This window comes from Osmerus mordax, chromosome 6 (genome assembly GCF_038355195.1).
Source record: "Osmerus mordax isolate fOsmMor3 chromosome 6, fOsmMor3.pri, whole genome shotgun sequence".
Classification (NCBI taxonomy): domain Eukaryota; kingdom Metazoa; phylum Chordata; class Actinopteri; order Osmeriformes; family Osmeridae; genus Osmerus; species Osmerus mordax.
In genome coordinates this window covers 11,349,323-11,489,714 of record NC_090055.1, presented here as the reverse complement: position 1 = coordinate 11,489,714, position 140,392 = coordinate 11,349,323, and the positions used below count along the sequence as shown (strand labels likewise).

General features: G+C 42.8%; 12 protein-coding genes and 2 long non-coding RNA genes across 23 annotated transcripts; 9 read left to right on the top strand and 5 right to left on the bottom strand.

The window, feature by feature from the left end:
• The first annotated feature begins 9,661 nt into the window (after nt 1-9,661).
• On the top strand, nt 9,662-14,675 carry LOC136944452 (uncharacterized). Of its 3 annotated transcripts, none has more exons than XR_010876767.1 (3): nt 9,680-10,108; nt 13,575-13,699; nt 14,437-14,675. It is a non-coding gene; the product is annotated as an uncharacterized lncRNA (long non-coding RNA). The 3 variants fall into 3 exon arrangements; XR_010876768.1 differs by lacking the exon at nt 9,680-10,108 and adding an exon at nt 10,118-10,367; XR_010876769.1 differs by lacking the exon at nt 13,575-13,699 and having other exon boundaries at nt 9,662-10,108.
• Nucleotides 14,676-18,154: 3,479 nt separating this feature from the next.
• On the top strand, nt 18,155-30,080 carry ccdc127a (coiled-coil domain containing 127a). The gene is made up of 2 exons (XM_067238729.1): nt 18,155-18,554; nt 29,698-30,080. Exon 2 carries the CDS (start codon nt 29,710-29,712, stop codon nt 30,001-30,003), a length of 294 nt encoding a protein of 97 aa, XP_067094830.1. The 5' UTR covers nt 18,155-18,554; nt 29,698-29,709; the 3' UTR covers nt 30,004-30,080.
• A 1,086-nt stretch (nt 30,081-31,166) lies between these two features.
• zmp:0000000930 (telethonin) lies at nt 31,167-32,573 on the bottom strand. Its single transcript, XM_067238426.1, has 2 exons — nt 32,288-32,573; nt 31,167-31,994 (listed from the first exon to the last, which is right to left on the bottom strand). The coding sequence occupies exons 1-2, from the start codon at nt 32,419-32,421 to the stop codon at nt 31,586-31,588; spliced, it is 543 nt and encodes a 180-aa protein (XP_067094527.1). The 5' UTR covers nt 32,422-32,573; the 3' UTR covers nt 31,167-31,585.
• A 3,719-nt stretch (nt 32,574-36,292) lies between these two features.
• Nucleotides 36,293-37,368, bottom strand: mrpl32 (mitochondrial ribosomal protein L32). The gene is made up of 3 exons (XM_067238176.1): nt 37,212-37,368; nt 36,800-36,990; nt 36,293-36,676 (listed from the first exon to the last, which is right to left on the bottom strand). The coding sequence occupies exons 1-3, from the start codon at nt 37,321-37,323 to the stop codon at nt 36,422-36,424; spliced, it is 558 nt and encodes a 185-aa protein (XP_067094277.1). The 5' UTR covers nt 37,324-37,368; the 3' UTR covers nt 36,293-36,421.
• A 178-nt stretch (nt 37,369-37,546) lies between these two features.
• On the top strand, nt 37,547-39,771 carry LOC136944420 (proteasome subunit alpha type-2). Its single transcript, XM_067238175.1, has 8 exons — nt 37,547-37,648; nt 38,023-38,099; nt 38,276-38,408; nt 38,567-38,689; nt 38,882-38,963; nt 39,141-39,214; nt 39,323-39,380; nt 39,493-39,771. Exons 1-8 carry the CDS (start codon nt 37,608-37,610, stop codon nt 39,607-39,609), a joined length of 705 nt encoding a protein of 234 aa, XP_067094276.1. The 5' UTR covers nt 37,547-37,607; the 3' UTR covers nt 39,610-39,771.
• A 669-nt stretch (nt 39,772-40,440) lies between these two features.
• On the top strand, nt 40,441-51,183 carry LOC136944045 (ATPase family AAA domain-containing protein 2-like). 2 transcript variants are annotated; one of them, XM_067237606.1, is made up of 28 exons: nt 40,441-40,653; nt 40,948-41,102; nt 41,219-41,271; nt 41,374-41,524; nt 41,768-41,849; nt 41,996-42,083; nt 42,162-42,332; nt 42,740-42,857; nt 43,470-43,586; nt 43,744-43,852; nt 43,990-44,105; nt 44,265-44,439; nt 44,613-44,701; nt 45,135-45,294; nt 45,506-45,596; nt 45,832-46,146; nt 46,311-46,434; nt 46,597-46,783; nt 46,959-47,144; nt 47,258-47,393; nt 47,897-48,093; nt 48,557-48,716; nt 48,869-48,991; nt 49,166-49,309; nt 49,582-50,193; nt 50,326-50,459; nt 50,570-50,698; nt 51,001-51,183. In XM_067237606.1, the coding sequence occupies exons 1-28, from the start codon at nt 40,480-40,482 to the stop codon at nt 51,031-51,033; spliced, it is 4,329 nt and encodes a 1,442-aa protein (XP_067093707.1). In that variant the 5' UTR covers nt 40,441-40,479; the 3' UTR covers nt 51,034-51,183. The 2 variants fall into 2 exon arrangements, with proteins under 2 accessions (XP_067093707.1, XP_067093706.1); XM_067237605.1 differs by having other exon boundaries at nt 49,579-50,193.
• Nucleotides 51,184-52,061: 878 nt separating this feature from the next.
• LOC136944223 (zinc fingers and homeoboxes protein 1-like) lies at nt 52,062-57,981 on the top strand. 2 transcript variants are annotated; one of them, XM_067237901.1, is made up of 3 exons: nt 52,062-52,139; nt 52,598-52,858; nt 53,005-57,981. In XM_067237901.1, exons 2-3 carry the CDS (start codon nt 52,696-52,698, stop codon nt 55,398-55,400), a joined length of 2,559 nt encoding a protein of 852 aa, XP_067094002.1. In that variant the 5' UTR covers nt 52,062-52,139; nt 52,598-52,695; the 3' UTR covers nt 55,401-57,981. The 2 variants fall into 2 exon arrangements, with proteins under 2 accessions (XP_067094002.1, XP_067094003.1); XM_067237902.1 differs by having other exon boundaries at nt 52,084-52,139; nt 52,595-52,858.
• Nucleotides 57,982-58,123: 142 nt separating this feature from the next.
• zgc:101716 (uncharacterized protein LOC492784 homolog) lies at nt 58,124-60,432 on the top strand. 3 transcript variants are annotated; one of them, XM_067238886.1, is made up of 7 exons: nt 58,174-58,306; nt 58,471-58,572; nt 58,833-58,976; nt 59,079-59,129; nt 59,214-59,419; nt 59,549-59,681; nt 59,803-60,432. In XM_067238886.1, the coding sequence occupies exons 1-7, from the start codon at nt 58,202-58,204 to the stop codon at nt 59,986-59,988; spliced, it is 927 nt and encodes a 308-aa protein (XP_067094987.1). In that variant the 5' UTR covers nt 58,174-58,201; the 3' UTR covers nt 59,989-60,432. The 3 variants fall into 3 exon arrangements, with proteins under 3 accessions (XP_067094986.1, XP_067094987.1, XP_067094988.1); XM_067238885.1 differs by having other exon boundaries at nt 58,124-58,306; nt 59,079-59,419; XM_067238887.1 differs by lacking the exon at nt 58,471-58,572 and having other exon boundaries at nt 59,079-59,419.
• A 2,677-nt stretch (nt 60,433-63,109) lies between these two features.
• Nucleotides 63,110-64,627, top strand: LOC136944199 (interleukin-1 receptor type 2-like). The gene is made up of 4 exons (XM_067237869.1): nt 63,110-63,179; nt 63,440-63,689; nt 63,981-64,161; nt 64,475-64,627. The coding sequence occupies exons 1-3, from the start codon at nt 63,110-63,112 to the stop codon at nt 64,156-64,158; spliced, it is 498 nt and encodes a 165-aa protein (XP_067093970.1). The 3' UTR covers nt 64,159-64,161; nt 64,475-64,627.
• A 185-nt stretch (nt 64,628-64,812) lies between these two features.
• LOC136944200 (uncharacterized) lies at nt 64,813-66,938 on the top strand. Its single transcript, XR_010876748.1, has 2 exons — nt 64,813-64,861; nt 66,455-66,938. It is a non-coding gene; the product is annotated as an uncharacterized lncRNA (long non-coding RNA).
• Nucleotides 66,939-68,174: 1,236 nt separating this feature from the next.
• Nucleotides 68,175-70,107, bottom strand: LOC136943948 (protein FAM83A). Its single transcript, XM_067237437.1, has 4 exons — nt 69,526-70,107; nt 69,264-69,428; nt 68,984-69,108; nt 68,175-68,706 (listed from the first exon to the last, which is right to left on the bottom strand). Exons 1-4 carry the CDS (start codon nt 70,105-70,107, stop codon nt 68,175-68,177), a joined length of 1,404 nt encoding a protein of 467 aa, XP_067093538.1.
• A 718-nt stretch (nt 70,108-70,825) lies between these two features.
• Nucleotides 70,826-80,587, bottom strand: tbc1d31 (TBC1 domain family, member 31). Its single transcript, XM_067237867.1, has 22 exons — nt 80,514-80,587; nt 80,147-80,293; nt 79,926-80,041; nt 79,583-79,761; nt 79,296-79,447; nt 78,741-78,900; nt 77,164-77,364; nt 76,828-76,998; nt 76,533-76,612; nt 76,205-76,351; nt 75,866-75,999; nt 75,470-75,603; nt 74,990-75,169; nt 74,640-74,872; nt 74,197-74,349; nt 73,304-73,439; nt 72,975-73,067; nt 72,434-72,580; nt 71,927-72,121; nt 71,648-71,801; nt 71,386-71,550; nt 70,826-71,268 (listed from the first exon to the last, which is right to left on the bottom strand). Exons 1-22 carry the CDS (start codon nt 80,585-80,587, stop codon nt 71,132-71,134), a joined length of 3,288 nt encoding a protein of 1,095 aa, XP_067093968.1. The 3' UTR covers nt 70,826-71,131.
• Nucleotides 80,588-81,245: 658 nt separating this feature from the next.
• Nucleotides 81,246-88,288, top strand: derl1 (derlin 1). Its single transcript, XM_067237761.1, has 8 exons — nt 81,246-81,598; nt 82,629-82,740; nt 82,925-82,989; nt 83,687-83,713; nt 83,936-84,031; nt 84,169-84,221; nt 84,484-84,594; nt 86,974-88,288. The coding sequence occupies exons 1-8, from the start codon at nt 81,446-81,448 to the stop codon at nt 87,146-87,148; spliced, it is 792 nt and encodes a 263-aa protein (XP_067093862.1). The 5' UTR covers nt 81,246-81,445; the 3' UTR covers nt 87,149-88,288.
• Nucleotides 88,288-98,237, bottom strand: LOC136944130 (zinc fingers and homeoboxes protein 2-like). 4 transcript variants are annotated; one of them, XM_067237760.1, is made up of 5 exons: nt 98,104-98,237; nt 95,785-95,919; nt 91,848-92,783; nt 90,152-91,760; nt 88,288-89,273 (listed from the first exon to the last, which is right to left on the bottom strand). In XM_067237760.1, exons 3-4 carry the CDS (start codon nt 92,622-92,624, stop codon nt 90,162-90,164), a joined length of 2,376 nt encoding a protein of 791 aa, XP_067093861.1. In that variant the 5' UTR covers nt 92,625-92,783; nt 95,785-95,919; nt 98,104-98,237; the 3' UTR covers nt 88,288-89,273; nt 90,152-90,161. The 4 variants fall into 4 exon arrangements, with proteins under 4 accessions (XP_067093861.1, XP_067093856.1, XP_067093858.1 ...); XM_067237755.1 differs by having other exon boundaries at nt 90,152-92,783; XM_067237757.1 differs by having other exon boundaries at nt 90,152-92,650; nt 98,104-98,231.
• Nucleotides 98,238-140,392: the final 42,155 nt, after the last annotated feature.

Here is a 140,392-nt window from a genome sequence, read left to right as displayed (position 1 = left end):
AAAAACATAGCCTATTGTAGAAATATGTTAAGCATGGTGCCTTTTCAAACATCACAATTGGTCACAAGTAATCAGCCATTTTTAAGTAGTCAGCAGATAAAAAAATTGGGGGGGCCAATACCTATTGGTAATGGAAAATGAATCAGTGCATCCCTGCTACACAACAAACATGGTTTACTGTAAAAGCAAAATGTCGTTCAAAAACATACTTTTCAACATCCAATATCTTATAGTAAACAAAATTTGTCATCCCAAAATAGTATTTCAGTTATGGGACAAGACGTATTGTATCACATTGTCTGTCTTTACATTCAAAACTCAATCTTACATGTTTGTCCATAATAGTTGACTCATTTTTCTTGTATATGGGCAAGGCAAACCTACTTACCATGTAATAAGCACAAAGTGTTATGAATTTTATCTATTTGCCTGATCTCAATAAAAAGGATGTGAAAATAACAAGTATCTTACCCCACAGGTGGAAGTTGTCTGTCCGTGGATGCTGCTCTGTGGGACTCCTTATATCTAGTGGAGAGTGATTAGCAAGCAGAAGCTAATTGTGGACTACTCTACTAAAGGAAATGGATTAGAGACAAGAGTCTACAGTTCGACTTTACCCCGTCACTCCCTTGCCCTCATTCTCTATGTCTCTTTTGCATAATACAGGACATTTCTAAATATATTTCACATTGTGTTCCATTTTCTTAGTTTTGTATTTTTTTTGCTTTATAGCATGCAGTTTGCACAACTTTTGACCAATTTGCTAAATTTGTGTGAAAATGAAAATCCTGTTTCATTCTATATCATAGAAATCATTTTGAATAGGTTGTCCAGAAAAGGAAAAAAGTTGTTTTTATTTGAAAGACAACATTGGATGTTTTATTTCAAATCCAACGTGAAGAGTATAGAGAGAAAATATCTGGCTAACCACATACAGGAGTGAACTTTATGGATTTTATAATAATGACTTTGAAATGTGTCCAGTCTGGTTTCTAGTATCTTAATCTTATTCAGTCCATTGCAATCTAAAACCTAATTATTTTGGATAATAAATTATCGAATTACATGATGTACTGATTTAGCAAGCCATAGACATTTACAGTAGGCTTACTATAAATCCAGTTATAAGGAGACAACATGTAAAGATGTCACAACTGTATTTCAGATATCTTTGGTTGGAAATGAATGAACTTCCTCCCAAAGCTTTGATTACATTAACTGAGGCTGAGACCAACCATCTGTGCTGCATGTCTGGATTGATTACAACTAGCGCATATTTGACATGGAAAGGTTGTAAAACTTGTCAAATGGATACAAAAGTGATTGTAAAGAATCTAACCAACTCCAAATGTATTATTGCAGTGGGTTGATTAATTGAGACGTTTTGCATGACTCTTGCATGATCATGCAACATTGTCCAATGGTATGTAAAAGATCTTGATTTAAACCTCACTAAACGTATTTTAGAAAATGATAGGATAATTACATTTCCTTTCATTGGTAAACCTAATGCCCTTGCAAACAAAATGTCCCTTTTCAGGAGAAATAAATCATGAAATGTAAACAATGGCACATTTTAAAGATGTGAGTTGTAAATACTTTGGTGTGTTTTATATCTACTGGAAGTTTGCCTGAAACATAAGCAATGTTTGGTAGCTCAAGTAGCGCTGGTAGCTTGGACCAATAAACATGTCATATCATAACATGTCATTATATCCAATTTGGGGTTTGAGGTGTCAAATGCAATGTCAGGCCAGTAAATTACTTTGACATGCCTCCTATGAAAGGCCAGAGAAGGTTTTGGCTTGGTAGACCTTCAGGGCTATTTATCTGACTGGCAACTTCATCACGGTATCAATGTCCAAAATATGAATGGGATATGTTGTGGTGGAACAGACATATATGGTCACATTGATTTCTTGCCCACCACCTTGACATCACCATAGTGGAAAACAGCTTGACAGGACAAGGAGAAATCTACTCAGTCAGCAGTGCCACATGAGATGTATCATGTCAGAGATGCCTTATATGCTTGTTGAAGTCAATAATAACCTTGACCTCTGAGGAAAGATGTTTTCAGTTGATGGTAAGAACGATAGGAATGAGAAACATTAAAATGCTTATATAAATATTTATGTGTTACATGTAAATTAATTTAATAGGTCTTTGGGACTACTAATAGGTAGGTGGGAGTCAGGTGGCTGAGCGGTTGGGGAATCAGGCTAGTAATCTGAAGGTTGCCAGTTCGATTCCTGGCCTTGGGAAAGGCACTTCACCCTACTTGCCTCGGGGGAATGTCCCTGTACTTACTGTAAATCGCTCTGGATAAGAGCGTCTGCTAAATGACTAAATGTAAATGTAATAGCTGAAGCAAAAGTCGTGGAAAAGTTGTGTTGCATTCATCTCATAGATCCGCTATCCTTCAAATTCTATGAATACTGTTCATATACACTCAGGGCTCAAGATTTAAAAAAATTGGCACTGGCCCCACTGGGCCAGTGGGTTTGAAACTTACTGGCCCCAAGACAATTTTCACTGGCCCCCCCTCCAAAAGTTGTAATTTATCATTGTTACAACAAAACCAAATACTTATAAGTTGTGTTATTCTTTTAACATGTTTAACCATTTATTAAACACATCCTGGATATAAAATGAACAAAAATTAAATCACATTTCTAGTGATAAAAAATAAAAAGGTAATAGTCAGCAAAACAATTTACTTTTAACCTCAAACATGGGGGGGGGGGGGGGGGCAGAAACTGATTCGGGGGCCCCCTGCTATTAATATTTTGCAGTGCAATGAAATATAACCATAAAAAGTAACCAATGGAAACCTCTATTGTGAACAGCACATATTAGCCAATAATAAATGTGTTCAGTCATCATAGCCCATATTGTGCGAACAAAATGTAGGCCAGTAGGCTCGCATTCAGCATTCATTAGAATATCTTACACACAGTATACTGTAGGCCTACACAAACCATGCATATAGTGGGTTTAATGATCTGTCCATTTACCAAATACATTATATTCAAATTCAACGAATGTCATAAGCCCCCCAAAATGAAGTTAAAGACAGTACTGTCTACTACTTAGCCTATAGTCATACTAACAGTGACAACTTATAATAAACAAACATAAGCCTATATAACAATTATTTCAGCAACAATTTGGCTCGAGCAACACGCGCGAACCAAGCTCCCATGAAAAAAAAGAGTGCGCAACACACACGCGTGACGCCCACTGCAGTAGGCCACCTACAGCCAGCATGCTACAATTGAACTATAATTCCATTAGACTATAATCATTTTCTTTTCCGAACTGTATGTATTGGGATATTCAAAACCAGCAAACTCATAACCTACACACAGGTCAAAAAACATTATTTAACTTTAGTTTTATAATATAGGCTATGCAGACATGAAATATAGGCCACAACAAATGTCCTTGCCTATTTAAATCATCATCTGTCTGTTCTTATCGTTAAAAAAACTGGCGATTACTTTGTTAAAGGTGACATGACATGAAAACTTCACTTTAGGAGGTTATTTAACATTAATATGAGTTCCCCTAGCCTGCCTTTGGTCCCCCAGTGGCTATAATTTTCGATCAGTGTAAACCAAGCACTGGGTGTTCTTCTCCGCCTTTCAGAAAATGAAAGCTCAATTGCTCTGTTTGAAAATCTCCTCTTTGTGACGTCACAAGGAGGAAGGTTAGCTCCCCTCTCTCTGCTTTGCCCGCCCTGAGAATCTGGCCCGCCCATAAGAAACTGAGCTACGACCGTGCAAGTGTTTTTATCCTCGAGAGACATCATGTCTTGCAAACGAACAAAGCATTACATTTGCTCAGTTTGGATGTACAAAGGAAAACAATTTTATTTTCTCTGGAAATGCGCCTATACAACTTCTGTTGTAGGCGCATTTGTTTTGTATGTCTGCGCCAAACACTTCAGCCACGACTGTTTCCTCAACTTGAGCTATACAAAACTGGCCTTGCTGAAATTAAATTCTGGATCAGTACTAACTCTCCTTCGTCCAGCTACTAACCTCGGACAAGTAAGTTAATTTTGTAGCTTTACTGTATATGGTTACCTAGCTTGCTACCCTTAGAATGTGGCTGTAACATTAGCTCTGCAGCTAACACCTGAGTTACTGTCGCTAATGGAAAGGTGGATAGCATCAAGTATATGTGTGAATACACATGCTGTAACGTGAGTGTTGTACACTTCTTTGTTATTTGGATAACCGTTCTGCTGTTTGTGTTATGGCGCGCGCGATATCCGCCTTTCCCCTCATTGAAATGACTGAGTGTGTTCCTCTGCAAACCAGGTTTATCAGATGAGAATGAGAAAATTCGAGGCATCTTACAGCAACTGGGCTACAGCCATTGCGATACATCCATTGTAAACATGAGCGCATGGTGCCGCCCCTCCGCTCCTCATTATCATTTAAAACTACAGACACCAAAACAGCGCGTTCTGAGGAAAGCTCCTTGTGGGACTGCTAGTAGTGGCTGTAATTCTGCACCAAGGCTGAATTTCGGGAAAGAGACTTCTTCTGATACAGTATTAGGGGACCACTAAGGCCTATATAAAAGCATCCAAAAACAGCATGTCATGTCTCCTTTAATGTCAATTGGTGCGTTCGACATGGACTGCGGCTGCATGAAACGACCGGCGAGAGTAGCCGCTTGCAGTTGGGGAGGAGTTGAAAACGGCTCTGTAAAGTCGGACATTCCAGCTTCTCGTGGTTTGCTGTGTTGACGTCAGTCATGGCCGATCAAGCGCTGTTTGCTTGGTTTACTTTATTTATAATTAAACGTAATCTTTCCGTTAGTGAAGAGGCGGACTAAAACCCTTTCTTCAACACATTTTTAATTCAATTAAACTTTTTGGTCCGGATTTGAGCGTTGGCGAAACTGAAGGTGTCAGAATAATTATTTTTGCATTGTGTACATCCAACAGAGCCAGGGCCCTCTCAGGTAAAGCTAGAAGGAGGAAGAAGTGTGGAAGCACAGGAAGAAGGGAAAGAAAGTTACAGTGATGATGCAGATGAGAGATGCATGGTGGAAGAAGACAGAAGTCATAAAAAGGATGTTGACCCAGGTTTGTGGCCAGCAGATTTGACTGACAGGGACAGGGAGGCTTTTGTGAGGGCACTGGCCAGCAGAGATGATGATGATGTACACATGCAGACTTGCATGTACAATCACCAGCAGTAAATATTGTACTAGTACTAGTATTTAACTACAAGAAGCAAGACAGTTGCACGCCTTTAATTAGAGTTATGTAAAGCTTTTGATGGGACAGTTAGGTCCTAGATTTGTGGTGACAACAGCTGCGCAGAGGGGGCCCAATTTGATTTCTTTGTCATGGGGCCCAAAATTCCTGGCGGCGCCCCTGACAGCAGCGCTAAGAGCCAGGCTATTATGCCGCGGCCGTTTGGGAACTCTCCCGACTCTCCCGATGGCCAGTCCAACCCTGACGTACAGTTAGCTGCAGATGTAGATGAGAACTAGTATGATATAATCACAGTCATACACAGTGGTGGAAATCTCAAATACTTTGGGGAAGGACAACTACATTACATTTTCTCAAGGGAAATTTAGAGGGGGCACACCAAAAGTAGTGCTGTAATACATTACCTACGTTATAATGTAAATTATCCTCACAAGTCCTTTTATCAGAGTCTGAGTCAAGTCTGAAGTCTTTGAGTTAAGAGTTCGAGTCAAGTCACAAGTCTAAACTATAATGACATATTACCACTACAGCATACCGATTTTAAGTATTTGAATGAAGATTTTTTCTTTCAACATTTTCTACAATAATGGGGCGGCAATTGTGGGAGTGAAAGCTTTGCCATTCTGGGAACAGTTAACCCTAATTTCACCCAGGCCATTGTTGCAAATATGAGTAAGTGTCGTGGAAGTTTTTGAGAGAATCAATCGTTTAAGCTGAAGTCGGGTGAAGTACAGAGTTAATGTTTATTTGACATAGATTTAAACATAATAACGTTATCAACATAACATCATCGACACACAAACATAAGACAATAACACAAACAATTCCATACAGCTCCATCTAGCATTCTAGAATGAAACCGGGAGAATCCAGCCCACCAGCACTACCCAGCTGATGGCCCTGAACCCCCCAGAACATTCTTCAACAGACCATTTTATAGATACGACAGTTCTCAAAAGTCATTGGTCCATCCTATAGACATGCAGCTATACCAAATCTCTTCTGTCATTGGTTAAATCCTTAGAACAATACATTTACATGTATTCATTTAGCAGACACTTTTATCCAAAGCGACTTCCAAGAGAGAGCTTTACAAAGTGCATAGGTCACTGATCATAACAACAAGATAGCCACAAAAACATTGCGAGTAGCCAAAACATGAAGCACACATTGTGAACAACCAAAGTAAGTGCCAAAGGGAAGAACCATAAGAGCATGTAGTTAAACAAGTTACAATTAAACAACATGAACCGCTATAAGTGCAAGTGTACCTGTGGAAAAAAAAACAAGCAACAATAATAAAAACAATATATCACAGCGAGTACAACATTTTTAAATCAGTTACCACTAACCACAAGAGCAACAAGTCTCTGAGCAAGAGTCATTGTGATCCTTGAGGAAACTAACATCGGGTCAAGCGAACCATTCCTAAGTACCGTTGTACTCCTGGAACAAGTGCGTCTTGAGCCTTTTCTTGAAGGTGGAGAGACAGTCAGTGTCTCTGATGGAGGTGGGGAGTTGATTCCACTACTGGGGGGCCAGACAGGAGAAGAGCTTGTGTTGGGACCGGGCGGTCTTGAGCGGTGGGACCACCAGGCGGTTGTCTGAAGAAGACCGTATGTGACGGGTGGGGGTGTAAGGCTGCAGGAGAGACTTGATGTAGACGGGTGCAGTCCCGTTCACTGCTCGGATGGTCAGTACCAGGGTCTTGAATCTGATACGGGCCATGATAGGTAGCCAGTGGAGAGAGATGAGGAGCGGGGTAACATGGGAGTGTCTGGGTAGATTGTAGACCAGGCGGGCCGCTGCGTTCTGAATCCTCTGAAGAGGGCGGGTTGCACAGTACATACAGTTGAATCCATATTGTCTTCAGAACAAATGTCTCTTCCCCCCAGGTGACAAGAACTCTCCCAGGTCACCCAGACTTCCCGTCTCTAAACTTCACGTCTCCTAGTTAGGTGTTATAAAACTACAGGTGGCATCTCTACCAAATGGAGTTTAATCAACATACATTGTATCAAGCTTCTTAACCAACTGTAATCTTCTCCTAAAACACATTCATTGTAAATAGGCCCCAAATTTCTTTCACAGTAAGTGTTTAGCCAACTGGTCTGGTTAATTAGCAGTATAACAAAATTTTACAGCTAGTGCTAAGATCCTTAGATACCATGTGGTAAAATACCATTGTGCAATAGAACATGCTCAAAACATGCTCTAAATGAAGGTCAAAACTTTCTTACAACTTACACTTTATACTAATATCATAAGTTTGAGTTATGATAGATTATATTTTCTGTATTTCCCCTCAATCAATGAAAACACAAAACAACAAAAAAGAATCTATTATGTAGCTGAAGAATATAATAACAGTGCAATGTCAGTTATATTCATACACTCGAGCTCCACTAGAGTGGCGTAGTCTAAGAATTAATAATAAAAATGAAAGTCCTACTGTATCTGAAAATTAATGTGATAGTCTTAACTAAATGCCTAGTCATCACTCGATATCCTGCCCTTGCACACGTTTACTTTTGCTACATACTTGCAGCCATATTTATGTAGCCACCATACGTACTTGGCTAACATTACACTACAGAAAACTGACCTCTCCGGATGTGTTTTAAGATGCCTGATGAAGTTTGATGTTGTTGATCTGCATCTTTTATTTTCGTGGGACACGTTTTGCATATTGCACTGCGCTTATTCGTTCATGTGCTTTGAATATCAGTAAAACCAAACAAAATGATAAAAGGCAGGTGTGGAGCTGCCATGCTTGCTTGTCCTATTCCACGCTCTCTCTCCTCTCACTTGCTTTAATTTTGTTCTCTCCTGTAAGTCAGCTGTGGCGCAAATGCGAAGAGCAAAATACTGACAGAAAGCTACAGGAATTTTTGAGGATTTTAGGCCTATTTTCTAATGACTCGTATATTCCACGAGTCTTTACATCTAGAGTCCGAGTGAACTCTGAAGTCGCAATACGTTGAGTGTGAGTCAACTCGCAAGTCAAAGATAATGCGACTTAAGTGCGACTCGAGTACGAGTCTCTAACTCAAGTCCCCATCTCTCTTGTGCGGGGTAGGAGAAGGGTGTGTAGTACCGTGGTTTGTCTGTTGGCTCTGCGTTACAACATGGTATGCAACCATTTATTTCCTTCTTACAGATTTGCAGTGGATTAATACAAATAGTTCTAGACTAAATAGCAAAGACCTCCGTTTTGTTCCTTTTTAACAGTCTTGCCAGCAACAGGCAACAGCTGCTATTAATCAATCAAGATTATTGTTGCCCTTACTGCCTATATTGTGGGTGAAAACCTCAAAACCTAGTGGTATTTCAACTAAAAATGCTTTCAACTAAGAACGTTTTTATTCTTCAGATACAGAATGAACTGGGTTATGTGAAAGAAATTTAGGACATAGTTACATGTATGTGTTTTATAAGTGGTAATCTGTAAGCTCCTTTGTTCATTGATAAAGGACAGACAGTGGCTAGTTTAAGTAGGGTCAATATGGGTGTAGAATGTTATATCTTGTAGGGAATAAAGTCTGATTGTCGTAAGGTATTTATGACCTTAGAGTTCTCGTCACCTGGGGGGAGAAGTTCTGGAAGGGTCAATTGAAGCAGCTGCTCTGAATTTTTGGCTATAGAGATTGTGTCCTGTTTCATTGTTTGTGTTTAATTAATTATTGTTTGAAGATGACCATATGTTATCTTTACTATCTCTTTATCTTGAGAGAGATGCAACATCAGAGAACTTTGGGACACCAGGCCCGAGTCTCTATTGTTTCAAATGTCACTGAATAGTGTTAGCCAATCACCGACACAGCTACATTGATTGATTGACCATACAGAATGACCATTTGTCATAAGTTTATATAAGGCAGTGTGTATGTAATGTTCTTCACCACTCTTCCGAACAACCTGTAGCATACATGTCCTTTATTATGACGGGGTCAGAGTAGTCTGTTTGCTAATGTACTGTACTAACTAAATAAATTGAATTAAGCCGCCATCTTGACTATTCAAAGTAGACAGCACCATCAGAACTTCCCTGACAGTTCCCAAAATATTTTTTCATTGCTGTGTTTCTGCAGCAGGGCTCTAACATCCGACAACACCTCTTAAATCAAGCGTCTACAAGGTTTTATCACCGACATTAGATTCCATGGCACTGCTGAGTGGTTGAAATGTTCTATTTTACAACTTGGACACCGAGTGTGAAAAGCACGTAATGTGACCTTACGTATCACCCCCACAAATAGCCTCTCACATATTAAACATACTGTAATACATTTCCAACTGAGATATTTGGCCTGGAAAATAAATGACCCGGTCTTTCAAACTGAGATCAAGGACTTAATTAGTTGCCTGCCATTGCATGTGACACATCCCAAATTAGACTTTGATTCAAGAGCCCCTTTTTTATAACTCAAATCAGGTTACCAAAGTAAATGCTGAGGTCTTACACAGACTTCTTGTAGATGTAAAGGAGGTTACGACAGCAAGTCCTAAAAAAGCGGAGAGAATATGTTTTATATGAAGTATTTGGTGGATGGACATCCCACAAGGCTTAACTATATATTGACATAGTTGTGAATTTAAACAGACCCCTTGGTTGTTTTCATTTTCTTATGTGAATATCTATTCCTTCCAGCAACCCGCCACCATGAGTACGGACGCGGAGATGGCCCAGTATGGGAAAGCTGTGATTTACCTTTGCAAGTCTGAGTGAGAGGATTGAGGCCCAGACTGCACCCTTTGCTGATGAGAATGCCTGCTATATACCCAATGTCAAGGAGTTGTACCTCAAGGGTCTGGTTGTCAAGAGAGATTGACGGGAAGTGTGATGGGAAAATCCTTGTCACTGAGGAGGTAAGAAGACAAATGTTTGTGGACATTTATCCTCTGTGGCATACATACAACGTGATAGTTGAAATGTTGTCAACCAATCACAACATCAGGATGAGTATACGCACTTTGAAGTCACGTTTGAGAGAAGCTTATCGTATCCATCTACATGCCAGATGTAGTTTGGACCCATGGAGTGATACGTACGCCTCACAAACCTCCGGCGTGTTCTCGCATCCGTTCCGGACAACGGAACTATTGACTCTTCTTCAAACCGACAAAAGTAACCGCGATATTGGTACATTTCTTACTTGTGACATTGGCATGTGTATAATACTCGCCTTATCCCTCACATTATCTGATATGCTCTACTTTCATAGAATTAATTACTTTAAGATTAGACTGATTATTACAAAGGCTATTATTAAATATTATTAAATAAGGTTTCCTCAGTCCCTTTAAACAAATGGTGAGGTGGTGCCCCCGAGAACTAGATACTTTATTATAAATTAAGTATTGCTAATCTTAAAGAGCAAACCCCGCTACAATGTGTAATGTAAAGTAAGTAAAGTAAAGTAATGCATACTTGCAGCCATATTTCTAATTTGTTTGATTTTGCATTGTCTTGACTGTTACTCCCTTTTGGCCTTTACATTGGCCTCTTCCTGACTCTTGATTCTATTAATAGCCTTCCTCATACTGTGCCCCTCTGTAGACATACTACACGTTGCACACATATTTGACAATGAAGATGTCTGTGGGGGATCCCTTATAGTAAACTGACTCCCAGTCGTCTAAGGTGAAGAGGTTCCTCAGTGGCTTGCTTTGGCTGCCTTCCAGGCTCCTCTCAATTCTCTTCTTGCTTCAGGCTCCCCCCCTGTGTCATTCCTGATTCTAAATTGGGTCTGATCCAAGTGGGTCACCCCCTCATGTACTGGGGGAGCTCATGAGGAACACTGAACATATAAAACTATGTAAACTAGAGAGGGTACAATTTTTTCCCTTCTCATGATATTTTCAGGCATTTAGCCTACTCATTGCATTCATTCATTAATAAAGAACCCCCTTTGAAGATTATTCTACGTTACCTGGTAGTAAAGATGGAATCGCGATTCAAACAGTACCATCTGCTAACTGAAAATATGCCCCCCAAAACGTAAATAAGCTTGACATTTATTTAGTGGAAAATCTCTCATTCATAAAAAGCTCACTGGTAGCGATCATTGTCAGTAACAACGCAAAATGCGATATAGCCCTGTGTGGAGAAGCTGCCCCGGTAAATTGTACTACTACGGTACAGTACTAGACTACTGCTGTGTTTGTCTTGGAAGCGATTGCGTTGGTTGAATTGGATTTAACGTTCCGTTGTATGGTTTAAGATGAAATTAATTATTTTCATGAACAGATTGACAACGTTTAGGCTGTGGCAATGAAGTTCAGGTTAGTAGTTAGATAGACTTTTGATTTAAGTAAGGGGAGTGCCGAACATGTTCTGTCGCCGTTTGACTTCCTAAACAGCTGTGTAGTGTAGATGTTTTTGTAGTGTGTCTCGCGTAAGCTACAGCGTTGCAGTGAGCTACACTGGTTTGAAACCACAGGTAATGGTAATTTCACCAACAAATCGTTTACTAATGTCAGAATAAATCATACAACGAAAATGTATATGTGAGGAATGTTTATTTTAACGATTGAAAACAGATACATCATAGACCACTGTAGTATGTGTTGCCCGGGCAACACAGGCTAATGTCATGATGCTAATACTTCAGTGAAATAGTAGACTACTGTTTCCGAAAGTAGATGTACTTCCTTAATAATATCAGCTTATATTGTACATTACACATCACAATTGTGTGTCATATCACAAACTAAAATGAGTAAATAGTTATCACCCTGGCCTCTTTTCTTGTGGCGTTTCTGCAGCTGCCTTGCAGTAAAGCTATAGTTAGCCTAGCTATCCCCCAAGTTAACAGATGCGAAACGAATGTTCTGCCAAAGGTAGTCACGCGTGTTTTCGTGACGTTAGTGACGCAGTGACGTTAGTAACGTCAGTGACTGTGGCTAGCAAATTAGCCACCGTTAGCTTCACTTTTCGCCACAAAAACTTAACTTAAGCCTAAACCATGCAACGGAACGTAAATTCCAATAGAAGCAACTCAATCACTACCAAGACGAAACATTTGACACCTACGTTGTCTATGTAGGCCAAATATTGACTGAGTTTTAGGGGGGCAAAAAGAATAATAATAATAATATATATGTGAGAGAACAAAGGTTGTGCTCTCGCCGAAGGCTTGAGCACACCCAATTAATCCGTAAAAGGATGTGTACGGATAAATTGTACATCGAGTGATTCTGAGATTTGTAAACATTGAAGTACTTATAGCGTGAACGTTTCCTGGATTTGGTTATTAGTGTGAGAGGAAGTAGAGGCCGAAATGGAATTTGCTTGGCTGGCTCTCATTGTGAGAACTTTAAGGGGAGTTATTAATATCACTGAGATCTGTTGTTAAGTTTGAAATGCAGTGGCTGCCAACAACTCCTGCTCAAGGGCACCAAGACAGGATGTAATTCTCATGGGTTCCAGTGCTGGCAACAAAAATATTTAGTCCACACCTGATTCTCAGACTGGGTCCTGAAGCTCTTCTTACGTGCTTTGTCAGAGCATCACCATATGGGATCAAGAGTAATTTAACCAGGCCATGAACTACAAAAAAAAAACAGAAAGCATGTCATAGGCAGAAAAGGAAATCATATTATGATTTTTTCTTTATGGAGGGCAAAAATACTAGTACCTTTCTCAGGAAGGCACAAAAGGCATTTTGCTCAACTTAACGTTTATACTAATTTAAAATAATTAATGTCCAGGCCTGTTGCTGTCATGTTCCATTTCTGTAGTGCCTGCTGTAGTTTTAGACCATGAACCAAACATGACTTATTTTACAACTACCAACAAATATGACAACAAACCCATGTAAAGGAGACATGGTGTACTGTATGATGTCTCACAAGCCTTTTCACTTCCTGAAGCTACAGTTCACTTTAGGTTTGTGATTACATTACAGATCCTCCCCCTCGATGAAAAAAATATGTATATAAATACCAAATTGATTACGTGTATGTTTAATGTGCTGAAAAAATTTAATTAATGTATTACAATGTTTAAAAGTTGTTCTGAGTTTTGTTAGGTGACTGTTGCATTGTCATGCTTTTTTATCTAATCAAGAGCAGCTGTCACCTGCAAGGGCTTAGAGTTGTACAGAAGCAACTCCGCTCTCTCTGAAGGATGTGAAAGTAAATGAAATAAGTAAAGTGAAAGAATAAGTTAAATAAAGTAATTGTGGAGCACATAAAACACCAGATTAACCTCTAACTGCTTTTGAATATTCCACCTTTTTTTACTGTGAAGTAAAAAAAGGTGGAATACTGTTATAGTGTTACTGTTTTTGACATTTAAGAAATTCATAAGTTCCTCCACCTCCCCTTGCAGCCTCTGCTTGGTCTTCTCCAGAGAGGCACACTAGGAGTTGGTGGCCTCGATGGTCTCCTCAGCTTCCTGGAGACGCTGAGCCAGCTTCTTCCTGTTGGGGACAAAATACACGAAGTACTCCATAAGTAATTTGACAGTGGCCCACTTGGTCAAGTTTTTCCACACAATACATAAAAAAAATAGGGAAGTCTGGCCTCGCTCCATTGACAAGCGTTGACTTCCTTGTAGGCGGGTACTCTGTTGAAGTTTAAAACTATTGGATCTGCCCAGAGCCATGCTGATCTGCCATAACCAATCGCTAGCGTTCGCCTTAGCCAATTCCTTCACCACTACTGTAACAGAGCTAGCTGCCGTAGCTGGAAGATCAAACTGTTCCCGAACCCTGTAGGGAGGAGGGCCACAACATCATGGCCACCAACAAAACTCAGCAAAACTTGTTCTTGCTCTGGCTTTAGCTTATGGATAATCGGAAGCGTTGCCACAACGGACCGAATGGCTTCGCTCGCATCTTTCTCCGCCGCCATTACGGAACTACAACACAAACTAGCGCACGACAGCCACTCCCTCTGTTCGCTGATTGGCCGGTAGAAAATTAACCATGGCCAGACCTAGTACAGAAGCAAAATCAAAATTGAGCGGAAGTACGTAGGAGGGCAGAGCCAGGTTAAGTCAAAGTCCCCCTTGGGAAAAAATATCAGTCAGACTGTCTGTCTGTCCGTCCGTCCATCTCGTTGGGTAATTAATAGGATATTACTATTTTAACCTGTTGAGATGTTTTGTTGTCACAGACCTTAGCAACTGCCTTCATGTTAGAAGAAAGGTCATCAATCTCCATCTTGTATTCACTCTTCTCTTTCTCCAGCTTCTGTTTGACGCGCTGCAGGTTGTCGATCTGCTCTCCCAGCTCTGCCACACTGTCAGTCTGCTTCTTCCTCAGGGCTGAGGCTGTGGACTCATGCTGCAGGGTGGACTCCTCCAGGTCACATCTCTTCACTACTCTTCAGTAGAGGCTTGACCTTGTAGTAAACCTTCATCCAGGAGTAGCAGATAATTGGGGTTCTGGGTTCATAGTCAAATAAAGACACTGAAAAATCCTGTCAACTTCATCTCACCTCTCTAGCATCTTAAGGTACTCCTTACTGATCTTGTATCCAGTGGTAGAGCTTTTTATTGCAGATCAAGGGATTGCATGTTCAAATCCCCACAGTACATTGCTTTGGATAAACATTATCACAATATTTTATGAATCACATTCCACATGTAAAGTAATTAATTTCATACTACAAATAACATGTGCAATAGTCCAGTACAAATCTTTCACCCACAAAAATTACAAAACGAGACGAGTGGTCATTCCTCAGTCTTGGCATTAGCATAAGCGTCCAATAGAGGGTTAGCTGCGATGATTCCATCCCCAAGAAATCTCAGATGGGAGTTGGTCAGTTACTGAACAGGGGCAGACTAAAACTAAAACATGCTTAATATAATTATTAAAAAATAACACAAACGGAGCTTTATATTGTTTTTTATTTTGTAATTTATTTTTCCTTGACTAGTGGTACAACAGATGAACTGCTGCTACTCGCCTTTCTCAAGCTTATTTCATGGTGTATGCTTGAACTGTTAATGTTAAGTAGTATCTATACATCGTCTCTGAGAGGTCTTCCCCTCCCAGATGAATTAGACTTTTGGTTGACACTGAAATATACAGTACGTGAGTACAGAGAACAAAATATATGCCAATTATCCCATAAGGGAGCACATATTTAATTATAGCTACATGCAGACAAATGTTTCTGCTTTGACACTTTTCTGTTATGATTGACCAACTGGCTACTAGCTGGTGGACCCTAATGCACGACTCCACTCAAGGTACAGTTGAAAGGTTTATTAACAAAAAAAGGACAAGGGGAACGAAGGAGATCCACAGGGGGCAGGCAGGCCGAAGAACAGGCAAAGAAGGATGTGGCATGGTCTGTAACAGGCAGAATTCCACACGATTACTGAGCATACTGAGATAACCTACCTTAAAACAGGAGCCGACACTAACACGTCTAGTAGAAGCGTTGAACTGGCGATGACGAGAGACTGGAAAACCAGGGTTGAAATACTGTGGTGCTGATGAGGGGATGAGTTGCAGGTGTGTCAATTTCACAGGAAGGATGGAATATGTGGCAGGAGACCCGGAGCTTGGAGCCAACACCTGGAAAACAAGAACACAACAAACAGAAAACCTGGCTTGGATCAGGCCGGGGACATAACACTTTTCATTTTAACCGTCAGTACTCTGTATCTTCTCCCTACAGTATGTTCACAAGAGGGATATAAAATACTTTTCTATCCAGTTACAATATGTATTTATTTTAAAACCTTATAGATTTATCTTATACTTTCCATCATAGTCAACAACCCATGATAATGTATAAATTTTTTTGTTTAGATTTTATGTTGTCAGGTCACAAACAGGCCTCTCTGAATTGCAAGATTTTTCAAACTCAAATAAACTCCTGGGTTTAGGATATGATACCAAGTATGTATTTTACTATTTCAACGGTTCTATATTATGTGACAGGATTTTTGTGACTTGAGGACCAAGCTATGTGTCTCTCGTGGCAAGCAATAACTTATTATGCACCAGTTGAACTTTTTCACCAAGGGTCATCAAAGTAAATAAATGTGTTACCTTTGACTATTATGTGAAGATCCCTACATGTTGTCTAAAATAATGGAAAGCAATCAGGAAAACAATTCTGATTATTTTCCCCCCAGATATTTATTTTTATTATCATTTAAAATAAATAAAAGCAAACAGTTTACAGCTGTCATTAGTTTACCTGTTAAACTATGTTGTTAACTTGTTTATTTTACATACGTTTACATTCTCACCTTGGAGTTAATCATTAAAGCAGTAAATCATTTTATCCAAATAGTAATGCTTGGGATATTTAGGATGATATTGCGGTCACAAACAGTTTTAAATCTAATGAGAGCCTAGTTTAACTAGACTTAACACATCAGCATGTTTTGGTAACTTGATGTGAGCCATGAAAAATGTCCCCTGAGATAATGTCTAATTTGGGATGTGAAATGTGACATGGAAAGGTAGGGGTCCACTAAGTTCACTAAGCAGAGACTGGTTGTCCATGGTGTATGCTTAGTAGTACTTTTAGAAGTTATCTTCTGTTTATAAATAAATAGCCTACCCTGACCCAGACCATAAATAGATAGGAAGAAATAGAGAGAGAGAGCGACAGAACAAGAGTGAGAGAGATATTCTTTGCTTTAGTGCCATCACATGGTAACTCATCACATGTACTGTAACAAGCATGCTTCTTACTGATTCAATGAACAAACTCAAAAGTAAAAAATACACTAAATGTTAGACATCAAAGTTATTCAAACGATTTCATTGAATTATTCGATATTTAAATAATGAAAAATGAATACACATGTTTTTATACAAAACGTGTGGAGAAAAACTCACTCTTTGTAAAATGTCACATACTTTGAGTCTGAATAAAAAGTATGTCACATACTTTCAAGTCTGAATAAAAATACTTTATGTACATACGAACAACCCCCCATGACCTTTAGTTCTGACGTGAGCCTGACTTTGGGCCAATGGACTACAGTTGTTTGATATTATTACAAGTATAATCAGAATCAGAGTCTAATCGCCAAGTAGTTTACACAACAAGGAATTTTCTTCAGTGAGCTGGTGCATACAATAAACATAATGATTCTAAAAGTGTGTGCAGTCTTTAAATATCAGAGTCTAATCGCCAAGTAGTTTACACAACAAGGAATTTACTTTAGTGAGCTGGTGCATACAATAAACATAATGATTCTAAAAGTGTGTGCAGTCTTTAAATATAAAGTAAGACATTTAAAAAATGTAAGATATTTACAACAAAAATACTAACAAACTGTGCAGTATTCAATAAGATATAAATAAAAAGTAACAAGAGTGCAGTAGACTGTGTGTCAGAGGAGCGTTAATGTAACACTCAGTATTTATGTGTGAGTTAAGGCCATTGCACACTGAGTCCGAAATTCGTGTCCGAAATGTTCGCACGTTAAAAAATAAATACGACCTCACGTTATGTCAATCGCGCTTACACACTGCCCCCGAAACTTTCGTCCATCAAAAAAAGGTTCGGATCGGGTTCGATTTAATGCGTTTTTCGCATCCATAGCCAGCATTTTGATAGGTTTTTGGGCAATTCAGAGCCACAGAATGTTGAGGCTGACAATTGCGAAAAAACGCATACGAAAATTTCGCACTCAGTGTGCAAGGGCCTTTAGTGTCAGTTGGGGGTCCTGGGCCTTGTTGATGAGGCCAGCTGCAGACGGAAAGAAACTGTTCCTGTGGCATGAGGTTTTGGTCCTGATGGACCGCAGCCTCCTGCCCGAGGGGAGTGGCTGGAACAGTGTGTGTCTAGGGTGGGAGGAGTCGGCCACAATCTTCCTTCCCTGTAGGAGAGCCGGGATGATGGTGTTAAAAGTAAAGCTGAAGTCCACAAACAGGATCCTGGCATAGGATCCCGGGGAGTCCAGGTGCTGGAGGGTGAAGTGAAGGGCCCTATTAACTGCGTTGTCTACAGACCTGTTGGCTCTGTAGGCAAACTGCAGGGGGTCCAGGAGAGGGTCCGTGATAAATTTGAGGAGTGCCAGCAGCATACGCCTAAAATACTTAATTACCACAGTCAGTAGTCATTTTGTTGGCTTTTTGGGCACATGGTTGATTTAGGAGGATTTGAAAACGGCTGGCACATGGCATGTTTCCAGGGAGGTGTTAAAGATGTTGGTGAACACTGGAGACAGCTGGTCAGCACAGTGCTTCAGGTGTAGTGAAAAAAATCAAAGTCTTTAACCAATTTTCTAAGTTCACAAACAGCACTGGAACTCAGCAAAGTTTGATGCAAAGTGTTTATTGGACTTCAGGGTGACAAAAACTCCAACAAACGTGAGCAAGCCCAGGTAAAAAATAAATATGCTAAGTATACTACATCTTAGCATACTTGAGTATACTTGAAGACTGATTAATCTTCAGTATACTTCAAGTTATTGAATGATTAATTAATTTGAAGTGTGCTATTTTGGAACAACTAATTTTGTACTAAATATATTTTAGTTGGAATTAAATTGTAGAAAAGCACAATTTAAAGTGTATTACGTGTACTTTTGTGTGCTAAAGTGGAACAACTTCAAGTATACTTTCCGAGGTGAAGTTAGTTTCATATTCAACATTCGACATTCGTCTCACATTCAGAAGACGCTACTTTGCAGCGTCGAGTTAAGGACCGGGTGAAAATTACCCCTAAAATTTTGAAAAATGATGACTTTTATAATGATTTTATGACTATAAAACCTCAAACAAACAGCAGAGTATTCCAACAATGTCTGGTATACTTCCACAGCCTTTAATTTTTATTAATAATGTTTTTAAAAGAATGATAGAAAATCGCAAATCTCTGAAAATACCATGAAATCTTCACTAATCTCAATATCTTTTTCAAATTTGTGTCAATAAATCTCAAATATACACATTTACATTACATTTACATTTATTCATTTAGCAGACGCTTTTATCCAAAGCGACTTCCAAGAGAGAGCTTTACAAAGTGCATAGGTCACTGATCATAACAACAAGATAGCCACAAAACATTGCGAGTAGCCAAAACATGAAGCACACATTGTGAACAACCAAAGTAAGTGCAAAAGGGAAGAACCATAAGAGCATGTAGTTAAACAAGTTACAATTAAACAACATGAACCGCTATACGTGCAAGTGTACCTGTGGAAAAAACAAGCAACAATAATAAAAACAATATATCACAGCGAGTACAACATTTTTAAATCAGTTACCACTAACCACAAGAGCAACAAGTCTCTGAGCAAGAGTCATTGTGATCCTTGAGGAAACTAACATCGGGTCAAGCGAACCATTCCTAAGTACCGTTGTACTCCCGGAACAAGTGCGTCTTGAGCCTTTTTTACACCAGATTATTCTAATAATGTCTGACCTACTTCCACACCCTTTACTTTTTCAATAAAACTTTTTTTTAAATGATAGAAAATCGCTAATCTCTGAAAATAGCATGAAATCCTTGCTAATCTCAAGATCTTTTTCAGATTTGTGTCAAAAAATCTAAAATATACACCAGATTATTCTAATAATGTCTGGCCTACTTCCACAACCTTTACTTTTCCAATAAAGTATTGAATAAAATTAATCGCTAATCTATGAAAATAGCATCTAGCATTTAATCTCAATATATTAATATATATATATATATTATCATATAGTATATTGATAATATATATATATAGTATATATATATATATTATATACTATATATATACTATACTATATATATATATACTATATATATAGTATATAGTATATATATCTAAGTATATTGATAATATATATATTATCAATATACTTAAAGATCCTGTAAAGTAAATTCCATGTTTTGCTTGTAAGTACATTATATACGTGTGAAATGAGTTCCTTAAAGCATGTGCAAAGCGCAAAAACTTTGTCGCACTGAAATGTGGAGTAAAACCGAAGAACATTTTCTCTTCCGTTTACAGATCAGGTTTTAATGGGCGGAGCCAAAAAATGCCCTATCTACTCATTTCGCCCCATCTACGTCAGTTCACTGAATGGCTCCTCCTGCTGTACTGTTATTGTAGCTTACATCAGCTAGCTAGCTAGCTTCAGGATGTCTCTCACCACCCGCAACTGCATCTTCCCTGGATGCAAGAACTCCAGCTGCGCTGCAACGCCATTTAAGTTCCCTGTTGATAATGAAAGGAAAAATAGGTGGATAGATTTTGTGAAGAGCCACACTCATGGAAAGCTTCGGATAAACTCCAACAGCCGCCTCTGCGCCACTGACCATTTCACGGCGGACAGTTTTAACATGGACCAGAGACAGACGGAGTTCACCAACATACGGCTTCTCTTGCAGCGCGGAGCCCTACCGAGCATCGCCCCCCCGGCCGTTCATCCTCCGGTCGCACCTGGACCATCCACCGCCGCCAGCAGTTCATCACTCAGTTGTGTGTGCTTGTTATAATTATACTACATAACTTTTCCAGAGGTATCTCTGCTATGAGTTAGTGCAAACTGCTAAATTGATATTAGGCTACTCGGTGTAGAATTATATTTTGGTGAAATGGTAGCTAATGTGTTAGAAGTAGCCTAGTTGGAGAGCTCACTGTCTGCTGTCTCTGCATGGTGTCCATTTTTACTGTTACAGCTCAGGGGAACATTTCATTTATATGCATCTGTGTTTCACTCATTGAACAAATACATTCTAATTGGGTGTGCTCAAGCCTTCGGCGAGAGCACAACCTTTGTTCTCTCACATATATATTTATTTATTGTGAGAATGCTGTTAAGCATTCTCACTATTATTTTCCTGTTTCTCTTTATTATTATTATTATATCAACTTCTTAGTTCTTCCGCCGTTTTTTGGCCTTTAACTAGTTCTGCATACTTTCACCGATTCCTACAATTCTTGTATCAAAACGTTCAGCTCCTTCAGGAGATGTTGGCTATGACTTGTGGTATTTCTCACTTTTATACTTTTTAAGACAATAAGGTTTTTGTGCAAATTATTCTCCCATTAAAAGTAATGGTAAATCCTTTCAAATCATTAAAAAGCTTCCTCCTCTTTCAAACGTAACTACTTCAGCATACTTTCAGCTAGAGACACCATTCAACCTTTAAAATGTTCACAAGACATTCAGCTATTCCCAAATGATTCAGCTTTTTCAAATATTCAGCCAATTTTGAATTATGACAGTTTGAAATACATTAAAAATTTTGCTCCTTTTTGATTTTTATGAAGGAGCAGCTAGCAGAGTGGCACACTGCTGGCTGCTCTTTTTCTGATATTCAACTAAATTGTCAAACAAATTCCTCTAACGTTCATATAGTTTAACGTACAGAAACAAGTTATACCTTAAAATGTAGGAAAAATTGTCCTCTTTCAGCCAATGTAACTACTAAAGAGCTCACATTTACAGATTTTCAGCTATGGGCCTTGAAGCGAGAGCAGCCTTTCAAATTCTCTCACTAACTTCAATGGAGAGGTGGGTAAAATCCGTCAGAGAAAGCAGGAAGGAAGACGATTTCGAAACTGCCGGTAGAGACATATTTATGACCGCACATACATATAAAGGACATCTCTAGTTTCGGCAGAGTCTTGGGTCTCGGAAAATATCCTCATTTTATTGATTGGACGTGTAGTTTTGCGTCTAGGTCAACTTGTTTGAGGTGTGGATGCTAGGTAAATGTTCGTTTTTCTCTCTGCCTAGCTCGTTAGCGATCACAGCTGCTCCATCGCCGTGGCAACCAAACAAACACGCACCAGGAAAGCAAAAGGAACACGTTTTTGAAACTGCAGGTAGAGTCGTATTTCTGACTGCACAGACATATAAAGAATATCTCTGGTTTCGGCAGAGTCTTGGGTCTCGGAAAATATCCTTATATTTTGGATTGGACGTACAGTTTTGCGTCTAGGTTATCTTGTTTGAGGTGTGGATTCTAGCTACATTTCTCTTATTCTCTGCCCTCAGCGCGTTAGCAATCATAGCTGCACCATCACCGTAACGACAGACTCAGTCTCTCACACAGGTGATTGGTACGTTTACTTGACCATGAGAAACCCGATTACTAGCAATTGTCGGTTTATACCAATAATACGATTACTCCGTTTACATGTGTAATTAGTTATGCGATTACTCAATAAACGCGTCTACATGATTCTTTTTTATTAATCGTTGTATGCTCCACGGCCAAAACTTGCACCATCATCCTTCTGCAACAAAGTGTCGCCATGTCTTCCTGTATCGGCTCTACTGCTGTATGTTTCATTCCATCAACACATTGAATCATACTAAGAAAGCCGAGTAAACGCACTCAATGGTAGGCTACATCTGATACTGCTATTACTATCCCAACTACAATTTCAGCTGTTAAAACGATAATATTCTTGTTACGACTACCTAGCCTACTTCTTCTTCTGTTTAACAGTTCAGCTTCTCCAGCATTTTAGGCTATTTAATCTCTTAGCTTTGTTAAGATGATGCAGTTCAGCTTCCACACTGCCTCTTTTGTGTGACTCACACATTTTTGAAATTCATTTCAGCTTGCGGGTGTTTTCTCATTTCTCACTTTTATACTTTTTAAAATATTAAGGTTTTTGTGCAAATTATTCTCCCTTTAAAAGTAATGGTAAATCCTTTCAAATCATTGTTGGAATGCTGCTCCAGACCCTTTCAAAAATACATTTTGGTTGCTTTGAAGCTTCAGCTTATAACGTTCTACAAAATTTTCACTTTTCAGCTTTTTTAGCATGGTCAGCTATCCCCATTCAGGTTTTCAGCATTCTCACTGCTGTTTCGCAGGAACAGCTTTTTCTAGTTTATTTATTTATTTATTATTTATTTTCGCCCCCCTAAGGATCAGTCAATATTTGGACTACATACACAACGGCGGTGTCAAAAGGTTCGTCTTGGTAGCGATTGCGTTGGTTGTATTTGTATTTACTTTCCGTTGCATGGTTTAAGTAGAAATTGCGTTTTTGTGGTGAAAAGTGAAGCTAACGGTGGCTAATTTGCTAGCCACAGTCACTGACGTTACTAACGTCACTACGTCACTAACGTCACGAAAACACGCGTGACTACCTGTAATAGAACATTCGTTTCACATCTGTTAACTTGGGGGATAGCTAGGCCAACTATAGCTTTACTGCAAGGCAGCTGCAGGAACGCCACAAGCAAAGAGGCCAGGGTGATAACTATTTTACTTTGTGATGTGAAACACAATTATGAAATGTAATGTACAATATTAGCTGATATTATTAAGGAAGTAGGCCCACATCTACTTTTGGAAACGGTAGTCTACTATTTCACTGAAGCATTAGCATCATGACATTAGCCTCTGTTGCCCGGGCAACACATACTACAGTGGTCTATGATGCATCTGTTTTCAATCTTTAAAATAAACATTCCTCACAAATACATTTTCGTTGTAGGATTTATTATGACATTACATTACAAGTAAACATGGGTGGGTGAAATTATCATTACCTGTGGTTTCAAACCAGTGTTGCTCACTGCAATGCTGTAGCCTACACGAGACACTACAAAAACATCTACACAGCTGTAGGAAGTCAAACGGCGACAGAACATGTTCGGCACTCCCCTTACTTAATCAAAAGTCTATCTAACTACTAACCTGAACTTCATTGCCACAGCCTAAACGTTGCCAATCTGTTCATGAAAATAATTAATTTCAGCCTAAACCGTACAACGGAACGTTAAATCCAATTCAACCAACGCAATCGCTACCAAGACGAACACAGCAGTAGTCTACTAGTACTGTACCGTAGTAGTACAATTTACCGGGGCAGCTTCTCCACACAGGGCTATATCGCATTTTGCGTTGTTACTGACAATGATCGCTACCAGTGAGCTTTTTATGAATGAGCGATTTTCCACTAAATAAATGTCAAGCTTATTTACGTTTTGGGGGGCATATTTTCAGTTAGCAGATGGGACTGTCTGAATCGCGATTCCATCTTCTACTGCAGGGTAACGTCGTAGAATAATCTTCAAAGGGGGTTCTTTATTAATGAATGAATGCAATGAGTAGGCTACATGCCTGAAAATATCACGAGAAGGGAAAAACTTAAAATGAGTTTAAGTCATAGAGATTAGGTCCATTTTTACACCGGTCTGCCGAATTTATTCGTTTTGATTCAACGATGAGGCTGCCTCTTGCAGGGGAAATGAGAAGACATCTATTTCATTCTACACTTCACTCGTATTTTCAGTTGTAAATGAGCAGCAAAAAAAAATGCCTTTAATTCTATTTAATCTTTATAAATAATAAGTATGCATTTTCATATTAAATATACATAAATCAGTTGTAAAAATGTCATTCAAAAACGGACCCCTGTGCAACCGACGCAAGCAAGCACCCCCTACAATTTCCCCAGAAATTGTACCCTCTAGTTCTATACGGTTTTGTTCGGTTTGACATAACGTATTCAGTGTGATAAAGTTTTAGCGCTTTGCACATGCTTTCAGGAACTCATTTCACACGTATATAATGTAGGCCTACTTAGAAGCAAAACATGGAATTTACTTTACAGGATCTTTAAACATTTACACAATTTCTGCAGAATGAAACACTTTCTGTTATGTACTGTATTGCAACTTCTTCCCAATATCTCTACAGACCGTGCAGCTAATTTATTGCTCAACACTTGAACGGGACTTATTACTTGAAAGATGAATTATTTACTGCGTCTTCTCAGTTACACTATCAGGGCTTGGAAATACTGTGACTTGCTAAAGCAGGCAAATGGCTAGTAGAACATAACATTTCATAATAATTTCAGTCAATCAAACAGCTGCAAGACCCAGTGAAATGTTATTTACAGCTACCAAACTAACGTTAGCTAGCATCGCTAACGACATTAGCTAACTCAACTTCGGTAGGCTATCCTCATTATTTGCAAGCTGGGCAGTGCAAGTAACATGGCATTTTATTTTGTTTACAGCTATGGGCTAACTTGCCAGTCCCACCTGTAAAATCCCAACAAGATCATCCCTAATTAAATATTTTCCCCGACGTTGTAAGAACATTTCCGATTAGATGTCCCACGTTTTGATGGTACTAGGAGAGACCATATTAGACATTCTATACTAGCCTAGTGTTTATTTCTAATCGATTTCAATGGTCTCTAAGCAGGCTTTGGTCTGTCGTCTCCCCAACGTGACGTCATGCAATGCATTGTGGGGGAAAGAAGAATCATTGCAAAAAGTAGCTACTTTTTCGTATTCTATTCCGTTTTGACACCCAACAACATCAAATGCAATGGATAACAGTTTAAATGTTTATTACCAACAAGCAAATAGCGCAAATTCGTTGGGAAAATAAACCTGCCATATGGCCTTTAAGGACAGACCTCTTCAATACACACACTACGCCTCTAAAACAAAATGTAAGGCAATATCAAAGTTAATAACATGTACACTATCTATTTTCAGTCTTCAGAAAGCAGTGTTTTGTACGGAGGCCCTGAAGTGCAAATTACACCCACTAATATGAGTGCATCCCCCAAATGAAAACACTCCCCCCAAATACGAGTCAACTCCCCCCAAAAAGGATGATGTACTCACCTCCCCCCAATACAAACACACGCTCCCCCAAATGGGAAACGGCCTTACAAAACACTCAACTCAAAAACACATTACATTAACTCAAAAACACATTACATTAACTCAAAAACACATTACATTAAAGATCCTGTAAAGTAAATTCCATGTTTTGCTTGTAAGTACATTATATACGTGTGAAATGAGTTCTTGAAAGCATGTGCAAAGCGCAAAAACTTTGTCGCACTGAAATGTGGAGTAAAACCGAAGAACATTTTCTCTTCCGTTTACAGATCAGGTTTTAATGGGCGGAGCCAAAAAATGCCATATCTACTCATTTCGCCCCATCTACGTCAGTTCACTGAATGGCTCCTCCTGCTGTACTGTTATTGTAGCTTACATCAGCTAGCTAGCAAGCTTCAGGATGTCTCCAACCACCCGCAACTGCATCTTCCCTGGATGCAAGAACTCCAGCTGCGCTGAAACGCCATTTAAGTTCCCTGTTGATAATGAAAGGAAAAATAGGTGGATAGATTTTGTGAAGAGCCACGCTCATGGAAAGCTTCGGATAAACTCCAACAGCCGCCTCTGCGCCACTGACCATTTCACGGCGGACAATTTTAACATATATGGACCAGAGACAGAATATATGTCTATAGTTTTGTTCGGCTTGATATAGCGTCCATTATCTGAGTCGTAGGTAGGCAGCGAGAGGCGGAGCTTCAGCTCCTTCAAGCGACACGCCCCCCCCAGTCTCGAGCAGAGAAGACTGCTGATTTTTTCATGATTTCAAAGCCTAATTTTACATACTTGTCGGTGTTATTTTTTCATTCGAATTTGGATGGGTAGTTAATAACTAGTGGTGGGCCGTTATCGGCGTTAACGCGCTGCGACTCTTATCGGCGATTAAAAAAAAATATCGCCGTTAATCTATTCTCAAAGTTGGTTTGGGAGCTGGGTCTATACTACGCAAGCTATGATGACTTTCACCTTGATATTTTAGCGCGGATGTATACCTAGCCGAATTGCACTGTAGGGGGCGAGAACGAATCTTCGAACCTGTGTGTATGCCTTGTGTATGAAATTATCACATCAAACGTGACGTGCTAACATGGATGCAGCTATGAAGCCGCCTGGTTTGCTTCAGGGAAAATGTATTTTTAAGAAGCTTCCCAATGGAAACCTCGACAAGACTAAGGTCGTTTGCACCTTGTGCTATGCGGAATTAGTTTACTGTAGGAGTTCTTCCAGTATCAAATACCACCTAAACGCAAACCATCCCTTAGCTAATGCGGAAGATGCCGGGCCAAGCACTGATGTAGCGCAGGGAAAGAGTCGTCGTCAAACTACGATGTTTGAGTGTAACCAAGGCAAACCCGTCAGCACAGCTCTATCAGCCAAGCTAACTAATCTAATAAACAGTTAATAAACACAAGTATGGAGAAGGGAGTCAGGTAGCTGAGCGGTTAGGGAGTCGGGCTAGTAATCTGAAGGTTACCGGTTCGATTCCCGGCTCTGCCAAATTACGTTGTGTCCTTGGGCAAGGCACTTCACCCTACTTGCCTCGGGGGTATGTCCCTGTACCACTTTAAGTCGCTCTGGATAAGAGCGTCTGCTAAATGACTAAATGTAAGTATATCTTATTGAACATCATTTATTTTCATCACCAATTATCATAGTAGAACAGCTTTCTCAAGCAGAATCAGAATCAGTAAGCTGTTCTACTATGATAATTGGTGATGAAAATAAATTATGTTCAATAAGATATACTTGTGTTTGTGATGCATTTTGGAAACAGGAGATGAGCTCCTTGTCTAATGCGCCACCTGGCTTGAGAAACCCGTTCTCAAAGACTTACTTTCAGTCATTGGGTAGCACACATATTCTGAATGCCTTTGGCGGAATTCAAATGAGCCATTTTAATCTAGATTAATCTAGATTAACGCCAAGATTACAGTGATATTAATCTAGATAAAAAAATAATAATCTATGCCCACCACTATTAATAACACATTATTCTGTGGTGTGGCGAACTTAAAACTAGTTTTCAGGTCCACTTTACAGGATCTTTAAACAATGTCAAAAAGTCAATTTAGATGTGTTTAGAGGGTGTCTGTTTTTTTTATCAACGAAGTAAAGGTCTAAAAAGGTCCTTGACCTACGTAGCCTATCATTCACGTCAATCATGGCGTGTCATTTTATTTTGGTGAAGCGGTGGATGAGGGCTGTCATTGTACAAGATTTAAAGGGAACGTTCTTTCTGGAAGAAGTCACGTGGCCGTGTGCATTGCTTTTGCCGTGGTGGATTGTATGATCCATGTTTTACCTCTCGTGCTGTTTAAGAATAGGGTGCATGCGCAATTAGCTTGACTACTTAAATCTGACTTGAATTAGTAAGAGTGTGTGAGCTGGAATTGGCCTTTATGGAACCGCTTTAGCCCCGCTTGACTAATTAATCTAATGCAAGTCAGGTTTGGGACTTGAAGTTTTTTTGAGCGGCCTTTATGGAACAGGCCTCAGAAAACGATCATTGCAAAAGATAAAAGCTGTCCCCACTCCCCACTCAACCAATCTTGATTGAATTAAGGTTAGGAAGTAAGCTAATATAAATAGGCAGTGACATGATCAACAACTGTAGACTATTTTGTAAGCTACTGGTTACTTACTGAGAAAATAATTAAGCTTGTATACTATATCATTCACATTTCAATTTTTTTTATACATTTAAGATCGTTAAGTGCCCACTAGATGGTAGTGTGAGAGCACAAATGGTAAGGGCAGAGCCTCTGGTCAATGTGATGGGTATACCCAAGGATACATTTTGGCGCAACAGCAAGCAAAATAACATTACAATAAAGCAGGTTAGGAATACACAGGGTTGAAGACAGCTGGACAGTACACAGAGTAGCCTTATTCAAGAAATAAAACACAAGTAATACCCATGGCAATATACAAGTAATATCCAATACAGGGAATGTACAAAATACTTTTAATGTAATTGAGACTAAATTAAAATTTACAGGGTCTGGTTTTCCCCCTGGATAGGGATGGGAACCTAATATAGGATAGAGACCTGTGTTTGTCAGAGCATGTTTGAACGGAGTTGTAAATTAGTGGAGCAAGGAACAGAGTGCCATTAATTAAACCTGAGCAAGGAGCGCACATTATTAATGGCCCAGTTTCATAGACATGGATTAAACCTGTAGTCCAAAAGTAAGAGAAAAATGACTAGGCTTAATCCATGTTTGGGAAACGGGACCATATCGGCTGTAAGAACAAATACAGTATGTAACAAATGTGAACAGATTTAATCTCCATGCCGCTATTTTGCATTGGCTGAGCAGCCTTTGGCCAGATATCTGGTGCATTCCTTTGCCTATTTGGTATGCTATTGAATGTTTGAATCACCTCTGACCATACATGGGGCATAGCGCACACATAGTTTTCTTTTCACTCACACTTTGGTGGTTGTAAAGTTTCAGCATAATACTTTTTCCATGCCAAAACGAGTCTTTAATAAATGTGTATATGACCTTTCATCAATTATTTACAATCTCTTTGTATGCTCTGCGCTTGGAGTCCTTATAGGCTATGGTTGCATTCATCCCCGTTCCCCAGTCGAGGTGCATAATTTTCGTAAAATGAATGACACTGAATAGTTTGCAAATACGAAATAATAGCTACGTAAGAGCCCACATGATCACAGTAGGACTACGTACAACCTAGCACAGACACTACGTCAAAAAAGGGGGTGGGTATGTTGGTCCCAATGTCAAAAAGGGGTGGGTATGTTGACGTCAACCAATAGCATGGAAGCATAGATGGTCCAAACGTTTACACGTGGTTGAGACGGGGCCACGTTAGTAAGCAAGGCGGCAAGGATGGTTGACACATGGAGGCATCTTAATACTTGCCCTTGGGTCTTCCATATCCCAGAGCCAGCAGCTCATGGAAGAACGCAAGCAGCTGCAGCAAGAGAGGGAGTTTCTGGAGCAAGAGAAGAGGAACGTTCTGGAGTCGGGTGCTGCCGGGGCTGTTTTGCGCCACTCCCTGGACCGGGAAAGCGAGTGGCACAGGCGTGCGTCGGCGACGCTGAAGGAGCTGGAGGGAGAGCTGGTGGACAGGCAGAGCTACTACTGCAGCCTCATCCTGCCCAAGGAGCAGAGGCTGGAGATGGAGAAGAACCTCCTGATATTGGTTCTTGATGCCCAAGAGTGGAACTACTTGACAATCACTGTTTAACATGTTATCATGAATAAGAAATGGCTAATAGCAGTGTGTTATTTTAATCTGTTATTATATTATTTATTTGCTTTATATCCTGCATGTGTATGTAAGGGTGGGTGTCAACCTGCCCCCACCTCTCATATGCTAAAGTCTGGAGTTTCTGGAAAGACCTTCTACTTGATGGCTCTCACACCCCATTGTGTAAAGATTTGGTCTGATTGGTCATCCTTGTGTATAAAGGGAATGGTAAAGCATTGTTCTGTGGATTCCTCATCTCCTGAGACATTCTCCTCAGTTCTCCCTTGTACTCGGGAGTCAGATGGCTGAGCGGTTAGGGAACCGGGCTAGTAATCTCAAGGTTGCCAGTTCGATTCCCGTCCGTGCCAAATGACGTTGTGTCCTTGGGCAAGGCACTTCACCCTACTTGCTTCGGGGGAATGTCCCTGTACTTACTGTAAGTCGCTCTGGATAAGAGCGTCTGCTAAATGACTAAATGTAAATGTAAATGTACTCCTTGCTCATGTCTTGCTTTCTCTCTGATTTACAATGATCATGGTAGAGTAGGTAAGAGTTAACTTTCATTTAGTAACATGTTTGCCTTGTAATTGATTTCATTAATTTGGAATGTTATTAAATGTTTATTTCATTTTAACCTTACTTTGACCATTCTTACTCTGATTTAACCCATAGAGTCAAATAACTGTAATTATATTTGTATTGGCATTATTTGGTTCATGCTGATACACTGTTCAGTTTCCCATCTTCCTTTAAACCACAGGGGAATTAGTTTAGGTTGTTTGGCCAATATTTAACCCCCTACATGTACATGTGTGCTTCATGAATATGTGTAGGTGGTGATTCAGTTTCTCGGTCATTCTTGTCCATATTATCAAATGTATCATAATTATAAAAGGTCAAATTCATCCTGGATCCACACTCATGATTTTGTAAACACAAGATCCAAACTTGACCACAGGTAAACCTGTGGAGCTCATGCAATCCATAGTTTTTTACAACTCTACACCTCCTAAGCCAGATAGATGGTATCAAGCTTGAATTGAGAGTTATATTTGTCTATGTAAATGTAAAGATATACACACAATTGTGTGTAAATAGTATGTCAATGCACCATCAAAAAGATTTTGGAGACCATCCTCTACGATCCTGTAAATAAAGCCTTTGTGTGGATTTACTGTTTATTAGCCTTTGTCTTCCTGATTAGCTTGACCAGTTAACATTTCACACTAGCCTATGGGTTGTATATACAGTACAATCCCAGACATTATAAACCTGAAGTGCAGTAGTTTCTGTGTTTCACCAATAGATGGCGAGACAAGCACAGCCCCCTAAATACTTTTTGATAGTGGCCTATTGTGTTCATTCTGTTTTCTGTGTCCAATTTAGAATGATAGTTTTGACAAAAGTTATCAGAGCAAACATGGTAAATATCTATGGTACTGTTTCATACTGGGGAGATCAAAAGAAGACTTTACATGGGAACGTTTTTCAGTGTTTTTTTGCTTCCCTTATTTTCATATGCTTGATATGCTGATTTACTGTAGCCCACACATTAAAGTCAAACAGTCCATCATCCCTCTCATCTCTGAAAGGACAGGGAGGACTCCCGCGGTGGGGAGATGAGGCAGGAGGCTCTGAAGTTGACGCGGATGGGAGGGCTGACCCTCGGCAGGTCCTTGGTAATGAGGGAGACCTCCTGCTTGTCTAAACACACTCCGTTACTCTCCAGGTCCATGATGGACTTTAGCTGCTGCCGGAGATTTGTGGGGGAGGGGGACCGACGAGAGGCCTTGGGAAGAGCCGTCTGGCTGGGGGTGAGGGGAGGGTCAGGAATGGTGCTCCTGTGGGGGAGCTGGTGTTTGGTTATGGTTCCTCCCTGTCTGCCAAGCCAGAGAGACTGGTCTGGGCTCCTGCGGAGCAGAAGGTGGGCCACCTGCTTCTGCTCATAGCTCTCCCTGCGTGAGGTGTCCTTCTCAGACACAGTTGACCTGGAGATAAAGAAAACGAAATGAGCTGCATGAGTTTGTCACCACTGCAGACTGTTGTCTTGTCATTTTAGACCCATCAAATTTGTATGAAGTTTCCTTTCTTTATCTATTTCATTATCAAGACATTGTGATGGCTGTGTATAGTTAAAAATATAAAGTGAAATTTACTATGCTGATGAACATATCTGAAAACAAGTTGTGTTCTTTCAATTAATGTTTTTTCCTTCTAGTTTTTTTAAATATAAATTTAATATGCAAAGTTATTACTGTATTCTTCATAACAGAGTACTTACTCTTGCCATGGTCTAGTTTCCAGCACCAGGTCCAGCCAGGAGGCTTCATAAGACTCCCTCTGTCTTTCGTTGGATTCACTTACATCGCTGTGACTGTTCACAAGGTAGCAGCTCCCCCGGTTTAAACAATGCATGTTGTATATATAGCTACAGTAGGATAGTCTGTACTACTAAACCTATATAGACTCTAGTTATGAATGAAGGATCTGTTTGTGTCTGAGAGTCTGTTGCTCAACAACCTTTTAAATAATGTCCAGTGCTATTTCCATCCCACTTTATCACAGCTAGGAGAATGTGTCCAAAGGGGAGTGCCGCAGGTTGGTTTACATTTGTGAGGAACGAGGAGAGTGACGAATCCCACATCTATTCCGATGAGACGTAATCACACAGCGCCCCACCAAAAGGTTAGCTGCCTCATCATTCTCAACTTTCTCTTGCATCACTGAGAAATTCCTTAGCTGGAACATCACCGAAGGGAACATTTTTCCCAGGTTAGTGTCGTCAATGTACAGAGCGTGGTATAATGGCATACCATGTACCAATGCATAATGTATCAAATGAATCCTGGCAACAAGTGCATGACATAGTACACGTTCTTCAGGAGGAAAATCCAATGTCAAAAGTTTCTGCCACTATACAGAGAACATTTAACCTTCACACCTTCTGTACGTGTCCATCAGACTCTCACCATATCTTTGTTTTCAACTAATTGTGATACATTTATAGACCTATAGTAAGTGGTGACATGCTTGGAACCAATTGTTTTGTTTCAGATGCCATTTGGGTTCACCGCTTCTTTGGAAAAGTAAAACTATTAATGTGCAGTCGCTCAAGGAAAGCCAGGAAAATATTTACAAAGGCTATTGTATTCTGGTAGTAGATGGTGCAGTTGCTCTCCTGTCTTGTGGACAGACAGGAGAGACAGGGAACCTGTCGCTATCTCTACTATGAGGATGTGAGGTATGCACCATGGCAATGTAATCACATGACATTGTACTGTAGATTTGGATATGGATGGATGGACCTGTCCTCACATTGTTTTCTTATAGTGCTGTTGGCATGAAATATATTTCACCCTGAACTTAGCAGAAGTCAGACAAAACATTAGTCGTTAACATTTTACCTGTGATTTTGACAAAAAGCAATAATAATGAAATCAATAATGTGCCTTAATAAGCATGTCACAAAACCAGTTGTTAATACTTACCTAATATACTAATTATCTAGAAATATTTATCTATGGAAAAAAAATATATAATGAAATGATTACCCATGTTGCTAGAAACACGCCGTGTGTCAGAAAAAGTTTTTGTGCCTTAACCCTTGTGCTGCCTTCGGGTCACATGACCCAAAGGTTCATAACGAACCACCGTTGTGTTTACCCAATTTTACCCAATACAAAAACAAATAAAAATAATTTTCTTTTAACCATTGCAATGTGGGGGGTCTGAGACAGCCCGACAGTTAAAAGAAAATGCTTCACTTTGTTTTTATAGGAGGTAAATTTGTCGCAATACGACGGTGGGTCACAATGACTGATGGGTCAGAATGACCCGAAGATAACACAAGGGTTAAAAAGGAGTTACAGATTGGATCCAACAAACAGCAAGTCTATCAAATATTTGCTATAGAAACATGTGTTAATGTTGATTAACTAACTAACATGTTGTAACATTTTTATTATAGTTAAATAAATACTAGTAAAGAAATGACCCAGAAGACGGTTTCCTGTATAATACTGCAGCGACAATCACATGATATGACATGTACCTTCTTCACTGCTACTTGCCCTGTGGGTAAACACAATTGGAAGCTGTAATAAGATGTTGAGATGTTTCAGGAGATTTCAGAGACATTGGTAAAACACAACTGATGGGCCAAAAAACAACCACATGCTAATGATCTCACTGCCCCTTTAAGATGGAGGAAAGTCAGGCGTCGGATGGGGGATTCCTGAGGGTCGTTCTGTTCAAGGTACAGGAATAAAGTTTCAAGCTGAGGGCCAAGTCCACATGCACATAGTAAAAAGACACCGAGTCAACCTCTGTAGCTACACACCAACCATCCTCCACTGAAACAGGAGCCTTCGACAGACTATGTGATGAGTGCCTCAAGCTATAATGATGGATGCAATGATGGAAGATAGTTCATATGAACATCTTCCCCAGCCCACATTCTTCCTCTGGATGAGCTATCAACTATGGATACATAATAAACAAGGAACATAGCAAACTTGTATTTAAACTTAATAATATACACTGCAATAATATTTTAGCAAATAAATAGTTATCCAATTGAATATGCTAAATTATTGAGAAATATCATCACACTATGATGATATTTAAATGTGACATATAGTTTTATCATATATGACATTCAATATAATGCATAATTTATATTTACTTTGTTGTGTATATGTACCAAGACAAAACATATAGCTCAGTAGGTATGCTGTAAAGCCAGGATATTGAGCTTGAGAATCCGGAGAAAGGGGTTTCTAGATTCATAGAGGGGTAATATAGATCCACAGAGGGGTTGTGGACAAGACAGGGGTGTCAAGCTGCCAGGTTGCCTAAAGGGGCTCTCAGATGATAAGGAGAAAAACATGTATAAAAACAATATAGAAAAACTGTTATACATTATGTATAAAATAAATGTACTATATCCCAGATAGTTTGTCACTGAACAAATCACATAGTTTTGTTTCTCCACGGATATCAAAATAAGACCCCTACTGGTCAGACATTATGTGATATCTGGCCGTTTGGAGACACAAAACCTTTCAAGCTGGCTCTATGGATTGTCTTGATAACCAGCTTCACTGTTAGAATACATGATGGAAAACTGCTGGCTGCTGTTGGGAACTTCATTCAACCTTGTCAGGGTAGTATTACTCTGAGTATTGCTTGACATCAATATTACACTTATGCTGCCCTCTGCTGACAAAAGACATCCAAAACCTGCGTGAAGTACAAAAGTAATGACTTCAAAAATGCTGTTAAATCCATAATAGACGGACAAATATGAATAATTAAGTTTTATCAATAACTGAAAATATCTTCATAATTTTTAAGTAAAAAAAGGTCACAATGCAAAAAGGTGAGAGGGATAAAGTCCATTGCAGCCAAAATTAAAAGTACAGGATTGTCCCCTTTAAACATGGTGTATAAGTTGCTGAGGCCGTATGAGAGTTGTTTATATTTGAATTTAGTTTATAATTTTACCTATTGCAGCTTTAAGAGTTATTTCATGATGATGTGGCAGCCACAACAGAACAGCTTGGCCAGGCCAGAGGCCAGTCTGGAGCCTAGAGAATGTCTCTGGGGAGCCCCACTCACAGGAGCAGCTTCTTCTGGAGGAACACAGAGATCAGAGACTGGATCAGGCTCTGGGTGCACACCAACTCTTTTTTATCACTTATTAAAGGTCTTTACTTAGCCGGGACTGTTGGAAGAATTAGTTACTCCAATCTTGGAACAGGTATGCATGCATCTTTTGGCAAAATTAATTTTAATTGACCCGCCTGTTAGTAAGGCACCAGTCTCAAGATGCATGGCATTCAGCAAGTAAAACAACTTCTACAGATTTCTAAAGCAATGCAAAAACGTACTCAGAGTAAAAATTTGCCAACCGACTAGTTACAACCTACCGTATAGAAATAGCCACATTATAGCTTATTGGTCGGAGTTGGAGAGTACTTTGTAGAGCGGCAGGAGTGTTTCCTATGAGAGGGAGGTCTTCGTCTCTTCCAGATGGTCAGTCACAGGTGTCATGGCAGACAAGTGTGTGACAAAAGGTACTGATCTGGCTGCAGATCTAAATGTGGCGTTGATCATATTGGTTGATTCTTCCTGGGTTGCTGTGACCTCTGGAGCACCCAGCTGGGCTGACCTCCACTTTTGTGAGTCTCTTAGCAAGAACTAAAAGGACTGAGGAAAATTACTAACCAGTTGCAATATCGATCATCAAAATTCTTAAAAATTAGTACATCAATGACAAAGGGTCTCAAGACTGAAAACTTTATTCAAAATAAGGTATTCTTTTAAATAACAAAAATTAACCATTAATATTCATTCATCCACAAACAGCGAAAGAATGTCACGGCTCAACCCCAGTGAAGTTACTGGATACCACTTAGTAGAGGTTGAACCAGGAGGGGCGTTTCCTGTTCCTTTCCACTATTCTCTTGTCCTTGTCAGCTTCCCCTGGCATCTCGTTCTCATACAGGACCACTGTTTCAAGAGCTGGGCCGTTCAGGGGCTTGCCCTCCATGGTCTTGATCTGTGCCCGGATAACAGCTGTCTCCCTACGAACCTTTTCATAGCAGAACCCGCACAGGATGTGCTTCTGTTTCAGGTGACCACACTCCTGACATGGCTCAATGTTGTTCTGGAGGTGTGTCATGGGGAGGTATAGGGAAAGAGAGAGAAATAAGGAATGATATACCATCCATGAACTTCTGTTGTCAAGAGTTAGACATTGTGATAATCCTGATAATGTCACAGCCCTTACTTGGACTTTGGTGAGTTTTGTCTCATCTCTCCTCCTGGTCCTGTTGATTTCTATTGTGCGTCTCTTCTTGGGTGCTGCCATCCAGAACACATTGTCCAGAAAGCTGGGCTCTGTGGTCAGCTCATTCGCCTCTCTCTCATCATCAAGGGGCTGAGGGAAGAGACTGGAACCCTGCACAACCAAGGCTGGGGCTAGATAGAATGAAAAGTAGATAATACAATAAATTAACTTATGCTAGTTATACACAATCATTCGACATTGTGAACCTAAACTTACCAATGACACCAAAGTGATTCCCGTTGCACTAGCACCCATCGATTGTGTTGTAATGTTAGCAAACAGGTTAGCTAGCTAACAAGCTCGACTAACGTTACATAAAATATGATATGACTGTATGAAGGTTCCAACTCACCGAGTTGCCTATCAAGTCCTGTGGCTTGTGCAAGTCTGCTCTCCAACTGTAATAAAGAGCGGCTAAGAAAATTCACTAAACCAGACAAATTTATCATTTTTGTGGTGTTCATGATGGTTTTCGACTCATGTCACACAACTCACGGTCATTTGGGTCTGATACGTCATAGCACTGCGACAAAAACCCCTTAAAAACGGGAATAGTAGTTATAGTAGTAGTTAACACAATCTTTTTTTAAGTACTTCCCCTGACTTTATTTCTCTCTATGTTACAAAAATATGTAAGTAGGCAATATACACAGAACACTTTGTCCTAATGCCTCCAAAGCTTTTGCACTAAACGCATGAACTGCTGCATCATCGATGCGCGACGGCTAATCCCAGTGAATGAGCAAAAATGGCAGAAAGAGGCTACAGTTTCTCACTCACCACATTCAGGTAACTTTAACTGATTGCGTTTATTGTTAACTATACACGTTAGAAGGGCGTATACGCTTTTCAAAACTAACTCGATCGGTGTTCGTTAGTTGAAACGTCTACAAGATTTGTGTTCACAGTATGCGATGCTGCATCGTCATTGTTGATCACGTACACATGTTATTTGCTTGACAATCAAAAACCCGTTCAATTGAAAGGCTTAAGTGTCGCTTATGTGCGTAGCTAGCAGTGCTGAAGTAGCCAAATCAATTTTAACGGCAGCTTCAAATGTCTAGTTTATCTACATTGATAGTTGGCTAAAAGACCGTGTGACTTTCGCTTTCATTTTTGAAAGCTTGGTTTACAGACCTGTTACTTTGCTTTTCCCCACACAGCCCTTCAGGAAAACTGGTTCAGATTGAGTATGCACTTGCAGCAGTAGCAGCTGGAGCTCCCTCAGTTGGAATCAAAGGTTAATATCCCGGTGCCTTAAAAATACATTGGCTATAACATTTTGCCAACCATGACTATTTATGCAACTATCTTCCATGCCATTGTCACATTGCCATCATCCTTAATATTTCTGTCCTTAACTGACCAAATTACAGATTTGAGGCGGTTGATGATAGATGACTGTTTCCCTTTCAGCAACAAATGGAGTCGTTTTGGCAACAGAGAAGAAACAGAAATCAATACTGTATGATGAGCAGAGTGTTCACAAGGTTGAGCCCATAACCAAACACATTGGCATGGTCTACAGTGGCATGGGCCCAGACTACAGGTACATACAGTAAAGCGATAACACTTGTTTAGTACTTTTATTAGAGTAACAATGCATATGCTATGTTGAGAGTATATCCTGTATAGTCAACCACTAAGCTCTGGGCTTGCTTGTGAGTATGGATACAAGAGATATGAGTGAAGTGAATGTCTTTGCAGGGTGCTGTTAAGAAGAGCGCGTAAGCTGGCCCAGCAGTACTTTCTGGTGTATCAGGAGCCAATCCCCACAGCCCAGCTGGTCCAGAGGGTCGCCTCTGTTATGCAGGAATACACTCAATCAGGGTAAGGTGTATATATATACACTGTACCTGTGTATATATGAATACATATCTCATAGATTATTGAATGTATGAATGGTTGATGGTCAAACCAAACCAAGGCTGGTATATTTGTTGCTGGTATGAATCACGCATTTGCTCTTGCGGAAAAGAATTGTCAGCAGCAGTGTCATCATATTTTGTGTTTTGTTAACAGTGGTGTAAGACCCTTTGGAGTTTCATTGTTGATCGCTGGATGGGATGAAGACCACCCATACCTCTTCCAGTCAGACCCCTCAGTAAGTTTCTAATTGTCTGCCAATTAAATAGTATTCAATCTATTGTAGTTTAATCTAAATTGCTGAAATATGAAACTTAAAAAAAAACAAGTTAATAAGTTAATCATACTGTATGTGATCACAGTCTGTTGTCTCAGTGCCCATCTCTCCTGAACATGAAACTTCTATTATGTCCAGGGTGCATATTTTGCTTGGAAAGCTACAGCAATGGGAAAAAGCTACGTCAATGGAAAAACATTCCTTGAGAAAAGGTACAATAAAAATAAAAAAAACATTGATTAGTAATTGAAGAAATTTATTTGGCAAATAATAATTGGATTTATAGTAATAAGTTAAATTAACTATTTGTCCTTTCATAGGTATAACAATGACCTGGAACTTGAGGATGCAATCCATACAGCAATCCTTACCTTGAAGGTCTGTTTGTGTAAATATTGTTTTGACTATATGACTGAACATTCTGTTTTTTTTAAACTAGCATCCCTTGTTTCTATTTGTAAATTACATGGATATGTTTCATGTGTTACAGGAAAGTTTTGAGGGTCAGATGACTGAGGAGAACATTGAGGTGGGGATCTGCAATGAGGCTGGTTTCAGGAGACTCACTCCGGCAGAGGTCAAGGACTACCTGGCAGCTATTGCTTAAAACATTGCCCCTTGACATAGTTGTCTAATTAAGTGGTTTATCAGTTTTCATAGACATACCCACACACTTTTTGCAGTTTAACAACATTTCTTTGATTTGTATTTCTCCTTTGACACTTGTTGACCCACTACCAAATAAAATGGTGATTATGTATTCCTATTACATTTGCCTTTGTTTTGATGATGGATTTATTGTAAGTACTTTTGTAGGTTTCATGGTTGTCTTGATTATTGAAATATTAAGTTACTAGTCTAGTGTTTTTTAGAAGTCAGTAAGACCAAGACATGGGCTATAATATTTGTTTTAATCAATTGCGTTTGTTGATATTTTCTTCAGTAATTAATTAACTGGTTGATATTTTCAAGTACATCGTTGATGTTTTTGATGAAGATGAATAATTCTCATATTATGGGCACGACCCATTTGGTTTACCATAATGCGCACTTTGCAAGGCGCGCTAAATGAAACCAGTAGCATTTCCCCCCAAGTATGCCTCATATCCTTCCACTTACCAATGCTGTTACAAAATATTCGTCCAGGCCCGCGTTAAAATATCCTTGAGTACATAATCTATTGTTATTCAATCCAAACTTGTATCGACACATCACCTTGATTTTTTTTTAGAAATTGTGTTTAGTCAGGCTGATGTCGTATCGGGGGACCTATATTTCCGGTCGGATGTACACTGCACACGGTAGTTCATCTGTTCGTGACGTTTATGGCGCCAGAAATCAAGGTTTGGGAGAAGGGGTGTGCGTAAACCAGCAAACAATGTCCCTGAATCTAGGAAGACATTAAGGATTATTGAATAGTTTCATATTTTGTGTATAATACTTTTATGCTTACGTGAAAGAAACATCATATATTAAAATGGTGATGCTACGCAGCAGCAGTGGGGGCGCAGAACCAGCAACTCCGAAGAATCCTGACTTGGATATCAGCTCTGAGTTTCTGTCATTAGTTCCCGCTTCGCAGCGAAAGTCAACCAGGTTGAAAAGGGGCCTCGATGACAGCTGCAGCAGCCCAGAAAACAACACGCAAAATGTGAGTTTCTTTGGGAAAGCTCATAAGTTTTAAAGTGTATTTTGCTAGGACGTTAGCTACATAGCTTACGATGTCATGACACGGAGAGCTTATAGGTTCAGCTGTGCTAGTGTTGTTGATCACTTTAGTTAGCATGCTAACTGTCTTTCGTGCGTGTGTGTTTATGTATGAACATGTACGAAGCTAAATCGAAAGAGACAGCTAACCTTAGATCGATTACAAGTTTGTCACTTTAAAATATACAGCTAAGTAAGACTGAGTAATCATGGATGTGTGGTCCGCCCAAACGCACAGGGTCACTTGGTGGTAAAGGAGGAGAACGGCAGGACCCGGGGAAGCCTGCAGACCAGGGGGCAGAGAGTCAAGCATGAGGTGTCATTTGCTGAAATGAATGGCAAGATTCCGCAGCACCCACAAGCAGAGAGCAAAACTAGCGAACATAGTACAAGGTGACTCCTGGCACATCACTGTCTCTGTTGTGAGGACCTCTTTGCAGGAAACGGTACGAGATAGTACTGTTCTGTACTACAATGTCAAAATTATAACACCATTCCTCTGTCCTCAGAAGATCTCCAAGATTGCAGGGAGATGGGAAAGCATCTAGCGACAAGCAAGCAGGTAATTGGGTTTACGATGTAATGCAGCAGGTAGTTTTTGACAGCAACTTGAAAGCATTTTTTTGATTTGTGCTATTTCTATTTCCTATGGTCCAATTTACAGATGAGGTTGACGAAGAATCTACTCCTAAACGGACCCACTTTGGACTGCGTAGCAGGGACCAAGACAGTGCTGCACGACGCAGTTCCAGTATCACAAGATCCAAGAGGAACTCTAGAAATCAGTCTGTTCTTTATGACAGACTCATCACTAAGTACGACCACTGAACTCAATCCAGTAAAGCCACAAATGCCCCCTTGAAAGTGAAAAGTTAATGTAACAAAAGCTAATTTAATGGTTTAGCTATAATACACAGTTGTTGTTGAATAGATTCCAATGAAATTCACACTGTCCTTTCAGCCCTTCTGAGTTACACCAGCCTACATCTTTATTGTCAGGCCATTATGCTTCAGTTCAAAGAATATTTGATAAGTTAAGTACTTATTCTTCTCCACAGTACAGCTGAGGCTGTGTTGCAGAAAATGGACGACATGCAGAAAATGCGACGCCGGTTAAGAAGCAGGGACACTCAAGAGGAAGTAAGCTCCTGGTTTACACAAACGCACACACACACAAAGCCTGTCAGAGGGTTACCAAAAAAATTTGGATGGACACGGGTTAAAAGGTTATACATTGCTGTAGTAGAGGAACATTTTGAATGACTTTTTTGTATTTATTCTTGTAGCTTGGGATGTACACAAGGGCCAAGAGAAAAAGGTTCTCTGAGAGGACAGATGAGGAGAATGAAAACACCCAGAAGAAGGAGAACGGAGGTAAGTTTCAGATTGAGATTTTTCACCTTCATCTACTGAGTTCTATTAGTCTTCTTGCTCTAAATCTACTCTGTTCAGCCACAGATTACAGTGAGGATGAGGTGGTAGAAGAAGATGAGGAAGGCAACAACGAGGCTGATGATGATGATGATAATGAGGACGATGGTGAAGATGAGGAGGGGGACAATCAGAAACGCTACGACTTCAGGCAGAGGAAAGCTGTGGTTCGCTACCAGGCTCCACAGGATGGTTTGTGATAATCAACACACAAAATGTGGAACTGAATAATGAGGAAAGCTTTACCTCCTACAATATATGCTACGCCCCCTCGTCAAAGCCAGGCGATTGCAATGTTGTAAAAAAAAACATTTGCACTAAGCAATCCGATCCACTTTTCCATGTTGATAAGAGCATTAAAATGAGAAAAAATTATGGGACAAAAAGAAATCAGGGGACATTTAGAATAGATAAAAAAATTGCGATTAATCGCAAGTTAACTATGACATTAATGCGATTAAATATTTTAATCGTTTGACAGCACTAATTTTTTATTTATATAATTTCCTTTAATATTCTTATTGTAGAGCCTTAATTTTAATATCTCTTAAGGACAACAAATACAAATCTAATAATCCCCCATGCCTCTCCATTGCCAGAGCCCAGGAAACAGCCTATGTACTTCAAGGGTCACTCGTCCCCCGCCAGGACAAGGAGGCGGTTTAGGTTCAGCACTGCCGGGCCAAGGAGCCCCTACAACAGAAGGAGGAGCAGCAGGTATGTCAGCTGCAGCACCACACACACTACATACACCCTGAATACTGGAGGCATAGACCGTACCTCATTTCTTCCACACATACACGATCACACTAGGCCTAGATCAGGTTTCACGAATGCAGACTAAGGATTGATCTAGGTCTGAGGAGTCCTATTAATGGACAATGTCACAATTTGTTTTGAAGGCTGACTAGAGTACAACGTATTCAGGAGACGGTGCTAATTGAACTGCCTTTTAACAAGACGTCAGTCTTTTATATTTATATTGAATGCAGTAGAAAACCCTTGCAATCTTCTTTTCTTGATGTGCCTTTTCTTGATGTGAATCCTTCGGAGTGGGTACGTTAAGCTGTTGGACCAGCCTTTAGCTGTTATTAGGACCTCCATAATGGGATAGGCACTGTGGTAGCTAGGCTGCATGGAGTGGGGTACTGTGTGTCCATGGGGTTAACATGTTGAAATAACCACGTCATGGTTCTTAGCTTAAGGCCATCCAGTTGTCGTAGGAAGTGGGTCCATCTTTTATGACTAGTCGTTCCTAGCGTGACTCTGTGACTTTACCCTGATCCCAGTGAAACTGACAAATAGACTAATGTGCTTCTCTGCCCGTAGAAGACGACACGCCATCCACAGTAGCGACTCCACGTCTTCTTCCTCCTCTTCTTCCTCCTCGGACGAGGAGAAGTTCCACAGGAGAAGGAGCAAGAACAGAAACAGACCGATCAACAGGTGAAACAGTGATCGCTGCTTGGCCGGTTTCACCACAGGCATAACGAACACAGTGCTATCTGTCACTAAGATTCCTAATTCCACAGTTCTCCTGTAGTTAGTCTGGATGATGTTTCTTTTCCAATTGTGCGGTACTCATTCTTCCACTGCATCCCAGGTGCCTGCCCATGAATTTGGTGAAGGAGGATCTGTTGGGGATCCACAAGGACAGGATGAAGATCGGGTCTAGTCTGGCCGACGTCGACCCCATGCAAATTGACCAGACGGTGAGTTTGGTTTCTTCCTGGTGGAAATTTATTCCATCAGTTCTTACTGAACCATGCAACATAACTTCCTGGACGTCACTTTGATTCAAAATGTTTCTAGATAGACTTATGCCAATTCCCTATGTGGGTTTTTCCAGGTGCGTTTTGACAGCATCGGGGGTCTGACCACACACATCTCGGCCCTGAAGGAGATGGTGGTCTTTCCTCTGCTCTACCCCGAGGTGTTTGAGAGGTTCAAGATCCAACCACCGAGGTAAAGAAACGATAGATGAACCGGGAAAGAACGACGCTGTGAATTTAAAGCTGCGTTCAAAAGCTGAAACTTGGATTGGAACTCTTAATGATTTGCTCATATGTTTAGGTATTCAAATAGGTTGCTTATGGTGTGCGTGTTTTTCCTCCTCCCCCTCAGGGGCTGTCTGTTTTACGGCCCACCGGGGACAGGGAAGACCCTGGTGGCGCGGGCGCTGTCTAACGAGTGCAGCCAGGGGGATAAGAAGGTGTCTTTTTTCATGAGGAAGGGAGCCGACTGTCTCAGCAAGTGGGTGGGAGAATCTGAGCGCCAGCTACGACTGCTCTTCGACCAGGTGAGGACCTCCCCGGCAGCAGCGCTGCCAGGAAACCTCCATGACGAACAAATCCCATTTCCTGGGGTGGTGGTGGTGGTGGTGGGGGGAGGGGGGGGTCTGGGTGCTGGGGAGTGATGAGCAAGCGTGTACGTACTAATCAAACCTATCAACTTTGCTGCTCCATTCCCTAGGCTTATCAGATGCGGCCAGCCATCATATTCTTCGATGAGATTGATGGCTTGGCACCAGTCAGGTCCAGCAGGCAGGATCAGATACACAGGTGAGGTCACACACGAGTCAGGACATCGTACACCTGCTGTCAGCTGCCCCAAGGTGTCCCAAAGTTATCGAAGAGGGATACAAAAATATTTGTTTTGCTATTTCTTTTATGGCTTTATTGGACAGAGACAGTTACAAAGAGACAGGAAATGTATGGGAGAGAGAGAGGGGAAGACATGCAGAAATGGCCCAAACCGGATTTGAACCCGGGCAGCTGCGTTAGGGCCTCAGTCCATATGGTACGCACCCAACCTGGTGAGCTACCAGGGCAAAAAATTATTTAGATAAATAAGTATCGTTTTCGATAATCGAGATAAAAAAAATAATATATAAATTATATTGGAAACCCAGTTCCATATGTGCAGAAGACTTGGGCTGACGTAGCCTCAGCGTCCTAGCTGATGCGCGTCTCTGTGCTGTGTGGTTCACTGCAGCTCCATCGTGTCCACCCTGCTGGCCCTGATGGACGGGCTGGACAGCCGTGGAGAGGTGGTGGTGATCGGAGCCACCAACCGACTGGACTCCATCGACCCCGCCCTGAGGCGGCCCGGGCGCTTCGACAGGGAGTTCCTGTTCGGTCTCCCAGACAGAGAAGTAGGAAGACACACAAAGATGATTCATGATCTGTAGTTTTATCTTTTATAGGAGGGGGGGGGGGGGCGCTATATTTCTTACTCATGCTTCTCTGTATGGAGGCTGTTTCTGGCAAATGAATGTCACACCGAACTCCTCAGGATAACATACCATGCAGTGAAATGTCACGATGGCGGTGTAATGTTTGAATCATTTGACCTGGCCTCCGCAGGCACGCAAGGACATTTTGAAGATCCACACCAGACAGTGGGACCCTCAACCATCTGATGCTTTCATGGAGGAACTGGCAGACAAGTGTGTTGGTATGTCCAACTTTGATTAAAAAATGACTTGCACTCTATGAAAGTCCTCATATGAGGCCTGACTTCCCAGTCTACACCTACGGAAAGAATGTCAATGGAGATTTTCCCTCAAAAGTGAATCTTTGCTCTATACTAGATTTACTTATCTGGGAAACCATTACTGAAGTGAAACTGTTAAAGCAGTACTAGAGGGGATCCACACAGACAAGTTCTCACAACCCCCCTCGTCTCCTAGGATACTGCGGTGCCGACATCAAGGCGGTGTGTGGCGAGGCGGCGCTGTGCGCCCTCAGGAGGCGCTACCCTCAGATCTACTCCTCCTCCCAGAAGCTCCTGCTCGACGTCTCCACCATCTGCATCGGCTCCCGGGACTTCCTGTCGGCCATGCGTCGGACCGTGCCCGCCTCCCAGAGGGCCGTGGCCAGTCCGGTCAAGGCGTTGACGCCGGTGGTGCAACCGTTGATGGGCGCGGCCCTGAAGAATGTTCTGGAAGTTCTCGGAAAGCTCTTCCCCCACGTTGAACAGGGGCTCAAGAGGAAGAAGGATTCCGGTAGGTCAAGAATGACAAAATGGTGCTGTTTCGTAAATATACTCCCTTGTAGTTTTGTAATGGTACTATCTTTCTAGCTTTGCAAGACAACAAGGGAAAGAAAACCCCCCGATGTGAAGCAGTGTGCCTATGATGGAATCTACATCTTTGTGTCTCTGGTACAGGTGTTCCTGGAGGTGTGTTTGAGGATGATCTGATGTTCAGTGAGGACGAGGACTCCATCGTTAGCCCTAAGGACCTCCATCACCCTCTGCCCAGGCCAGCCAGAGAGTTCCTGAGCTTCCACAGGTGGGCCACTGTTTGACTCTTCTGTCTAGAGCTCTCACGTGTCTCTGTTGGAAAGTACCAAGCTATCCTTTTGCTCGGTATAGTAATCACACGTGCTAACATCTGTCTCCCTCTTTCACTTTCTCTCCCTGCGTCTCTCCTTCCCTCCCTGCGTCTCTCCAGGAGTGTGTTGAGCCAGCCCACCTCCTACCGCCCACGGCTGCTGCTGTCGGGTCGCCCCGGGTCGGGTCAGAGCGCCCATCTGGCCCCGGCCGTGCTCCACGCCCTGGAGAAGTTCAGCGTGTACACCCTGGACGTGGCCGTGCTGCTGGGGGTCAGCTCCACCAGCCCCGAGGAGGCCTGTGCCCAGGTGGGTATAGGGATAGTCCCAGGCCCTCTGGAGGTCATCTTTGTGACTTTGCTCCTAATGTGGTCTGGTACAGTCTGTTGGACTTGGTTTCTCAAAACTGCAGACTAAAGACCAAGAAAACCATATTTTCCTCTCTCCTCCTGTCTCCATCTCTTCCTTTGTTTCTGTCCTGTAGATATTCTGCGAGGCCAAGCGTACGTCCCCCAGCATCCTGTATATGCCCCACATCCAGCAGTGGTGGGTGACCATGGGCGCTGCCCTGAGAGCCACCTTCCTCAGCCTGCTCAGCACCATCCCCTCCTTCTCCCCTGTGCTGCTGCTGGCCACCTGCAGCCTGCCGCATGCAGACCTGGCCTACGAGGTCTGACACCACACATGACCACACACACCCTGCAGCCTGCTCCACACAGACCAATCCCACTTTATACACGCACCCTGCCCCAAAGCTAACCTGTGTTGTCTGTCCTTGTTCAGATCCAGGACCTGTTTCGTATGGAGTACGGGGAGGTCTACCACATCCAGCCCCCAACCCAGAAGGAGAGGAGGAACTTCTTTGAAGACCTTATCCTCAACCAAGCAGCCAAAGCCCCCATGTCAAAGAGAAAAGCAGGTAAGATGCTCTAGTACATACTTTTTTTAAATTTGTATTATTATTAAACCTAAACAGTCAACAACAATGTTTTTGCGCCTCATTTGAAAAATTGAGTGAGCATGTATACTTGATTCAACAACAGTTAGTTCCGACCAAGTAATTTGATTGGACAAGAGGCATTCCACAAGTGCTGATATTTGGCAATAACAGCACTGGAAATTTTAACTACACTTGTATCACCAGCACTAGTCCATTTTGTGAAGGACAACGTTTGTGTTGCTTGGCAACAGTACAGAGGAGTTGTGGAACTATCTTTTGTGTTGGCCAAATAAATGATAAAATAATCAAACAAAAACATAATTGTAATTGCACTTGTAAGACTGTTGTATACAAGCCATATCACCCTCGAGGTTGTGCGTTATTTCTGAATATCAGCACAATATTCAGCTACAACACACTCTTGGGATATCACTTTCATTTACAAGGACCCTAACGTTTGCCCTTGCTGTCCCTTCCTCCAGCGTTACAGGCCCTGGAGGTGCTACCAGTGGCCCCCGCGCCCCCCCCTCGCCAGCTGACCGAGAAGGAGCAGCAGCGGCTGGAGGAACAGGAAGAGGACACTCTCAGGGAGCTCCGCCTCTTCCTGCGGGACGTCACCAACCGGCTGTCTCTTGACAAGCGATTCAAGGCCTTCACCAAGCCTGTGGACCTGGGGGAGGTGAGTCTCTGGGGTGGGGGCTGGGGACATTTCTCAGTTCTAATGGTGATTAGACTCAGTGTCAAGAGCTTATGTGGAGCGAACTGAGTGTTGCTCTGTCTACAGTTATTGTGATTTATTGCTCGTGCCATTTGTTGTATATTCTTTATTTATATTAAATTAGTTTATTTTATTTATTTTTGTTGCCTTGTGATTTATGCTGGATGTTGCCTTACCTTGTCTTAAGAATTGTGTTACCCAGAATGACCTGAGTTATGAGGTGCATATGACAAAGGAAACTCTGAGAACTTTGATGTGAATGGCCCATGCACAGTCTCTCCTGTACAGAGGAGTGGACAAGTGCACACTTCAGATGGTGTCACCTCCATCATTTACAGATCAAATCCAGTCCACACTCGTTAACAGATCTGGTGGTGATCCTGTGTTTTAATTATAATTCTTTTTACTTTTTCCTCCGGGCCAGGTTCCAGACTATGCTACAGTGATCAAGCAGCCTATGGACCTGTCCACCATCATCTCCAGAATCGACCTGCACAAGTACGGGACTGCCAAGGAGTTCCTCCACGAAGTGGACCTCATCTGGCAGAACGCCCTTGAGTACAACCCTGACAGAGACCCTTCAGGTAGGAAAGTTCCCAACACCTCACAAGACAATATTGTTCTGACAATATCATCAATTTTATTTTACAGTAACATTGTCATGATGGTGTGCATTGAGATTGCTTAATTGCTAAAACTAAAACGACTAAACGTCAAAGTGTGTTTGTTCTTCCAGACCGTCAGATTCGCCAGCGTGCCTGCGCTCTGAAGGACACGGTCCACGCCATCATCCGAGATGAGCTGGACGAAGACTTTGAGAAGATCTGTGAAGACATCAAGGAGTCACGCAGCACAAGAGGTGAGTGTGCTTCGTGTTTCTTGTCTGGAAAGACCCTCAATACGCTTTCTCAGCTGTTGCGGAGTAAAGGTAGTCTAGACCATTTCAACAAAACTGTCATTAAGTGTTTAGTAAATGCAGCCCTGTAGGTGTCTCAAAAAGTCCCTGAGACAGCCTCCTCTGTGTTCCCTGTAGGCTGCTCAAAGTCAAGGTTCGCTCCGTCCTACTACCATGTCCTGCCCAGACAGCCCCAGGCAGTGGAGCCCCCCACCACTGAGGCTGCCCCGCCCAGAGAGCCACAGGCCTCTCCTGCAGTCGCCAGCACTCCTCGACACCCAGGTCAACACCTACTGATGCTCCTGGGAATACCAGCAATACAGAACTACAATACCACTATACCCAATATCACTAATCAACCTGATATCTAGCTATATATGTGTTATGTGTATTTGTCTGTGGTTCTTTAGGTCCCTTTTAGGAAGGTTACGGTACATTAAGAAGATGCTTCCTTCTTTTTCAGTCCTCTACGAGAGGTTGCAATCCTAACTGGTTAATTCAAAGTCCTTGAGTCTTGTTCCAGTGTTTCTCAAAGGGGCTTGTTCCCACAGCAGCCTATAGGAGGAAGAGGAGGAAGGGCCGCTGGTGCAACGGCTACCTGACCAGGAAGAAGGCTTCTCCTCACGCATCCAAAGACGACTCAAACCTGCCTGACTCTGGGGAAGACGAGGAGGAGGAGGAGGAAGAGGAGGCTGACGGAAAAGGGATGGAGAGTGAGGAGGAGCCTGTCGCCGTTGTTTCGGAGCAGGACACAGAGGGAGTTGATACTGAGCATGCCCAGACGGAGCAGGAGAGCCAGCCAATGGAGGAGGAGGAGGCTGGGGAGATGGCCACTCGAGAACCTGCAGAGAGGGACGAAGCAAACAGCCATGCGCCAGGGGAGGGGGGAGACGGGAACAGCCAGGCTGCAGTAGAAGGGGGAGAGCAGACCAGCCAGGCTACATTGGAAGGGGGAGAAAGGAACAGCCAAGCGTCAACGAAGGGCGGAGACCAGAGGAGCTGTTCCCCCTCTGAAGCGGGAGACCAGAAGTTCCATGGCCCAGTAGAGGGAGGGGATCAGAGCAGCCAGAGCCCGTCAGACAAAGGAGACCAGGGCCAGAAGTCCACCACTCAGATCACTGAACCTGAGACACTAAAGCCAGCTGTGGAGGAGGAAGCTAGTACAGGTTAGTGCTAAAACATAACCACTGCCAAGTCACCAAGTGCTTTGCTTGTGCCAGGAATGCTGCTGGCTAAGTGCTGTTTGTTAATATGTTCATGGACTCCAGTAAGTCCCGTTTTTTTGTGTCATGTCTCAGAGAAGGGCACAAGGCGTATGACCCGTGGCCTGAAGAGCCAAGTTCTGCAACAGCAGATGATCGATGTGGACAAAGCCCTGGAGATCCTGGACCAGAAGATACCCCCGTTCGTCGTGGACAGAGATAAGCTTAAGGTGAAATATCGCTGCCATGCTTCTCCAGCAAGGAACATTTCCCATTCAGATAAATCAGCCTCTGCTGTATTGTGGTCAGTTGGCATAGAAGCCACTTTCTTGTGTTTCAGGAGCTGCTACTGAGAGTGGTTTCGAAAACAGAGGGCTATGAGGTCTACCAGCTAGAGAAGCTATATGCTCTGCTGTCTCAAAGCATCTACAGACACCGCAGAGACTATGACAAGACCAGTCTCCTACAGGTTGGTTGTTTATTCAGTTATTCTGCCTTTTCATAATGTTGACATCAAATCTAAAACAGGCCTGTAATCAACATACAGGATATCTGAATGTGTATGGACAGCTGTGGTGCACAGCTAACAATGAAGAACACTGCAGTTTCCAATTGTCCACTTTCATAAAAATGTAGATGTGAGATGAGATTTTAATTAAACATTCAAAGAGACCTCACATCTTTTTTTCTTGTGTGAAACCACCAAATTGTATTATTTCAAATAATTTAATTTCTGTTTACGCATTTTGGCCTGTATTTGTTTCTTTCTAGGAGATGGAGAAAGAAATTGAAGATTTTTGCTAGTCACGATGATGTGACCTGCTAAAAGGACCCAGACATTTTTGCTTAAAAATGTATGAATTTTGATAGAAATATACAGATTGTATTTTGTGTATTTCCTATGAATTTGTATGTTTTTATTATTGTTTAATTAAAGGTTTTGACACATTTGAATAGAGTGACGTTTCTCTTCTTACTCTTAAATGCGTCACGCAACAACAGTGTAATGCCACACAAAAAAAACAATTTCACCTGTGCTGCTGACTTAGGAGAGGATTCTGAGGCTGAGACATGAGGTATGTCAGACATATGCTGACCAAGCAGTGTGACTAAAAATAACCCATTCTTCACCAGCAACAAGCCTGTTGATAAATTATGTTGGGCTTTGCTTTTACTGACCGAATTCCAGTGGATATGGCTGTGCTTGTGAATGTTTCTTTCTGTAGTTAATTTATTTTTTACTGAAGGGATCAAAATGGAGGCGGCTAAGCCTAGTGAAATAAAGTTGAAGTGGTACAGTACTAATTTGTGTATTGTCTCTACTCCTGAAAAGGAAAAGTGCAAGGAAATATTTTCAAATTGAAAGCGGCATGTTGCCAGGTCATGTGAGGTCTGCTACTTTGCACTGTCAAATAAATTATACCACGAACTCAATCGAGTCTTATGTCAAGGTTGCTTATTACAAGAACATGAAACATGATTTAACACATTAGACTTTGATTTTGTCCACTGCAGAGTCGCTGTGGAATGACGTCAAGACGTATCACATTGAATGATGACGCCGTTTCATCATTAAAACTGCCATTAAAAAGAAATGAAATTTAGGTTTGTTGATGCATTGCATGACTACATGTGACAGACTTAGTTCACCTTTTGAGCTTGTTAGTGTTTCAACAAGTTTGTTAAGCCGTAGCAGTCAGAAAGTAACTGTTGAGCAAGGGAGAATGTCAAATTCGAGCATCTGCAGACAGCGGTAGACTGGATTCGGCTGACTCCCCTCCACGCACTGTCTCCGAAGACCCGCTAGCCTGCGAGTACTGCAGTCCGGCCAGGCGCGGGGTAAACGTCATGCCGAGGGCTCGCTAACCGCAGACCAGAACACATTTAAGACGCTCACCCCCACTGTTGCTGTAAGCTATGCTTGTTTTCATAAGTTAGCTAGCTGTTGAGCTAGCTTGCAACAGCGTTAACGTTAACGTTACCTGACTGCATAGAGTGTCAGACAGTGCACCTATGGTGCTATGAAACAGTACTGCTAGCATTTTGGATAAGCTAACTATAGCTAGCTAGTAGTTATGTATTGTACAGTAAGCATAGCTATTGCTTTATCGTTTTACAGTATAATGGTTGATATTACCATTACCATAAGAACATGTGATGAGTTTTATTAAACTATAAACTGTAGACACCTGACAAGTTTACATTTACAAGTTGAGTACACAGTGCAATAAATTATTTTATATCACTGTCATTGTCTATGTAGAAACAATGCTTTAAACAGATATCAAAAGGATGACATTCCACAGTTGTATTTCAGAAGTAATACAGTTGGAACTGATCTTGCATCTGCTCTCATGTGTTTCAGCAGGAACATGAGGATGTGAATCCAACCATCTGCTTCCCAAAGACCCAAGTTGGAGGCCAAGTAGATTCTTCTTCTCTCAGTTTCCCCAAGGAGTGTGAACAATGTCCAGCAGGAGGAAGTCAACCACACCTTGCATGTTGCTGCCATCTGATGTGGAGGAGCAAGAGGACCCAGACATGGAGGTGAGCGAGGAGAGTGTTGGAGGTACGGATGGCTCCTCTGAGAAACCTGCTGAAGCCCTTGGTCCAGCTGAACCAGACGCAGGTGAGGAATTAGACGATCAATATTTGCTCTTAGTGGACAACATAAAATATACATAACACCTAGCCCAATTGTGATATTCTGATAACTCGTATCTCTTGTTCTCTGATTGAACTCAAAGCCTCTTTTCATTCCATGTGCATTTCCAGAGCATGACACCAGTCCACCTGAGGGGGAGGACAGTGTCATTCTTGGAGCAGTCAGACGTAGCAACCATTCAGAGGAGTCCATCAGTGACCTCATTATGGATGGGGGGTTTGTGGAGCCAGATGCTGATGGGAGCGAAGACCCAACCGTAGCTGCAATTTCCCTCAGCAAGACTCCCATTATGAAGATGAAGAGCAAATCCGAATCCAAGAGGATTGCGCTGTCTCTGAAAGCGGCGGAGGAGAGTGATGGCGTCGGGGAGAGTGAGGGAGAGCAGGAGCCGATTGAAGCGCCTCTGGGCTCCCTCACGCCGGCAGAGCTGATGAGTCCGCTGCTTCATGGCGAGGCGCTAAAACCTGGCCTTCTGCTTAACTTCCCCACCAGCGCTGACCACAAGCAGAAATCCGTGCTGAACTCAGCCTCGATGCTGCCAGCGGGCCTTGCCCAGGTGCTGTCAGCCCTGCAGGCCCAGCAGAGCGCTGCCCAGGCCCAGCTCCTCATCCCCTTGAGCAGCATCCCCTCCTACAACGCAGCCATGGACACCAACACTCTACTGGTCAACACTTACAAGAGGTTCCCTTACCCCTCGATGGCAGAGATCCTTGGTCTGGCCTCCCAGACTAAGTTCAGTGAAGAGCAGATCAAGATCTGGTTCTCGGCCCAGCGGCTGAAGCATGGAGTGAGCTGGACCCCAGAGGAAGTGGAGGATGCCAGGAGGAAGCAGTTTAATGGCACGGTGCATACAGTACCCCAGACCATTACAGTCATCCCGGCACACCATCTCTCTGCAGCAGGCAACGGCCTTCAGTCCATCCTACAGACCTGCCAGATCGTGGGCCAGCCCGGCCTGGTGTTCACCCAGGTGGGCACCACCAGTAGCTTGCCTGTCACCACCCCCATCACCTTGACAGTGGCTGGGGTCCCCAACCAGAGCAATACCCCTAAGGCCTGCTCAAGCCAAACTAGCCCAGCAGGTAGTGAGTTGAAGAGGGCCACCACAGTCCAGCCCCCTTCTCTGACCCCCCAGGAGAACTCCGCCCTCAGCGCCGACCATTTCGGGATGCGACCCAAAAAGTCGAAGGAGCAGTTGGCGGAGCTGAAGGCCAGCTACCTGCGTAACCACTTTGCCAGTGACGCTGAGATTGCCCGTCTGATGAAGCTGACCAACCTGACGAAGGGGGAGATTAAGAAGTGGTTCAGCGACACACGCTACAACCAGCGCAACTCCAAGAACAGCCACGTCATTGTGTTCCATGACGGCAACCGAGGCGGTGGAGGTGGCAATGCCACCATCGTCATCGACTCCAGCGATGAGACTCCTCAGTCCCCTCCCCACGCAATTCTGCCACCGGTCAAGGAGACACGACCCAAAACCTGGAACCCCTTCCCAGACTTCACCTTGCAGAAGTTCAAGGAGAAGACTCCAGAGCAGCTGGTGGTCCTGGAGGAAAGCTACCAGAAGTGCGACATGCCCTCCGACGAGGAGCTGAGCCGGCTGAGGACGGAGACCAAGCTGACACGGCGAGAGATCGATGCCTGGTTCACGGAAAAGAGGAAGACCTTAGCTCCCTTGGCAGCTGCTGCCGCTGAATCCCCTGAACCAGGTGGCGAGCAGATGGATCAAGAGGCAGCTGGCACCTCTCCCTCATCCTCCAGGAAGGGCAGTCAGACCCCACCAGGGGGCAGGCGAGCCAGCAGGGACAAGGTGGTTAAGAAGAGCCCCGAGCAGCTCCACGTCCTGAAGAGCACCTTCGTCCGAACCCAGTGGCCCTCAGCCGAGGACTACGACAGGCTCGCCAAGGAGAGTGGCCTGCCCAGGTCCTACATCGTCAACTGGTTCGGAGACTCGCGCTACGCGTGGAAGAATGGAAACCTCAAGTGGTTCTTCTTTTACCAAAGCGGCAACGTGGAGGGCATCAACGGCAACAAGAACAGGAAGCGGCGGGTCCGGAACCGCGGCTGGGGACGTTCCCGGAGCAGGAGGGCCAAAAGGTCCGCTGGCGTGGAGAAGTCCCCACCTGTCAAGTTTAAGACAGGCAGGGACATCCTGAAGGAGTACTATCTCAAGCACAAGTACCTGAACGAGCAGGACCTGGACGAGCTGGTGGCCAAGTCCAACATGGGATATGAGCAGGTGAGAGAGTGGTTCGCCGAGGTCCAGCGACGGGAGGACATGGGGACGGACCCGTTTGAGGGAGCTACTGAGAACGATGAACAGGAGGGAGGGGAGGACCGAGAGGAGAGGGAGGGGGCAGAGCTAGCACCCGAAGAGCAAAGCAGCACATTGGTGGAAGAGGAGGATGATGAAGAGGATGATGAAGATGACACTGATGATAGCGAGGCCTGGGAGCCTTCTCGGGGGGTCAGGAGGTCAATGTCGGGCCCAGAGGACCAGTGATGGTCAGATGATCCCAGAAATCCAACAGCACAACACAAAGTAACCAACAGACTGACAATAATCTGTATTTTAAAGGGCACCAACTGAATAGGTCCCTGGTGTAAACACACAAAACAAGCACCTTTTACACTTAGTGTTGTGTAGATGTATTTGTTTGTCTTGCTAATACTACCAGTTGTTACACAGAGAGTGGACATGACAAGATCAGATGTTTTAATATTGGAAAGAAACTATTCGTTATGGCTAATGAAAAATCGAAAAACCTTTATTTAATCACCCCATGTATATATTTATGTGCATAGAAGTTATATATGTTAACTTCTCTATGTCAGTGAAAGACAGTAAAAACCTTCCAGTGAATCATTTGGAACATGATGAGGATGTTCCGTTGGAAGTTATGGGATGCAAGGAACGGCTGTGCCAAAGTAAATTGAATGTGTTGGTATCTGTGCTACAGATGAGCTGGTAGCCGGAGGTACAGCGTAGCATGGCCTCTTTGGGTGAATTGACATTTGTAGTACAGACAGACGTGCACTTTTTATTTTCCATCACTTGATGAACGTGTGGTGGAATCAAATCTTGATTGGGCACCTTAGATCTCTTACACCATTAAATGGCTGTGAGAGACCAGATCTGTTTTCTATGAACTAACCAGTATTTTGCCTTTTTTTAGTCCTTTGATTGTAAGTTCAAGAGGATGAACCACACTGACTGCCCCTGTTGATGTTTCAAATACAAGTCCAGACCGGATATTCATTCAGCACAATAGATCATTATTAACTATGGCCTAGCTGCTTTTAACAGCATTTAACTATTGACATTGTACCAGTGTCCACATTTATGAAGCTTTGCTGCCTTGAAGTTTGCATGCATTTTGCATTCATTTAGCATTTGTTATAAAATAAGCTTTATGCAAGTTCAAAAGAGTAAGCTTCAAAATGTTTTCAAATTTATGTCCAAATGCATGTTTGTGTACTAACATTGCTTTTATTTTGTCCTTGTGCAGAGGGCTCTCTTTGACACTTATTGCAATCTAAATACCAGTTTACTTTGTGTGATTTTCTTTAGTCAGCTTTTTCCATTTCTGTAAGCTGTCCTAAATGCCCTAAAAGCCTGTTGGATTGCTGCCTGCTAAACGGTTGAATATATTGATGAGGTAAAGACTGGATATAAACCTTTGGCCTGAGATCTAAAGCTAAATGAAGCCTGGCTCATTAAAGTGAGCTCAAGTAAACTGTGGAACAGATTCTTATCTGAGATGATTCACCAAATACTGTGGTCTTACCACCACTCTGACCCTGACATCCAACTGAGGGATGGTTTCAGCACCTTTCGAAGAGACACACCTCTGTGCCTGACAGTACTACACATGGCTCATTAATTTTTTAAGGGGAATTTAACGGATAAGCACTTGGACGAAAGAATGCCTTCTGCTCAAAACGTTTTGATGTTTTGCATGAGCGTCGAGCATACAAGGTGCTTGTGTGCATTTGCTCAAAAGTTTGCATGGACGCTTACTTGTACTGAAGTATATATAGATAGAGATGTCTATGGCCCTGTCTGAATTCTCTGAAAATGCATCCTTCCTACCCACCTTTTATGTTATAATAGGTTATCCCACATCCTTCTCTACACAACAGTTTCCTAATATCAATGTACAGTTAGGGTTCTGTCTAAGCAAGGGAGATATAAGGTTGCATTTTAGATAATTTTTATGGGACTGTCGATGCCCCATGAAGTTGAATTTTGAGACTCCATGTCCTTAATTCTATAGTGCATGCAATAATCAAAACAGGAGAGCTGATTTTGTAAATATAATATTTGATGTATTTGTATTAAGTAGCCCCCATTTTGTATGTTTCTATTTATGATCATGATGAATCCTGTCTTAAGTGTACGACATTGGTTTAAATGTACAGGTTTTTGAAATGGATAACGTTTTAGAGCTGTAGTCCTTTTGCAGTGTTCCCTGTGGCTTTGTGTTACACACCTGTCAGCAACACTATGTGTACAAGTTACTCCTGTACAGTAGATCAAATGTGTCTATAGAAGTTACTATTGTCTTATACAAGTAGGTAGAAGTACTGTCCTCTTTGCAATTTCTGCAATTTTTCTGTATTTACAAGGAATTATTTAGTAGTGAGTCGAAGTTGAATACAAAAATGACTTTTAAGAATGTGTCTGACCAGAACTTTAGACATTAACATTACAGACTGCACAGTTACTTTTCCCTCTCTATTTAATTGGAGCTCTAACTACAGATTGGATAATGCATTTCTTTTCACAGCTTTATTTATTTATAGTAAAGACTTTGTTTTCAGAAAATATTTTGTCACAATGTTAAGTTTCTTGTTTGTGTCAAGATTTGAGGAAAACGGGAAAGATGGTTGCAAACTTCGAAATATAAACCACGGAGATATGTTACTTTGGAGCTTTGAAATTGAAAATGTGTTGGGGTGGCACTGGCAAACACTATTGGAATCAGCTTTATCCCATGAGAGATAGACTTTGTACAATGCATTTCTTAAGTCTGAATCTTTGGTTAGACAAAATTTATATTTTATACTTGTTTGAGGACAAAATAAAGTACATTTCGATTAAAATACATTAATGCATTGGTCGTCATTTGTAAACATTCGGAAACCTCTTGTCTAAGACCGGAACGTAGGTTCATCCGGAACTAACGTTTATAACCCCTTTGTGTCCTATCGTAATGCAGAAATGGTACACATCTCAAATCAACACATTAATTGAGGGCAGCTGGCTGGGAATATAATATAGTTTTTCATACACATTGCGAAATGGATATATTTGGGAGTACCTTTGACGATTCAATGTTCGAAGAAGCAAGAGACAAAGCCAATGTTCCTCTTTCTTCCTACAAGGCAAAGTTCTGTGCGACAGAGGTATGAATCTAGAAACCCCAGGGCCAGCTATCTAGCTGTCTCTCTGCTAATACTTTTACCTTAACTAGCTATATCAAAACACTGAGTCAATGATTGACTGCTGGAAGTCTAGCAAAATATTTATATAACGTTTAACGATCAGTTTTGTGTGTGTGTCCCCCCAGTGGTTTTGTGAGACAGATGCTACTGATACAGATGACTTGTTGGACAGGCAAAAAGTGTTCAAATTTCGAGCTGATTTGGAGTTTAGGAAAGGAAACTACCAGGTACAGTAGCTAATGGCTAATTCAATCAGTCAATCAATACCTTTAATTGTCATTGCTCAACTGTACAACGAAATTCAGTGTCTCAGTCTCAGTGGTACACACATACATGGAAACATGCTACATACAACAGATATCGACAAAAGGGGCTAAAATATTTTTTTAAATATATGAAATCTCTATTGTAAAGTGACTTTGCATCCTTGGCTTTTTTCCAATACTTATTATACTGTCATTCCACTGTCTTTTCTGTTTGTTTTTAGAAAGCGTTAAACGACTACACCAGCTGCCTTGCATTGGTACCAGAGGGTAATCTAACCATTAAACGCGATGTGTTGGAGGCCATGGCGCGATGTCTGTCTCACATTGGACAGATGGAACAGGCACTAGAGACTGTAGAGCAACTAGTAAGAACAATTGTGATTAGCAATGAATTTTCCAGTTGTGTAACTCATTGGTCTATAGTAAATAATCTAAAGTTGACCTGTGTACTGTGTTACCCCTTGCAGAGTAAAGAAGCCACAAACACATGTCACCTGACATGCATCCTACTCCTGAAGGTGAATATCTACCAGTATTGCAGAGACCTTGGAAATAAGATAATTGCTCTTCAGCAGCTCTGCTGTCTCCACCCCTACAATCAGTGGCACTGGACTTCTCTAGCGGACGGCTACATCAGCCAGTTGGAGTCACTGAGTTCTCAGGCCCCAGGCTTGAGCTTTCTGCCACAGGAAAATACACTGGACATGATAGGGCAGCAGCAAGTGATTCAGTTGTACCCTACAGCACCAGAGAGGGAGGACAGAGACAGTCTCTGGCTGAAGGCCTGCATGTGTTTGCTTAGAGCACGGTAAATGCATACTCTGATATATGTGAACCACATGTCCTACCTCCCACATGTTGGCAGACATTGTCTTCGACAAGGAAAAAGACAAGGCAGCTTCTCTTGCTCAAAATGTGTGTGTGTGTGCGTGTTTAGGCTGCTCCTGAGGATCTTGAGGAACCAGCAGTCGTCCTTTGTGCTGCAGAGCAGTGAGAAAGCCCTCCAGAGGACAGAAGAGGCACTGCAGCACCTGGATCCAACAGAGAGGACTCTACAGCTTGTCACTGAGGTCAGAAATTGAGATGAAGCTGAGTGGCATTTTCCCCACCTTATTTTGTGTTCTTTTGTGTGCTTTACCACTGTGCTGGAGGGGGTTCGGGCCCTAAATGGCCTCCATGCTTTGCCTGCAGGTGATGGGAGAGGATCTGGTCCCAGAGAAGATGCGAGAGGAAAACCAGGATGGGGAGAGTCTGGACAACATTATTTTGAAAAACTTTGAGAACAGGTGGTGGAACAGGCTGCTGCAGACTGGACTGCTGGGTCCAGATGGAGGAAAACTGACCACAGACAAGACTGAAAGTGTATCAGAACCTTGAAGTTTTTATTTAAAAGAATATATATAGTATTGCATACCTCTTAAGCCAACACAATGGGACTTTAATATGCCAGATGGAAGGTCAACTGCTAAACCAGTATTGTAAAAACTCATACCTGGGAGGTGAAGATCATTGGTTTGCAAGTGTAACGAACAGAACAAATGACATTTGTACCCTGTTCTGCATTGTAGCCCTTTAAGAACATTTGGCTGGCATTTTTGCAACACTATCTTATTTAGAATTACTGGCAGGGTCACTTTCAGATTCAGGCCGCAGGCCGCAGCAGGAGCCTACTATGTCTGGACATTGCAGTGTGATCCGGAAATGTTACCAACTTGAAACATAGACATGAATAAAGAGAAAGCCCTGAGTCATCCTTAAATGTGATTGCACATAACATATTGTGTCACACAATTTTACTTTTATCTAGTCTACAATTTAGACATTCGGTGAAGCATTTTAAAATGTAGTGAACATCAGTACATAATATCACTGCCATTATGTGGACTCCCCCCCCCTGGACCACATGTATAAACGTTGCGTACGCACAAAAAGCTTGCGTACGCTGGTTTTCAAGCACACTTTGTGATGTATAAAGATTTACTTGACGCGAAAATATGCGGGCCATCACGGAAACTTTTGAGCAGACGTGAGAATGTGCGGACCGTCCGCAAAGTCTTGTCTGGCTCTGTAACGTGGCGAATTCTAACCGAAAAGTGCCGATACTCTAGCCTGACGTTGTCATACTCATAATTCTAGTCAGAATATGAGTCTGATACCGCTCCGTTGGGCTGTGAGTATGGGGCGTGTTTCAACCGAACCCGGAAAAAAATGCCTCTTCACTCAATTGGATAGACCAATCAACCAATCAGAGCAACGTAGTATGTTGTTTGTTGAAAACGAATTCAACCCAAGCGCTCTTTGGTGATGTGGTTGATTACGTTACTGTTGATCATCTGTACATCATCGTATAAAGCCCACCCTGACAATTTGATTGGTCCGAACAGCTCATTCGAACCAACTTCCAGACCAAACTTTATTGTGGGCGGGCTAAATTTGGCTGGCACCCAGGCTACCAAAATTCACCAAACATTACAAAATAAAGTTTCCACTACAGTTACTGTCATACGTCTATGACGTTGACTATTCAAAAAACATAACAATAAAAGTTTTATAATTAATGTGGATGATCACAATGCCAAAACCCAAAACAGGAAATGCTATCCGCCACCACTTAAAGATCCTGTAAAGTTGACCTGGAAACGAATTTTAAGTTTGCCACACCACAGAATAATGTGTTATTAACTACCCATCCAAATTCGAATGAAAAAATAACACCAACAAGTATGTTAAATTAGGCTTTGAAATCGTGAAAAAAATCAGCAGTCTTCTCTGCTTGAGACTGGGGGGGCGTGTCGCCTGAAGGAGCTGAAGCTCCGCCCCTCGCTGCCTAGTGCCTCCGACCCAGATAATGGACGCTATGTCAAGCCGAACAAAACCGTATAGAATTAGAATGTATTTGTTCAATGAGTGAAACATACAGATGCATATAAATGAAATGTCTTCCTGAGCTGTAACAGTAAAAATTGACACCAGAGACAGCAGGCAGTGAGCTCTCCAACTAAGCTACTTCTAGCACATTAGCTAGCCTACCATTTCACCAAAATACCATCATTCTACACCGAGTAGCCTAATATAAGTTAGCGGTTTGCACTAACTCATAGCAGAGATACCTCTGTAAAATGTATCTAGTATAATTATAACAAGCACACAGAACTGAGTGATGAACTGCTGGCGGCGGTGGATGGTCCAGGTGCCACCGGAACGGCTCCGCGCTGCAAGTGAAGCCGTGTGTCCACGAACCCCGTCTGTCTCTGGTCCATGTTAAAACTATCCGCCGTGAAATGGTCACTGCAGAGGCGGCTGTTGGAGTTTATCCGAAGCTTTCCATCAGCGTGGCTCTTCACAAAATCATACCACCTATTTTTCCTTTCCTCATCAATAGGGAAATTAAATAGCCTTGCAGCGCAGCTGAAGTTTTTGCATCCAGGGAAGATGCAGTTGCGGGTGGAGGGAGACATCCTGAAGCTGGCTAGCTAGCTGGTGTTCACAATAACAGCATATAATTGCGATACTCAAGGTGTATCCAAGCGCCTCCTTTCCTCTGATAATCTCTGGCATTCCTCTCCCTGGTTTTTAATAACTTTTGGAAGTCAATAATATTCCAAATGTTTTTCTCGATCTGTCCTATTGGTACAACCTGAAACACGGCAATAATTAACCATTTTCCTTGACGACGTTCGGGATATACTTCAGTGCCTTTGCTTTGTTGTGATGCGGAGTGCCTCCAATATGGCGACTTCCGGTCTGATGACGCGTCGTGAAAACCCTCTATAAACGTCATTGGGGTAGCCTATAATTGACTTGGTTTCCTATTTAGATTTGCATTCTTTAGTAGCCTATTCTGTCATAACTTTGTAAAGACGCTGAGACTTATTAAGGACATCTTTCAAGGTTTTATACATCTACTGAAATGGGGGATTTAACGTGCACTTGCTAACGTAGGACCAGAGACCTCCACCACGGCAGTCGTATCCGTTTATAAAGATAAGAAACTGAAAGAAGAAATAAGAAAGACAAATGGTCACTAACATGCCAGATGCTAATAATTCTCAGCCGTCTGCAGGCTACTGTCCTATTTCACTTTAACATAATAGACTAAATAAATAATATGACTAAATGTAATGTAAATAATAGGTGATTTTTTTCATCATATCCGACTCATGCGGTTGTGGTAGGATTTTCTTAAGAACTCAATGGGGGGACCCACGCTCATGCATGGACTTTCACCTGCCAGAGGCTCATACAGGCATTCTACTACCAACTTATAAGTGTGTTTTATAAAGGACGGACGTAGCCTACTGTAGCATACAGCATCTCTATTGAGAGTAAATGGTTTCTTGTCTGAGACAGGATTTTTACAAAGGTGTTTCAATCTGTGTTTTGGGAAGAACGCAAGAAAGAATGTACTACACTGTGTTAAATATGATTTCTTTGTAGTAATGTGTGACTTAAGGTGATATCCATTATTACCGGAAATTGCTGTTTCTGTCTTCCACACATGGGTTGGCTCCAGAACTTTCTCCTCCTCTCAGCCCTCAGCCTCAGCAGCAGCTCCTCAGCAGCAGGTGGTAAGTAGGACCATCATTTCAATCACCTGTTCATGTCACCACTGTAATGCAGACATAAAGGACTGTAATACAGTGAATACCACATTGATAAACAGTGGAGAGAAAGAGACGGAAACAGAAAGTGATTGAAGCCTCATACAGTATTGAAAGTGAGATAGTCGTAAGGTTCGACAAATTCAAAAGATTACCCTCTAGGGTCCATGTGTGTTTGCTCATCAATGTCCTCCCTTCCCTCTATCTCCCCTGCCGCCTCTCTGCAGAGGGCTGTAAGGAGTATGGCCTGCAGTTTGAGCGGTCATTCTCAGTCGTAGGGGAGGCTGCCATGTTGAACTGCACCCTGGTAGCCCCTGAGGTGTTTGACTTTTGGAATGTCTCCTACAACATCCACTGGTACAACGAGCAGACACTGGAGCTGGGCCGGGCTACAGAACAAACTCTTGTGAGGGGCACAGCTCTGTGGTTCCTCAATGCTTTGCCGCAGGACACAGGAACATACTTGTGTGTTGTGAGGTACCTACTGAACACCTCCTTGTCAAACTTAACTAGTATTTTCTTTCATGGTGGACATATTGTTCTATGTAAATAGAAATGAACTGGTACTGTATGTTTGTGTGAGACAAAAACATCAAATCTAGCGGAGATCAGTAACTCATTTGATCAGATCAGATTGCTGTGGACTTCTGCAACAACATGATCTAATGGAGTATTGTTCTCTGAGATCAGTAACTCATTTGATCAGATCAGATTGCTGTGGACTTCTGCAACAACATGATCTAATGGAGTGTGTTCTCTGGTCAACAGAACTCCAACCCAGTGTTTCTCTCAGACCACCTCACTGATCGTAAACCAAACCAACTCACACTGTGACCGTCCAGATATACACATCCAGTACCTGACAAACATTGTCTTTGACAAAGTGGTCTGTCCTTTGAAGAACATGAAAAGGGAATTAGGAGATTCTTACTCCTTCAAGTGGTAAAAGGTGAGACCTAAGGTGAAAAATATAATTTTAGTTATATTTACAAAAAAATTACTGGCTTTTAGCCATGTAAGAGGTATGAACCTTGCAACTAAACATGTTTTTCTAACATGGCACAAGAGTTTCTATAAAATCTGTAATTACTTCATCATGATCTGGAAATATATAGTGCATAGTAGCCAGACACAAATACATAGTAGCCATACACTGCAAATTGCATAATTAAATTAAATGCTATTCTTTTATTTGCATTAGTATTTGAGTCTCAGTTTCAGTTGAACCCGCATTTGATATTTCGTTTAATGGACTTTTCCAGGACTGTCAGCCTATTGAAACAGACGACAAGTTCATGTATCGTGATGGCAACCAGAGTCTAACTGTGAAGCATGTCGAGCCCAAGGACGGAGGTGTTTACACCTGCACTGTGACCTTTGACCTCAGGGGAATCCGTACAAGCATGTCAGCCACCATCAACTGTGAAGTGAAAGGTGATAAATGCTTACAATAATGACATAAATGAAAACGTGTACGCAAACTGTCCATCATTTTGATAGCCAGGTCATCATGTTTTAACATTAACCATTAGGGTTGTCTTCCTAGGCATGCTAAAATACGTTTTTGGACTTCCTTGTCATCTCAGAGGAATATGTTCTTCAACCCAGACTCATGGCGCCTACTAATGAGTCGGTCAAGGCAGAGTTAGGTGAGTTTCATTCAACACGCATTGTGCAATGATATGCTTTCGTTTTGTTTGCATGTGGGTTCATGTGTTTACAGGGTCAAACTTCAGCAAGAAGTGTCGTGTGTTTGTTCCGTGTGTGGGAGAACACGGGGTGAGTGTGTTTTGGCTGGCCAGCGGTGCTGATGTCTACATCCTCACTCACTTTTGTTCATGCAACAACAACAACAACTAGAGAGGGTACAATTTCTGGGGAAATTGTAGGGTGTGCTTGCTTGCGTTAAATTATGTTAAATTTACGCAAATGTATGCTAGTTTGATATCCAGAATTCCATTTTGGATAGAGAAACTGCTGCTCTGAGTGATGCAGTGTGAGTTTTAAAATATTAGTTTTTGACAATCAAGTGCCACCCCAAATAAAGAAATAATGTCCTGGCTACGCCCCTGTGGACAACCCATCTCATCCCCATTGCATTTTGGATATCAAGAATTCTGGATATCAAAAATTCGAATTGTTGATATCCAAAATGCAATTCTGGATATCCAAAATTCGAATTCTTGATATCAAAAATAATTTTGGATATCCAGAATTCATTCTTGATATCAATAATTAAAATTGTTGATATCCAAAATGTAATTCTGGATATCAAAAATTCGAATTGTTGATATCCAAAATGTAATTCTTGATATCAAGAATTCGAATTCTTTATATCCAAAATTCAATTCTGGATATCAAGAATTCGAATTGTTGATATCCAAAATGGAATTCTGGATATCAAACTAGCATACATTTGCGTACATTTAACATAATTAAAGCTGTAAACCAATGGGTAGGGGAGTGGGGAGAGTAAATAAAAAAACTTTGCGTCCACTACGCAAGAGTTGGGATTCTCTTGGGTTTATTCTGCTCGTAGCAGACGGGTTGGTAGATGTCTGTACAAGTGTTTGTAATTAAAAAGTCTCATAATCTCATATTAAGAAACCTACGTGGACATCCCAACAAAAGATGTACTGTACTAGTTTTGGCTTTTATTTTTTGTTTTGCTTTGTTCAATAACTAGCACTACAGTCGAGCTAGCAAGCACACGTTAATGCTACTGTACTGTAGCTGGATAGCTAACGTTAGTCATGAGACGTGAAAAGATCTGAGTAGACTATACCAGGAGTCTCCAACCCTGTTTCTGAAGAGCTAACGTTACCTGCCTGTAGATTTATCTTCAACACTAATCTAGCACACATGATTCTAATTATTATCTGGTTGATCAGGTAACTGTAGAATCAGGTCAAATGAGTGTGGTTGGAGCAAAAACCAACAGTCAGTTCTCCAAGAACAGGTTTGGAGACCCTGACTATACCGTAGCTAGCTAAATGTCATGCTAACGTAGGCTACTGTGGTGACACAACGTCCTATTTTCCCAAGACAAACCAGACAAGCTAGTTTTGTATTCATTCGGAGGCTCTAATCAGGGCATACATTTGACCTGGGACACTGCTGGGTGGGTGAGTGACGGTGATGAGGTAGAACAGGAAAATTGCAGACTGGACCGCATAGAAGTTGAATACCCCTGATCTAAAACATGTTCCCTCTTATTTCTCTGGTTTCCTACTGAATCGTAGGTGGACCAGAGTCCTTGGATCATGACTACCTGGCCTGACAACACCAAGCTGACCTTGTCCAAAGCCGCTGTCCACAGCCCACATGGTGGAGCTTGTCTACCTGGTTGGACAGCTCCTCTGGATTCAGCCTGAAGGACACAGTTCACCTATGTTTATTGAGCGGCTGGTCTTCTGAACATGCAAAAATATGAATGTGACTTTTAAAGGTAATCCAATCTGATCTCACCAGCAGAAGCAGAAGACAACTCCTCGTAGGCCGACTACTATTTGATTGATATTTGATAGGTCAGCAACGTTAGATCAGAGCAATGTGCCCATACTGTGTACAAGCTTTTACCTTTACATCTCATGTGCCAGGGATAAGTAGTTATCAAGGTATCAATGTAATGTTTTATGTGAAGCTATTAAATGAATCCAAAGTCACATTTATATTGCACGACTTATAATTGCTTTCTTTTAATAAAGTTTGTTGCAATGCACCATCTCCATCGTGTTTATTTCATTGTATTCATAAAATGGATCATATCTTTTATCTTACTAGCTAATGGATTGTACTGTGCCCTCTTATTATTTTGGCTGTCTATTCTGTTGCTGCGGTTTCTCTATTGCATCCTCACTATGGGGATGAGATGGGTTGTCCACAGGGGCGTAGCCAGGACATTATTTCTGGGGGGGCCTGCTCTGGCCAGTCTTTTATTTGGGGTGGCACTTGATTGTCAAAAACTAATATTTTAAAACTCACACTGCATCACTCAGAGCAGCAGTTTTCCAACGGTATCCAGTGGTTAGCTGCTAGTCTCCATTGAAGCACTGTCAGAATGCAGGTACGTTGGTTTGTGTCTTGTGCTGTTGATGGGGGCGTGGCCCAACATGTTGCAAATATGGGGCTTGTAGCATTAGTGACAAATGCCAATATAAGACGACTTTATAAAAAAAATACTAAAGCATTTATTTCAGCTTTATACCGTTTCTGTCAAGGAAGGTTTTTTTTGTGAGGTTGGGGGGGGGGGAGGGGGCAGCAGGGTGGCCATTCTCTGACCAACGGTGGCCGTGGCCCCCCCTGGCTACGCCCCTGACTACAGTACGGTCATCTGCGTCGCCAATTCCCACTGTGTCCAAAATGTGCGTAGGCCTACGGATGGGTCAGAGTTTGCGTGGAGGAAGGCACATTCTCCTGTCAAGTTTATTTTTTATAAATCACAACCTTTGCGTGGGAAGGGGCGTACGCACATTTCCAGCCACTTTTTGTGCGTACGCAACGTTTATAAATGAGACCCCTGAGCATTTGCTAAGTCATTACATGCCAAATTGTTGAACCAGTTGTCCTAATTGTAATTCCCCATACAGTGATGACTGTACAGTTTTGCAGTTCCGGTTAAGGGGTCTTTCCACTGGTTAGTTCTACTCTTTTGTATTTTTTTCCTTTGTGCTATGCAGTGCTGTATAACAGTCTTGTCTTTTTTCTGTATCACGATGACCTGTTGAACAAAATACAGTACAAACAGGAAAAGCATAAATGTGAATCCTGTCCAATCTCTTGCAATCAATCTCCTACATATATTAACCATGAATGTTTTGTATAAAATGTCAAAGGAACTGATGGTCATTTAGGAAAGGCTTCAGACAATCTCTGCAGAAAACACAAGTTGACAAAAGGCAGATTTTTCTACGATATTCAAATATGTGATTCTAACTGAAATTTTGCCCAGTCACTACTGAGTTATTCAGATGACTTATGTGTGAACCACAGATTGGTCATGAGAAGATGGTGCCTATATATCAAGCCCACTGTCCCTCCTAGAGGTCTGGCATTGCTGTTTGGGAAATGCCAGGGTAAGTGTCCATCACTGAGATCACTAGAGAAAAAACTCTGGTGCGCCATGGGCCTGTTGATGTTGGTGTGCCTCTGGGGCATCCATTGCAGCCCTTGGGGGGCCATGTACAACCGCTGGTTCCCTAGGCCCAGGGAAGCTGGCTGGACGTCTGGCCGGGGGAGGTGGGGGCTGGGCTGGGGTGGGGTAGCTGCTTGTTCCAGCTGGGTAAGGTGGGTTTGAATGAATGTAGACATTGGTTGTTTCTCTTGGAGATGGAGGACAGATGGAGGACGTTTGGACTGGCCGGTAACATAGAGACCTGGTATAGGTTGGGAACAAGCGTAGAGTCGTGTGAACTCCTGGTGGAAGGGTTGGACTGCACTGCCCTTGAAGATGGCAGCCAGGTTCCTGTGGACCTGCCAGGAAAGCCAGGTGAAACTGCAGGAGGAGGTACCAGGAAAAAGAGGATCTCAGTTTTTAAAAAGGCAGACAAACAAGGTAAACAGGTAAACAAGCATTGTTAGCATTGTAACTGAACATAATTTTTACAAAAGCCAAAAAGATGATACCATTTCGGTTGATTTTCCAAACATGAAATCAACAACAAAGTTAAATACTTGTCAGATTATTCCATTACATAAATCAAATACCTATCTTTGTTAATATCACTGGGTGCCAGTCATTCCTTTTCCAAGGTACGTGGCTGCAGACATACCTGTATGATCCAGCCAGCACCTCGATGCTGTCTAAGATGATGAACTTCTCTTTGATCTGACCAGTCACTTTCCTGCCAGACTTTGAACAGTAGGTCTCCCCTCGCACACTGCGAACAGACATATTCTGCAGCAAGAACATAAACTTTCTGAGAATCCACATGAGCTACAGCACTAGCGATAGCTAGAAAGCACTGGCTTTTTGGGAATGCCATGAAAACGACCTTCAACCACGTACTGTGCACAATGTTGTATCAATGAAGTGTGTTTGCTGTGGCTCACAGTAAGATGGGTGCAGCTGATGTGGAGATCCCCACACATGTTCTCAAATAGGGCCACGTTGAGATGGTCCAGGAGGAGATGGACCGACGCGCCGCGCTTCATTGCTTCCAGAATGTCACAGAACACCTCCACATCAGTGAAGGTGTCCATAACTATTGCAACCTCCTGACACACGCAAACATTTTATTAATACCATTTTCTTTTTGTGGAAAGATTATGCAAAGACACACCCAGACACACACATACTTCTGATTCCTCCTACCTTGGTGGATTTGCTGATGAACTCCCTGACTAAGTCTTTCATGCTGGTAGCTCTGTCTGACTGGAAGCAGACCTCCACGCTGGGTGTGCCCTGTAGGTGGTGGCCAAATCTTGCCTGACAGCTATCTTCCAGTGTGGGGATGTTACTCTCAGATACAAGGGGGCAGCAGCTCTGGTCGTCAGACTGCAAGAACTCGGAGGGTGTCGACCCTACGCCATCTCCTCCCTCCTCTGCTTCACAAACGCCGCAGCTTTGCTCCCTGGCGCTCTCCAAAATGTACCGCTTCTCCTCAGAAGACAGGAAGTCCACCTCTCCTTCTCTGGCCAGCACTTCCTGGTAGGCCTGCCGGCCTTGGTCGAGGAGGGCATCGGTGGCCAAACGGATGTTTTCGTTGTGGCTGAGATCTAGCAGGGCCACTGGCGAGGTGGGGCTCCTGATGTCCAGGAGACGCCGTCTCACCTTACCCAAAGGCTTGGACCTCCGGTACGACAGCATAGACAGACCGTTGTTCTGCGGGATCCAGAGTGGCAATGTTGCCGTTTCTCCACCTGTGAGAGGAGCAGCCACGCACACACGCACCATATCTCCAACTGTCACCACCCCTTCTGTGCCCCGGAGCGTTCGGCTGAGGTGTGTAGAAGTGTGTCAGACAGGTGGCGACAGCGTGTTCTGAACATGTGAGCTTTGAAGAGAGATGAGCATTGCTTGGTAGTTGTTCTGACACCTCCCTACCTGGAGGGGTGTAGGAGGGGCCAGGCAGCGGACAGTGATTGACAGGTGTGAGCATGGCTGTCACATCCCCTTAGTGAAACCTAACCGTTCACTGACAGGCTGTCACCTGTCAGTGTGCAGCCATCACTCACCACTCCCTCCCTCCCAACTCCTGTATGAATACTACACATCCAACCTTCCCCATCTCCTACATGGAATCTCCCCTTTCCTCATGAGCGGATAGATGAATGCCGCCCTACACAGCTGTCTAGGCAGGCCAGATCAGTGATTTCTTGAAGGAGGAAGGGAGCATGCATGTTGAGAGTATTCACACTCAGCCCTTGTACGTTCTTGTCCAGCTGTAGTGGTGTAACGTGTCTGCATCTGAGAGCAGGTTCTGCTGCCTGTAAACCCAGGAGATACATGAAATCCTCCACAGCAACACCCCAAAATCCCCCTCTCTACTGTAGGCACTGGTAAGGATTTGAAACTGAAACGTGAGAAAATCATACACACATCATCCATGACCCAATGTTATTGATTCAGTTTTATCAAATATTTAAAAAACGAATACATATTAAAAAGCACACAGGAGAGATTTAACAAATGTATAGCCATTTTGTGGGATTTGGGTGTTAGTATTTTGACAGCTGGTTGTGTGATTAAGTCCAGGAAATTTTTATTTGTGGTTTTCCCTCTCGCTTCACCACAGTGAACACCTGGGCTCTGTTGGTCTCAACTCTGAAAGTGAGACTATGCATTCCCAGTCCAGTCTCCTTTAAAAAACACAAAAATGTACAGTCTCTCTTTCAAGTCTAGCTATAGAAATGTCCCCACCTCCGGCCAGGGAAGGAGGGAGGGTGGTGTAGAAAGGTGTGTGTGTGTGGTGTGGTCATTAGGAGATGGGGGACAGAGAGGCGGACGAGAGCGTCCTCTTCGCACGGGCCGCCAGCTTGAGGCGCAGCTCCAGGATGTCCTGCATCATCTCCCTCTCCCTGGTGTCCAGCTGTTCTCTGCCTCGGTCCAGAGAAACTTGACACACACATAAACAGAAAAAAAGGAATGAGTGGGCAAAGAGGATAACACCTGTGAGCCTTTGAGTTTATGTGTGTGTGTTTGTAAGCATCTTGCCGAAGCATCCGTACTCACAGCTGGTGGAGTCGTCGGAGGCGGACTGGTTGTTGAGACACACGGGGGAGCCGTCTATCTGGGGGGGGGCCAGGGCCGAAGTGAAGGCTGCAGCAGCTGTCTCTGGTCTGGGAGGCAGCCCTCTGGTGGAGCAGGGAGACGTTGCTCTCCTCTCCCTCTGTCCGTCTGACACACACACACACCTCTGTCAGTTACCATACACCATATCTCCAACCAGAGAATGTGAATTGTGTGTGACACAGACAGTGTGTGCTATACACACCTAGTGTGTGTTGCTGGCTGCTCCGGAGGTTGTCCAGGTGCTGCTGTGTCTCCAGTCTGTCCTGGCTGAGCTGCTGTGTCCTTTGAGCCTCGGCCACGCAGCCCGTTTGTCTGTCCTGCTGCAGCTGGTCCTGCAAACACACCACCTCCTCCCACTGATGCACGCACGCACACACACTGGGTTTATATTTGCTCGAGAGATGATTTCTTTGACATTTCTTTCTGTTTCTTTATTTCTCCTTCCCCATCTCCCCTCCTCCTCCTGCTCCTCCTCTCATACCTTCCTGCCCTCCGTGTCCCTCAGGGTGTGGAGGAGCTGTTCCTCCCAGACGCGGGCCTCCCTGTGCAGCCCGGCCAGCCGCTCGTACCTCCTCCCCTGCTCCTCCTCAGCCCACCCCAGACGCTGCGCCACCTGGCCCTGCCAGGCAGAGTCCACCCCCAGCTGGCCCGCCTCGGCCAGGGACTCCTCCAGCACCTGAGGGGTGGGGGGGGAGTTGGTGGAGACAGCTGAGTGAAGAATAATTAGGGGATCCCTGTTGAGCTGCTCTCATACGAAGTCTCTCTTATTTTGTATTGTCCACCTCCCCCTTTCATTCTAATGGTTAGAATGAAAATAAAATATACAAATTAGAAGGGAATTGTGTGAGAATGTGTGTCGTGGCATGGGTGCGTGTACATGCACAAAAAAACTCTTGTTTTTGGGAGCCCAGTGCACCTGGAGGTGAGAGAACACAGGCGGTCTGTCACTTCTGTTTCAGCCATGTCAGGGTGTGTTAGCATGACTCACTCTTCTCGTGGCCGGGCCCAGCTCTGTGTCATCGTCTAGGCTCAGGAGCCGCTGCTGGGCGGCCGCCTCCAGCTCAGCCCTCCTGGTCCTAGTGTCCACCTCCAGCCTCACCTCCTCGCTCACACGCTCCTGCTCCATGGCCAGGCGCTGGAGGACAAGGACACTCCATTCACATTACATTCCATACAGCACAACTTGACTGAAAAGAAAACAGTACACGCTGACTGAACGATAGACTATAATGAGTGTTTAGGCCTTCATGAGACAACTGCTTAAGTCTTTAAATAAACTACATAAAGAATGTGTTTGTATTGAAAGTCCTGTAATGTCAATCTACACATGTAACCATTTACTACATTGGATTTTGATTGTAGTTGAATCAAATGTATCATTTGTAGAAAGTACGCTCCAAGAAGGAGATTACAGGAGAAGTGTTTGGCCCTCTCTCCCTCCGATCTAAATGTGCTTAGTTCTGCATCAGAGTAGCTGTATGGATGGAGCTGTGCTGGAGCAGTGTTCAGTGTTCTCCAGGCTGGCCCACCTGTTCCAGCAGCTTCCTCTGAGCCTCCAGCTCCATCTGCCTCACTTCCAGATCCTGCACGGCCGCCGCAGTCTCCTGGTCCCGCAGGTCCATCTGCACACACACACACACACACACGTTATATTCTGTAGTACGCCCCCGCAGACAATGCCTGCATGCATACACAAACACTACATCACAAATAAACATGTACACACACACAAAGTTAGAACACACACTAACACCCACAGAAAATATTTACTCTTCACACTAGAACCCAATAAGAGCGTTGCTGCTGGGGCAGAGTGAGGGAGCGTCAACCGCAGGTTATGCGAGAGGGCTTTCTGGACCTTTCTCTGGATGTCGTGGTCCAGTCTGTGCAGCTGGCTGGTTCTCTGGTCGTGTGTGTGTTTCAGGAACCGCGTCTTGGCAGCATCCAACAGCTGCAGCTCTTTCACCTTCAGCTCTCTCTTCATGGCTGCTACCCTGCACATACACACACATATCAGAATTTGACTTATCTGTCCCTCTGTATGTATTTATTGTATCTGTGCTTCTTTATCAGAGTTTTGTGTATGTACATCATTTGTGTGTGTCGTATATATCAGTTTTTTTACATATGCGAGTGTGTTTTTGTACAGTATTTTAGATCAGGGTATTTTAGATCAAATTTCATGCAGGTATAAATATGTCCTTGGGTTGTGACAATACCAACATTGGGACTTGGATACTGCTACCATAGAAAGTATCCAAGCACATTGAGCTGCAATTCTTGTATGAAATGTGCTATATAAATAAAGTCTTATTATTATTAAAGTATCAAGGTACTGGATACTAATGATTTCATGAAAAAGGGGGCAATTAGACCATGTTATAGTCGGTTATTTTCAATTGGAACCTTTCTGTGGCCATTGCTTATCGACTTCTCTACAGCCACTCGGCTCTCTCGCACGCCAGCAGCATGTGGGCGTGATGTCACACAGTCCTGCTTGTCTTAAAGACACAGGTAAATTTTATCACTGCTGTATTACAGCCTGTTTTGGCACATATGACAGTTTATCTCTAAATGCCAGTTTAGTACCACTGCTAATAAATTGTATTTTCATATGGTATCATTTATTTTTTACCGTGCAAAACTAATATGTCTATAGCTATAGTTTTATTTAGATGTGTGTATTTCTGCATGCGTATGTGTGTATGTCTGCATTTGTGTATATGTGCATGTTTGCGTGTGTGCGCTGACTTGGTCCTCTGCAGGGTGAGCCTGGCCTCCTCCTCCTCCAGGATCCTCCTGCGCTGCTCCTCAGCCTGCTGCAGCAGCTCCTGCTGGCTGTACCACGCCTCCTCCTCCGCCCGCCGACGTACCGTCTCCACCCGCAGCTGCTGCAGCGCCTGCCTGCATACACACACACCACACACGCACACGCAAGCACACACACACGTATATACACACACATGCACGCATTCGCACACACAAGCACACTCAAACTATTTAAACCTGGAGATAGTCAACTACGGGGACACAACAATGCAGCAGCAAGAAGCTACTTATACTGCACTTCAGTCGGTTAACAGGGAGCCAAACTGGACCGGTTCACATATTCATTGCTAACCATGCACACCTGACTTGTTTTTGGAAACAAAGCAAAATGGCGGAAGTCTTCATGGCTTCTCCAGTGTCCTCACCTCTCCCTGAGGTAGTCCAACTCCTGCTCCCGGATCCTCTGGCGCTCCTGGGACTGGTACTCCACCACGCAGGAGGGATACTTGTTGAAAACGGGGTACTGGCCCCGGGTCAAGGGCTCTGCGTCGGCCAGCAGGCCACTGGGGTGGAGCTCCGCCGGGGTGCTGTCCATTATCCGGTACGCCTCCTTCACCATGGAGACCAGGTCCAGGTTGTTACGGTGGTGGAAGAAATACTGGAGGGGTAAAGTTAGTACAGGAGTTAGGAGGGACAGACCTAATGTTTTTCTTTCTTTTTTAAATGTATAAGGCTGGGGGGGGGGGGGGGGGGGGGGGAGGGGAAGAGGTCCTACCTCAAAGTCCTCCTTGCGGGAGCAGAGGAGGAGGGGTGCCCTGCAGCTGGTGACGTAGGCCACTGCGGCCATGAGGAGGAAAGAGGGGTGGTTGGAGAACACGTTGTCAAACAGGCGCAGCCACTCGTCTCGTGTGAGCACCTCGGAGAACAGGGTCTCCAGGAGGGGCCATATGTACAGCTGGTGTGGGGGTGGGGGAGGTGGGGGCAGGGAAAAGTAGATGGAACATTATTTGGAACATGGAGAAATATACGATTTTATCTATGTGTCCTCTCTGTAATGCTGCTGGCTTCAACTTTATTTTCTATATTATAACTTCGCAATAAACACATACAAACTCCAATGAGCTGCGTTCCATGCATAACTTGCATTGTTCACATTCATCATTGACAGGAGAAAAGATTTAAAATATATACAGAATGACAATGTCTCTTTAACTCTAGCTACAGAATAAGTCTAAAAAGATGTTCAGTTCAGTACCTGTGAGGTCACCCCACAGTCTATGAAGTGCTGCAGGAGCTCCTTGTCGTGGTGTGCCAGGACGTTTTCGGCCATGCTCAGCACGTTTAAGGGCGGGTTTGGGAAGTACTCAAACCAATGTTGGCACCAGTTCACTGGAACAAACCGAAGGACACAAACTTTCTTTATGTGATAGCCATTGGGCTTGGTTTCAATCCAGGAAGTTTGACTGCTTTTAACAGATAGGGTACAGGGTAGGTGTACATAAAAAGGCTTTCCTCTTTCTACCTGTGAAGATGGGGTAGGCGCGATGGAATGGAACACAGCCCAGCAATGAATACAACAGTTTTCCAGTAGGATGCACACATCATTCATTCTATATGAACGTAAGTATATCAACTTGTGTGCTATATGTACCTATAACGGTGGCGACCACCTCGAAGCAAACCAGTGGATTATTCTGGAAGAGCTTGACGAAGGGGAAGGCCACCAGAGGAAGGTAGTCTGTCTCACCAAAGATGGCCGACCAGTGAGCCAGGGCAGAGAGGACCCTGCGCAAACAGAGGACAGACGACGGCCGAGTGTGAAACACACATTCAACGATTTCACTAATCGAATATTCAAATTACTTTCAGATCAGGGAGAAGATGACACTCCATTTTGAGATGGCAAACGCGTGGCTGACACTATCTAAATGCACAACAGTGCAATCAGGTTCGATCCGATCCAGCCTGGTGTCAACGGTCCAGCACAGACCTCTGGAGTCCTCGCTGCAGCTTGTGGCTCTTGATGGGGTAGCGCTCCTGCAGGCTGGCGTAGGCCGGGTGGAGGCCCTTGTCCGTCAGGCTACTGAAGGCCGCGTGGTTCTCCGGCAGACGCAGCAGAGAGCGCCACACAAACATCCTGTTAGGGGAGGGGGCAAATGAGTCTCAAATTTACAAAAGATCCAATAAAGGGGGTACAGTGATTGGAAACTGTAACTGTACGTGTCAGCGATTATCACGGTCGCACAAGTTTGCGACCGTGATAATCTGCCCCATGTCCATGTTGGCGGTGACATGACGTCTCTGTGGCTGTGTCTCACCGGTATTTGGCAGGATACTCTCCAAAGGCCTTCAGTAGAGCTACCAGCCTTTTCTTGTTCAAACCGTCAGGCAGGTCGTTCTGGACAAAACCAAACCAAACCAGTTCACTAAGGTTCGGATTGAAAATTGAATGATATTAAAACTAGGCCTATTAATGGTTTTTGCGATATCCCTTAAATCAAATCTATTGGATCTTTATGACGCGACAGATGAATATAGAATCCTACTGCCCTCTGTCTAATATGTGGGGTACTGCGGTGCCCAGATGCAGAAATCTGCTGAACAACACCGCACCTCTTTGTCCTCTGCCATGGAGAAAGCTGGAGGTCTGAGCCCTCTGGTCTGCACCCTCCGCCCCGATGTCTTCGCTGGTCTCTGCACCTTCTCAGACTTCACCTTCACCCACAGAGCCGACTGTTCCTCACTGTCCCCTCCAATCACAGCCTTCACCAGGGGTGGGGGTGGCTTGGGGAGGGGCAGAAAGCAGGTGTGTATATAAAAGGCATATGAAGGCAGATATGTATAAAGGCAGATTTGTATTAAGATACTATGTTGTTGATCCACTGTTCGTTAGACAATAGCCAGCATCATGAAGGTCCTGAGGGGTTTTTAGAACCTGGGGATGGCTACCTTGTTGAGGTCCTGGGTGAGTCCCCGAACGCTGTAGATGTTCAGGCTGCCGTCGTCCATGACGGCGACCACATTGCGCCCGCTGGGGCTGAGCGCCACTGTGGTGATGGCGTTCTCGTGGGAGCCGATGTCAAACAGGAGCTTGCATGTCTGGGTGTTGATGAAGCGCATGATGCCGTCCTGGCTCAACACACCCAGGGTCTGAGCAACACCACAACACAACCAAACGGGCGCAATGAGTTAGCTGGCTAGTAAGTTTGTTTCTTGTCAAATAAACTTGCATAACTGTATAGACAGAAAGATGGAATTCTTGATTGCAAGGAGGTGAACCAGTGTTTCCTCTATGTTGATTTCGGCGGGTCGCCACGGCTAAATTTCTGCCGCCACGGTATCATAAATAGGGCTGTACAAAAGGCCGTCTATCAGCAGTGATTGTTAGAGTGCATGTCGGAGAATAGCACGGACATGCGCTTCACACCGCAGTTGAGATTGCCTGTGCGCGTCCTTGAGAACTGTTAGTCATATAACTTGTCAGTTCATTTAAGCCTGTTATTGTATTAGTGTATAGTTCTTGCAAATTTTAATTAAGTTAACTTCTGATTTTCATTGTTTGTATTCTTCCCCTGCTAGCTAAATTGCACATCTGTTGATTCAATAGCGATTGCTGCCCTTGCTCACGTTTGTATTTTAGGTGCATTATTATGCTGAAGTAGTTTTAATTAATAAATAGAGGGTTTATTGTTATTATTTGCTACAGAATGCTTAGCTTATCAAGATCAAATGAAGCAGACAGTGTACGTGCTTTTGAATGGCCTACCTTAATCGATATATAGGCTATAGGCTAGGCTACTGACCACTTACAATAAGTTGTTACGTCAATTATCAATTGGCAGCATTTATGCCATTTAGAACATACTTTGAGTGGAAGGTGTTTTTACATTTACATTTAGTCATTTAGCAGACGCTCTTATCCAGAGCGGCTTACAGTAAGTACAGGGACATTCCCCCGAGGCAAGTAGGGTGAAGTTCCTTGCCCAAGGACACAACGTCAGTTGGCATGACCGGGAATCGAACTGGCAACCTTCGGATTACTAGCCCGATTCCCTCACCGCTCAGCCACCTGACTCCCTTTTTAAGTAGCCTAACCTTATTGCATTCGGAGAAATAGGACGAAAATATGTGCAATATGACATTAGCTATTATTAGCCTATTACATTTACATGCTCTGAAATATAGGGTTAACTATGATAAATTATGTAATAATAAAAGTAGGAAAACTATTCAAATAATAATATACTCAGAAAATGCTAAACGAAAGCAAAGGTTAAAATGATAACACCAACTACTAGTATGCTCATCTCTAATTATCTCTTCTTTAACTTAACCCTAAATTCTTACCTTCTACAGTTAGCAGTCTATAGACACATATTTTCAATATGCATAAGATTTTATCTTAATTTTGACTTTCCAAAAGGGAAATTTAGTGAAGAGAAAATTAATAATCTCCTGATATCTCTCCAAACGTCAGTATCACACATATCAGAAGATCTAGAAGTTCCCCTTATCCTGCCCAGTACCTGGCTGGTGCTGCCATCCAAACTGTCATGGAGGAACTCCAGCTGTCTCACAGTGCGGACCTTGGGGGGCATCTGGACAACCCTGAGGAGCTGCCTGCTCTCCAGACACCACAGGTGCAGGAGGTTGGACCGCCCCCCTGCAGCCAGGGTCTTACCGTCACTGCAAACACACACCAGAGGTCCACACACACACACACACACACGCAGAGTATAGTAGAGATATTCAGATATCACGGCAACAACTCCTGTGCTGGTGTTTTAATCCTAGGCAGGAGAGGAACCAGATCTGATTTGTGGATCCTTCAACCCTATCTCAGATTTGAATTGACATAACTGAGAGGTGTGCAAAAAGTATAAGTTAAATCTATTTTTGCAACAATAAAAGAACGGGTATATTTGTAATAAATATATGTAGATGTTTGGTAAATGTACATTGAATACATCTGTTTTTTACCATAATGACCGATGTTTAAAACAGACAGTTTTAATTTCAATTTTTTATATACCATTTTTATTAGTTTTATACACAGATATACACTCGAAAAACGGACCCACCTTGTGACAGAGAAGGCCTTGTATTGGAGCCTGGGCCCCTGGTCTGGGACAGGCAGCTGGTATTTACAGGACAGCGTGTCGCTCTCCCAGGCGAAGATGGAGTCATCACTGAAGCAGCTCAGAATGGTGTTACTCAGAGGAAGGAAAAACACCTGAACACACAAACACACACAAGATCAAGCATCAGCATTACAATTTGAACCGTTCGATTCCACCACGCGAGACCCCAAATCTCACTCAAGTGACTGTCTTGTGTGTTCATGACAGCCTTCTGTGAGGGAGCTCACCCTCTGCATGGCCACAGACTGACGGACGTTGAGCTTTCTCTTCCTCTGGAAGGTGTCTAGGTCCCAGAGTTGAGCAGCGTCGGCCGAGGTGGTGATGGCGTAGCGGCCAGACCCGTGGACAGACAGGTGGGACACCGCCCCCTCGTGGCCTCGCATCCAGCTCACTAGTTGCTTGGTGTCTGGCAGGGACAAGACACCACACCCATCACAATCAGCGCTAGCCATTTTCAGAACTGAACAAATAACAGATGTCAGAAATGAGAATGCGAGTTTAATTTGAAAAAATCTTAACACACCAGCCAGTGCCAATAACTAGGCAGTAAAGTATCAGCAATATTCCTACCTTTGTCAAAGCACTTGATGGAGTAATCTGCAAGAGCAACCAAGTATTCTGTTGTCCTGCGCAGGTTGAAGGCCAATGCTGTGCATGCTTGCCCTGTTCTCTGAACAAGTTTAAACCTGGTGGAAAAATATGAGAACATATAAGAGGCCAGCATCCTTGCAGTTAACCAGTTCCGTGAGAGAAAGTACATTCTTTATATGCGAGTAACCAAGTTAAATCACCTGTTTCTGGTGATATCAAACACATATATGTTCCCATGGTGGTCTCCAGCCAGGAATGACTCCCCTGTCGTGTCAAAGGCGACATGTAGAAAGCGCACAGTTTTTGATTGATAAGCAGATGCACTGCGAATCACTGTAACAATAACCCTGAAAAAGTCAAAATAATTGCGTATTAAATTTAAATCCCTGAATGATCTTAAGTGACTGTGTATTGTCTTTCTCTATGTATATCGTTTTAATGTAGTCTCCATCCTCACACTGCAAAACAGCTGGAAGTAAGTGATTTGATTGAAAACAAAGGTTAAATATCTACCTAGCAAGGTGACAACAACAGCAGACATAAAGATAAATATTTTAGCAAGCCCACCCATTGCTAGTTGGTGTTGGTTTACGATGCCACACTTTGCCCTCCTCTTTGCTTCCTATATCTGTCACCTGCATTTTATTTACTGCTACGTTGTAGTCTGACTGAACATTTGTTAGTGTAAGTTAGTACAGCTAGCTCGTTAGCTAGCAAACTTTAACCAGCCAGCTTGCTAAACCTAGCTATCGTCTGGCGGTAAGTACAGCGCGAAATTTAAAAAAAGAACGTTAGCGTTAGCTTCTTATGAACAGTGTGAATAATTCAAAATGACACAATAACTATTAGAGTAACGCTTATACAATAAGTCTTGGCTATACAAAGTAAAAACTGGTGTTTCACATTTAGAAATGTTCTTAGTTTCTAATTAACTTTTTAAATAGCCAACCATCTACTTGTTTTAGTGATGTCAGTTACTCTTTGTCGCCTGATAGTGGCGTATTGCATGTAAATATATTAATGCATTGTGGGTATAGAAGTTCATTTATAAACTCAACAACTCCCTCTTAGCTTCTGTCAGTTGGCCCCCGCCGTCCTTTAACTTTGTAAGAATTTAAATTGTTATCAGTGCTTGTGCTGATATAACCACTTGGAACCAATAGGAACTTTTATTAATGCAAAACGTTACATTTATAAATAATAATAGTAGTATTAATTTGTAGTCCTCACTCACCTGTAAGCAAATCATACGCCCCCTTTCGGCCGCTTGCTGGCCCTTCTGTATCTTTGTGGGTGATGTGCAAATTTGACAGGAAGTAAGCAAAGCAAGAGCTAACAGTGAGCAGCCACGTCATGTAAACTTAACTAAGGAAGAAAACGCTTAAGCAGAGTGTAGATATCGAAACCAACTATTCATAAACGGAGCTAATCGGAGTATTTTCTTTTTTTGGAGGACATTCATTCGGCAGTGTTTATTTTGGCCGATATCATATGGAAAGATGTCTGACATCGGGGACTGGTTCAAAAGCATACCGTTCATCACCCGGTATTGGTTTGCTGGGTCAATTGCTGTTCCCTTGATAGGGAAATTGGGATTGATCAGTCCTAAGTACCTTGTTTTATGGCCTGAGTATTTCTTTCACAAATTTCAGGTGAGTGTTGAAGTGGGGTTAATGTTGTATTTAGCTATCTTTGCGTAGTTAATTAGCTAGCTATTTGCTAGTTAGCAACGCTTGCAGGCCTTGTTGGTTGTGACTTTGAGAGATGTGAATTGTGTCCAATCACAAAGCGAGTATCAAGAACTTGAGGTTGCACATCCGGAATGTATGACTCTTCAAAACTCCCTCCATCGCTGATGGTATCATGATTGTCTCTTCATAAGCAAATTTGAAGCACATTTTTATGTGAATCGCAACGTTATGGTCAAATAAATTCATTGATTTGACTAAGGGTTTTCAACTCAAATTCATAATTCCACCAGATGGTGCCATTTAATCCCGTAACACATACAGCACATTCGAGTATCAATAACAAAATCTATGGTATATAGATGACAGACAAAAGCCAGGCAGTGACTCAATGGTCCATCCACCACCCAGTGAGATTATGCTGACGCTGCCCTATAAATATACTTGTGTGTGTGTGTGTACTGTGTTGTAGTAGGCTCATGTGAACCACTCGTATGCTACAGATTAGATACATGCTAGTTTACTAAACAAACAGGCCAATGTTCAAGACCCCCCCCCCCTCCCCCCCCCCCAAAAAGGCAACTAAGATTAAAATGTGACATAAACATTGTTTCAATAATCTATTATGTCATACATTTAGTTTCTGTGACAGATATGAGCAGCAGACACACTGTAGCTGTCAGGGCAGCTTAGTGTCTGGCTAGACATCCCATTCTAGGATCTGTTCATTCATGCCTGGGCCTAGGTGACATTAGGGAGAGTCTGTGTGCAGTCATTTATAAAACATGGGGAGCTGCAGTAGTCTATACAGACTACATGCCTTTGGCAATATATGATTTGAACTATGAGTTTAGCATGTTTAGATCTCAAGGCCCCCTGTTGTGCTCTTAATAGGAATGAAGACCAAACTATATTCTTGTTCCATGGGCTGAATTGTATTTTATCTACAATAAATGTTGTTTGGTAAAATCATTTTTCTCCCACTTCTGGACAGATATGGAGACCGTTGTCCTCGACACTCTACTTCCCTGTGGGTCCAGGGACTGGCTTTCTCTACCTGGTCAATCTGTACTTCCTCTACCAGTACTCCACTAGACTAGAGACAGGTAAGGTGACAGTAGCTGGCTGGCTGATAAACTTTCTAGTTGGCTGACTATCCGAAAGCCATACTTCCATCAGTTATGTTTACTGTGGTGTCTGGATCTTAAATAATCAATGTTGTGCTGCCACTCTGGTAACTGTCTGGTCTGCCATGTAATGTTACCACTGAGTCATGGTTGCTCTGTCTAGGTGCGTTCGATGGGCGACCAGCTGACTATGTGTTCATGCTGCTCTTCAACTGGATCTGCATCGTTGTATCCTTTCACATATTTACACTGGCCTCCCACTAGCCTGTGAGATGTATTGCTTTCCAGTGGTACTTTCATGAGCTGTTGTTAGATGCCTAGTAAACAGCGGTGACAACAATGACCCCTGGAAGGGACATAATAAAGAGAAAATGTGAATTTCTTGCTTAAAATGGTTTGACTCCTAAATATGTACTTGGTTCTTAGATAAAATAATAAATAGTCACATGATAGATCTTTCTCTGTCCTAAGTATTCACCTAGTGATTACAATATGAACCTGGCAGTGATTACAATTAAAAGTAAACATTGTACATGTTCTGCTCAACCCATGCTGCCCAGGCTTATACTGCTGCTGTGGTATTATGTTCCGCAGCCTGGCCAGTGTGCCAGGTTAGACTGGCACTGTGCCCGTGGTACAGTGGCATACAATCTCCCTGCACAGTCAAGCACTTAATCTAGGTCATGTGAGGCTCAGCTCACATTAGAGACTGGGTTAAGTCCCACACCCACTGCCTCAAGTCTTAGCCTAGCTTTAGTCAAAATGAGGTGTGTGCATTTCAAATGAAATCTGTGTGAGTTGTGTGCGGTGTTGTGCTGCCTATTGTTAAATCTCTACAGCAGTGAAATCATCAAGCTGTGTAACACAGATCTAAAAATGTAACTTACTTGAAATTATGCTGTTGTCCTTGACCCACGTGGTGTAGATAACTGGCTTAATGATGGACATGCAGGTAAGCGTCTCCTTCTCCTATCAAAACACTACTGATGAGAATGAAAAGGCTGACTGCAGAACTTTGTGTTCTTCAGCTAGCTATGATATTCCATTCTGTTGCTTTTACTGTTATTAGCTACATCACATCATAGTGCTGTGTGAACTAGCAAAACAGTATAAGTCTTAGATTAGATCTTAGATTCTAAGATGGCTGATGTGTTTTGTGTGTGTGTTCCTCCAGCTCCTGATGATCCCGCTGATCATGTCTGTGTTGTACGTGTGGGCCCAACTCAACAGAGACATGGTCGTGTCCTTCTGGTTTGGTACACGCTTCAAGGTACAACAGGCTTTTATAAAATATTTTTACTGGCAATTTCCTACTGTAAATATAATATATATATATATATATATAATTTATGTATATTTCTTCATGAAAATATATGGATTTCAAATGTTTTCCTCACACATCTCTAGGCATGTTATCTACCTTGGGTTATACTGGGCTTTAACTACATAATCGGTGGCTCGTAAGTTTTTCGATTCTCTCATTGGTTTCGGTCTAAATGTTTGTTATTACAATAGTTTTGTGTGATAAGTTGCTGGTCCAAAGACGAGAATGGTATCTCTCATTCTGTACATTTATTTTACCGGACATTCATGTCATGACCTTGTGCATTCTCGACTCACATGTTTTGCCCTATGAACTGCAGCCTCATTGTGGAAGACAAGCTGCCACCTTGAGGGGATCCAAATGAGTAACCATTGCGTTCTGTTGTGTCATGCTTTCAGGGTTGTCAATGAGTTGATCGGGAACTTGGTGGGCCATCTCTATTTCTTCCTCATGTTCAAATACCCCATGGATCTGGGAGGCCGGTCTTTACTGTCCACACCAGAATTCCTGTAAGTTCCTTAGTATCAACGAACCTCAGTCCCCTTGCTCATACCCTCCAGTTTATCTCCCAATTTCCTTGTCTTTTAATATATGTGTGTGTGTTGTGTTCCTAGTCGCCCTACATAGAATCACCTCTCATCTGTAGTTTTGGACTCTTATAACAGCCTGTAGTCCTACTACTTTACATTGCTGTAGCTTCACCTTTAGTCCTTTATCTCCTATACTTGTGGCCTATAGCTTGAACTCATACACATTTCCCAGTAGTCCCTAGTTAGTTTACAGTCCTGTTGATTTAACCACAGATCCTAGTATCAAATATCTAGCTCATAGACAATAACCACCTACTGTATGTACATTTACCGTACTTAACGGAAAATAAGCTGCATCGTGTACACGCCGCACCCCCCCAGAATGAGCACTTTACGTTTGTAAATTTGAGTATAACGCCTGGGACACACTGGCTGCGAAGCGCTTGGACGCGCAGCGCCACGATCGGCTACGATCGGCTATGACTGAGCAAAAGCTGTTCACACCAGATGCGCATTTCTCGCCGATCACCAAGCCTTTCAGCTACTCTGAGCTTTCCTTTACGCTGACATGGTACATAAACATGGCATTGGCTATATCCCAGCATTGATCCTTATATACGTTGTTCTTGTAAAATTGTTGCTGACATACAACAACTCCCTGTGCTTTTCAACTTCGAGAATTCATTTGATGCTGATTTCAGAAATCGACTTGGGGGTTCTCTCTCGGTAGGCTATGTCTGCATGTGTGTTGTGTGCAACGCGTGCAACTCGTTTCTCTCAAACAAACAAAACAAATACGGGCATGCTAGCTCAACGGCTCAATCCGTTTACCACATGTAAAGAACGTTCGTTACCAACATTGTGTCTACAACTTTCAACTTTACAAATGTTCACCGTAGTCTACAATTAATGGAGTAAAATCTTAATAACATGTTTTTTAATTCAAAAATATCAACTAATATGGTGTATTTCATCATCCTGCAGCCGATTTTGCAAACGTCTCGATCGCGGCGCTTCGCAGCCAGTGTGGTCGGTCCCATTTGATAACATAGACGCCGAAAGAAAAAAGAGGCGCTTCCAGGCGCATTGCAGCAGATCGCAGGCAGTGTGTCCCAGGCATAAGCCGCACCGGAATACAAGCCACACTTTATATGTAAACAACGTTGCCGTTGCGCGGACCATTGCTCTTGAATGATTACTTGTACATTCATGCTGTAAATGTGGACAGCTTGGATAGAGATCTAACTAGACAACATTCCCAATCAGGGTGAACACTCAAATTATCTAAACTATAGACTATAGCATTACACATATCAAAACAGGACTAACACAACAATAGAACTCCAAACAATGCTTATTTAACTAAGCTAATGCCCTTCATTTAGTAGCTTTTCAGCTTGCCGCAGGGAATTCTGGGTACCAAGAGCAATGCACGAGTATAGGCGATCTTACAGCATTGTGTAACTGTTACACACTTCGGTTGTGGATACTTTGTCCAGAAATAAAGCTAAGTCACTCATTTCGTGGCAGGATCTATTGTTATGTCTACAAAATTATTTTAGATATATTATAAGTTTAGCTAGCTTGCAAATCCCGAGGATAGTCGACTGTAGCGTACCTTTCTATGGGACAACGGACAAGGGTGTTTGGTCCCTCGGGAGTTGCCGTAGGCTTGGTGCTGAAAGCATTACGTGAAATCAATGAGGCCTGTTCGAATGGCGATGTCAAGAAGAGCAGTGGTAAAATACAAGTTATGAAAAGAGACTGCGTCCGTGTCTTATTGTCCACAAGATCATATAAAATTATATCTAAAACGAACTAACAAAGAGCTCGGTTAGACTACCAAAGTTCAATTAGTAATGTTGTTAGGCCTCAACAGGCCTCAGCGTTATTTTGCTAGCTAGCCTAGCCTATAACATTTCACTGGGTCTTACAGCTGTTTGATTAACTGAAATTATTATGAAATGTTATGTTCAACTAGCCATTTGCCTGCTTTAGCAAGTCGCTGTATTTCCAAGCCCTGATAGTGTAACTGAGACAACACAGTAAATAACTCCTCTTTCAAGTAATAAGCCCCCGTTCAAGTGTTGAGCATAAAATTAGCTGCACGGTCTGTAGAGATCTTGAGACGAAGACACTTTTTTGTTCTAAAACCGGACTAAGCCGCTTCGAAATATAAGCTGCACAAGCACAATAAAACTGTAAAATTGGAGTACAAGCCGCGGCTTATTTTCCGTAAAATACGGTAGTCATTTAGCAGACGCTCTTATCCAGAGCGTCTGTAGAACTATCTTTTGTATCCAGCTCTCTGCTTCCATCCTTTTCTAGAAGTCTCTAAATGTTCCTCTCTGTGTACAGGTACCGCTTCCTCCCCAACAGGAGAGGGGGGGTGTCAGGATTTGGAGCCCCTCCAAGCAGGAGACCTGCTGCCCAGGAGCAGCAGGGGGGTGGGAACGAGGGTGGTGGTGGTGGCGGCGGCGGCGGAAGAGGCCGTCACAACTGGGGCCATGGCTTCCGCCTTGGAGATGACTGAACGGGCAGAGGCGGGTCTCTGGGGCTGTCACCCAACTCTGCAGGTAGCAGGACAAAGAGACTGTTGACGCCCAAGTTCTCCTTCCAGAAGACCACTGCTGCGGACCTCCAGATGATGCATAAACAGAAACATGGATTTTATACTCTAGTCTCTTCTCCCCCCCTCCTTTTTTTCTCCCCCATCCTTTGGACTGGTTCAGAAATGATGTTGCAGCTGCAGACAAACCAGCATGTTGTTATTTTGTTCCTGCGCTCTCACAAGATGCCATATCAGATTACACTGTAATTAACCAGTTGCTCTGTGTGTGTGTGCGTGTGTGTATGTGCAGCCACATTCAGCCTTTATAGAAGATTGCATTGTTTGTTGTGGCATGAGGAGAGCCTATACGCCCATCCCTCCTCCACTGCTGCGTTCACACTCACACGTTCGTCTCTGTATAAAAAGGCTCATATAAACCCCATTCATAACCGGTTTCCATTTGTTGACCGTGCTGTTACGGTGTTTGTGTTGCCATGTCATGCCTGATTCTTATATTGTTTGAGTTACAAACACGATAAAATGATTCTTACACACATAGCATTCTAAAACTCCTATAAATAGAGCGCAGTGTGAGATGAACAGAAATTCATCTGAGAAGGTTTTATTTGCCATCATGCTGGGGTAGAGCATGCCACACAAGTGGTCAGGTTGTCCTAGTGCAGCTGTAAACATGGTAGATTGCTGGCTACAAAGTTTGTCAAATAAAACGGCAACACTGGCTAGGATTCCCTCCTTTACTTTGCACCACAGAAAAGCAACTTAAATGAAACCGTGAGATTTCACTGATGCCATGCAAATGTGTGTGATAAGATATTGAACTGTGAAAGAATATGAATCAACAAGATGCTTGGTGATTGATTTATTGGTGTCCACCAATATTTTAGATTAGGACGTCATCAGCATCTGTTGTATTGCTACATGCCCCGAGGTTAAGAATGGTACCAACAGATGGACAGTGACCATCGACACTTGAGTTGTCTCAGTTGCATAGCTTATGATTGCTGTCTGCTTGTTTCCTATGGGATGGGTCTGTGCCTTCTGTTGACTTTTGTACAATAGTATTTTGTACTTCAATAAACAGAAGGATGCATCTCTGGTCAATACTGTCAATCTGAAATATTGAGGATGAGGTCCTGAAGTGATTCACTCAAACGGCATTTTGTATGGCAGTATCCTTTGGTGAAATGTATAGAGGTACTACAAGGGACACCGTTTTCAGTTGGTTGTGTTTTATTAAGTTACAGCAGACTGATAAAAAAAGAGAGCAAGCAAGACTTCATGGTAGTCCTACAGTATCCCAGATACATGAATGAACATGACACTAAAGCAGTAGAAGCGGGAGAAACGGTCTCTTATCTGCTTTTGAAATGGAACACCTAAGAGATCTAGATAGCCATCGAGAGCTAGCGTGTACTGTGCAGCAGCTGTATTGAAAAATTAGACCTACGGGAAAAGAAAATAATGTACAGTGCATTTTGTCTTAATGATTGACATTATCTATTCCTTGTCCATCTTAGCGTATCAGTACAGAATGACATGGGGGTGTATGACGATGATTCTGGTTTAACAGAAATACAATACACTATATATTCTATTAAGTACTCAGGATGGTTATTAAGAAATCCATTACTAGTCTGTGTAATATTTGTTTTAAGTGCCATCAATGACTAGCTGGTGGCCACATTCAAATTTTCAAAATATTACATTTCCCAACTGATTTAATGGATTTAACTTGATCTTAAAGTAGCGAAACATTCCTCATTTAAGGGGTTATAGGGGGCTCCTAATATAAATGTAACAAAACCATTTCCCTCTAAAAACATTGTACAAAGCTTTTTGCAATACAGAAAAATATTTACATGGGCCCTTTTTTTTAAAGTGTAATAACAATAATGCATCAAGTCCAGCTTTGGCACTCAACGGTCCCACCCCCACAGTCAGTGCTTCATGTGAACTTTCTTCAGTGAACTTCCTGTCCACATCCTGGTGTCAGAGGCAAGGTGTGATATCATTGATTCCCGATTCAACTTCCCATAGATAATCTTCAGCGTAACTCCAGCATTCTTCAGTACATCTGTCTAAAAGACTAAATCACAAGACAAATAGCATTAACGGTAGACACAATGTTGTCACCTAACATCTAGCATACCATATTTTATCTAACCACCACAAGCCTGTTATAAAGTAGCTTTCCCCACTACTCACTGGCCAATCGGTTTGATAGAACCTAGTGCAGTGACCCTATTCAGTAATCAAATAAATGGCCCATTTACACTACAGTATGTCCAGATCTAGTATGAACTGGCTGGCAACCCTCTTCCTGCCAGGATGTTTTGCTAACCGACCAATCAGGCAAAATTATAGGTTCCCTGCTTCCCGGGTGATTACAGCAGCTGCTAGATTTAAAGAGATAGCTCACCCATTCCAGAACTTGATAGATCAGATTCTTATTACTTATTTCAATAGGGACCATCATTAATTTCACTGATTACATAATGACTATTTAAATAAAAAGATTAGACTTGCAAGGATGAATACACATATGATCATGCTTTAGAGCAGGGGATCCCAATCCTGGTCCTCAGGCCTCCCTGCCCTGCATGTTTTAGATGTTTCCCTGCTCCAACACACCTGATTCAAATGAATGGTCGTTATCAGGCTTGGATAACGACCATTCATTTGAATCAGGCCTGAGGACCAGGATTGGGAACCCCTGCTTTAGAGGAATGACCATCATACAAGGAACTTATGGTATGAGCATTTATTAAAACTTGATCAAATTTGCATTAATTGTGTGCTGTAAAACTATTCAACAGCAACAGCATGAACACTCAATCCAATTTAAACAGGGGCCAGTGGCTCTGTGGCCCACCCCTAATGGCGTGGATAATAACATTCCCTTTGTAAACTTCAATAAAAAAATAAAAAAAAAAGAATTGTTGGCATGTTGGGAGATTACCTTACCATGCTTATTTCAGCCAGTCACCCTTCCAGGGTGGTCCACAGCCAGTACCTCCGCTTCTGGGCCTAGCCGTTGCATGTCCAGGCCTTTCCCCTCCTCACCCACAGCCATGGTCACTTTCACCCACCTCCCCCGGTCAACGGCGGCCTGCCCAGGCTGGTCTCGGGCACGACTCAGGTCAGACATGCTCTGTCCCAGCTTGTTGGTGAACCACTGGACTATATCCTGGTTGGAAACTGGCTGGAGTTTTGAACACTCAGGGATCTTGTCAGCCTCTTCCTCCAACTTCAAGACTTTGGCTGGGGAAGGTTGGAGAACGCTCTGGGTCTTCTCTCTGACTGCTAAGGAGCTCTGGCTGTTTTGAGCTTTGCTGTTCAGGTTCTGGAACTGTTCCATCCACTCCAAGGTTCCGTTTTTCAGCGCTGAACGGTTGTCCTTGAACCATCGGACTATATCAATGCGAGCCAGGCCTGTTTGGACCTCCAGATGGTTGTACTCCTCGGGTGAAGGCCACTGTGTCTGTGTAAAGACCTCTTTGAGGAGGCCTAGTGATTTGCTGTCTATGGGTTCAGGGCTAGTGGAGGCTAAGAGGAGAGGGAGGGGGAGAGGCAGAGAGGAGGATTGGATCTTACCATCCTGCTGCTCATGAACACCATTCTGCACACCTCGATGATCCTCTGGGATTTTGGGACCCATCGAGTTCAGCAGGGCTTGCTCCAAGTTATCCCTCAATGCCCTTCGCTCCGAAAACCAGCAGTCGATCTCAGTTTTGGAGAGCCTACTGTTCTCCACCAGCTGGTCCACCTCAGCCTCCGTGGGCGAGCTGCTCCTCTGAAAGCTCTCCTCCAACGTCTTGAGCTGCTCAGACGACTTGCCTTTGACCCTCTCCAGGAGAGGAAAGTGCGTGGGGATCGTTATTTTGGGCAGAGCGTCTTTAGAGGGGAGCTCGCTCTTCACCTGGGGGGCACTTTTGAGGTTGAGCAGACGCTGCTCGCTGAACCACTTCTTGATTTCCCCCCTGGAGAGACCAGTGGTCTCAATGAGACGGTACACCTCCTCCTCCTCTGGGAACTGGCACTGCGTGTAGCTAGCCTTCAGCACGGATAACTGGTCAGGGGTCTTGTTCGAGTCTGCTGTGAAGACAAACTTTGGGGGGACGATCTTGGGGGCGGTCTGAATGGTTTGGATTATAGAGGGACGTTTGATCTCTGTCCCGACAACGACAGGGGACGCCAGTGGACGTTTGACAGACTGTGCGACCTGATTGGCCAGAGTTAAGGCTATGGGAGCACAGGTGACAGTTGAACCGTTAGCCACTTGTGTCAGAACTAAGCTGGTCTGCCCAAGAACTTGGCAAGGGATGGTCTGAAGGAGGGAGTGGGGCGATTTGGTGGACTGAGGGGTCAGCTGGGCGGGCAGTACAGTGAACGTATGAGGAACTGACTGGATGGTACCATTGAACATCTTCTTCCTGGCCTCTTCCACCTCTTCAGGGGACCAGCTGATGCCCTGCTTCAGCCTCTGGGTGGTGAACCACACCTTGATCTGCTCCTCTGGGTGTTTGGAGGCGGCAGTCAGCCAGGAAAGCTCTGCCTGGGTCGGGTAGGGGAACTTGTTAAAGGAGGTGATGAGAGTCAGGTTACCATCCAAGGAAGGGTTGTATTTGGATGTGTTTAAAGGAACAGCGATTTTTGGTACCAAGTTGTAGTTGGGGGGTCGCTGTAGAGACGGCATGATGTGAGAGAGACCGTCTTTGAGAGTGGCTTCGGGGATGATTACGGTTCCGTTCACGTTCAGAGCCGTGATCTGCTTTTTACTCAGCTCCGGGGTCAGTTTTCCCAGCTGGCCTTCTGGCAATATCCGTTTGTTGTCCGTTTTTGACTTGCCAATCTTCACGGTGGTGGACTTGCTCAGAGGAAAGGTGGCAATGTCTGCTCCGGACACGGTGCCACTGGCGTTGTAAATGACTGCGTTGCTGGAACCTTCTATTGTCTGCTCTAATATGGTCTGGTTGTTCAGTTTGACCCTCTTGAACTTGAAATTGCTTTCACCAGGATGAAACCTCTCATTGTGCTCTGTCAGGGTGTCAAACTTCTTGGTGTTGAAGTTGCAGACTGCGCATAGGTAGAGAGGGTTGAGGATGACGTTTGGGTGATTGGCATCCACGTGCTCTTTGAACTCGTTGATGTTCTGGGTCGAGAAGGGGCAGTACTTGCACTCATACCCTCCTCCTTGATGCTTTCTTTGTGGGGGCCTTGGGTCTGTCTCTGGCCTCTCCAGCGCTGGAGAAAGCTGTGGTGGGCCACTGGGCTCCACGACTGGGGGCTGCATCTCACTGGGAATGTCCATCTGAGGCGGCCCCTCCTCAGCAGGACTGCCCCTAGATGCCTCCATCTCTTCCTGCTCTGGATCCCCCTGGTCCAGAGCATTGGGCCGGATCATACAGGGGGTGGTGGACTTCCTCCGGCTGGACATGACTTGGCTCTGCCGCTCTGGCTGGGCTGTGGAGGGGGGGACAGCAGGGGGAGAAGGTGTGTGTCAGCAGTGTGGAGGCGCTGCTGGGACTGACTCAGCTGACGGTCAGTGTCAGCTACACTGGGTGACTTCATGAGACTTCATCACACACCACCCAACCTAGAAGGGTTTGATGATAGAGATAAGGGTATATTAATATTTGGTCTTATTATTAGTAGTAGTAAACAATAACCTAAAACAAATGTAATATTAATTTGATAACCATTGAGACAAATTCCCAAAGCATCCATGTTTGGTTGTGAGAATTAATGAGTATTTGGATAGGACTAACATTAACAATTTTATGGGTATATCTGTAAAGAGAACCTGTATGCAAAATAATGCACAACTTGATTTCCCTGGGTGATATTTTAATGAAGGAACAGCAGAACTAATACAGCAGACAAAAAAAAAAAAAAAAAAATGATATTCTGTCTGCCTCACGCACCGACTCACATTTCAATAAAGCAAAATGAAACGACGACCAAAATGGAAGCACCACTGCAGAGAGCTCTTGTTGCATCTGACAATTCAAGTCTCAATCAACGTAGAAACTGCGTGAGTACTTTCATTCATCATCCCTAGAAGTCACCCATTTTTCAGTTCTCTAGTACTGGCATCCTATCAGACAGGTGTATGGAGAGGATTCGATTTAATTTGTGCCCCATGCTACATCACTGACCATATTAGCGCTAAAATTCATAATCACCTCAAATTTATAAAACAGCTAGTACCATCAAAAAACCAAGTCGAACCTCAATTCCATGTTGTAGCCATGGCAACCAAAAACCTAAAAAACCTGCTCCGGTGCCATGGCGATCTTCCATGGCAATCATTCTATATTGGAGCAGACAGACAAGGAGGGCAGCGAGAAGCCAAAGAGACTTAGTGTCTGACGAATCTGCAAGCCCAGGGACTTGCCAGGAAACAATAGCCTTTCACCTCACAAACTTCCGTAGACCTGAGAAGGCGACGATAGGCATTAAAACGAGGTGACTGAGGCTCCACCGTTACCATTGACTATGGTGAACGTTTTGCCATCTTGCTTATACCCATCAAATCCCTGTCATCTCTAAACGACAGAAGTGCGGGCTGGTTTGTTTCAGGGCTCGCTTCAGGTAGGGCCGTTGTCTGATGAGAACAGTTTCTGTGCTTTGTCACTCACTGCTAACAGACTCTGCGGCTAGCTTATGTCAGACAGGGAAATGGGAGCAACTGAGGTACTGGTGCTGCAGCCTGTCTGACTGGACCAAGCTTGCAATCGGGAGGCCAATTTCAGTGCAGCATACTGGTCTTTGTGGCAAGTGTCGCTAGCTAACTAGTTAGCATGTGTCAGACAGGAACAGAGGAAGAAACCTTGGCCAGCCTGCTGCTGTGGCCATGCTAGTGTGACCGGGGGCTGGGACACGGAAGGAGGGAGGGAGGGGGAGCGCCATACTGGTGCCTCATTAAACTTGCAGGAGATTCACGCCGTCTCATATCACCGCTTTAGCTCGTCCTCCCAGAGCCAGACTGAGGAGAAAACAGCGCAGCCCTGGCCCCTTCTGCCAGGACCTGTGCAGATCTTCTATTACAACTGGAGAGATAGAACAGCAAGATATAGGCTAGGTAGTGCAGATCATTCGACCTCAGACAGTTCGTTTGAAGAACATAGAAAAGGACTATATAAATTGACAACGGCCCTTCTGCACAACCGACTATGCTACCTTATTCACACATTCCAGTAACCATGAACCTTGAGAGTTCGACAGCCATCGGGAATGGAGATGGCTTGAAAAGAAGCTGCACACCAACAGCATCATTCTTATTCTTATCATTGTTGATACGGTGAATAATAGATTACACGGTTTACAAGGCCAACACAAACTGAACAAGGCCTGGCCTAGGACAAAGACAGACAAATCTTACACTCACACACTCATAAAAATACACTGGCCAACCCGATAGGACAAGACACAAAGAGCGATCACCCCTACATGCTTGGTGTACTCTGCGAGACAGCGAAAGAACTTGATCTGACAGCAGGTAAACAGTAACAAACCAGTCATGCTCTCGACTCTCTCTCACACAGACACACACCAGCTGCTGGTAGACTGTTCCAGGAGACATCTAACATCTCTACAACATTCAAAAGACGAGGCTAAATCCACAAAATGCTGTAGAGGCTAACGGTAATGCAGACACTGATGTTACTAGGAATAACACTGCTGAGAGTTTGCGTACAAGGCTGCCTCGTGTGTGTTCGTGTGCAGCGTTCAGACGCAGTGTACCAGAGGACAGCGGGGGGTATGGGGAGAGGGAGGTGGTAGTGGGAAGGGGGGGGGTTGAGAACCGCTGTGTGGGCGGAGACACATCTCCACAAGTACAGCCTGTCCCAGCAGGGGTGGGGGTGGAGGAGGGGAGGCTGTATTTGGGATCGTCGCAGAATTAATTTAAATCTCATCAAATGGCTTCCAAAAAAACAACCCAACCCCCGTAGAAGCAATGCATTTAAACGGCCAATCGCTGGCTCTCCCTGTCCTTGCCTCAGCGCTCCATTCCACTAAGCCTGGGAGAGGAAAGTTGTCAGTTTTGAACAAATTCAGAGAGAGACACTATGGAGGTGCTCTTCTTTTGAGCTGAAATGGTACTGCTGTTACTAGTTGAAATTTAAGTTGCATATTTTTTTATACGAGTCTGAGACAAGAGCTCGCTAGACTACTTTTGGGTTGGTGTGAAAACAGCTTGTGCTCTTTTCCTCTTCATAATAAATAGTCTAAATAATCTGCATTACTATTTTTGGCCAAACCAAACATGCAAGATGAACTTTTATTCAATCAACAATGGGCAAGGCTACAATACAGTCATAAAGAACTGTATTACGTGATTCTGATATGGGTGTTCTAAATCTGACAGAGTACCGGAATACTAGCCATCCAGACCCTAAGGCCACACCAAACTACGCAGCAGTAACCAGGCAAAACATTTCTAGCACTGACTGACACTATAAATAAACCAACCTACATGCTGCAATCCAGAAAGATTCCAAATCATTGTTGGCAATAATGACCATAATCAGTGGCTGTTCATATTAAGTGCATGCATGTCATCATACACACATTCTCCCATTTTTTACTTTTACCTATTAGACTGCCTTCTCTGCAGTGGGCGGAGCTTAGAGGGCTCGCTAGGCAGGTGGGATTGGTCCAGAGCTGGGGAGAGTTTCTCTGCAGTAGTGATCTGTGAGAACTTCTGCCTCCTCTCTCTCTTCCAAGACCTGAGGATCAAGACAGAGGATGGGCTCATTCACTTAAACTCTAAGGCTTTAGGCCTAGTAGTGAACTAGGGGGGGTGGGTGGGAGAGTGGTAGCGTGACCTTGTTCCAGCCTCTGCTCACACCTATACAATGCTAAGTATCCACATTAAAAAAGTTAGAATGGTGTGGGTATGGCATACAGAAATGATCTGCCCTATTCTCCCCCTCCACACACACACGCACTCAGAATCCTCCTCTGAAAAAAACCCCCATACATAACTGTGTGTGTGGCTTTCAACAGGCTATTTACCATCACCATCAGTGGCAGTAGATAACGTTACTGCTCAATACCAAAGCCCTGCTAATACTCTGCAGTGGTTATCAGGACAAAAGCGCTTCTTTTCAATAAACAACACTTCATCTCAACGTCAAGAGGGGCTAGTCAGCATAATATCCCAATGACTAATTAGGGTGTTGGATTATGTTTGGAGTATGAGAGCATTTTGACCTTGTCTGAACCCTTTCTCACGGCACGCCCCCTCCTCAAAACATACATAATCCCTGCTATTCTATGATGACCTACACTACCAATCCTTTCCCGTTTGTCTTCTGAGGACACAGGAATCAATACTGCACATTGGACACCTACCCAGCATGCTTTGTCTAGTTGCGCAGGGATAGTGACGGAGACAGGTAGGAAGTTAAGACTATAGAGATGGTGCCCATTACTTCATTCCCACGAAACAGCAGTTTGTCCATGGCTGTGACTTCATCAGTCAGGCAAGGGGCCTGAGTCACTTCCAGATTGTGTAGGAGCTGAGCTGCAACAACAGCCCTCAGAGGTGAACACCCCCTGAGTCACACACAGGCAGCCATCTTTAATCAGGGCAACTGGCTGGAACAGGACGAAGGATGTATGGGGAAGGAAGAAGGGTTATCTTTAACCCCGTAAAGGGCTTTTGTTTTAGGGGAAATTATCAAGCCATTGGTGTAGCATCTTACATTCAACTCATCTGACGCCAGGCTGTCTCAACTCTCAACTCCCTTTAATGCCAGTCAGTCAGCCCTAAAGTCCTCTCCACAAGCATTATTTGACTCCATAAGCAGCAAACTTTGATAGCCCCAAATTAATCACACCACAAACAGAAAATATGTATTATTTGGCCAAAACGTTTTCATTTAGGAATCAATCCACATTTGAGTTGATTGATTTTGCCCAACTCTGGCTTTGATATACAGCATTCAATTGCATTATGGGATGTCTACTTAGGCCTTGAGTTTTGCACAGAATGACCCATCAGAAGCCAAAAGACAATAGTTAAGCTGCATCACTGAATTTGAAGTTTATAAAATCACCATAATAACTATTTTATCGTTTCCTCTGATAAATAACGGGATTTTTTTTTAAAGCAATGAGGACATGCAAACAACATCAGACATACTTGCAGCAGACACGTGTTGGCTGTAATCAAAACAACTTGCTACTGAATGATCAGTGCGTTATATCTGAGAGGCTGGATCGACTTGTTTTGATAAATTCAATCGGGAGCTATGCTGCAACGAGGCGTCACTGTGCTACAGTTTCGCCACTGTGAGTGTTGCAGCCTATGGCCGCGGTGGAAGGCGTCACCTTCTACATCATACCACAAAACCGAAATCAAAGTAACATGCTGGCCTCTAAAGTAACCTTCTGTGTTTTGCACTAGTATGACTAAACTATAGAACGTTCTATGGGTAGTCTGGCAATATCATTGTCCCAATCCCTTTACTAGGTTGAAACGCAAAGGGACAAAATCTGCTCCAAATTCTTCTCTCGCCATCGACGTAACGCCATGTCGGCATTGGAGGCCATATTTTGCTGGTTATGTCGACATAGGGGAAAAGTAGACATGTTCCCTCCATCTCGTTTGACGGTGCACGATAATTATACCCCAAACTTTTCAAGCATGAGGATGTCCATAAACGCATTGGCTTGCCTTATTTATAAGCAGACATATTGTAACTATTCGCGGGTAGTCAGGTGTACACCGGGGCAACAAAAGTTCAGTGGCTAGACAAGTTGAAATATTTATACAGTGGCGTGTGCAGTCTATGAACAACAGCAGCCGCGGTGGTGGTGGAAGGTAAAGCATAAAGCTTTAACTTTTAGACTTTTTTTCTCAATGTAGGCTACATAATGATAGAAATACTTGAACCGAATCTTACCTGTCCACCGCGAACGATGTGATGTGATGCCGGGGCAGCTGTCCCAAACCGACTTGTTTCCAATAGAAACACAAAACTGGGAATTATTCTTGGGATACGTCCGAATCCTACAGACAACGACTGAAAAGAATTGGCGTTCACGAGGGGATCTACGCCAAAAACCACATGACCAACTACGTCAGCATACGTATTTGCATACGATACAAGCAGTCCTTCCATAGTGAGGGTCTTACAATGGTTCAGAAAAGTTCGGGAATTGGACGTAAGAAATAGCATGCTATCTTCAAGAACAGACAATCAGTCAGAGCTTGACACGCTCTGCTTCCGATTTCGGAATGAATGAATTGCTGTTGCCGAGTTGCCTCTGTTGACGTCCTCTGCGCCAGATCAACGTTCGATATCTCATGGAATATTAAGTAACTCAACACTTAGCCCTCCTTCTCATTGTCATACACTCCGCCCCTTAGCTCCATCATAGACGCCTACACCTCATGCCTTGCTGCAGTGAGTTCAGGTGAGCGTTACCTTGCAGTTGCACTGACCCCAAACACTCACTCACAAGCAAACTCTCCCCTTCTAATAGAATGTACTTCCCCCCCTCTATTTTATGTGTATACAGCTATACACAGCTCTCTCTCTCTCTCTCTCTCTCTCTCTCTCTCTCTCTCTCTCTCTCTCTCTCTCTCTCTCTCTCATACTCAATACTCAACATCAACCACAATCCTAATTATATTGGGATAATATTTAATAGTAATGTTCTGCTGCAGAGGTAGCTGTATTAATGCATTATTCATAATGAGCAGGGCTGCTCCAGTTTGTGTAGACTCATTTACATACAAATTAACACCTAATGGAATATTAATAATTCATTTACAAGGTCTGTTTTTGTGCCGTCATTGACACTGTTAACCTTGACACATATCTTCTTAGTATGACAAAATGTACCTGAGTCTAGCATAATGCCCAAAATATTTAGGATTTCCCGGTTTGTATTTGAACTATGTCATCCACTAGATGGTGCCAAGGGACTTTATCAATTCATTTCTATACTTGGTATGCAAAGCTTGATCATGAATTTGAACCCATGGCAATACTTAATATAACCAGTTTTGGTTTAATATGTAGCTGTTGTAGGAAGGGACAGCAGATTTGAAATTATAGTCTTTATAAACAAGATTCCAAAAGCTTTCTTTTTTGATGTCATGTTGTCTATTCATTCAACACAAAGATCTATCACACCCACCACATTATGAATGAGCAGCTGGATGGTTGGAGAAGGAGGACTAGACAGTCCTCTCACAATGGACGTATTCAGGGATAAATGTCAGCACGTGGATGAGAATGATCTGCATCTAAAGTTAGGTACATACATATTTGCACACAGACACAAGTTATGTTATTTTGGCCAAAACCTATTCAAGACTCACTTAAATAATGAATATGGGCTTAAACTGCAGTCTCTCAGCTTCAATTTGAGGGTATTCACATCCAAATCGGAGGGAAGGTTTAGGAATTACAGCTCTATAATATGCAGCCACCTTTTTTCAAGTGAAACACGCCATCATTAGGCTGCTTTAAAAAAACAAAATCCATTAGAGAGATAGCAGGAACGCTAGGAGTGGCCAATTCAACAGTTTGGTACATTCGGAGAAAAAAAGAATGCACTGGGAGCTCGGCAACACAAAAAGGGCTGGACGTCCAAGGAAGACAACAGTGGTGGATGATCGCAGGATCCTTTCCATTGTGAAGAAAACCCATCCAGCCAAGTGACAAACACTCTCCAGGAGGTAGGCATATCATTATCCAAGTCTACCATAAAGAGAAGACTTCATGAGAGCAAATACAGAGGGTTCACCACCAGGTGCTAACCACTCAAGTCTCAAGAATAGAAAGGCCAGATTAGACTTTGTCAAAAAAACATAAAAAAAAAAAAAGACAGCCCCAGTTCTGGAAGAGCATTCTTTGGACATATGGAACTAAGATCTCCCTGTATCAGAATGATGGGAAGAAAAAAGTATGGAGAAGGCTTGGAACGGCTCATGATCTGAAGAATACCACATCATCTGTTAAACACAGTGGAGGCAGTGTAATGGCATGGGCATGCATGATTTGCAATGGCACTGGGACATTTACGGGTGTTTATTGATGATGTGACAGAAGCAGACGGATTAATTCTAAAGTGTATAGGGATATTTTGTCTGCACAGATTCAGCCAAATTCAGCAAAGTTGATTGGATGGCACATGAAAGCAACTCAGGAGTTCTTAAGGTAAATAAGTAAAATATTCTGCATTGGCTGAGTGAATCACCTGATCTCAACCCGACTGAGCATGCATTTCACTTGCTGAAGACAAAACTTAAGGCAGAAAGACCCACGAACTAACAACTGAAGACAGCTGCAGTAGGCAAAGGCCTGGCAAAGCATCCCAAAGGAGGAAACCCAGAGTTTGGTGTTGTTCATGGGTTCCAGACTCAAGCAGCATTGCCTGCAAAGGATTCTCGACAAAGTATACAAAATTACCATTTTATTTATGATTATGTTCATTTGTCTAATTACTTTTGAGCCCCTGAAATAAGGGGACTGTGCAAACAAACGGTTGCATGTCCTAAACGTTTCATACAATATTTTTGTTAACATCTATTGTGGTGATGTACAAAGCCAAAATTATGAAAATGGTGTCACTCTCAATATTTTATGACCAAACTATAGCTCTGTCTGCTGACCAAGTTGCACCTGTCAATTTAATACACAGAACAGAACAAGTAATACAACTGCATTTGATCCACATAGCATATTTATTATTTAGTCAGGTGGCTGAGCGGTGAGGGAATCGGGCTAGTAATCCGAAGGTTGCCAGTTCGATTCCCGGTCATGCCAACTGACGTTGTGTCCTTGGGCAAGGCACTTCACCCTACTTGCCTCGGGGGAATGTCTCTGTACTACTGTAAGTCGCTCTGGATAAGAGCGTCTGCTAAATGACTAAATGTAAAGCAAAACAGATGGAAAACAGATGTAATCGTTTCCGCTTCTCAATTCCGTACACATCTGCAGCGCTAGGTGATGCAAAGAACTTATATTGACAGAGAAGTTCAAGCATTTTATAAATTATATTACTCTCTACATTAGGCTAAGTGTGACAGGTAAGAATAAAGTGATGAGTTTATATAACGTTATAATAGCCTAACGTTAGACCGTTTCCCAGGAAGTAACCCAACGCTAGCTCCACACATTACAACGTTAGCCTACAGTACATACACAAATAAGTTATCAATGAAATATATGAATTCAGCAAATTAATTTAAGAAGCTCATTTAAATTTACATATCCATATAAATCATTATTCTGGTTTCTATGGCTAGGACCTGCAGTTCATAGAAGGAACTAGAGAGGGTACAATTTCTGGGGAAATTGTAGGGTGTGCTTGCTTGCGTCGGTTGCACAGGGGTCCGTTTTTGAATGAAATTTTTACAACTGATTTCTGTATATTTTATATGAAAATGCATACTTATTATTTATAAAGATTAAATAGATTTAAAGGAAAAAAAATTTGCTGCTCATTTACAACTGAAAATACGAGTGAAGTGTAGAATGAAATAGATGTCTTCTCATTTCCCCTGCAAGAGGCAGCCTCATCGTTGAATCAAAACGAATAAATTTGGCAGACCGGTGTAAAAATGGACCTAATCTCTATGACTTAAACGTCATTTTAAGTTTTTCCCTTCTCGTGATATTTTCAGGCATGTAGCCTACTCATTGCATTCATTCATTAATAAAGAACCCCCTTTGAAGATTATTCTACGACGTTACCCGGCAGTAGAAGATGGAATCGCGATTCAGACAGTCCCATCTGCTAACTGAAAATATGCCCCCCAAAACGTAAATAAGCTTGACATTTATTTAGTGGAAAATCGCTCATTCATAAAAAGCTCACTGGTAGCGACCATTGTCAGTAACAACGCAAAATGCGATATAGCCCTGTGTGGAGAAGCTGCCGCGGTAAATTGTACTACTACGGTACAGTACTAGTAGACTACTGCTGTGTTCGTCTTGGTAGCGATTGCGTTGGTTGAATTGGATTTAACGTTCCGTTGTACGGTTTAGGCTGAAATTAATTATTTTCATGAACAGATTGGCAACGTTTAGGCTGTGGCAATGAAGTTCAGGTTAGTAGTTAGATAGACTTTTGATTAAGTAAGGGGAGTGCCGAACATGTTCTGTCGCCGTTTGACTTCCTACAGCTGTGTAGATGTTTTTGTAGTGTCTCGCGTAGGCTACAGCATTGCAGTGAGCAACACTGGTTTGAAACCACAGGTAATGATAATTTCACCCACAAATCGTTTACTTGTAATGTAATGTCATAATAAATCCTACAACGAAAATGTATTTGTGAGGAATGTTTATTTTAAAGATTGAAAACAGATGCATCATAGACCACTGTAGTATGTGTTGCCCGGGCAACAGAGGCTAATGTCATGATGCTAATGCTTCAGTGAAATAGTAGACTACCGTTTCCAAAAGTAGATGTGGGCCTACTTCCTTAATAATATCAGCTAATATTGTACATTACATTTCATAATTGTGTTTCACATCACAAAGTAAAATGAGTAAATAGTTATCACCCTGGCCTCTTTGCTTGTGGCGTTCCTGCAGCTGCCTTGCAGTAAAGCTATAGTTAGCCTAGCTATCCCCCAAGTTAACAGATGTGAAACGAATGTTCTGCTACAGGTAGTCACGCGTGTTTTCGTGACGTTAGTGACGTTAGTAACGTCAGTGACTGTGGCTAGCAAATTAGCCACCGTTAGCTTCACTTTTCACCACAAAAACTTAACTTAAGCCTAAACCATGCAACGGAACGTAAATTCCAATAGAAGCAACTCAATCGCTACCAAGACGAAACTTTTGACACCTACGTTGTCTATGTAGGCCAAATATTGACTGAGTTTTAGGGGGGCAAAAAAAATATATATATATATATATGTGAGAGAACAAAGTTTGTGCCCTTGCCGAAGGCAAAGCACACCCAATTCTCATCAATCCGAGATGTGTGCCAATAAGGCCAGGCAACATTACACCCCAATGGGGCTATTTTTTTCCTTTACTCATATCAAAATGAAACTTTACACACTGAAACTACCCATGACAAGTAACATTTTTTTGTATTACAAGTTCTTTAAAAATGAATGTTAATATGCAAACGAGCTATACACGAATCGAATATGCCCAAAATACACCCAAATAGGCTTAATTTTTTCCTTTACTCCTACCACTATAAAACTTAACATAGTAAAAGTATACATGAAAAGTAACTTTTTTTGTATTACAAGTTTCTTTTGAAATTAATTTGAATATGCACATGAGCTCCACACTTATTGAATATGCTCTAATTTGAATAGGCAGAAACACCATTCATATGACAAATACATCGGCCCAATCTTCATCCAATCATCCTTCTGCCAATGACCTGATGGTCATTATTGGCATAAATCTCCCATCCAAAACATGCCACCCCCAGTCTTTTGGTCCATACGTTCACTTCCCCCTTTCCACTCCATCATTTGGTAAAAGACCCGAAGACTATGGAACTTTGCAGCTGTTGACGTTGGAGGGATAGTTACATTTATGCATTTAGCAGACACTTTTATCCAAAGCGACTTCCAAGAGAGAGCTTTACAAAAGTGGTAAGGTCACTGATCATAACAACGAGATACAAATATTGCGGATAGCCAAAACATGAAGCATACATTGTAAAAGCCAAATAAGTCCCAAAGGGAAGAACCATAAGAGCATGTTTAGACAAGTTACAATTAAACAACATGAACTTCAGAAGTGCAAGAGTGTACCTGTATAAAAAGCAAGCAACAATAATATAATTCACAGCGAGTACAATAACTTTAAGTCAGTTACAACTAACCAACAAGAGCAACAAGTCTCTCAATAAGAGTCATTGTGATCCTGGAGGAACCTAACATCAGGTCCAGCCAATCATTCCTAAGTACCGGAACAAGTGCGTCTTGAGCCTTTTCTTGAACGTGGGGAGACAGTCAGTGTCTCTGATGGAGGTGGGGAATTGATTCCACCATTGGGGGGCCAGACAGGAGAAGAGCTTGTGTTGGGACCGGGCACTCTTGAGCGGTGGGACCACCAGACGGTTGTCAGAAGAAGACCGTAGTTGGCGGGTGGGGGTGTAAGGCTGGAGGAGAGACTTGATGTAGTCGGGTGCAGTCCCATTTACCGCTCGGAAAATAAACTGAGTCTCCACTATATTACGCTGCACCTCAAAATGCTTCTGACCTTAGATCACAATACTTTCTTTTAGCAACTTACAATTTTTATTGCTGCATACATAGCCTAACTCTTACATACATATACAGTACATTTGCCTCAACTCTTACTGTAGTTCTGGGCTTGTGCTATTGTTGTTCAGTTTCTGTGCAGGCATGAACAGGGGGGGACAACCTGGATATTGAGCTCTGAGTAATGAGCTGTCTGAAAGAGCAGTGCAGCAGTGTCATTACACACTGCTGTGCCAGCTTTGCACGAACACTGACTGGAGGTCATGACGACAGGTTCTGAATCACGTAGCACTATCTGTGTAAAATACACAAAGAGACAATTTGACAAACATTGATACTGATGTATCCTCTGAAGTGTTTTTGAAGTGAATTTTGCTACTATTCAGATACCGCTGAATTAAGAATTGGCCTAGTAAAGTTGCTGGGGTAAGTTTGTTGACAAGGGGTTTCCTACAAGTCTATTACAATACGAGGTGAGGTATACCATACCAAATATGTTGCAATAGAAAGATTTACTGTCAATCAACTTTGCCCCAATTACCTTACTTCTCCACTAACAGGTAGACTATAGCCATTTATCAAGTGTCTCAGAAGAATGTTTACATAGTCGAGAACATGCTCATGGTCAAATGAAAGCAGTTGTAATGTACGCATGATGAACGCATGCTATGCTGCAGTCATTGAACTGGAACAGACTGCAAAATTGAACAGAATACCCAAACCCATCCCTAAACATTACAGTAGCCTACTCTCAAGCTGTGTGTTTTTTTTATTCTTCTGCATGGACCTGTGACAAGCTGCTCTGACACTGATAGTACCGGTCAACCTGTCTTTGTTTGAAACTGGTGGACAAGAAGATACAGCATTCATCCATTCAGTACTTTTATCATTATTCTAACAATATTTTAGAAATCTGAAATACCTGCCAGAACAGCAGTCTACATTAGACCTACAGTCGACACATTAGACCTACAGTCAGATGGATTACATAACGGTTGACCAGCATAAACACACAGGACATCGTAGTAATTATACTGTTGGTACTATAACCCCATCGCTAAAAGTCTTCGTTTGACTGTTTTAATCGTCTGCGAGCAAAAATAAAAGACTAAACTATGATAGCATACAAGTCTAAACTAACTACTGATAGTTAGCTATAGGCTAACACTATAGCTATATCCGATGCCATTAGCAAAAGCTAGATATATTACATACCTTTATAATTATGAATAAATGAGGCGTAAAACTTAAATACCTTGTCTAACAGAGTACTCGGGGCTCTGGACGTCCGTTTGGCAATACGGTGTACATCGGAAATTGTAATTAAGGGTAGCTCCTGTAAACACCGAAGGTGTTACGCTGTGTTTACTTCAGTAGCGGACGGCCGGAAGTAGTTACATCTGTTTTGTAGAACCCGGAAGAATGTTGCGCATAACCCCTATTAAACGCTGCTCTCGTTTAAGCGCCTCACCCAAAATGAACATTGTGTAATAAACGCCGCCCCAGAAATACGTTAGGAGTAGCATGTCCTGAAATACCTAGTAGCAGCATGTCATTTTAATGAACATTCTCTTGTGTTGCACTAGGGGTCCACTGTTAGCTAAATACGTTTCAAATATCACATCAACATACCTTACTTATCAAATTACTCTAGCTAGCTAGAGACTAGCTGTTAGTCGGCATTAGAAGGGAATCTTACGAAAAATAGCCATAAAACGAATAGCAGTCTACAGTGGCCTATTGCTAACGCCTGTTTAGATTATCTATTGAAAGAACTGGAGAAGCATGTGCTATTGCGTTAGCAAGCTAAACTAGTTTACAGGCTACAGCAGGTAGTCTAGGTGTTTTCGCTATCTAGCTGTTCTTGCATTCCTTGCAAATCAGCGTTAATAAATGGCAGATGCGATAGAGCTAGTTAGTCTAACATTGACATTTGCTCGTTGCTTAATCGGTTATTTAGAAGACGGTATAGCTACTGTTCAAACTGTCTAAGAACATTTAATATAGCGAACTAACACGTTAGCATGTTCGCGAAGCGAGCCTAGAATAATGTATTTCTTCGATTAAACGTCGCCCTCAAATAGTTTAATCGAAGAAATACAGTAATTATGAAAACATAATGACAATTGGCGACGCCGAGGGGCCCCCAAATAAATTCTACTTAACGCCTGGGACACACTGGCTGCGAAGCGCCCGGACGCGCCGCGCAGCGCCACGATCGGCTACGACTGAGCAAAAGCTGTTCACACCACACGTGCATTTCTCCGCGCCGGTCACCAAGCCTTTCAGCTAGTCTGAGCTTTCCTTTACGCTGAGATGGTACATAAACATGGCATTGGCTATATCCCAGCATTGATCCTTATCTACGTTGTCCTTGTAAAATTGTTGCTGACATACAACAACTCCCTGTGCTTTTCAACTTCGAGAATTCATTTGATTCTGATTTTAGAAATCGACTTGGGGGTTCTCTCTCGGTAGGCTATGTCTGCGTGTGTTGTGTGCAACGCGTGACAACTCGTTTCTCTCAAACAAACAAAACAACTACGGGCATGCTAGCTCAACGGATCAATCCGTTTATTTTCATTCCTTTTCATCAGGGTAAACACATGTAAAGGACGTTCGTTACCAACATTGTGTAATTATAAAGTCTACAACTTTACAAATGTTCACCGTAGTCGACAATTAATGGAGTAAAATCTTAATAACATGTTTTTGTATTCAAATATATCAACTAATATGGTGTATTTCATCATCCTGCAGCCGATTTCGCAAGCTGCCGAAACAGGCAATTGCAGGCAATCGTGGCGCTTTGCAGCCAGTGTGGTCGGTCCCATTTGATAACATGGGCGCCAAAAGAAAAAAGGAGGCGCTTCCAGGCGCGTCGCAGCAGATCGCAGCCGATCGCAGGCAATGTGTCCCAGGCGTAAGGCCCCATAAAGGCTTGGGCCGGCCCTGCCCACACCCTTTGGATTTTGGATCGCTCCAGTTAAACAGTTGCTTGGTATTCAGGCCGTCTCCAAAGTGAGTGTAAACTATTAGGCTATATATATTTTTTTGCATAGTGCCGTGGCCATAGCGTCCGATAATTTGACCGGCCGTTCGGGAAATCTCCCGATTCTCCCGATGGCCAGTCCGACACTGGTAGAAAGGATGTCAGATGAGAGAGCCAGATACAGAATACAGAGTATAATCCTTAAAACCTGAAGTTATTGTACCATTTTTAGCTGACTTTACATTAAGGCAAGTGACTATGTGGCAAGTAAAAACATTGTTGGAACTTATATGTAGTTACACTTTGGTTTAGCAGTAAAAGTTACTGCTGGGGTAAAACTTAGTATGGGAGAGGTTGGGCTTGCTTGTGGATATACATGTTGATCTTTTGGTATCATTGGTTTTGGTATCGCAACCTTCAATTGCCCTCTTATGACATTCACTTAACCCTCACATCATTCCCCCATACTGTGCCTTCGTACACTTTTGTAAACTTACTGCTAACACTTATTACTATTTATTTACATTGCAATTCCTATCTACCTACAATGTTACAACTCTAGGTATTTCCATGTAACTACATGGTAGTTTATGCATCTTCAGTTAATGTATCTTCAATACTCCTGTATACTTCCTGTGGTTTGACTGTCCTCCAAGTGTAAAACGTGCCTTAATCAGGCCCTTTGGAAAGCCATGTCCATAAGCTGGCTTGAATCACACCAACTTATCATAATATACATGCATGTAAGATTGCCACAGCTGTTTAGTAAGTGAACGTAACAGTTTAACATTTTGAACATGATCTACTTTACAGTGTGCAGTGACTCCAGCTGACCAATGGAGGGAGGTGTAGTCTGTCTTTCAGAACAATTGACTCACATCAGTGACTCCTCTTGGAAGGAGGTGAGGAGTGAGGGGGTCTGGCCAGCAGCATTGGCTTTGCAGACCAGTAGACTACGTTAAAGACATTTGGAAAAGATGTACTAAACAAATGTTTCTCAGGAGGCCTCTAAAACATGCAATTACAAGACCACAACTTTTCCCACAGTTCAGTTGGTTGTCAGGTCTACGAAACCAATCACTAAATGAAAAATACTTAGCAAATTAATATGAAGGGACTTTGAGGGACTTACAACTCATACATTACATATACAAGTTACTAAGCAAATATTACTGGGCTTGTCATGTGTATGTTCTACTTCTATGGCATCTCCCAATTGCAGTGTCAGTTCTGACACTGCAAATTTTGACCACTCCAAGCTCCTCAACAAAGACTGCATCATCAGCTGAACTACTGAGTACTGCCATGGAACTCCTACACGTCAGGAAACAAGGTTAACGGATGAACATCCGAGAGCTTTACTCTCCATTGTCTCAAAATGTAATTCAGATACACAGCAGATTGAACTGGTTTCTGAATTTTGTGCTCAGAAGGAAACAGATTTGTGGATAAAATGGCCAACTGGGAAAAATACAGGTGTCTCATTCTCACAAACAAATTTCTTGGCGTAAATACCCCAAGTACCATCCCTTTAGTAAGTGTGTAAACTGACTTGGTGAAGACAGAAATGTAAGCTCTCCAATGGACAAACTGACCAGAGTGAATCTCAGTTTCACATGACATAGCCCAAGACTGCGACACACACTCCTTTTAATTGATACGTTTAGGAGTTCAAAAGATGACTCAAACACACTTCACTCATTGAGACCTGCTTGCGTTAAACAATAATTATGTTGGATGAAAGACCTGCCTGTTGTGGATAAACTACCTGAGAATCTCTTTCCTCTTGCTCTCTCTAACTCCAGCCATATGCTCTAATTGCAAACACATGTGGCTTTGATAAAGGCTCGCTCAGTGGTGGTTCAACATTTAGTTCCCTCAGAGCAGTTACTGTAACACAGAGGAACAGTGTTGCTGTACTGACCCAAGAACCTCTTCCATCACAGACGTCAGACAGACAGACAGACAGACAGACGCAGATGAAGACAACACCAGCACTCTCATGAGAAAGCAAGTCACAAAGATCCAAACCCCAATAAAAGATTGTGTTAAAATGAGGTTAGGTATGATTTTATGTGATATCAAGAAACTGAAACAAGCAATCCTAAATCACAGGGTTTAATATATCAAAGAAACCAGTGACACTGGTACAATCAAAATGGTTTTGAATGACAGAGTAGAGTTGAGTAAAAGCAGAGAAAATGCATCTATTGTTTCTTATGAAGGGTGGCTGACTATAACTGACAGGATTGTTTTTTAGCAGTGACAGCAAAGATCAAGATAAGACATCATCCCTATAGAAATTAGTAAATGTGAATGAATCTAACTAATTCGCCTCTATAGGGATCGTTGCATGGGTTCCAGCGTGCTCACTTGTTTACGAACGAGCAGTCATATAATCTAAGATTAACCGAGAGACAACACACTGTACAGTCTTTTTATCAAGTACACTGTATAATCTTACATTTCAACATGTTTGACTTTTCATGTGGAGCAAAGGCCTTTGTGAATAGAACAAAACAATGCTGCAGCATCTAAGTCTAAACAGCAGTTAGTAAAGAAAGCCCCCTATGTTTATATGAGGTTTATTGCTAGACTTGGCAGTATATTCCCCAGTTTTATGTGGCATCTGACAAAATTATTTTACAGCAACCCACTTTCTCTCATTCTTTTGGGGCCATGATGAGGACTTGAATACGACCATCCATTATGTTTGATTTTAAAACAGCAATCATTAAGGAACCGTATGGGACCACTATTAAAGTAAAGAAGCTTGTTTCACAAATAAAAACATGTTTGGGCATTTCTGTGATACCAACAATTTATGACAAGGGTATTTGAGACTATCTTAAAGTGCTTGATCTGTAGGACTGTAGAAATCTGCCAGTCCCTCACACTCCTCCCAGAATACTTGTGCTACTGTATTAATTTAGTGATCTAGAACTATTGGTGGGCTACAGAGAAACTAAACCCAATATCACACTAGACTGCTCCAAGACATTTGCACATCACAACAAAGCTTGCATTCTATGCAAAGCTCTTTCTTTCTATCTCAAGGTTGAATGCAAGCCCACAAAGGTCCAACAGTGTATGTAACTCTATGCAAACAGTGTGTATCAACATGGTATCTTTTTGTAGCATGATCTTAAATCATAGTTAATGGGCCCATGGTAACGACTGACTGTTGGTTAGGTCAGACTCAGATACTTAACTAAAGAGCTCCCTCACACTCCAAGATCAATAGACAGACAACGTCTCTCTGTTTCAATGATGGGGGAAATAGTTGTACAGCGCATATTCCTTTTCCAGTTATTAGATTGATGGAATTAGATTGATGGATCGCATGAGCCTTTCCAGGTTCTATTGAAAAACGTAACGTATAATGTAACTGTTGACGGGATGATTCTCAGAACGCCACTATCATGCTGCTGTCTAATTCTAGGCTTACTGACGTACAATACCCGTCACCTCTGCTGAAACGTTGGTATAACTGTGGTATGATAAGTCGCAATGTTTTTCTTTTTTATCTGTACCCTGTATGTATTTTGTTAGTATTTTGACAGTGGTTGTACATGTTGTATACTTTTCAAATTGGACTCTGAGTCTGACAATAAAGCTGAACTGAACATGAGTGTGTCTTAAACCTACGAGGAAGCTGACTTTTGTCATTGTTTCTCCAAGCTTGTGGACAAGGGGAAGGACAGAGTCCGTAGGATGATCGGCTAAGGCTGCATAGGTAAAGGAAATAAAGCACTTGGTCCAGTACATTTCCGGCCCTTCCTCACCTCTCTTCCCTCCTCTTCCTCCTCCCTGCCACCTCTCCTCTTCCTGACAAACACATGACCTGCCGGACATTCCTGACCAGTTCAGCCTCCACCTGAGTGTCTAATCCTACTTGTGGCAGCCACTGGCAGATTATGGACCTATCCCCTGTCCTCATCTCTGCTAGATGAGAGCTAAGAGGGGCCTACAGACCGAGTGTGTATAAAGCATCTTAATTGCCCTGTGTTCTTTCATGAGTCTCCTGGCCATAACAGGTTTTTTTTCATTGTTATCAGAGCGGTGTGTCTGTAGCGGTGAGTGTGTGTGTGTGTTGGGGAGGGGGGGGGGGGGGGGGGGGGGGCTGGGCACTTCTGAGATCACAGCACTCCTATTCAGGTCAGATCTGTCTGATAGGAAGGATACAGGTCTGGATCCTCTAACAGCACATTTGACAAGACCCCTCTTACCAGTGTTCTGGCTCCCTTGCTTTTGTCTGAGTTTGTGTGTGTGTGTGTGTATGTGTCTGCCTGCCTGCCTGGTTCTGCCAGACGGACACCAGAGGCATTCTGGTTTTCTTTTACACAGACTTATAAAGCCAGGGGACCATTTGTTCAATTTTTTGGGTCTATTCACCTGCAGTTATGTACAACCATCTGGACCACAACCATAAACCACAGTTTCACCAACCACTCGAGTGTTTCCCGGGCTACTGTCGCTGGGGCCAAAATGGATTAGCTTAGTTTGTATTTGAACCCATTTGCTAGCTTTCCTGTGTCATTTTTATTTTGCCAATGAATCAATTTCTCTCATTTGCTGTAATCAAGATTGTTTCTTTATTAGCTACTTCTTGCATGGCCCGGCAGTAGAAGGATATATCCAATGGTGTGTGGGTAAATGAAAAAGAAAATTAAATTAGGGCCTGAATGAAAGTCATTAATTTCTTGTCCGGCATCGTTCAGAGAATGACAGCTGGTTGAAGCTGTCCAAACCTCAGACGCAGATGTGCGTACGTGTACAGCCAACACTGAAACTAACACAGAGGACCAAACATCCACAGCCAAAACGAAATTTGTTTAAGGACTGAGCAGTACTGTGGATGAACAGTGTGTTTTGTTGGTTGTTACAGCTCCTGATCTCTTTTCTACACCAAGGAACCGAAGCTACAAGATCAAGATGGGCTTGAAGTGGTGAAACATTGCACAGTACCTACTGAATCTTGACCATTTACTGTGACATGTATAGGAGGTGGTTTGGAACCAACTTGTTTGTCATAGACCTCAAGACCTGTGCTTGAGGACATAAAAAAGTTATTTTGGTTGAATGGGTAGACTTTGTCAGTGGGAGAAGGTCAAAATGTGAATGTGAGCAACTCAATCCTTACTGATGTGATAGCTCACTTGGGCATCCAGGCCCCATCGAACCCTATGGTTCTGCCATTGGAACCATTTGGGGAGGTGTGGGTTTACCTGAGAGGCAAACAGGTCCCCCAGTGTCTTCATGAACCTCTTCCAGATCTCGGAGTACTCAGTGAGAGTAGCTTGCCTACTCCTAACCCCATGCTTTGATGTAATTCTATAACCCTAAACCCCCTAAAAACTCCTAGAAATAGCACTTGAAACTTCCTCACAAGTTCACATTTTCCTTGTTTTACTATTCTTGCAGGCACTTCAGGTCTCTACAAGCATACAAGCTCATACAGACACACAGGCCTGTGGTGAGGTAGTAAGGAAGACATGGGGAGAGGAGCGTAAAAGTAAGGAGTGAGAGATAAGTGTAATGAGGAACACGTCTGTGTGATGGCTCTCCTCCAGGTCTATAGTGTCTATCTTCTCTTTGTTGTCCCGAAGTTGCGTCTGTTCTCTTTCATCTCAGTGTTTATGGCAGCGGAAGACCACATCCCACCACACACACGCACACACCTACCCCCATTCACACCAAGGAGGACCCCAATTTTTAGTGTTCTGTAGTAGATATCGCCTGAATTACCCATCCTCAGCACATGCCTCGTGGCTGACCATCCCACTGCCTGGTTGAGGCATGGCCTTATAACAGAGACTATGCATGGATGTGGATGTTACCACTTCAGTCACTGTACTGTGTTGTTATCTTAATACCACTGTCGGTCAACCACCTTTGACCTTATGAGGGGCACACAGGAGGCTCCTTCCCGCAGTGTGTCTGTGAAAGATCAGGAGATAGGCAGAGGAGTCAGCAGGGGAGGAAGAAAAAGTCTAAACAACAATCTACTCATTGAGATAAGCTTACTGTTCCATAGATGAACTGGTTCATGTAGGGTAAGTAATCATGCGCGGTAAGTAATCTAATCGGGATACTGACTATGGGGCGCTATTAGAATGTTTTTGTTGTTTACAAATCAGACTTTTGTAAGGTGGTCTTGGCTGTCTTGATGGACCTAGTGTCATTAGACTGCTGTTACTCCTCTGACCTGGAAACCAACTTGAAACTTAGCAAGAATGTGAGCAATTCCCTTGATCCAATTACACAGGGTCTTGGCATGTCAAGAGAAATTAGAGTAAGGTGCTGGCGTTCGTTAGGGAAGCTAAAGGCAGACCAGTAATTAGCCTGCAGCTCGTGGCTGTGTTAGCAAGCATGTGTGCCAGTTACTGGATAGGGGATCTCTGTAACACAATGCTTACCTGAAAATCCATGTCTCGTGCTCCCGCTGGGAAATAGGTGAGATGAGGGAGAATGAAAAACATGTCCAGTAATCAGAACAAATCCTGGAGATTGGAGATTGTTTTCCTGACATATTTCAAATAAAATGTTTTCATTACTCACTAAAGAGTAAATCATTAGTAGCATCAGGATTATGATTAAAGACAATGGAATCACATTTTAAAATACTAAAATGTACTTGCTCTTATGTACAACAAAAATATGTAAAGATAAATTATATTCATACAAAAAAATATTCCGACATGCTGCACAAATTTTTCGGGAGCTTCAGTTAATCCACCTTCAAATGAATTTCTTATACAGACGGCAGTGCCAATGTCTGAAGAGTGATTGGGTGAGGGGGGTGGGGGGGTATTTAGCAATACTGTTGGCTAAAAACCTGAAAAGAAAAAGCTGTTTTCTGTCAGTATTTGACAATACTCAAAATAAATTTTTCATATTAAGCTGAAGTTGAAGATTGAGTTTTGATTGACAACTCTAGATGTATCATGTCTGGATTACTCATCAAGTGTGACTCTTCAAACAATCATGGTCCCACAACCACCTCTTTACACTTCACACTTCTTTTAGAGTACACTTCCTCCTGAATGTCCCTCTCTAAGTCACAAAATGACAGTCCATTTAGCATTAAAGAACAAATCACAAATGGCCTGGCGTCCATCCGCATCTTAAAGTCCACAAATCTGCTGGTCTGTTTCCAGCCGTATTCAACACCGTATCATCATCAAAGGCTCTCTTGGATCTCAGTCCACAGGCCTGACTTCACTTGACAGAGAAATGTCTCCTCTTACAAGGCAAGCTGAGGTGAGAGAGAACCCTACACATCGGGCCCTACTGTACACTCCGGCTTCCCCAAACAAGTCACATTAATCCTGCACACCAGGACACTCTGACCTAACGGATGACCACATAAGCAGCTGCAGGTTGTTCTCTTATCAGCTAAAGCTAGCGTGACATACGAATTACACTTAGGAGGGGCCTGCAGTCAGTAGTAAAAACAATACCATCTCTTTCCTTTCCCCACCTCCATTTCTCTCTCTCTCCTGCTCTTTATCCAACTTTTCTCTCTGTCCCTGTTCGTGTGTGGAAGCGTGACAGGCTTTGCTCCCAGAGGTGGAAACCAAAACATCCAGGCCACTTCAGTACAACTACACCCAGCTCTGGTCTGCAACAGAACCATGGCCGCTCTGGATTATTAAAAAAATCGAGTTAAATGATAAGATTCTCCATGTCTGCTCGGGTCCTTTGTGTCCGCGGCCAGAAGTGAACGGGAGTGTGACGTCTTTAAGTAAATAAACATCACCGTTTATACCCTGCGTTACAATTTGTCTACCGAAGCAACAAGTCCCTTTGTACTGTGCCTCTATGAACCTGTAGGTCAGCATGTTCTGATCCCAGATTCAAGTGGCAAAGTGGTGCTCCGATCAATCGCCTCCTTTAACATAGCTCAATGAATAATTGGCCGCAAACGTTAAAGGAGTGTATTTTTGGCCCGGTTGTCATCCAGCATTGTGACATTTACCCACCTATGTGTGTCATCTGTTCTCTATGCCGTGAACGTACCATTGGTTCCCATTGAGCCATTTAAATGGTGACAGAGCCCCAGATCTCACCATGATGACACCAGAGACCACACCACTCCTCTGTTAACAAGCTGTGGCAGAGACCCACCCTGGTGGAGCCCACACCCCCAAGGTCCATGGCCAGACAGCCCTGCATGGTCAGAATGAAACATATTCAAATGAAAAGATGTTTACCATGGGCACAGCACGGTTGGAAATGTATTCATAGAATGAGGTACTGCGTGAGACTTGTAAAACGAAAATGAGGTTGTCTTGGCCTAATGGTAGATGCTGTGAGATCTGGGATTTAATGGAGAGAATGTGAAATATTTTGATGGTTATTGATGAAAGATTATAGAGAAATTCCTCAGTCCAAAGAAAAATAGCAGAGTCCCAGTGTCAGAGTAGTGAATGTGATGGGCTGCAGAACAAATCCTATTTCTGGTCATTTCTCCGATTCCACAACAAAACATCTCATTAGGAGGCAATAACCATGCATGAAGAGGATGGAGGGATAGAGGAAGGAGAAAGTGACAGAGGTGTTCACTGGTGTTTATATCACCAAAAATCTACAAGCAGATTAATCTCTTCCTGTGGCGACCTCTGGGGGAGGAGTCAGCTGATTCATCTTGTCTGGTTGGCTGTCTGACCCCTGGTGAGTCGTCTGTCAAACAGGGCCAAGAGCACAGTCACAGTCAGCCCTTTAAAAATGAATGAGGTTCTGTTCTGGAACGCTGTGTGGCAGGCCATGTACTCTCTCTCAACCTAACCCAGCCCAACCCAACCCAACCCCACCACACCCAAATCCCCCCCCCCCCCTCCCTCCCTCCCTCCCTCCCTCCCTCCCTCCCTCCCTCCCTCCCTCCCTCCCTCCCTCCCTCCCTCCCTCCCTCCCTCCCTCCCTCCCTCCCTCCCTCCCTCCCTCCCTCCCTCTCTCTCTCTCTCTCTCTCTCTCTCTCTCATACTCTTTCTCACTCAATCACTTATTTCTCTTTGCTTCACCTGTCTATCTCTTCTCTCTCTCTTGTGTACCCCCACTCTATCTTTGTCTCTCTCTCTTTCTTTAACTTTTCAGTCACCCTCCGCCTCAGCTACTTTGTCTGATTTATTTTAGTTCCTGCCTGTTGAGATAAGAGGTAAGTGTTGCATCTTGTGAAGGTAATACTGTTTGACTATATACATGTGGTCATGAAGAAAAGACCCTTTCCACCAGGTCACAGACACTGACAAAAATCATTGGGAATTTTTAACAGTATTTTGATCAACAGTAAAAAAAAACTAAAGAAGGCCTTTTAGACTGGCTCCTCTCAGGGTGGTCCACGCCAAGACCCTAAAGAACACTCTGGGGTCAAAGGTTGCTCATTAATCATGAATAAGAACTCTAAGAACAGCTCATTTATCCTGAGGGATGGAAACACAAAGTCTCACAATATACTTTTAAAGGATATATACAGTATATTACTGACTGCCTTGAATTTATATTAGGTTTACAGGATGAATAATTACAGTACATCAGAATCAGAATCAGTTTGATTTGCCACGTAAGTTCACACAAACAAGGAATTTACTGTGGCGCATACAATAAACATATATGAATTTTACGTTAAAAAAGTAGAATGTACAAAAGTCTAACTAATACTAAAGAACTAAACAATATGTAAGATATAAAATCTAATATAAATATAAAAATAGGACAACATAGTGCAACATAATTGTGAGATTATTTTTCTATCACTGAGGTAAGGTGAAAAACAAGAGGGAAACTACAATAAGGTTAAGACTCAGGCCCAGAAATCACTGACCAACCATAACCATTACCTTATTTTACAACTGGTCTGCCAAACCATTCTTGTCTTCTGCTAGACATTTTTAAGTTTTTTACCAAATTAACTAACCAAATTAACCAACATCTCAAGCACCACCTCCAGCTGTACCTTGCCAAAACAGAACTTCTCATCATCCCGGCCAAACCCTCCATCTCCCATGATCTCTCAATCATCCTGGGATCTGCGATGGTGGCCCCTTCATCCTCTGCCAGGAACCTCGGGGTTACCATGGATGACAAGCTCTCCCTCACTGCCCACATTGCTGCAGTCTCCCGGTCGTGTAAATTCACCCTCTACAACATTTACATTTAGACATTTAATCATTTAGCAGACGCTCTTATCCAGAGCGACTATTGCAACTCGCTGCTCGCCAGTCTCCCAGCATGCGCAACCCGCCCTCTCCAGAGGATTCAGAACGCAGCAGCCCGCCTGGTCTTCAAATCTACCCCAGACGCTCCCGTGTTACCCCACTCCTCATCTCCCTCCACTGGCTTCCCATCATGCCCCGTATCAGATTCAAGACCCTGGTACTGACCTTCCGAGCGGTGAACGGTACTACACCCGACTACATCAAGTCTCTCCTCCAGCCTTACACCCCCACCCGCCACCTATGGTCTTCTTCTGTCCTTATGGTTCTTCCCATTGGCACTTATTTGCTTTTCACAATGTATGCTTCATGTTTTGGCTACCCGCAATGTTTTTTGACATTTTGTCTCGTTGTTATGATCAGTGACCTATGCACTTTTGTAAAGCTCTCTCTTGGAAGTCGCTCTGGATAAAAGCGTCTGCTAAATTAATAAATGTAAATGTACTTGTTGAGGTGTGAAACACAAATGGTCTTGTTAGGGCCCAAGATGTTATTAGGGTAAACGTTTGGGGAGGAAAAAATGAACAGAATATGATTAAACATGGTGGTTTCTGCTGACACTGGTTAAGTGCTGTAGATGGGCTGCAGAGTGAGAGGTGTGACCGTGTGACACCTGAAGGGACAGATGTTTTTCTCTCTCTGCATTCACTCATAACTTCCTACATCAGCGGAATTTGTATCCATCAACAGATTTTAGGGCCATTTGGCTTTCTTGATAACAATAAAAAAGGGTTTATGTCACATTAATGAATGTAACTTGTAATCCGCATACAAAGATAGAGTCTAACATATAGTGCTATTAGACATTACATCAGAGAACTGGTCCATAATCATTTTTGTGTGGCAATGTTTTAGTAAAGTCTGCACTTGGCCAAGCTGATACTCAAAGCTCAGATTTCAGAATCCTACTCTGACGAAGGGTGATTTTCATTTGCTGAACTACAGAGCACAGTGGAGCTGAGCTGTGTTATCATTGCCAAGGCGTGATCTAAATGTGCAATAACACACACAATCACTCTCCAAGGAATAAGCCACTCAAGTCAACAATTGTCTAACTCTGAGCCGTCCATGGGTTTAATAGCTGCACAGTCTGTTACAACACTATGTATACAACCTACACACTGTTACTGGCCTGACTCTGGGAGTGGGTCAGATAGCTTGTGGTTACAATAACACAGTTGAGCTACATGCTAGCTCTGCTAGCTTTCACTGGCTGAGAGACCAAACACCAAAGCTCTTGGATTTGTTAGCGGGTTGCCAGAAAGGTTGCAGATGATCTTATGAATAGCTGATTGCACCACACGCCGGTTATAGACCTGCTGTGTCAGACCTGGCAATCGCACCACCTCCCAATCAGCCTTGATAGGAACTGAATGCCCCTCACTCCACCCCAATTCAATCATACCATTAAGTGTTGCAACATAGATGATAATCCCTGCGTTAACCTGTTTGCCCCGGTCGTCATGGGCACATGTCTCTCTGTGTTTTGGAGGCAGTGTCTAAAGTCAACGATGAGGCCATTGGCTTGAGTCAAGAGTGTTTATCAGCCTTCAACAGCAATACTAATATTGCTAATATAATACTTATGGAAAAATCTGTGTAATTTGTGACACTGGTCTGCATGACCTGGACATCGGAAGCACTTCCATGTGAAAATAATTCCCCTATGAACTGGGTGTTCTCTGTTTCTTTCCTCTCTATCATTTGAATATCTTGCTTTCTGTTTCACGTGTGTTTCTACATGATTACAATGATTTAACAGAATACTAAAAATATCCAGCATTTTTTTGGTCTTATGGTTCAAGGGACCTTTCGATTAGCTTTTTAAGCGTCAGATTTGGACTGGCTGACTGCAGCATAATCATGCATCACATCTCTTGCTCATCCATGTAAGGGAGTCAGATGGCGTAAGGGAGTCAGATGGCTGAGTGGTGAGGGAGTCGGGCTAGTAATCTGAAGGTTGCCAGTTCGATTCCCAGCTGTGACACAAATGACGTTGTGTCCTTGGGCAAGGCACTTCACCCTACTTGCTTCGGGGGAATGTCCCTGTACTTACTGTAAGTCGCTCTGGATAAGAGCGTCTGCTAAATGACTACATGTAAATGTAAAATCCATCCTCACACTTTCAGACGCACCAAATGTGACAGCTGAACAAAATTCTCCCATGATTTATTTCCTAGGAGCATGGAAGATGACTGTTTTAGTACTGTTGCACAAAGCAGATCGATGTGTGGAAATGGATTTGAATCATAAATCAAAGTCATGACTGTACAGACATATTGAGAAAGATTGATGGTCTTAAATCAACCCTGAGATGAATTATGAAAAACAAGATTGTTCATAGAGATGGAGAGAGCATGCACACATGCAAATACATAAACACAAACATTTAATCAGAGACACACAACCCCAAACCTGGTGTAAACAAACATTAGCACAAGGATATTTCTGAAATGATTAACTAAAACTAGTAGCGGCCCTTTGCTTTCAAGCATGGTTGTCTGAAGAAGAGGCATTTTTTTGCTGCGAACCATCGTTGTGTTTACCCAATTTTACCCAATACAAAAACAAATACAAATAATTTTCTTTGAGCGCAGTAGAATAGTTACAACAGATGTACTGCAATGTAAACATTGATGCAGGCGTAAACATTGATGCCTTTCATGTGTGTTGCACCTTTGTGAGTGCAGTAGGCCTATCTGCTGTGCTTTATTTGATCAAACTCAAGGTAATAAAACAATGGTACAAATGTACAATGGACAAAAAATAGCAGAGAAATAGCAGAGATGGTCTGGTATATACCAGACCATCACCCCCATGCTGTGACAGAATTATGTTTTCATAGGCCTCTGAGGGGAAGTTACATTAACAGTTCATCAGAAAGGATGGTGTTAACCCCCCCACAACCAAATCTACTGTGGACACTAGCCTGCTGCCAGCTTTCAGATTAGGCTGTAAAAATGAAAAATGAGGGCCTGGGTCAGAGATAAGAATACATCATTGACTTTGCACCGGCCCTGAGGCTTTCCTTTTTCTACTTTCTACAACGTGAAACTTTGTTGGAATCTCTTCTTCCCATGTGATGTTTGAAGGTTCAAACACGATATTCATCCATGAGTGAATAGAGAACCGTGTGTATACCAGCTCTGATCCTTGACACTTCTGGTAGGACAGAGCAATTGCAATGAAAGTACCATTACAACAGTTTTACAGTATTTAATCAATTAGTACTAATCAATTAGTATAACATGTCTTTCATTTATTCTCTTTATAAAGCAGCTGAGAGTATGAATATTATCTTCACACGTCTTAAAAAAACACAAAAAAAACATTCAGTCCAGCAGCTCTGTGCTTTACAGGAGGTTACAAAAGCAGGCTTCCCACCCGGTCACACCAGTTCCCTCTGACTCCCCACTGTGCACTTCCTGGAAGAGGTCTGAGCATGCTCAGATGCGTAAATGACTCGAGGGGGAAGGGGGGCAGGGGGGCATGGTAGGATGTATATTATCCGTCTCAGCATTCATCGGTCGTCCCCATGTGATGTGCTGACGTTGTTATACGATGTTACAGCCCTGCAGCCGGGTGGAAGGAGAAAGCGAAGCCGGAGATTTTGGCAGATCGACATCTGCAATCGTGATTTATATGAGGGGCTCGCCCATCTTGAGTGAAATTCAGAAGGGGAAGGAGGAGGAGGGGGGAGGCAAGAGGGGGATGGGGAGGAAAGAGGTGATTCAGAGCATGAGGAGCAGCCAGCATAAACATCGCACATGAATTGTGCTGAATCACAGCCAAGGGCTCAGTTTATATCAGTGATGGACACTTGATCCCATTCGCAATGTTTATGAATTTCTTGTTTGTTGAACAGCTTGATGATGTTTGCCCCACTCTTGTCCTTCAACGTTCTCTCGTTCCTATCAGACCTAGGAGCACAGGATTCCTGCCAACCTTTTACATGTTTTTCATGCTGACAAACATTCCCTGTTATGCCGAACCAACATATAGGCTTGCTTCTTAACAGAGACAAATTACCTTCTAATGTCTTGGAAGCTTCTCAACCATATGTACAGTATAATCTTTGGGACTGCCTGGATCCTACAATGGGGTATTGTTTGGGAAGCTAGCGGCAGGGGGGGGGGGGTCTAGATTGTGAAAGCTATTTCTGCTGAGCAGCTCTCAAAGGATCAACATCCTGGCCTGACACACGTTGACTTATTATGTTAACTGTACAGTGCATCTCCTCTTTCCTAAACCGTACTAACAGAACTCCAGAGGGCTACAGCCTGAGCTGTTCCCAGACATGTGTTTTGAGAAATGTCTAAAGGTTTAGTTGGATGCTCATGTTGCACACAGCTTCATTCACTTTATAATGTGCTAGCAGATCGCAATTAACATGACAGACGGCCCTTTTCTCTCTCCCAGGCAAACCTCCTGTTTTGCTCTTTAATAATGTCACTATTTGATGCCAGGGGAGAGCAAGCAGGCAGATCTTTGTGGCTAATGCTTTGGCTACAGTGATTCGAGAAGAACGTTCATCACACCGAGCTACAGTTTTAGATCCCACAATGTACATCCAAGTTAATGAATAAAAGTTGTCTGCTATGAGAAGAGGTACTAATGTTGGAATTGATCTTGCTGTTGAAGAATAGATTGCTAACAAAATAAAATTACTTGGGTAAATAAAGGTTGAATTAATGAATTGTTTGTTAATGTAATAAAAAAAAAAGAAAAAGAACACATTTTAAATGTACCATGTCTCCCTTTTAATTTGGGATGATGTGAGATATTGACTCCTTGCACATTTTCTCTCCTCACTGTGTCTTAAAAAAAAGTGACAAATCAATTAAGCCCTTTCAGTGGACGACATTTGTTTACATGTCTGTTGGAGCTGTGAGGGGTCGGCTGGCCTCCGTTTCCTTTAGAGCCTGTATATACATATGTTTATATATAGACAACCCCCTGGAGAGCTGGTCTGTTGAGGTCAGACTGTAGTGCATGGGGCTGCCGTGGACTGTCACGGGTTACTGAGTAGGTGCCGCTTCAAGGTGCTGAGATGGATCAGTGTGACTGGATGTGGAGGAGAGGTCAACTCAGTAAAAGAGACTTTTCTCATTAGTCTCAGAGCTCATGTTAGCTCTCTTGTCTGCTCATTCAACCTCCACACAAGGTCTCACACTAGTGTTCATAAAGGACATATGGATCTTTTATGACTGAAACAAATCAAGAAAACTTAAATGGTAATTTTAGATACCTCAAAGCACTTAATGGTGCCTTTTTATTGGTGTAAATGTAAAAAAAAATAATCTGCTATGTCTAGTTCATTATAACACGATGTCAGAGAAAATAGCTTATTTTTTAGCCTATGGTCTGGGGTATTGGACGTCCAGTCATCAGTGATTGAAGATCTAATAGGGCTCAGTGGATCAAAGAGACATGTGTTTTACCTTGGGCTATTTGCATGGAGTCAGACAGTACATTGAAACAACAGCAGGCTCTAACACTGCACTCAGTGTTTCCAGAAACCATGCTAAAGTCATTTAGGCAAACAGTACACATGGTAAGGGGAAAGTTATTGTAAGTACATGGACAATACACTGACATTGATTTAAAAAAGGGGGGGAAGTAGCTGCTGACATGCCATCTGAAACGCAAACATTCATGAGCCTTACACATGCACACAAAAACATATACGGACACGCTCTCACATATACATACAAACCAACATGCATGTACAAACAAACACACACACATCACGCACACACACACACAACTTTCTAGAGTATGACCAATGAGAATAAGAATGAAATGAATAGTTCCTGAGTGCCTGTTCATGTTCTGTTCATACAAAAAGAGGCCAGGAAGATTGGGTGTGGTCATGGTTCTCATGACCACACCATCATGAGCAGAGAGCAGCTAAGCAGCAGATGAAAGAAAAACATTGGACTCAAGGTCATGTTCTACTATATTGCCAAACTAATCTCAAGACATGTCTCTTGTTATGTTTTGAGCACTGTGAATGACTTTCCAGTTAAAGTACTGTGAGAATATGTGAAATTAATACTTTTGAAAGGATTGTTCATTTCCGACACATTTTTGACACACCCAGAGAAATACTTAACCAACTGGAAGGAATTCTCAGGCGAACTTGAGGTGACTACTTTGCTAACCAAACTGACCAACACTGCTGTGTGGAGAAGATGGAAGGATTTACCATTGGCATACATTCATCCTAATCAGTAGATTGTCTTTTAATTTATTTTTGTCTAATCAATATCTTGCATGATCTACAGTACTATCCATTGTTTGTTCATATCACTGTGCAGATTGCCATTGACTTTTGTATTGCAGTCTTGTATATGTGTCCCCTTGTGTTTAGGCTGGGAAGAAAACTATCAGGACCAGGTATAACTGATTTACATTTGATCAATTCATTATTCTCCCATTTACTGTCTGGTGTTACTCTCTCTCTATTCAGCTGACTAGTATGCGTATAAACTCCAGAACCTAGACTGGAGTCGCACCTTAGTGGAGACCTTACACCCTAACACCTTTTTTTTCCTCATATACACCTGCCAGCTAACAGTTGTGGAAGAAATTGGGATTTCCTGTGTGCTTACATTATTTACTAATCAATAGAACTACTCATTGGATACTAGTTAGTACGTTCTCATGTAAGCTTGCCATTAATAAGAGTAGATTGTGTCTATGTGTCAGGGTTAATAGATGTTTGGGGTCAGGAGAAAGTACTGGCTAAACGTTCCTTGTCATGACTACAAGGAGAGCTCCAACTATGAACTCTCTAGTCTGAGAGTTGTCATGTGTTGGGAGCAGTGAATCTCTTTCTCTGAGATTGTTGTAACGTCATTACTGCCTGACTGTCACAATCTATGTTTACATTCTTGTGCCTTATCAAAGATGGTCCTCCGGCTTTCAGAGCGGAGAGAGACATGGTTGAGACCTAAGCCTGGTGTTGTGTTGTCATTTATTGTCAGAGGTCTGGTTTTCTCTCCCAATCTGCAGATTGATAATACTTATTAAAATCCAGAACTCAACTGAACTTAGTCACTCCGTTTATGAAGAGACGGACAAAACACTTTCTTCATCACAGTAAACATCTCTATATTCTACAAACAATACCAGAGTTGAACCAAATCACGTACTGCCAACAGTGATTCTTTTTTTTGCATCATTTCAGGTTTGGGACCATGCATTCTTGAGGTGGTAGTTTTGCATTGAGATTTGTACCTTAAGCCAAGATTGCATCCTCTTGGTCTAATGGTAGACAGGTGTGCTCAGTGAGAAGAAGACTGGGATTGATCCCAACGAGTTACATGAGATCCTAATAAAACTTCACAACTACGTTAGAATCCTATTCATAACAAACTGATCAAACGTCTCTACACAGCAACTTCTACCTGAACACTGACTTTCCCTGATTTTGTTTATCTCGACCGTATTCTACTAGGTTTTCCCACAGTAAAAGAGCTACAATGTTATAAAGATAGATAATCATTCCCAGCCAACAGCTATGCCCCTAGGAGCTGCTGGCCTTTTCCCGCTCTGAGGGGTCCGCTGCCTGCCATTAGAAATATAGGAGCATGGGAGGTAAAACTGCTGGAAAGGGGCCCTTGTTTGGGGCCTTCCATCTGTTGCAGCCCTGGCCCGACCCCCTGCCGTGGCTGTGTTAGCGTTGATAAGAACCACATTTTTGGATGTGGGTTGAGGTGACACAGGCAAGCGGAGGGAAGACTTTGACCGTCCACACTGGGAGACCCAGGTGATCCCGTAGGAAAAGTAGACACACACACACACACACACGTGTCTCCTGTGGAGATAGTAGGATCATAGAAACCCTTAGTCTGGCTCCCATTAGTTCTGTACTACTTCCTGATATACCCTTAACCTTTGTTCTACAGTATATGTATGTGTGTGTGCTACGTCCATGTAGCTATTTATCATGTACACACAAGATACATTAGATACTTATTGACCTTATTAGACCTAATCAAGCGGAGCTGGTTCATGCAGGGGGACGCGCGTCACTAGCAGCGCGTCACTAGCAGCGCGTCACTAGCACGCAGTAGGGGCACACCTTAGCAGGGCGGGCTATTTAATCAGGATATCGCTGCACTCTGCATTGCTTAGTGCGACACAGGTTGCTTCTGTTTAATCTGCTGCCTCCGCCTCCCCGACCTCCACCCTTGGTTCTGTTTCCTGTCGTACGGGGAATGCGTCGCTGCTCTCTGCTCGGAGGTCGAGACGGTGTCTCCGTTGGGTGCGGCAGGGAGCCGATGCAAGCAGAACCATAATGCCAAATCAAGTGTTACAATCATGTGTTGTACCGTGTGAAATAAAGTATCAGTACTATACTGAGTCCTCCTGCCTGAACCAAGTATAGATCCTGTGCATAGAGATACATTTTAGGCACAGAAGTATGCACAACACATGTTCCCCAAATAGTGGGGTCTAAGCATAAAGCTATTGACTGACAAAACAAAACAATTCTATATTCCTTCTGAAGGAGAATCAAACCCATATGCCATGTTTCTATATGCTTCTTTGTTTGCCTGGAAGCTTTAACAAACAGGCTGGAGAAGGTGCCAACTCACCGCAAGGATTACTGGTAAATGCATTTGATAATGGAAGATCCCAAGAGGGGTGGGAAGCTAGAAAGCATTAAAGATCATCCAAACTGATCTGATTAAAGCAACTGCTCAAGCAGCTCTGTATGTATAATCTTCAAACAGGCACACTTGAACAATAAAAAAGTCTTGATTAGATTAGAGTTAAACAGTTTGGAGTATGACATTTGTATGCTAGATCATATATATTCTATTGAAATGTAATTTAGTACTATGACAGTTTAATTCCTCGTAAGTCACTTTTAATGCTGTTGGCATTCAATAACAACCTCTGCAACATCTAGAATTGGCCAACAACACAGGATCTGCTTAACCTCTTCCACCACCTTGACTCTCAAGCTTTGCTATGATAGTGGCTCCGTAAGTAAGTACCTCTGTGGTTTCACATATACTTATGTGCAGGTCTGGACTGGGACTGAAAAACGGCCCGGGACTTTGAAACGCAGACTGGCCCACGACCGTGTATTATTATTATTTATTTATTTATTTTCGTTGGGAAATCTCCCGAAGGCCAGTCCGACCCTGCTTGTGTGGCATATTAAGTTGCTCTCAAGGTTAAAGCTAATCAGCCAATGTTATCCTTTGTGCACAATATACTTTTCCACCAGTGGGACATTATGTCATACAATGGACCACTTAACCCGACATTTTATGAAGCAGTGTCATGCGACACAGATGCTACACATAATATGCTGTCGTTTGCAAAACCAGGGGGTTGATGGAAGAAAGGTCCGCACTGTAGTTTTTAATTAGAGTTCACATCTCTCACGTGCTCTACACTATGCTACCTTGTTCCCTTATGTAGTTGGAGATTGCTTCAGATGCAGGATCTATGGAATGGTAATGTTTAAGCCTCATCAGTCATGTGATGTGTGATTTCCATTTACTAATTTAACGTCTGTGCATTGTTTTCCAGCTACAGGTTAACTGTGTTAATCCAAAAGAGAGATGGATAGTAAATTAGAGATTAGACGTCATGAACACGAACAATGGCTCTTTGACCTGTAAAATAAATCGCCATTTTGGACTAACTTAATCCTGTCTGGACTATGCAGGGCCTAGTCACTTCATTGTTTATTTCTGACACATTGCTATAACAGTTGACAACAACAGTTCTCCCACAAGGTTAATGTTACCCACTTAATAACTATGTGTGAAAGTGGTAGCTAAGCTCCTGTCAAGGTGGTGTTATGTTGCTAATTAAAGGAAATGCCTGACTTGTGTCTGGGATGGCCTAGCGTTTGAAGCCCAGACAGGAACTTGTTATCCTTATCACATGATTCACTCTCGCCCCTCTGAGGGCACTGGCCCTCTCCTAGCTGTCACAATCCATCACACACACACACACACACACACACACACACACACACACACACACACACACACACACACACACACACACACACACACACACACACACACACACACACACACACACACACATACATACACACCCTGACGGACAAAGATATACACATACAATTACACCCAGACACACACTCTGTCTAGAGAAATGAACAAGCGGGTGACCGTGCGCCATGTAGGAAGCTGCCAAGCAGCAGACAGAGTCTGAGCGGACCCAGCCAGGGGATTAAGCTGGAACAGGGAGCTACTGATGAGCACTTACTGGGCCAACTGACTTGGACTGGGGCTATTACCTGATAGTGATGCTATAGAATAACTTTACTTTCAAAGAATCCTAGTTTGACTAGAAATCAAGGGATTCTTCCGGTGTACCGTACACAGGTGTACCTTTGAAACAATGTAGAAAAAAACTGACTGTATAGAATAATACAATCTGTTGTGGTACAATGGCCAGTAAGTTAAACTTGTAATGCGTGTCATGAAATGTCTTCAGTTCAACTTCAAAAAGAAGAGAAATTACATTACACACGTACACACTTTTACCCTTTCTCTCAAAGTATATTTACACAACCTACAAACAGTTTACAAGGAAACGGTTTATCACATCCTACATCATGCCACATTAATCCTATAGACTTCCTGTCTCTTACCAATGGTCCATTCATAGTGTTTCATCTGCCAAACCTAACCCCTTCACCCAGGGTGCCTCAATATATACACAGACAGTATACAGTAAACTTCCTGCTAAGACATTCTCCCTGTAAAAACCTTAAAACGGGTTTAGGACAACTTAATTTCTCTCTGAACATTTGAATGTAGTCATGCTAGTTTGGATTTACCTTGATCTACACTTATTACTGATAATCTGAGTGTGGCAAGGTCACTCGTTGGCCACTCTTACCAGTGTGGTAAGAGTGACCCAAATTAATGGGCAGAAACATGAAATAAGTTAATACATTTAAATATATTTAAACACTTAAATTGAAAGGCACGGTATCTTGAATAAAGTCATGGGTTGTCTTTGAACTGTGCTGACGCATCCATGACCCTCCATGCTTCTGAATGGAAGCCCTATGACATGCTTGGCTCCCGGAATAAAAGTAATTGGGTCAAAGTAAACAGGGCGAACAGGGTGAAATTATAACCCTCTCATCACATGTAATTGCATGAAGGGAGAAACTAGTTTTGGATGGCATGGTTTCAGGTGATGGATAGCCTGAGAACCGCTTGAGACAGCTCGATGTTATGTTGGCTTCTTCAGATAATGTTTTTAGATGTTTGCTTAAGACACACACACGTACGCTCTCACAAATTCACAACCTTACAGGATAGATTCATATTTTTGGAATTGAGTCACAATTTCCTATGAAAATGTAATTCTGTAGGAAAGGTGAGACACAATGAGCAATTGCCGGCGGGAGGCTGAGTTAGGCGGAAGACTCCAAAGGTCGCTTTTCACCACCGTTATATTATGCAAAATCACCAATCACCCTCAGTAACATTAACAGAGTGGTCTATCTAAGACCAGGAACTCTCACGCACCTCATTGACATTGCTGCTAATTAAGTGTTATAAATGCTAATAATTTTCAATGTCCCCTCCACCACCCCCACCTGCAGCCTCAGTTCTGTCTCTGCTTCATCTGTCAGCTCTTTGTAACTGGTGCCGAGTCATTTACATGACATTTAGTCATTTAGCAGACGCTCTTATCCAGAGCGACTTACAGTAAGCACAGGGACATTCCCCCCGAGGCAAGTAGGGTGAAGTGCCTTGCCCAAGGACACAACGTCATATGGCACGGCCGGGAATCGAACCGGCAACCTTCTGATTAACAGCCCAATTCCCTAACCGCTCAGCCATCTGATCCCTTCTACTCCAAGTCTCTTGTTGGGTTTCTCGGGCTGAGAGTTCTGAAGCAAAACCACACCGCCAAAGATGACATGTCTGTACACAATAAAACCATGATAAAGTACTACCTGAATCTCCTGACTGAACCATGAGGTTACACATTTGGTCACATTGTGACTATGAAATCAATAATTTTGTGCCTCAATCTTCTCCATTGTAATCTTGTGGTTGCAATTATCATAGTTTCTCCAAATGTAATGAAATTCCTTGAAAAGCCTGTCCTTTCTTCAATTTAGAATGAGCAAAAACTTGAGAGTTGGAAAATTTCATACAATCCATTGACACAAAGGTGGACAGTGTTTAAGATTATTTTTCTACATTCATGGTCAGTGGTGTTCTGTGAGTTAACAGAGGGAGCCTGGCTATTTAGCCAGCTGAAATCTACACAGGGCAGAAGTTTCCATGAGGTCATCCAATCCAAGCAATATATTACCAAATGCTATTTTTCCTAATACATCTCATGGCAAAAGCCACCCTCCTTAACTATGACTCGCTAACTTTTACATGCATTCAGTAGAGTCTGTGAAAGACCATATTCCATTTAATAGGTCTTAGCTGAAATGGGCTTTGGGGGCATTGCCTGTGCAACTGGCCTGGAATGTTTGTGTTCTTTTTCTTACATCATTTCCATTGGCTTACATGTGTCAAGTGAACCTGGCTAGACTCAGCTTTTCTAAAAAAGCTCTCCGTGTGTGTGTGTGTGTGTGAGTGTGTCTGTGTGTTTGAGCCCTGGGGGTAAGTGTTTTCTCACACTATTTGACTTCAATCTGTGGTAATTGACAAACAAACTGACTCTGTGCTCTTGTTGAGGCAAACATGAACTGGGTGTTTTGATGTGAAAGTGTGAAATCACTCACACACACACACACACACACACACACACACACCACACACACACACACACACCAGTATAAAACCAAGGAATTGAATACAATGCGTTGAGGTTGATATTTAGTGTATTAATAATTTAGTGTACAAAAGATTCCAAATCTCACAATCTTGCGAAAAACACAGTGTAATCCAAAACTATCAAATTAAGTTAAAAAAACTAATTTTGAGGATATGATATCCCACATGAGAATTGCTTCTTGGCTCATCTGCTATTCCAGAGCATGAATATGATTGCTATGATTCTTCCACTAAACAATTCCTAACCCTGACCCTTACAAAGAACCTTTAACCTCAAACTTCACTTCAACTTGGCCACTCACCTCCCCCTACCTACTCCAGCGACCTTATAGACCACAGCAACAGGGCGTTACACATGCATTTGAGCATGTGCGTCATCTCTCACATGTGGTCAAGGAAAATATTGGTGAGATCATGTGGGAACGACCAGCACCAACCCCAACATCATGTCTTCACTTGATAGGTACTGTAGGTGAAGACAGAAAGACAAATAACAGAGAATAATGGATCATTGCAATGGATCAAAATTGAAACCCTTCTGGCTCACTCAGGAACTTTAGAGTCTGGAACAGTTACCACAGAACTTGTCTACTGCCTCCAGAGAACCACAGGAGAGTTCTTTTTATGTATTTTTGGTCCTCTGATAATGGACAGTAGTAGTAAAGGAAGTGGGGATATGATGGCTATTAAACTCTTGTCCTTGAGAAGGAGAGTTTGACCAGAGTGTTTCCTGGAAGTGTTAACTGTGGCCATGGAGTATTCTAGTTCACCGGCCAAAATGTCATGAAAAAAAACATGAATACTGTTGAGAGCAGGTCTCCAAGCACAACAGATACAACTAACTGAATTGAAAACTACAGAGCTTTTTCAATTGCCCCTCAGCAGCCTTGCTGGAAAAAGTTGTACATCAAACTTGTATATCAAACAGCTAAGAAGAGATCTGAAACCTGTGTTCTATCATTATTTGATGTTAACCGCCGTAACCCAGTGTCTACATGTAAAGAGTGATGTACTGTAGGTGGTTTTGAAGACCACAAGTAACCTTGTTTAATATTTGATATATTTCCGTTTCACCTTTTGACTAAGACTAAGATTTCACCTTTAGTTTTATTTTTAGTCTGAAAGGAGCGCTTTACCAGAAATTCACATTTGTATGTTTTCTAACAATTAAGCGTGCACATTTTGTCATGGGCACAGTTTAACAGCTGAACCCTATACAAGTGTGACAAGGATGTTTGTTCTAAGTTGTTAGTTCCAATTAAAGTCAAATTTGAACACACACATCACACAATTATTTGGTAGCAGAAAGAGCTATAAATCACATATTACCACATATTGAAATGTAAATGGTGGAATAGAGGAGCCACTAAACAAAAACCTTGTCCTAAGTGCACATGTGCTAAGGGTTAGTTCAAAGTAGCTCCTATACCTCAGACCTCTGTGAGGTTTATAGTGGTCGTGGGTTTCCTTCCGATAAATGATATTGGTAAACGTGCAATAAATCCAGACTATAAACTTTGCTACCTCCACCATCATAATTACAAACAGGACTTGAGTGAACTCACTTTGTGTTGGGATGCCAATTAAAATACACCCTGGTGTCAAAGTGGGGGTTTACTTCAGGGCCTGGGTGGTTCTTTGTACACCACATGAACAATGAACACACTGAGGACTTATTGTTCCTCTCCTTTTACTCACCTTTATAAGCTTTGATTAAGCCAGTATTTCATAATTTTTATGAAATACTGGAGCACTTCCTGCAGAATGAAAGAGCAATTAAGACTAAGCCCCTCTTCCCGTAAACGTACTGTATAAGTAAAAACAAACATATACCGATATGTTGAGTAATGTCACACCCTCCACTTCCATCTAGTTTGTGCCAGTCTCTCCTGTCTGTGTCTGTGTGGTTCCAGGCTCCAGTATTCCAGTCCGTGTCTTCCATCCTATCTGTCAAACCTTTGCACCTGCGATCCATCACTTCATCAACCCAACAGCATATCAACCCTGGTGTTCCATCAACTCACAGCCAGATTGTCTGCTAAAGTTACGCAGTCAATCTTTTTTCAGACGCTTAGACTCTTGGACAGGGGTGTTCAATCCTGGTCCTCAGGGTACACTGTCCTGCATGTTTTAGACGTTTCCCTGCTCCAACACACCTGATTCAAGTGAATGGTCGTATCAGGCTTCCACAGAGCTTCATAACGACACATTCATTAGAATCAGGTGTGTTGGAGCAGGGAAACATCCAAAACATACAGGACAGCGGACCCCGAGGACCAAGATTGAACACACCTGCTCTAGGAGCTAACTTGTGTAAGAAAGTATTAACCTCTTTTTGTTACTCAGTTTTGCCGTCTCTCTTCCACTCTAACCCTGCCTGCCTGCCTGCCTGGTTGTCTTGCCCACCCTGCCAGTCCGGTTTCCGTTCCACTTGCTCTGTCCCGCCGGCTGTGCCTTAGGCTCCCGTTTCCTATTCTGCCTGCCCTGCCCAGCCTGCCCAATTCCTTGTCCACCCAGTCTGTTTTGTCTGTTGTGCTTAGTAAAACCCCTGAACCTCAAAGCCATGTGTCTTGGCTTGCGTCATGCTCTTGGGTCCACTAGTCAGCCCTAGCAAGTAACTCTTAATGTAGAATCCACTATATTAGGAAATAATAGGTTTTGCCAAATCAAGAAACTTTACTTGTAAATGTTAGGTACAACATTAAACACTCTTATCCACTAACTTGACATATCTTGTGATTTAGGATTAGGATTTGTTTTACTGGCTGTATGAGATTGTCTCTCGATTTAACTTTTATTACTCACCTGGGACACTGATTGTGTCCAAGATTCTAAAATCTTTCAGACGAGATGTATTTAGCAGACAGTTTCCAGCCACAAACAGGCCTAGCAGGAGCAAGTTCCCACCAACCCCTCGCATCAGCAAAATCCCTCCTTGACTCATCTCTGTCATCAGTCCCACAACGACTGACCTCAGACATGCAAACTATGTCTTCAATACATCGTTCATTAGAGAGCTGAGATCTGAGAACCCATATTCTTATGTTAAAGTCCTTATCATAAGTTTTTTTTAGCTTTTGGTATTTTCTGGGAAAATGCTGAATCACTCCGTTAAGGGCACCCGAGAGAGAGAGAGAGAGAGAGAGAGAGAGAGAGAGAGAGAGAGAGAGAGAGAGAGGAGAGAGAAGGCTCTTCTGACCACTGGGGGATGCAGTATCTAAATGTCCATCGCCTCTGCCATTTGTCCTTCAACATCTTCTGCCCTCTTCTCCTTCAAGATAAGTACAGAAAACAATGGGATATGATCGAATCATTCCTTTCCCCTTAGACAAGTGTCAGCAAGGATTTTAATCACACCCCAGCTGTCAGGAAAATGTGTTCACAGGACAACAGAGATGTGTTACTTTGATTTCCCAGCCTTGCAATAACACAGTGTCACTATCACCAAACAGTGTTGTCAACCTGCTGTCTACTGACATCCAGCCCAGTCCTCAGGGGTGTGACTCTCCGACCAGTGACCTGTCTCCTCTCCACAGGGTCATAGCCTTCCAGGAATAACACCGTCCTGGCTCCATCAGTGGCTCCCCGATCCACCAACATGAAGATGGGCGGTTAGCGTCATACAAGATCAGACTGGGTGGGACGTACCATTGACGCATGTCACAGTCTCTTCCTCTTTGCTCCTATCGTTCCCAGTAGCCCTTCTTGTAGCCAACATCACCTGATAAGTTTCCTGGGAATATGACCTCTGACCCCAAGCTGGAGCCTATGGAAGAAAGCTGTCTGTCTCCACCAACTGGGTGGTGTCTGTTGAGCTGGTAGACAGAAAGGCAGGCTGATGTACAAAAGGCAGTCTATTATGGGGAGTATGGTTTCTGATCTGAGGCCAGGACATGGGGAACACACTGGGCAAAATGGGATTTGTCTACAAGACTGCAATGCAATTGAATATTAATTGAATTGAATAGGAATCGATGATTCAACAGGAATCCACATGAATCAATGACTTTGAGTCAATGTAATAATATGAAGAAAAAAATATTATATTGTAAAGTTAATCATATAGTAATATGAATATAACAATGGCAGATAAAATCCTAATACGGTTATGGACTTGATCTACTGATTGACACAGTCAATCCTTCAATTTCCCCCTCAAGCCCACCCTGCTTGGAGCCATAAGGGTATATGCAGATGGTTGGACAGACAGACTGACAGACAGATTTACTTTTCTTAGACATTCTTGGACGGTTTAGGTCAAGCAGACAAACAGGTGGACAAGCATGCTGGACTGACAGACAAATACAAACCCACAGTTGTGCTGGTCTAATTCCTCCACCCCATTGCGCCCGATCATTCAGAGGACATGGTCACGGGCAAAAACACTGAGGCGTGTTTCATATCGGTTGTTTTCCTGATACTCAGTTTCCACCCAGACAGTATTGTCCTCCTTGGCCAGAATGCAGCCTGTACACCATGTGGGGGCCAATGGGAGTGTGCTCCTGGATAACACCACTGTGTATTTGTCACTGTGGCTGTCAACAGGGCATCCCACTTCCTGATGTCATATCTGCCCCCACCCAGTCCTCACCCAAAGTTAGATAATACCATGCATCCCTCACCCAGCCCTCACTCAAACTCAGATAGTAGCATGCACCCCCATCCCCTTCACCACCTACCTCACTGCCCACACAATGTTTCGGAAAAGGCTGTTCCTTCTCCATGGCACCTACAGTATCATCCAACCTCCCTGACACACACACAAAACAAACAAACAGTACTCCGACACAGACATAATCCTTCCCCTGTATCTGCCACTGAGGCCCGTCTGGTGGCCCGGGCAGACAGGCAGATAGCATTCAGGGCCTCTGGTCTTTTCCAGACGCCTGTCTTGTCGCCTGGCCTGTTTACCTCACCAACACTTCCACCAGACTCTCTACAGCTGGCTGAATGGAGATATGCTGGGCTGGGCCATGTCGGCGACAGTGGAGATACATGAGACATAACTCTGGCCATGAAGATGACTGTAGGGGACAAGGACTGGCACAAAACAAGGCAGCACTTTGCATGGGAGCCTCTCTGTTATCTCCCACTCAGATTCACTCACTGCTCCTCTCTGGTTATCATGTTAGCTGAGTGAATCGACAGAGTGCGGCCATCTACACGTTATTGGTGGGTTTGCTGCTGAAAAGGGCAGGACCGCCACTGAAGAAGGAGGGGGGTCAAAGTTAATGTTGCATAGAATGTTTTCTCTAGGGAACAAGCTCTGTGTGGGACCAAGCATCTATCAATTTCCCCAAAGTAAATATCCCCAACATAAAAAAGCTTTAACCCCCCTAATACAGATCTATTACATGTCCCAGACAAAAGACAACCTGGAAACAGACTGATGTAAGACCCCTTCTTTCCTGTCACGTTCATATGCCCCATTTCCAGATGATTGCTTCCCCCTCTGTGAAGATGAAAATGGTTTTCAAACAACTTATCATTTAGCTGTATGATTGTCCTCATTTCACTGATGGTACGTTGGTGGGGCTCCCTGTGGCATCCTCATACATTTAGTCATTTAGCAGCGCTCTTATCCAGAGCGTCTGCTCTCGTAGGGGGGTCCAGCTGGGTCTGGTCTGGCTCCATCTGTTTTAAAGCTGGATCTCCACCCCAGACTCCCTCACTCCCCCAGCGCTCCAAAGGCTTTTGATTTCCATTTCAGAAAGATTCTATCCTGAAATGTTGGAGGTTTGGAGATGTGTGATTTCGATATGGTAACTTTTCAGCTTTAACCATAACCTGTTGCTCAACACTTGACATAACAATGATGTTAATTTTCTGATCTAGCATGGATTTGACTACAAACAGGTGAGATGTACCAGTTAGAGACATAGTAGGTTGATAATGGACAATTTAAGAGTCTTTCAGAAGTCAATCCTCCTGATCAGCTGGGATAATTATATTTTTCCTGAGGTAATCTTTGTTTTGACGTAATTGGAGTGGATTTCCTCTGAAGTTACACCAGCTGATTGCTAAAGACTTCCTGTGCAGAACATGTCCACCATCCATAAGGTTCCTCTTGGTTCCCCTCTCTGGATTTGAATGGTGTGAGGTAGGGTAGGACCCAAATGCAAGGGAGTTGCAAGGCATTGCGTTGAACAGAGGGTTTATTATCAAAAAACAGGACAACAGCTAGGGTACTCACAGTGACATGGGTAGTAGTAGGACAAGACAAAGACTGGACACAAAACAGAAACCTAAATACACCGAACCAAACGAGACACAGGTGAAGACAATGACGCTAACGAGACAGGTGAAGACAATGACAGGGAAACACTATGGCAGGGCAAAAAACTGAAACCGGGGGGGCACGGCTGTGGCCGTGACACTGAAAGGGAATCCTGTCCATGAGTTCCATCTATTTTCTGAGAGTCAAATGCTGGACCGATTCCGCATTCATCGGAAACACATTTCCATGAAAATGCAGAGTGAGAAACAAACAAACACTGGCACAAAAAATATTGGTATCTTTCATTCTGTAAACATTGTTTTCTTGTGTTCCACCGATCAAAGATATCCTTCAATAAAACTATGTACCTGTCAGTTGATCGATTGTCTGCCATGTTACCAGAGAAATCTAAGACTGAACTTAGTCATAATTGGCCCCATTGTGCCTGTGTGCTTGAGGAAACCCAGTTGTGCCATTGGTAATACGTTCAACCAATCATCCGTTGAAACTATAAACAAACTGAGGACACATAAACTACATTTGCAGTAACGTCATGATGATAAATCTCATCCTTCAAGTTCTGTACTCTTACATATTCTACCAAGTTTTATGTATTTCTCTCCCCCCGGTAAGATGGCTGAAGCCTTACTGGTAACCTCATAGAAGGAATACAAAATGTTGTATTTTATGTGTTGTTGTGCCACTGGACAAGAAGTAAGGCTGTCTCTGCCAACCTTTGGGACGGGATTAATGAGGTTGGCTTCAGACCTTCCAGACCCCTGCAACTTAAACTCTGACACCACTGATGTCCCTGTTGGCACCACTGGGCAACCCCAACAAGTAAGGAAACACTCAGCAACAATCACATCAACATCAACAGCCAGCAGCTCTGCTGTCCAGCTCAGCTGAAGAGAAAAACAGCCCAGATGCTGTGGAAAGCACTGATAACTGGGAGAAAGTTGACAATCTGCTCAGCCCACCCAACGTCCATGAACTGGGAATCAACACAACCACTTGTCCAAAACCTTGTAATTGTTTACAAAAAATATATATTTAATGAGAGGCTGCTTGCCATTTGCCATCGAAAGGTAATTTGTGATGATTATTTGCAAAGCAATCTTTTTCAACAAGGATTTTAAATTGAGGGCAAGATCAAATCATGTTACTTGTGTTTCTTACATCCCTCCATCTTTTTATGAGAGAGGAGGAGGAAGATAGAGAGGATGAAATAGAGGGACAGGGGGAGAGGTAAGACACAGAGACAGAGCGAGAGAGAGAGAGAGAGAGGGATAGGGAGAGAGACTGGAGAGAAAAAAAGAAAGCAGGCAGAGAAAGCGAGAGAGGGAAGAGAGATAGGGACCGGAGAGAGAATGTTGGAGAGAGAGAGTAGAAAAAGAGAGCCGAGGGGAAAACATTGTGTGTTGTATGAATCCTTCCACAACCTCTCTGTCCTCTGCTTCTAATCTCCATTGAAAGCAAGATTTTATTTGATCATGTTCTGTCCTGGAGTGCACTGGTGGCCTGTAATGTAATTTTAGTAGGAGCCAGGGTGGCTGGTGATTCACAGGGTACAGGGAGCCTGTTTTGGGAGCTGGGAGGAGGGCAGGGATACACCCCCTCACATATGTCTACAGGTTGAAGAGGGGTGTGTGTGTTGTTGAATGCATGTATGCAAGTAAGTAGCATTTATCAGTATTTTCCATTGGAGTAGAGGAGCCATGCAGATTTATCAGAAGACTGACATCATGTAAAGATTTACAATGGGGATGAGAGTAAAGTATGCCTTCATGCCATACCTGCCAAGCACGCTCTCGCCACAAGGTTCTCTGAACACAAAAGTCTGTTTAACAGAACATAATTGAGATTCTCATTACCAAGTATGTTTAATGTTATTTACAACACATCTGAAGTTATGTTCCGTTTTCATGGTTTCTGAAACCAAACACACAACCCACAACACATTAAACAAAGAGTTTGATTCCCACAGCTCCACTTAGATATAAATTCAAAATAAATTAAAAGCCAATCATACAACTCATGGACCAAACTGTTTTGATCACCCTGTGTTCCTTTATGCTCTTATGATCAATAAAACCAAAACAACCTCATTTGCGACATGACTCATGAGAAGGTGTGACTTTCCATGGGCCAGGCCTGCTGGGCCAGAGACTCCAAAAGGGGAGCTAATCGAGGGGCTAATCATCGTTTCACAAATGTGCTAACAAATGGGTGCCCTGGCGATGGCTCAGACATCAGGCTGATGCAGTGTTGATCAAGGGTTCAAGATGCCCCCCCCCCCCCCCACACACACACACAGTCTTTCTGTTTCATTCTTTTTCTCCCCTTCCGGCCCTCTATCCGATGACATCAATCCTCTTTAAGTACAGGGCGGCTTCCCCTCCCTCCTCGGGGACAGGCCGTGCTTCAATGGTTATCTGCTAGTCCCTAAATGACATCTCACTCTTGTGGTCCCTCTCCAATACCAAGAACTCCAAGGTGGATGTGGTAAGTGACAAAAAAAACATCCTTTGTCAAGTCAGGAAGATTTTCCCTGACTGGTGTTCCACTGTTTTTTGATGGTTGTTACCTTCTGTGGGTGGTAACAACTAACATTCCCTTGTAAATTAATTGGGAGGGATTTCCTACAGTCATCTCTGTACTGTCACTTAGGTAGTAATGTCTTTATTCTGCAGGAGAAGCCAGGTCACGTAGCTGGAATAAGCTTTCAGCAATTTACTGTATCCTCAGTTTTAGAAACATAGTTTGGAAGTTATTCGATGTTTAACTCTTTTCACATAGTTCTAAACAGACTAAAGAGATGAATTTATTTGCTAATTGATTCACGGATTGGATAATCTTGATTAATGTAATTTTAACTAATGTTAGAACAGATAAAACAGTTTAAATGAAGCCAGACACTCTGGACACTAGATAAGCCAACTCTTATTAGTATAGCTGCCATACCTAGGCTTGCCAACTTCCTGAAATGGAAATAAGTAATGTTTCTTACAAGGAACGTTTCCCATAGATTTGCACTGAATGCAATCTATACATAACAAATGTCGAATCACTTAAACACATTTTATTTCTCACATCGCCGTGGGCAAAGAGTCAAGGATGGCTTCCTGTCGTATGAGGAGACCATTGCGAGGTAAAAGCGTGGGTTAGCTTTGTATCCATCACAACATAGTGTTAGCTACCTGGTTATAAGGTCTGGCTTGGGAAATTTACAAAAGAAAGCATATTCTGTCTGTTTAACTAAGGACCTAGCAACCAGTCACAATCTGAAATATATACCAGAGGCGCTGCACTAGTCTAACTAGCTTGCTACTTTTTTAGCAGTAGCATAGCCACGAGGGGGCCTGGAGGGCATCTAAGCCTTCTCATTTACATGAGAAACACTGAAACAACGCTGTTATTATTTATGCAATGCGCAACAAAGGCTCTTTGAGAGTTTGCTTCAAACAGACTCCAATTTGGACATCCATGACAGAAACAAGGATACGTTAGAAAGAATAAAAGGAAGAAAAAAGGAAGAAAAAAAACAAATACTAAGCAAGAAAGAAAATGTGTATTTTATCTTGAAAAACTTCTTCATCTAACCATAACATAATTCAATTAAAAGACATTGGGTATTCCTGCTGGATATAATATTTGTATATAAAACAACTCAACAAAGTTTACCTATCCGCATGCGATGTGAAAACCACAATCGGATTATCAATGTTTCTGTGGTGAGGATGCCCAAGAGA

Coding starts and splice junctions, on each gene's coding strand:
- ccdc127a (XM_067238729.1), top strand. CDS start 29,710: ATGGAAGAACGCAAGCAGCTGCAGCAAGAGAGGGAGTTTCTGGAGCAA.
- zmp:0000000930 (XM_067238426.1), bottom strand. CDS start 32,421: ATGCATTGTTTAAACCGGGGGAGCTGCTACCTTGTGAACAGTCACAGC. Junction 31,995..32,287: donor GAAACTAGACCATGGCAAGA/GTAAGTACTCTG, acceptor CTTTATCTCCAG/GTCAACTGTGTCTGAGAAGG.
- mrpl32 (XM_067238176.1), bottom strand. CDS start 37,323: ATGAACACCACAAAAATGATAAATTTGTCTGGTTTAGTGAATTTTCTT. Junction 36,991..37,211: donor AGGACTTGATAGGCAACTCG/GTGAGTTGGAAC, acceptor CATTCTATCTAG/CCCCAGCCTTGGTTGTGCAG. Junction 36,677..36,799: donor CAAAACTCACCAAAGTCCAA/GTAAGGGCTGTG, acceptor ACACACCTCCAG/AACAACATTGAGCCATGTCA.
- LOC136944420 (XM_067238175.1), top strand. CDS start 37,608: ATGGCAGAAAGAGGCTACAGTTTCTCACTCACCACATTCAG. Junction 38,409..38,566: donor GGCATGGGCCCAGACTACAG/GTACATACAGTA, acceptor ATGTCTTTGCAG/GGTGCTGTTAAGAAGAGCGC. Junction 39,381..39,492: donor CAGCAATCCTTACCTTGAAG/GTCTGTTTGTGT, acceptor CATGTGTTACAG/GAAAGTTTTGAGGGTCAGAT.
- LOC136944045 (XM_067237605.1), top strand. CDS start 40,480: ATGGTGATGCTACGCAGCAGCAGTGGGGGCGCAGAACCAGCAACTCCG. Junction 41,525..41,767: donor TATGACAGACTCATCACTAA/GTACGACCACTG, acceptor TCTTCTCCACAG/TACAGCTGAGGCTGTGTTGC. Junction 50,194..50,325: donor GGAGGAGGAAGCTAGTACAG/GTTAGTGCTAAA, acceptor GTCATGTCTCAG/AGAAGGGCACAAGGCGTATG.
- LOC136944223 (XM_067237901.1), top strand. CDS start 52,696: ATGTCCAGCAGGAGGAAGTCAACCACACCTTGCATGTTGCTGCCATCT. Junction 52,859..53,004: donor TCCAGCTGAACCAGACGCAG/GTGAGGAATTAG, acceptor GTGCATTTCCAG/AGCATGACACCAGTCCACCT.
- zgc:101716 (XM_067238885.1), top strand. CDS start 58,202: ATGGATATATTTGGGAGTACCTTTGACGATTCAATGTTCGAAGAAGCA. Junction 58,307..58,470: donor CAAAGTTCTGTGCGACAGAG/GTATGAATCTAG, acceptor GTGTCCCCCCAG/TGGTTTTGTGAGACAGATGC. Junction 58,573..58,832: donor TTAGGAAAGGAAACTACCAG/GTACAGTAGCTA, acceptor GTTTGTTTTTAG/AAAGCGTTAAACGACTACAC.
- LOC136944199 (XM_067237869.1), top strand. CDS start 63,110: ATGGGTTGGCTCCAGAACTTTCTCCTCCTCTCAGCCCTCAGCCTCAGC. Junction 63,180..63,439: donor CAGCTCCTCAGCAGCAGGTG/GTAAGTAGGACC, acceptor GCCTCTCTGCAG/AGGGCTGTAAGGAGTATGGC. Junction 63,690..63,980: donor ACATACTTGTGTGTTGTGAG/GTACCTACTGAA, acceptor TCTGGTCAACAG/AACTCCAACCCAGTGTTTCT.
- LOC136943948 (XM_067237437.1), bottom strand. CDS start 70,107: ATGGTGCGTGTGTGCGTGGCTGCTCCTCTCACAGGTGGAGAAACGGCA. Junction 69,429..69,525: donor TCATCAGCAAATCCACCAAG/GTAGGAGGAATC, acceptor TGCGTGTGTCAG/GAGGTTGCAATAGTTATGGA. Junction 68,707..68,983: donor GTGCTGGCTGGATCATACAG/GTATGTCTGCAG, acceptor CTCCTCCTGCAG/TTTCACCTGGCTTTCCTGGC.
- tbc1d31 (XM_067237867.1), bottom strand. CDS start 80,587: ATGCAGGTGACAGATATAGGAAGCAAAGAGGAGGGCAAAGTGTGGCAT. Junction 74,350..74,639: donor TTGGACTACCTCAGGGAGAG/GTGAGGACACTG, acceptor GTGTGTATGCAG/GCAGGCGCTGCAGCAGCTGC. Junction 73,440..74,196: donor CTCACCCTGCAGAGGACCAA/GTCAGCGCACAC, acceptor GTGTATGTGCAG/GGTAGCAGCCATGAAGAGAG.
- derl1 (XM_067237761.1), top strand. CDS start 81,446: ATGTCTGACATCGGGGACTGGTTCAAAAGCATACCGTTCATCACCCGG. Junction 81,599..82,628: donor ATTTCTTTCACAAATTTCAG/GTGAGTGTTGAA, acceptor ACTTCTGGACAG/ATATGGAGACCGTTGTCCTC. Junction 84,595..86,973: donor CTGTCCACACCAGAATTCCT/GTAAGTTCCTTA, acceptor CTCTGTGTACAG/GTACCGCTTCCTCCCCAACA.
- LOC136944130 (XM_067237755.1), bottom strand. CDS start 92,624: ATGTCCAGCCGGAGGAAGTCCACCACCCCCTGTATGATCCGGCCCAAT.